General features: G+C 36.4%; 3 protein-coding genes and 2 non-coding genes across 8 annotated transcripts in view; 3 read left to right on the top strand and 2 right to left on the bottom strand.

The window, feature by feature from the left end:
* Positions 1 to 601: 601 nt before the first annotated feature.
* On the bottom strand, positions 602 to 12,271 carry Gcsam (germinal center associated signaling and motility). Of its 4 annotated transcripts, none has more exons than XM_046425238.2 (6): positions 12,083 to 12,271; positions 9,244 to 9,312; positions 6,871 to 6,915; positions 5,854 to 5,900; positions 4,239 to 4,267; positions 602 to 3,434 (listed from the first exon to the last, which is right to left on the bottom strand). In XM_046425238.2, the coding sequence occupies exons 1-6, from the start codon at positions 12,109 to 12,111 to the stop codon at positions 3,111 to 3,113; spliced, it is 543 nt and encodes a 180-aa protein (XP_046281194.1). In that variant the 5' UTR covers positions 12,112 to 12,271; the 3' UTR covers positions 602 to 3,110. The 4 variants fall into 4 exon arrangements, with proteins under 4 accessions (XP_046281194.1, XP_046281195.1, XP_046281197.1 ...); XM_046425239.2 differs by having other exon boundaries at positions 602 to 3,431; positions 12,083 to 12,264; XM_046425241.2 differs by lacking the exon at positions 12,083 to 12,271 and adding an exon at positions 11,668 to 12,059 and having other exon boundaries at positions 9,244 to 9,318.
* A 5,569-nt stretch (positions 12,272 to 17,840) lies between these two features.
* On the bottom strand, positions 17,841 to 92,806 carry Slc9c1 (solute carrier family 9 member C1). Its single transcript, XM_046425210.1, has 28 exons — positions 92,706 to 92,806; positions 90,225 to 90,353; positions 89,142 to 89,307; positions 86,202 to 86,316; positions 82,744 to 82,754; positions 77,198 to 77,359; positions 75,232 to 75,331; positions 71,660 to 71,803; positions 70,160 to 70,334; positions 66,414 to 66,495; positions 65,000 to 65,166; positions 63,245 to 63,370; positions 53,153 to 53,250; positions 49,781 to 49,900; positions 46,651 to 46,846; positions 44,751 to 44,939; positions 42,497 to 42,646; positions 41,014 to 41,065; positions 39,774 to 39,922; positions 31,246 to 31,371; positions 30,036 to 30,134; positions 29,331 to 29,504; positions 26,621 to 26,752; positions 26,323 to 26,508; positions 25,140 to 25,266; positions 21,649 to 21,704; positions 20,090 to 20,168; positions 17,841 to 18,157 (listed from the first exon to the last, which is right to left on the bottom strand). The coding sequence occupies exons 1-27, from the start codon at positions 92,793 to 92,795 to the stop codon at positions 20,124 to 20,126; spliced, it is 3,366 nt and encodes a 1,121-aa protein (XP_046281166.1). The 5' UTR covers positions 92,796 to 92,806; the 3' UTR covers positions 17,841 to 18,157; positions 20,090 to 20,123.
* On the top strand, positions 23,266 to 23,372 carry LOC124079599 (U6 spliceosomal RNA). Its single transcript, XR_006847406.1, has one exon. It is a non-coding gene; the product is annotated as a U6 spliceosomal RNA (small nuclear RNA).
* Positions 81,638 to 81,716, top strand: LOC124079604 (small nucleolar RNA R38). The gene has a single exon (XR_006847410.1). It is a non-coding gene; the product is annotated as a small nucleolar RNA R38 (small nucleolar RNA).
* Positions 92,807 to 117,039: 24,233 nt separating the features above from the next.
* The window catches only part of LOC124079546 (OX-2 membrane glycoprotein-like), a 13,202-nt gene continuing 8,345 nt past the window's right edge, over positions 117,040 to 121,896 (top strand). Inside the window, exons 1-2 of the mRNA XM_046425135.2 lie at positions 117,040 to 117,150; positions 121,330 to 121,668. Coding sequence (XP_046281091.2) covers positions 117,087 to 117,150; positions 121,330 to 121,668 — 403 coding nt within the window. The 5' untranslated portion in view covers positions 117,040 to 117,086. The remainder of the gene's footprint in view (positions 117,151 to 121,329; positions 121,669 to 121,896) is intronic.

Raw genomic sequence — 121,896 nt, 5'->3', positions numbered from 1 at the left:
CCTATCTTTACCCCTTTCCCATTTATGTCTTTTGTCCCAAATAAGTTTTTCAGAGTAAGAGATTATTTATAGAGGCTCATACGAATGTAAATGGAGACCACAGAGCCTGCCTGCTGTTGCTGGATATTGTACCTCTGAATTTTGGCCATGTACTCTTTGAAGCCCAGCGCAGGGGATGAGGGTTTTTCTGGTTATATTTATGACATGGGAGAGTAAATGCTCCACCCCGGGGTCTCTATCAAGAACACAGATTGCTTAACTAAGGAGTTCATCCTCAACCCAATGAGATTGTATACAAATGTGTGTGTGTGTATTTTCCACCAATAGAGTATACAGCTTTCATCAGAAATCTAGAAATCTCTGGAAAATAGGATCAGCATTACATACAGACGTAGCAGGGTTTTTTCAACATTAACTTTTATTAGAAAAAATTGAGATATTCTAGTTACAATCCCTAGCTCTCCTCACCAAAATAAATTAATGGGGAGAAATATAAAGCTTAAAAAAATGGTTAAATATTTATAAAAACCTGTATTGTACCCTCCTGGTTCAACCCATAACCAACCCAGGCACAGGAACCAATGAGTCGAAGGACATGAAGTGTACTAAACTCATATTTCCTTAAATTTTATTTTTAAGTTATTTTTTATTATTTCTGATTGACAAATAACATTGCATATACATCATTGTGGGTATTTCAAAACACATCAAAGTGGTTCTCTAGCACATAATAATTTCCTTTTACAATCCTTCTAATTTCACTATAAGAACAACTTTTTCTTCTTTTTTTTTTGGCTAGGAATTAATGTGGTCCTGATGGGAGACAAATACTGTTTGGGACTGGTAATGCTTTCACAGGATAAGGCTCAAACACATATAGGTTACCATTTTGTACTAAGAATATATCAACCAACCAACATCCATAGTGGTTTCATATCCATGTAAAAAATCCCAGCAAAAACCTATCAGTTTGGTGTTTTTGCCTTGCTGGAAAGTCCCCGTGTGGCCCTGGATAACCAGATGTATCAACGTGCTCTTCTCCATACATCATAAAAGATTTCTGTTTCTCTTTACTCTTTGATATGATTTCTATTTAGGGTTTATGATAGAGGTTCTGCTTACTATATTAAATGTAAATCCTCTCATGTGAGTGAAAAACCTGAGCATCTGGGTAACAGACTCAAGGTCACAGAACAGGAAGAGAAAGAACCAGGATTTGAACCACTGGTTGTCTGTCTTGGGTCCATACTCTTCCCCCAGCCACGTTACACCTTCCACAGTGTTCTCTGCTACCATGAACACGCCCTTTCAAACCTGAGTGAACTCCAGCCAGAGATACAAGTTAGGGTTACCTGGGAAAGAATTTTGCTAAAAGTAGGAGACTAGCAGAAGCTAAGATGTCAGGATGTGGTTGACCCTTAGCTGCAGACCATCAGCTGGCTAAAAGCCCAGCAAGCCTGCATTGATCATCTAGCCTCAAACCACTGGATTTCTCTTCATTGGGCACTTGCCATGTTTTAAATAGCAAAGTTGAGCTTGGGTTAGCTTTGAGAACAAAACAATAATGAAACATATAATGTATCTACTGCTTGTTTCAACAAACCGTTTACTATTTTAACTTCTCTAAAATTAGGACAATGGCCATGAGTAAAACAAAGCAGCAAGTGGAGGACACAGGTGTGAATATAGAAATAGCCTAGTTTGCTAATTTTCTTGGTCTCACTCATCTCATTTGTGGTTTAATATTTTCATATCATTTTATTGGTACTACTCTTATGAGTTATATCAATAACCAAACATATTCCTGTTAAGTTAATCTCAAATATGATCATTTAGGGCAGAGGTCTGCAATTTTTTTTTTCAATCTATAAAGGGACAAAACATTAGTATTTTTGACTTTTCAGGGCCTGTGGTCTATGTCACAACTACTCAAATCTCCTCCATGGTTGAGCAACTGTAGACAATGCAAAGAAATAAGTGTGGCTGTGTCTCAATAAAACATTATTTACAAAAATAGGTGATGGGCCGGATTCGGTTAGTGGGCCACAGTGTGATGAACCTGATTTAGGGATAGACATAATTCTAGAAATACTAAAAAAAGGAGAAGAGAGACAACAAATAATCGAGGCCAAAGGAGACATGCTCATCAGAGAAGGGGTGGATGTGAGTTTTGTTTCCCATGTAGACTTCTCATTCCTATTTTATACATGACATGCTATTTAATAGAGATATTGACTACACAGAAGAGGCTCTTCTGTACAGTATATTGGAGGAGTACTGAGTTGGAAGCCAGGAAATCATGCTCTTAGCTAAAGTTGTGCCACTAACTTAATATACCAATGGGCAAATTATTCTCTCTGAGTCCAAAAAAAGATGAGGGAATTAAAGGATCTCCAAAGGTCTTTCTGCAGTATCACTTTTTGAGACTGATTGTCTTATTAAGGTTTACGGGGTGGGGGGAGGGGGACTGAGATGTAGCTCAGTGGTAGCTTGCTTGCCTAGTATGTAGTTTCAATCCCTAGCTCTCCCCACCAAAATAAATTAATGGGGAGAAATATAAAGCTTAAAAAAAAAAAACATGGTTAAAGATTTATAAAAACCTGTACTGTACCCTCCTAGTTCAACCCATAACCAACCCAGGCAAGGAACCAATGAGTCGAAGGACATTGTATCAAGGACATTCCTCAGAGGAGTATCTCAGGCTGTCATTGGGAGTAGGACTGAGTCACTGCAATGAGTGACTTCCCCCTCGGGTCACTTGATATAATGAGAAAACTTCCTTGTACCTTCAGATAGCAATCATGATGATATTTTGTAAGAATCCAAGAACATTTCGTGGTAAACAGAGCTGCAGGGGAACCACAAATCTCTTTCCACCACACAGTACTTCCAGTTCTTTTTAGAACCAAGGATGATCACTCCTTTCTCAAATAGTGGTGTTCAGGATGACTGGTTGACTCTCAGATGTTGAATGTTGAGCAGGATCTTAGTGGCCCTTGTCTTTAGAAAATTTTGCACAGAAGGGCTTCCTACCTGAGGCTTGCTTCAAGCAGAGATGCCCACTTTCCACTTTTACCTGCTGGCACTAAACTAACACTAGTCCAGCTTCTTCATTGTAAAAGGGAAAACTGTGTCTCAAAAGGGGAGGGAAGTACGTGTGGCTGTTTTAGGGAGGGAGAGGAGATTTTGCTTGGCATGAGAAGCTCATATTCATCTTCTGGGGAAGGGGGGTGCCTAGGAGTGGAGGGCACACGGAGAAGTGAATACTCAGTCTCTGTTCCTCCCAAAGACTCTTTGGGTCTCTCAGCCTTGCAGGAAACATTCTCATAGTACACCTCAGCAGAGGTCCCTGAAGGCCTTCTTCCTTGGTCCTTGTGATGATGGATAAGGACATAGCAGAGCTCCTCCATGTGGGTCTGATTAGCATGGTCCTGCTGGCCAAAGGAGAGTCATCATCAAGATTTGGCCTCATGCTATTCCCTTCACACTTTAGTCTCCACACAGGCCTGATCCTGGGTAAAGTCTCTCTTCTACTACCATTTCCTTTCCATCTCTTGGCCATTTTTCCTAAAAATGGCCTCCACTCCAACCTCTAGACAAGATAGCCCGAGCATTCATATTGCCCAGTATACACAGACTACCCACGTGTATTCTCTGTACCCCATGTTCCAGAATAACCCTTGAACACCTTGTATAATTCCCTAAGTCTTGGGCCCTGGTCAGCCCCTTCTCATAAAAGGCAATGATCTGATGATATCTTAATGTAATTGGGTTCTGATATAATCACTTATAGAGATCATTGCATCTTAAAAAAAGAGAAAGAATTCAAGGAAAGGCCTTACTTATGGTGGGGTTGCAGAAGATAAAAGCAAAGGGAGCCAAGTACAGGGAGAGAGCATGCATTTTGGAGTGATCTTTGGTTCCTGGCTCTGCCATCTTTCAGCTGTCTAACCTTGGGAAGTATCACTTAATCTATTTCCTCATATGTTAAATGATGGAGAAACAATGGTACCATCTTATGAGCTTGTTGTGACAGCTACCTGAGATGATGCCTCTAAAGCACTCAGTACATTGCTTGTCATAAATCAAATGCTCAGTAAATATTAGTTCCTTAAACTAAATTGTGCAACAGAGGGGCTGCTACTTCTGCCACCAGGCCCTGCATATGGCCCTGGGTTCACATTCCTGGCATCTAGAAAGTTCTTCTTCCATGTTATGGTCAGAAGAGGTCTTATTACCTGGATAGGAGTAGGTGTCATTCCTTCATCTAGAGAAAGAAAATAAAACTCAATGAATTTCACATCTCTAGGTGATTTAAGAGGAGTGGGAACTGGAATATCAGCAATCAGAGAACCAAGGGGCAGCTGAGGTGCCCTTATTGGGCTCTTACGATCTGCCGAAGATCCCCGGGGAGTCACAGAGCTATCTGAACAAGAAACAGCCCAAGCTTGCTCAAGCTGAGAGATCAGGTGGAAGAAGACACATTTGGTGAAACAGGGAATCACACTCCCCTTGCTTTCCTCCCTCTGTTCTCCTTACTTAACAAAATCCTTCGCATACCTACTCTGTTAGAAGGAATATGGGGGACAAGCATCAGAAACATTCCTGTCCTCTAGAGGCTCACAGGCTAGCCTAGGAGCACACAGACTGGAGAGACCCAGAATGCAATGAGGAGGGGATTGTTTGTCCTGCGGGCAGCAGGAGATGGTGCTCCTGTGGTGGCTGTGGTCAAAGAAAGTCTTACAGAAGGGGAACTCTTAAGGGGAGCATTCCCATTCCTGAAGTTGCAGGGAATGGGGACACAAGTAAGACTGTTTTTCAAAAGCCAGTTGTTTGTCACCGACTGGCTCTGACCACTCAGCAAAAAGGCAAATGAACACATGTGCCACACTCCCCAACCCCCACTCCCCAAAACGGCAAAAGGGCCATTTCGTAAATAAACAGGTGCCCTCCACGCAGCCTGCACAGGAGGCAGGTGTGACATGCAGCTTGCCATGCGGTGCACAGATTTACATTCCTCAGGGTCTCACATCCCCATGTGCTTATACAGCTATCCAGAACCTCCCCAATGATCATTAAAGAACAGGGTCGTGACTGTAAGCATCAGGGGTCTTATTTATATCACATTTTACTCTGATGAAGATTAGAATTTCTTTGGACCCACCATTCCTGGGGTAAAATGGCTGGGCTGGGAGGGTAAGCTTATTCACTTAAACACTTTGCAAAGCTGGATTTAAGGATTTGGTGTGTGAATAAACTACATTCCCCTCTGCTCAGGAAAGCAAAGGCATCTTAAATGTAATGCTGTTCCTTCTCAAATTCTTCTCTCTCCTTAACTTCACTGATCTGTCCCTGGAGTCCAGTGCACCAGTCACCTGAGTGGGCTTTTGGCAGCTGCTCTTGTTTTTCCCTGCCAAAACTGTTATCCACACAGAAGGAGGATGATTGCTGTTATGAAGATCCCATCATCCCTGCCCCTTTGCCCCTTGTGCAGCTGCTGATTCTCCTGTGCTCTCATGACAAGGATCTAAATCTTTTAACTGCCAATCCCTGTGCTTTTTCGCAGCTCCTTATAAATGTCTTCTGTCTCCACCTTTTACATTTATTGTCTGTAGTTCATTCCTTCAGCCTCCAGACCACAGACTCTAAGGACTTATGGAGATGAATAAGCCTATCTTCTCTTCAGTGAGCTCACAATCCAGTAGGGACAAAAGACAGATGATTGGATACGTTGAGGTAACATATGTAGATATTATACTAGAAATATGCCCACAGGGCTTTTAAGGCATAGAGAAGAGACAGTTTGGAAACATGCCTATCAAAATTGAAAATGATGGGAAGGCAATGACTTACTTTTCTTTAGGGAATCTTGCCTTGCTTTAAAAACACATAATTTTTTCCTGCAAAAACAAAACAGAGAAAAGTAAATTGGTTTTTTTGATATTCAGAAGCTCTCCAAAGAAATTACAATAACCTATGCAATTTAATTCTAAATCTTTAAGTTGTTAAATTTATATGACTTTTATGATGACTTTTCAGCTTCTAGGAATCAGAGGATAAGAAAGAGAAAATGAAAGATGAGACCAGATAGACATATATCTCCCTGCTCCCTTTTTCTCTTTGTCCCCTTTCTTCCCTTTTCTAAACCTGATATGGAATTTACGTATAGGGGAACTATGGTTGTTTGGAGGTTTATTTCTAATACAATAATAGTTTATTTTATATCATGTGAGTGGGGGAGCCAGGATAATTGCCATTCCCAGTCCTAATCTATGATCCCCTAAACATTTTCCATTAGAACACACTGTAGAGAAGGTCTCCTGGAAAAATGGAATATAAATGTAGTGGACATCCATTACCATCTCCGGAGACAAGGACGCATTGCTCTGAGGAGGATCACCATATTGCCCTGGTTTGCTCAGTGGTTAATGTCATTACCAATCACTTAGCAGTTATTAACTATGTTTAGCATATTCATCATTTCCAAAGGTGTCCCAGTTTGGATAGTAAATTATATTAGTAAACTGTCTGTAAATTATCTGTGCAAGGAATAGAAAGGTGTGCTTCTACACATGGAGACCCTGGAATTTTCAGCGTGAAAAAAAGTCTTCATATTAGTAGCCAGTTTCGCTCTCGTTTCTGAGGCTTGCCAGTTTGAGGAGAGTGTACCACTCATGAGACAACTGTTCCTCTTTCTCACCCAATTCTGAGGGTTGCTTCCCAGATCGACTCTAAGTGACTGCGGTCTGGGATTGGTGCCAGGATTGCACTGTGGCCACGGACAGCCCAGAGTTCACAGGTAACTTAGAGCAAACATCACACTGAAACCACACTTAGGGAAATCACTCATAAGAGTGATTCTCCACTTACCACGGGAGGCAGAAACACTCTTCTGTGTCGTGGCAATCCCAGCATCTGAAATACCCAAGAGAAACTCACAGTCACAAGACTGGTTTATGCAGCTTTGTTAAGGTGGCTGCCTACCCTTCACCATTTCTGTAGAAAACCCTTTGTTTCCCCAGGCACGCCTTCACCTTAGGTGACTTGGACACATCCCTCTGAAGATGAAGATGACATCATTGGTTCCAAATCAGGGGAAAGAACATTTACTGTATTCCCAGCAAAGGAAAAAGTTTTCTCACACCCCATACTAGTGATTTGCTTTGTTCCTTTGTGATGAGGAACACATAGGATTATCTTCAGAAAATCAAGATACAGGCATGTGGACATCTTTAAAGGTCATTTCATTCCAGTGTGGGTTTGGCATATCTACACATAATTTCAGGGCACTCTGAATTTCTCCTTTTCGTACTACATTTTAATGGTCTGCTCCTCTGTCTATATTCTTTACTAGAATGTGAGCTTCACCAGATTGGTGAGTCATATTTGCTTCATTTATCATGATACACGTCACCAGCATGTGCCACATCTGACATAGACTAAATGTTTTCAGTAGATACTTGATAAGAATATGAATAAGAAATGAGTAGCCAAGAACAAAGTAATACTAGCTGGCACCTAAGATCATCTACCTCCTGACTCCAGTGGCATAGCTAGATAGCCAGACATGTCATTGACAGTAGATAAAATAAAAATCCCCTCTGCACACAGATATTGGATTAAAAATCTAAATATCATTCTGTGCATCTTTCTGAATTTGAGACATGGTCATCTCCCCCCCCCACCCATGGTTGGATGTGAAAGCCTTCTATAAATTATTACATTAGTTAAGAATATTTGGAAAACACTGTCCAAAAAAGGTCTCTCTGATGACCTTTCCCAGGGAATATTGTCAGAGGGGATGGTGGAGGAGTGGCTAGCTGCACTGTAACAGTGGCTGTGGCCACCATGTTGGCTGAGGGTAGTGACAGCCTTCAGGGGCTGTGTGTCATCAGAGCCTTTGAGGCTGAAGGGCACGGCCTCCAGCTCTTCCTCTTCTTTGGCCGCCTTAGGTTCCCTTTAAGCCATTTGTTTCCATCTCCTTCTTCTGTAACTAAAAGGCATCATAAGGAAACTACTGAGTCAAACCAATGCTAAGAAAAAAGTTCACAAAAGGGATATGAGAGTGAGATAAAAGGAGATGGTAGATTTCAAACTACGGGATCTATATATCTGAACTCCTTGAACCACAGTTTTTAAATATTAAAATGAGGAGATATATATACTGTTTAGCTAATGGGTTTGTAAGAATCAGATAAAGTTGACTATAGGAAAAAGCTACTTGTAAGTTCTTTCCTCTATTAAGCCTTTTCTGAAACGTATTCTTGCATTTCAATGAGAATGTTTTTGGATTAGGATGAGATCCAATAATTTCCATGTCTCAAATCAAATTTCTATAACCTCACCTACAAGTCAGAGATTGTAGGTTCCTGTTTTTCCACAGAGACTTCCCTTGCTCCCAGGTCTACCCGATCTCTCCCTTGTTTTAATGGTCCTGGCCCTTCTTATTTATTTCATCATTTGGATTATATGCTTTAGCATATTTGAACTATATGATTCTCAGCTTGCACTGAAGAATGTGGTCTGTTGGCCAATCACTGGGTTGGCAGCCCCCACACAGCCTTGGCCCAGCAGTTGATTTTTAGTTCCACTCTTTCAAAAGATCCTTCTGAAACTATGAGAAAAATGCAAATAATTCCATAGGAAACAGGACAACAGATTTTACCATACTTTGGGATTCTTAGACATTGGGACGCAAATTCCACATTGTGGTGATTCTTTTCCTGGAGGAAATTCTTTAGAGTTGGGCACTCAGAAGGTTAGGAAGAATAGATGAGGCTCTGTTTAACAGCATCAGGGTAAACTCAAGGATTTCTTCATAAACCTTCCAAGAATTGTCATGGTGTGAGGAATGGGATCACTTCAGAAACAGAAAAAGTTTCAAATGGAAGTTCTAGATGGAACTTGGGCACAAAGGATTTGAGACAGGCAAACAAAGACACAATAGGATATAGGACCCCTTATTTTATAACAGGGTAGGAGAGAGTCTGACACTGTCTTGTTGACTGTTGCTCACAGTTACTTCAGACTCCTAGCAAAGCAGCACAAGTCCCATCCAAGGTTTCCCCATTGTCTATTATCCTGTCTTCACATTAAGTACACTTATGCTGATGCAGGGTGTGTGTGTGTGTGTGTGTGTGTGTGTGTGATGGGTACTTGAGGGCTAGGACCTGTCAGGCTACCTTTTTCTTGAGCAGAAGCTGGGAGGAGTCTGGTACAGAGTCGGGTACACGGTTCTCTCACCTGGATGTTCTCTGCTTGGTGTTTTGGAGTCTGAGTTTCCAAGGCATCTCTTGAGTGTCCCGCTGCCACCTAAAACTCAATGTATCAGAAATGAGCTCAGCAATTCCTCTCCAGGATTTTCACTCTTTCTGTTTTCCCCACTTTGCTCACTTGTGCTGTTTGTGTAATCCTGGAATCGCTTCAGCTTTCCCAGCCCTTCTTGCAGTTGCTAACACTCCCTCCTAATGACACGCCACAGCTGTCTCTGACCTGATATTCTTTCCATTGCCTCAGAAAAGCCCCTAGACATGCACCTCTGGTCCTAAATCATTTGTTCCCAAATGTCCAGGAACCCTCATCACATTCCCTAAAGTGTCAGTGTACAGAGAGAGGCCTGGGCTCCTCAGCTGTCATTAACTGGTGGGGTTCCAGGGGCTGCACACAAGCAGTGGGTTCCTGTAAATCACCATCTTTCACGGAAAGCAAGGAGGCAGACAGAGAACAGGGCTAAAAGGAGAGGAAAAGAATTAAATAAAGACAATGAATAGGTTCATTGTTTGGGTTGTATATCTGCAAAATCATGTTTTCATTTGCTGGAAGTTGAGAGTATGAAGAAAAAGAAACTAACAAACACTGCTTACTTTGTGCCAGTCATTTTATGCTCCATATTTCACTTAATCCCAGAATATAACCGCCATGAAGTTCATATTATCACACTATTACTTACCAATCGATGAAGAAAGTGAGGCCGAAATAGGCAATTTGTTTAAGGATCCACAACCAGTAACAGAGAGAGTCTGGGTTTCCCTGGGGCAGATTTTTTCCTTCAGAAACCCAGAGCTCTTCTCCTGAAAGTATAGGTGCCCTTCTATCCCAGTTTTTGTAACAAATTTAATCAGGAAAGACAAGGTAAGGGGCGTGCTGACAGGGTGGGAACTGGGTGATGGGGTAAAGTAAAAACCTTAGTTCCCAGTCAATACAAGACTTTTGAATGTGTCAAGGAAAAAATTTTAAATCAGCATAAGAATGAGGATCCTAGGCCAACTGATTAACCATTTGAAAAAACATTATAAATCAGCATGAGAATGAGGATCCTAGGCCAACTGATCAACCATTTGAAAAAACATTTATCTGAAAGCATATGTTGAATATATAGGGCTAAACATAAAACAAAACCACACAAAGCATGTATGTGTGGATTGGTCTTATCTTAGAAGGGGGAAAGAATTAAAGCACAAATGCAAGAAACCTAAATACTTTCTACATTTAATTCAATCATCTTTAAAATATAACAAACATACAACTATAAAAGTTAGCATGGCCCAAGACACACAAACTGAAAAATATACATGTATGTATGTATGTATGTATGTATATATATATACATACATACATACACACACATATACATACATACATATATATTTGCAATATTTATGTAAGGACTAATTTCTTTAAAGTACAAATAACTTTTACCATCAATAACACAAAAGAAACCAAAATCCAAAACAAAAATAGGGAAAAGACATTATTGGCTCTTTCACATAAAGAAATCAAATGACTTCTAGAACTTAAAATAAATATAATGCATCTAATGTTATAACCATGATTAGAAGTTTGTCTCAAGAATTTTTTTACAATGTTTACATGTTAATGTCATAATCCACCACCCTCATACTGAAGTCCTGCAAAAATTACCCTTGTGACATCAATCTCTACTTTCTTGTTCACAACATATCTATATTTTGTTTCTATTTTCAAGACAGTTTTTTCTTTGTTTTCAACCATTCATCTAATGCTTATGAAGTGCCTGTTATGATCCAGGAACAGTGCTAGGACCCAGGAATTTAAGAAACAGTGAATAAACAATGAAAAATAATCCCTACATTCAAAGATCTCACATCCACATTTAAAAACAGTGATGTATACTCTTTCAGAAGACTGTTAGAGCAGAAGACTGACAAAGGGTTCTGAATATCCAGGGAGGAGGAGTCTCAGACAATACTGATCCTCAAGAAGGAACATGAGACATTCCATACGATTTCCAAGCCTTCTTTTGGTAAGTGGTATTTTGGGATACGCCCTTTTTCTGTACTCCACTTTCCAGTGGCATGATCTGAGACCTTGGACACCAAAAAATCCCATAAACAATACCATCCTGCAAGCTCCCTCTCCCTAGACCATGATACTTTACACCCTAAAGATCCCCTTAGTTTGGGTGGTACTAATTTTTACATCATTTACTTTGATGCGAATGAAGACTGGTTCAAAAAATTTTACTTCTGATTACTGAATCATTTTATGTGTCAGACATTAAGTTAGCATTATGCACATGAGAGGCTTCCATAGTAGGTATCATTTAATTTTTTTCCATTTAAAATGAGGAAACTGAGGTCTAGAAAAGTTAAACCAAACATTCTACCTATGTACATGACCTCTGCTTACCTGTTTTAAATCCAGGAAGTCTGCAGTACATGAGGCTTCATGGTGGCAGGAAACTTGCTAATTGTTTTGAACTTAAAATAGTGACAGAAAGAGTAGGTGTCTTGGAGCTCCTTGTAGAGCATTGTGCTCAAGGGAGCATTCCCTTCCCAGGACCTCAGAAAACTGCTCCTTTCTTAGGTGGTGGCCTAGCACAGAGGCCTCTCTGGATGAAGTTGTTCCGCATTTCACAGCAGTTGCTCACTAGGATTCTGGGCCAAGTTGTATTTAAGGAACTTGGTAGGGTGTCTGACACATAGAAGGAACTGAATTCTTATCAGATTCCTTATTCAATTCCCTTCACCCGCAAGAACAGCCCTCTTTTTCTCATGTTGCCCTCACCCTCTCCCCTGCTCCCTTGTAGGGAGTCTGGACTCACCTGTTTTCCCTCTGTAGATGGTTCCCCATCCTCTCAGTCCTCTCAGCACCTCTCAGCCAACCGTCCCTTTACCACTTCCTTCTCACCCCTTGCACTCTGACAGGGCAACTCCTGACTTAGAGAATGGGCTGCATGGCTCTGGCCACCTGTGCAGAGCAGAAAAGAGAAGGGTATCTGTCTAGGGGAGGAAGAGGCCGGGGGAGGAGTGTTAGAGGCACACACGCAGAACGTGCTGAAATGTCAAAGCCTTTGTGCACTGGACTATTAGCCAAAACCAGAATCTGCTGGTCAGTGCAAGCCCTGAGAACCTGGGGAACCCCCGGTCTGCAATTACAAGTGGGTTGTGAGGTTTTTTCCATTTCAGATACCTATTAAATCATGTTGTCTTAGAAAAGTCAGGGGGGGAAATTTTGTTTTAAAAGAGAAAAGGTTAAACCAAAGGGTTAAACCACAGGCTAGTAGAAAATATATAAAGGATTCTCAGAACTCACTCATGAGAAAACAAACGTCCAGTAACAAAAATGGCAAACTATTTGAACAGACTCTTCACCAAAGACACTGTATGGATAGCAAATAAATGCCTGAAAAGATGCTCACCATCACAGTCATTAGGATGATGTAGCTCAAACCCAAAAGCAATACCTTTGCACACTCTTTAGAAGGGCTGATGTTGAAAAATGAAAACAGAACCTGACAATACTGAGTGCCGACAAGGGATGGAGTACAAGTGAGAGTGTTACACATTGCTCTTGGCAATCTGAAATGGTACAGCCTCTTTGTAAACCAAATGGCAGTTACGTGTAAAGTTAGACTTATGCAATGCAGTAATCCTGCTTATCTGAGTTTCACAAAAACTCCCTCATCAGAAAATTAAATGAAATAGCAAAGAAAGTAAATTCTTAACAAAGTTTATGTTACCCAAGTGAAACCTACATCCTCTAAGAACCTGTATGTAAAGTTGTATATCTGCCCCCCAAATTGGAAATAGCCCAAATAATCTTCAACTGGTGAATGGCTGAACAAACTATGGAGTAGAATACCAATTGGTGCAACAACTTGATGAATCTCAAATGCATTATTTGAAAAAAACAGACATAAAACTGACATTTTGTGACATTCAGGACAAGACAAAACCAAAGTCTGCCAGAAGCAAGGGATAGGGAAGAAAGTGATTTTCAAAGATATGGAGGGAATTTCTGCTCTTTTCTTTATCCTGATAGTAGTGGTGGTGGTATGTCTCTTTGCATTCCTTGTCACAGAACTGTAGATTATAAAGGGTATATTAGTTTTATATATATCTCAAGAGGAAGAAAAGAAAGAAATTTGGGGATAGGAATCATGGATTTATTTTGCATATTCTTTTATTTTTTATTTGTTCTTTTTTAGATCTACATGACTGTAGAGTGTATTTTGACATATTATACATGCATGAGTAGTGTAACTTATTCTAATTAGGATCCATTCTTGTGGTGTATATGTTGTGGAGTTACACTGATCATGTATTCATACATGAACATAGGAAAGTTATGTCTGATTCATTCTACTGTCTTTCCTATTCTATGCCCCCTCCCTACTCTTCATTTCCCTTTGTCTAATTCAATGAACTTCTATCCTCTTCTTGTGGGTTATCATCAGAGAGAACATTCAGCCTTTGGATTTTGATGATTAGCTTATTTCACTTAGCATGATAGTCTCCAGTTCCATCCATTTTACGAGCAAATGCTATGATTTCATTCTTCTTTAAAGATGAGTAATATTGCATTGTGTATATATACCATGTTTTCTTTATCCATTCATCTGTTAAAGGGCACCTAGTTCAGTTCCATAGTTCAGCTATTGTAAATTGATCTGCTATAAACATTGACGTGACATAACACATAACATCACTGGTATGTGGAGTGGAATAACTGGGTCAAATGGTGGTTCCATTCAAAGTTTTCTGAGGAATCTCCATACTGCTTTCCATAGTGGTTGCACATATATGCAGTCCCACCAGCAATGTGTGAGTGTGACAGTCAAGCCAAAGTCACTCCATTTTGTTTAGTAACTCCATTTTATAAAACAACCATTCCAAGTAGAAGGGTCATGACCAGGGCAAGATGTTCTTTTCCTTTTGCTATAGAAACCTTTAAGAACACAGAACTACCTAATAGAGCATTGTTTCTGTAACTAGGGTAATGGGGCTATGTTTCTGTAACTGGGGTGTCTGGGCTAGTTGTGATTGGCTAAGCGTCCTGCTGCCTGACTGCACTCTCTCACTACTGCAACTTGGCTTGCTTGCATTGGCTAGACCCCCAAACGTCCCTTTTGTGATTTTCAAGCTTATAAGGAGCATCCTTACAATTGTTCAGGGCTGATCAGGGAAACAGGTTTATGTTCTGATCAGTCGAGACCAGTGTGCTTCAATAAAGGCTTGATTCAATTATACATGAGTGGTCTGGAAGTCAATTTATGAAACCCCAGGATGAAGCTTTAACTATAACATGAGTATACCTTTTTCCCCACATGTATTGTTCTTGGCATTTTTGCATTATTCTTGTATGTGACAGCTCTTTGTAGTGTGGTCACTCATTAGTTCATTCCTTCAACAATTATATATTGAATATTTACTATTTGCTGGGCACTGTGGATTCAATGGTAAGCAAAGCAGATGCCTGCCTGCCCTTATGGAGGAAATAAAACAAAGGGCAAAATACTTTTTTATTCGATCTTGGATAATACAGAGTTATATGTATAGGCAGAAACGGGCAGGGGAGAGGCTTGGAAGAAACAATTTGACAGAAACTAGGGAACTAGTTGAGCAACATCGGATCCATCCAGAGCATTCTTATCCAGCTGCTCTCCAGACTGAGTCTAGCTCTGGGAGGAATTTCCAGGTAAATGGATAGAGAGGCAGACAATCCCTACCTAGGAGAACAAAGTATTCCAGAGGCAGGTCAGCCTGTGAAGGAAAGGAGGTAATGCCAATCCAGAAGTCCTGATGCATGAAGGAAACTATATTATTATCTGCAATGTTTTAGTCTTATATGCATAAAGACAAATTTAAAATAAGTCTAATTTTCACTATTGAAAATAAGGGAAGAGATTGTCCTTTGTCTTAGAGTATTTACTCTACAAAACTTGTTTTTTTTTTGCTCTGTCTTTGAAATGCATGTACTTTTATATTTTTTTAAGGCAAAATATGCAACCCAGCAAATTTTCTCTAAGAACCTAGGGGGTTTCTCTTGGAAAAGTAACTATGGAGGAAGACAGTGACCCTATCTTCCAGTTTCCCTGGGAGGCCAGGAGCTTAACTTCAGTTGAAACCCAGCTCCAAATTGCAAATCTACCTGCAATTAAAGATAAATGAGAACTATATTTTTCTTTTAAAGGTAATTAGTGAACACATTAACCAAAGAGTGGAGGATGAACCACATGGAACAAATGTCCTCTTATATGAAAACTAATCCTTTTTTATGTTTTGAGAATGTATGCAATAGATTGTTTGCCTGGCTATATAAAAGGACAAGATTACTCTTTTAGGGATTGTGATATGCATTGCATTTATTCCAATTTAATATCTGTAAAAATTAAGGGTTTTCTTTCTCTTCTACCTTTGTGGAGAGGTTTAAAGGAGAGACAGGAGAATTTGGTTTAAATTATCTCTAATAGTCATTTTATTAAAATTTTTATTAATCCCTCAGATAATTAACTCTAGGAAAAATGTTATGGTAGAAAATTTTCTTATTTTGTGAACATCTTAAAAATCACAAAATCCCTCTTCCTAGTAAATTAGATAGTTAAATAAGAAAATATATAACAAAGTTTACTTTTAAAATTAGGGTGTTCATTGTATATAGGTTTAAGAAATCTAGGACTACCTTAATCTGTTTCTTCCATTCTTCACTTCTAAAGCCATTTCCTTCCCCAGGCTGGATAATTGCAATAAATATTAAAGGATATCTTCTAAGTTACCTAAATCATCTATGTGTAGAAAATTTGGGATAGCAACCATGGCCTACCATTTTGTGTGTGGACAAAATGTAGCGTGTGTGTGTGTAATAATCTAACTTTTACTTACTTTGTGCTGAAGAAGAGGAGCTGATTAGGAGTCCTGATTGATGTCTGAAAACCACAGCTACTCATTGCTAATAGTCCTCATTAAAGAATGTTTTTAAAAAGGTGATAACTGTTTGTCCCAGTAATTCTGGTTGGGCTTTTGCATTTTGCTCCAATGGCTGGTCAAGAACAATGAGTAACCTAGAGGGTTGATTGGAAAGGCCATTTTCTGAAAGCAAAGTGGGAGTTTATTCAGTTCACTGAAACTCTCTTATAGATGTGACTGGAAGGAGGGTAGCACAGTACTTCTTTGTTAATGAGTGACCCTTGAGAAAAATGTTTCTTCTTTTACAAAGTTTCTCATTAAAAAAAAAAAGTAACATAGAATATAAAAGATAAATAACTACAGGAAAAAAATACAAAACAGGAGGGCAGGCATTGTAAAAGTTCAAGAACTCAGCTAAATTTTTAAAAATCAAAGTGAAAGGCCCTTTTATCAAAATATCATTAAAAAACAAGCAATGTTATGGACATTGTAAACAAATTAAGTGGGTTACCTCTGACAGTCAAATGGAAGCAAGCTCTAAGCGCCCTCTTCAGGCCAAAATCTGTGCATGACATTCTTTCAGATAGAAGTGAAGTCCTGGGCACAGAGCCCCCATTCCTGCACACCAGGCGGGTGCACACCAGCACACATGGTCCAGGGTTATTTCGTGTTTCAGTGCCTTGTGTAGGGAGACGTTTACAATCCAGTCCAAAAACCTAGCAGACATTGACAGCCCCTAATACTGTGGAGTGTGTGCTTCTCCAATAGCTTAGATTTTATTTGGAAACCTAGGCCACCTAAAAACTTTGTAAATTATGCTGTTTGGAGTCTTTCTGATTCCAGAGAAAAGAAAAGAAAGCAATCACATTCTCTTAGGTCAGTAATAAAGGGGTGTGTGTGTGTGTATGTGTGTGTGTGCGTGTGTGTGTGTGTTTGATTCCTACTCCCCTCAATCCTTTGTCTTAATTTTCATTTGGTAAAGAACCAGGTTATCTTTACCACAAAGGACATTTTTGTGACTGGAATCTCTGCACTTTGCTCCTAAGAATGTGCCCATCACCAATTGTTTGGCACAGCATTGAGATTTCTTAACTTCCAGGGAGGTCTGAACCTGAAGGCACATTTAAATTTTTATTAATTCTGTAGGTATTTATTCAGTGTTTAGTATGGGGGAATATATGGTATGATGCCTTATTTTCAAATCTATAATCCGCTTCCTACAAGTTGTAGGATTTTTAGCAAATAGCTCAAACTCACCCAAGTTTACTCATTCATAAATTGGAAATAAAGATGTCTACTTAACCTAGTTGCTATGAAGATTACAGGAGTTCATACCTATATAGTGTATTATATAGGCTAGTATACCTAACAAAGCATGCACTCTCCTGTGATGACTATTTTCTAAATTTGTGTACCTAATATTGTGCTCATTGTTCTGGAGAAAATGGATGCTAGAGGTTTCATTTAGGGTTGGGTTATGTGGTTCAGTCTGAATCAGGTTCCATTCTTTACTATTATGGCTGAGAAATTCTGAGCTCCCAAGATGAGTGAAATATGAAGAATGACAAAAATCAATACTTGGATCAAGAGCAACATTTAAACCACATTTTAGTGGCATTTTATTATCCATAATAAAATGAATTGAATCATTATCACTCTAAAGACAATGCTCAAACTACCTTAGGTGACATAAGCTTTTTTTTTTCTGACTCTTAAGACTAAAACTTACTGTAATATTTTTGAGATATCTGAATATTTAAAATAATAGATATTTTACATCAAGAACATTTTGCAAATATATATGTATGATCTGAGCTGGCTGGTCACCACGTTCAGATGCCTTTTCTGCAGAGCTCCAAGAGCATCCACACAGGATCCAACCAGAAGCTGGCCCCTCTGGATGACGGAAGTGTGCTGCAGCCACAGCAAGCCTCCCAACACAGTCACACCGATGCTTGCTTCCATCTTCAGTACAGGCTTGTCAACTGCTTCTAACCCAGGAGGGAAGAAAAAACACAAAGAAAGCAGAGAGCTTTGGAATCTCGCAGCATTGACCAACAACCCGAAACAGGATGTATAGAGAGTCATTTCCACCCCCTCCCTCTCCCACCATGGAATATCTCCTGGCCTTTATGGTCAAGGGTAAAGAAGGAAATTGCAGGAGTGAGTATGACCATTATCTCATCATAAATTGGTGGCAGCAAGACAAACTGGGGGTAGAGTCAGAGCAGCACCTGGGGCCTGCTGAACTGGATGCAGGTGGTGTATGGATTATTAGGAGGAAGATGTTCTACTCTGGCAAACACTAACTTAGTTCCTTAACCCTCACTGAGCTTCAGGTCAGGTTTTTCCCACTCTGTTATATAGCATCAGTGAATGTAAAGAGTGACAGAAAGGAACAGCTAACTCTCAAGTTATACTTCAATAATGCTTAATAATCATTTTTTCATTATAGCACCAATAGAACGACACACAATAAGAGAAGTGAACAAAACCACCTCTGCTTTCACCTAATTACAACATAATCATTTAGATTTATTTTTTTCTAGTCATTTTGGGGTTAAAAGATGTTTATTGTATGTTTGTTGTATGTTCTGCCTTCCTCTTCATAGTCTACATTGGACTACACAACCAGTCTTTTCAGTGGTTGTATGATATTTTCTTGTATGAATGTTCTATATTGGACGCTTGAACTCTTTTAATCATTATATTATTATCGCCATTAGAAATAGTATAGTGTCCTGGACATTTTGTTTACTTTAATACCTGGGCTACTTCCAAGAACCGCCGAGTCAAAATATGTGAGCATATTTATGGTTGTTGTTATAATAAATTGCTTTCACTCATCTATCAGCAAAATACAAGAAAACCAGTATCATTCCATTTCCATCTATTTCAAAGGAAATAGATTTTGACATTAAAAAACTGTACATATTTTAAAAAGCAAATGTTTCTATTTCATTGTTGTTTACGTTTGTATTTTGTAATTTACTGTTTTACCACATTAGATATTGTCTTGTACCTGAACAGGCTGTTCATGAGCTTGCCTACTGGAGTTATAGTTTTCCTTGTTATGCTATATGATAGATAAAGATATTGCTTGTATTGTGAGCACATAATTCTTGCAAATAGTTTTCCCTAGTGTATTGTTCATGTTTAAATCTATTTTTTTTAATGAAATCTATTTTTAAATGCTTCCTTTATCATAGGATGTGGCATGCAAGGTTACATTTACTTAGATGAAGATAAACCTATTTATCTGATGGTTTTTATTTTTTAACCCAGTGCTATGCCCTGTGACATAAGTCATGTAAAACAGACATACACACAGATATTTATAACAGACATATCTGGCACAGCCAGCTGTCAGATCGCTAGACTCATGGTTCCCCAATGGTCTTGTTTTCTCATGTCCTCTATTCTGAACATCCTCTTTTTTCTCCAAAGAGTCTGTTAATTCTTCATTGCCAGCTCTTTCTATTTCAAATTCCTTCAACAACAGCTGGCACTATCCACAGTGTATCCTCTATTGCTATTTAATTGTCCTCCAGTATGGTTTGTCTATGTAACTAAAACATAAATCCTTAGAAGCGAAGTCATAACTTATTATCTTTTGATATCTTTCAACATTACATGGTCACTTGAAAAACAGCCTAGTGAATTGGGAGCAGCCAGTGTTGCATGGTGGGGTTAAGTAGCAGAATAGAGAGGGGAAACCAGGAATCTATGTTTTAAGAAATCTAGAAAGAGGAATCTTATTTTAAAGATAACGTTTCAAATTGGAATTTAGAGACACTGGGAGAATCAACTAGTGAGTGGGAAGTGCTCTAATCCACACTACCATACTAAGGGGAAATGCACTTCTAGTTTCAGTCTCCATTGGATATGTTCCTAGTCATGTTGAGGAAACTGAGGCAGCTTACCAGGTTTTCACTTAGGTTTTTTCTAGGAGATGCTTTAGACTTTAATATTCTCCTCGAGTAATGTTCCAGACTCTTCAGCCTAGAAATTGGGATACGAAACAGGAGTCAAATTCTGAGGCTGTTAATAAGGGTCTGATTTATACAATCTAGTCTATAATATAGTGTATAATCTAGTTCAAAGCCAGTTGAGGCTGGCTTTGAACTTGTGATCCTCCTGCCTCACCCTCCCAAGCTGCTGGGATTACAGGCGTGCACCACTGCACAAGGCTGGAAAATTAATTTTAAATGCCTACTTATAATCTTGTTGATTGCTTGTTGAGTTACTTAATCATCCATTTATCATTATACATTTTGATTTTTTCTAAGTTTTTATTCTTATAAATAATGCTCAATGAACATTATTAGGAGAGCTGGGACTTCTACATTGTGTGCATTGTCCTGAGAATCAGGACACTTTGCAAGGATGTTGTGACAGGACTTCAAGGGAGCTTTTCATTTAGTGAAAGCAAAGCCACAATCCTAAGGTGGTCTTGGTGGGGAAAGGGTTTGGGGTAGTGGAAAGGGAGCTGGCACAGAAACACAGCCAGGATCTAACATCAGGGAGCAAAAGTATCTACTAGATAACACAGTCTGATGATGTTCCACTGGCTAATGTTAGTGCCCTTTAGTGAACTCCCACTTTCAGCCATCATGCCATCATTTTGTATTTTAATTGATGGACAAGCAGTACTTTTTGAGAACAGGCACAGGAAGAACATCAGCTTCCCTTGCTCTTTCCGCCACCTCCCCACACACCCCAAATACACTAAACTGAATCCTGCAAGCTTAATAGAGAGATGCCCTAGCCAGCAGGCACTGGAAATAGTTTATCTTAAATGTCTTCCTCATCTTTCTATTTTCATTGTCATTTCCCTTTGTTCTTCCAGGCAGAGGTAGGCTGGTAGAGATGTAATGAGGCATTTTCACTGTATCTCTCCACTCAGTTTCGATTCAAGGTCCCAATACTGTTTCATAACTTAGAATCCTATTGCAAAGTTGGCTTATGATTTTGAAGATCTTAAGATCCCCAAGTGATGTATCCAAATTCGTAGAAAACCATGACATCGATCAATATTTGTGGGACTTTCTGAGTAACTTAGGTTACCGTGGGATAAGTAGATTATAGGGCATTTGTTTTTGAGCTCTTGCTTTTATCAGGCACTGTGAGAACAAGAGCATTGTACCTTCAGGCTGAGAGCCTTCACCCCAGTCCAATTTTAACATGAGGTGGAGGGGAAGGGCCTTATATACTACAACACAGCCATCTGTGGTGGTACCTGGATGCTAATGTAAGTCAAGGACGTTCTGATATCTCTTTACACTTGTTTTCCTTTGTTATTTCTTTAGTATTTACAAAAAATAATGATTTATATCGTATACCTTGTAATAATAGAAACTTTTCATACTAAAATCTATGTAATGATTTTCTTTGGAGTAAGCAAAATACACTGGTAGTTCCTATAAATTGCAGAGTTTCTTTTACTCAAACAAAATTTAAAAAAGAACTGTTCCAAGTTTACCTCCTCCTTAATATCACTTTCTTCTTGCAGTTCTTCTTCCAGGAATCCACTTGAAACTAGTTCAAAAAAGAATGTGTGAACTCAGCTACTGAAATGTGGGTCACAATTTCAACTAGTCGAACTGTTAAGTTAGACCGTATTCAACTCATTCATACTGTGATCTGACATTGTGATCTGACATTGGTGTGAAGCGTAACCTTAAAAAAGGCTTAGATATATTTTATTATAAATATCATATAACAATGTGCAGAAAGTTTGAAAGGTAAGGAGACAAAAATCATCTTTTATCCCAATATCTCCAAATACTTTCAATATGTATTTGGAGTGCCAGGCACATTAAGTAATAAGGACACCTAAGACAGCACAATAGTTTTAAGATCCTATGCCTTTTTTTTTTTTTTAGATAGTACAACAGCAGACCAGCAAACATACAAACAAAACCAAAACCAACTTGACATTGGCCTATAGGACAGTACATGTTGGGCTACTGGAGTGTACAGGAGAGTGGTTCAGTGAGGTTTGGAATTATCATTGATGGCTCCCTGAAGAAAAAATTAAGATTAAAGGGATAAGAAGGAGTTAGCTGTATGGAATGGAGACCTGAGGGTAAGGGGATGTTTAGAGGGTTCTAGGCAGAAGGAGTGTTTTGTGAAGGCTCAGGTGTGGTACACACCCAGATCTCCCATTTCAGGTGAACCATTAATAGTTTGCTATGGCTAGGTTTTGGAGAAGGAGAAGAGATATCTGATGAAGGGGCATATGGTGAAGGACCCATTAATATTTCTTGTGGACGCTTAATCTTAAATTCAGTGGGAACCTATATAAATACAGTACTTTATGTCCACTTAGTTTCAAAATCATGCAACTGTAATGTAACAAATTATAATTCACTTAAAGTTAGCAACCTAGTGTTTTTATCATTGGCATTTTTACTTGACATATATCCTAGGTCCTTCTCTACATTACAAAATAGAAAATTTCTTTTTAAATTATTTATTTGTTTGTTTATTTTTGGTACCAAGATTGAACTGAGGGATGCTTAACCACTAAGCCACCTCCCTAGCCCTTTTTCATATTTTATTTAGAGACAGGGTCTTGCTGAGTTACTTAGCTCCTTGCCAAATTGTTGAGGCTGGCTTTGAACTTGTGATCCTCGTGCCTCACCCTCCCAAGCTGCTGGGAGGCACGAGGCTGGAAAATTAATTTTTAATGCCTACTTATAATCTTGTTGACTGCTTGTTGAGTTACTTAATCATCCATTTATCATTATACATTTTGATTTTTTCTAAGTTTCTATTCTTATAAATAATGCTCAATGAACATTTCTATTTCTTATTTGCTTATATCTTTAGGATAAATGTCTAGAAATTATATTGTTTATAAATACCTTTATGGCTTTTGCAATCTCTATAACTTTATTAATGTATTCTGGTACCAACAAAGTAAGTACATATAGTAAATTCACAACATTTTAAAATCAATAAGTATTATTATTCTTTTAAAAACTCACTAATAAAATAAATCGAATATCTAATTTGTTATTATGTTATTACATCAACAACCTTGAACATTTTTCTGCATTTCACTTTCAATTTCTTCATTAAATTGTCCTTTGTTGTGCTCTCTTTGGCAGCACACAGACTGAAATTGGAACAATACAGAGAAGATTAGCATGGCCCCTGTGCAAGGATGACACGCAAATTTGTGAAGTGTTCCATATTTTTAAGTAGGACCTAATCTCCATCATGAGGAATTAGGCCCCAGCTTCCTTAATAAGATTCCTGTGGCACAAGAATTAAAATCAAGAATCAATAAATGGGATGGACTCAAACTAAAATGTTTCTTCTCAGCAAAAGAAACAATCTGTGAGGTGAATAGAGAGTCTGCATCTTGGGAGCAAATTTTTACCCCTCACACATCAGACAGAGCACTAATCTCTAGGGTATACAAAGAACTCAAAAAGCTAAGCACCAAAAAAACAAATAACCCAATCAATAAATGGGTCAAGGACATGAACAAACACTTCTCAGAAGAGCATATACAATCAATCAACAAATATATGAAAAAAATGTTCATCATGTCTAGCAATTAGAGAAATGTAAATCAAAACAACTCTAAGATTTCATCTCACTCCAGTCAGAATGGCAGCTATTATGCATACAAACAACAATAAGTGTTGGCGAGGATGTGGGGAAAACAGGTACACTCATACACTGCTGGTGGGACTGCAAATTGATGCAGCCAATTTGGAAAGTAGTGTGGAGATTTCTTGGAAAATTGGGAATGGAACCACCATTTGACTCAGCTATCCCTCTCCTTGGTCTATACCCAAAGGACTTAAAAACAGCATACTACAGGGACACAGCCACATCAATGTTTATAACAGCACAATTCACAATAGCTAAACTGTGGAACCAACCTAGATGCTCTTCAATAAATGAATGGATAAAAATATGTGGCATATATATACAATGGAATATTACTCAGCAATAAAAGCAAATAACATCATGGCATTTACAGGTAAATGGATGGAGTTAGAGAAGATAATGCTAAGTCAAGTTAGACAATCCAAAAAAACCCAAATGCTGATTTTTTTTTTTTAAATATAAGGAGGCTGATTCATAGTGGGATAGGGAGTGGGAGCATGGGGGGAATAGACGAACTCTAGATAGGGCAGAGGGGTGGGAGGGAAAGGGAGAGGGCATGGGTTTATTAATGATGGTGGAATGTGAGGATCATTATTATCCAAAGTACAGGTATGAAGACACAAATTGGTGTGAATATACTTTGTATACAACCACAAATATGAAAAATTGTGCTCTATGTGTAATAAATATTGTAATGCATTCCGCGGTCATAAATAAATAAATAAATAAAATTGTCCTTTATTTATTTCTTCATTACTAATATGGTTATTGACACTCAAGATTTTAGAATTAATTTTTATATTTCTAAATTCTAACATTATTTTTCCTTTAAATAAATGACAACTATTAACTTCTATTGTTATTATTTATTTCAAAATTTAATTCTTTACGATTTTAAATCTCAAAATTATTTTTCAAATTTTAGTCAACAGATTTTTAGGAGTTATTAAATTATCATTTATGTTCTGATATAATTTTTATCATGTGAAATTTGTAGGAAGAACAGAATTTATATCAAGATTACCCATTTAGTTCTAGTGATTTATATGTCAGTTCTTTTAATTTTTATTATTATTGCCATATAAAATATTTTAATTCAGGGGAAGAGCCTGAAGTTCCCTCATAAATTTTTTCATATTATTAAGATCATTATGCATGTTTATTCTTATAGATAAAATACAATAATTTCTAAGCGTAACTTGATATTCTGAGTTCATGTATGAGTATTGAATATGGTGGTTGAAAAATACTCTAGGCAGCATGAATATACCTGTTCCAAATATATATATGACTATTTTATAAAAGAACAGTAAGTTCTCAAATTTCCCGAAAGAAATAACTCACTTATTGATCCTCGTTTCAGGGAAGTTTTAGGTGTAGACATATGCTTTCTTGTGTTCCATGTGTGTTTTTCCAGATCAATTGAAGTTTGAATAATCATTATTTTTGTGAAATCTTCTGTGCCTTGTATCTGTAAGTTCATAGAATGCAAGTTAATTTCTGAATACATAAAATGCAATTAAATGTTTCTCTAGTTAGCTACTATTTCAGGTCCTCTCTAAATATTTAAAAGATGATGAAATTATCAATAAATCAACGGAAGTAAGACAGATATCTTAAAATTCTTAGGCTGATTGTGGGAAGGTCAATATTCCATATACTGTCATTGATTTTTAAAAATATTTTTAGTTGTAGGTGGACACAATATCTTTATTTTATTTACTTAATTTTCTGTGGTGCTGAGGATTGAAACCAGTGCCTCATATGTGTGAGACAAGCACTCTACCACTGAGCTACAGCCCACTCTTATTGATTCTTAAAAATATTTTATTTTTCTTCCAGATAAGAAAATTATGAAGTTTAATTATCATTAAAAAATTAATCAAAGAGTTTTTCTATATGGCAGAAAGAGTTTTAAAAATATTTCAAGAAATCAATCCAACATGTGCTGGTTTTTAATGCATTGAATCACACTGATACTGAAATCCACAATAAGCAGGGCTGTGTGAGTAGGGGATAGACAGAGTTAGACAAGTGTAAGGGGGCTCTGGGACTTTCTTGTGTGAGACAATGCAAGAAAGTTCAGGTGAAATGATTGGGTTTATGAGTGCCGTGCCTTAAATCAGTGAGGGAATAACTGGGTGGTACCTGTAGGCAGGTGGGGTGCCGCTGGAGGAGGCGGCGTTATAGGGACCATAACTTTGGGGTTTACATTTTGTCTGTAGTGAGCACAGTTTCTCTCCCCACGTCCTGGTGCAATGATGTCCTGAGCAGCTTTCCCCTGCCACATCCTTCCTCATGATTTTCTGCCTTCCCTCAAGCCCCAAGGAACGGAGCTGCTATCTGACTGCAAATCGATGCTTTACCAAAGCAATCGATGAAGACTGTATGTGGCTGTCGTGGGTGTTTATGGAGTGGAGGGGAAAGAGGATAATGGGAAGGTAGAAAGTTGAATTACGATAGCGACTTTTCTGATTGTTGGACATAAAACATATTGGCCTGAAGACACGAATCAATATTTCTTTACCCGATGGCATGTTATAGGAATTAAGAAAGGTGCCTTATACAGTTTTCGTGACAGACAATCTTCTACGGCTCCATGTATGAGGATAACATAGGTTACACTTTCATCATAGATACCAATTTTGGTATTTTTTGGTATATCTCTTATGTGCATGTTATAGAGCTCTAATTGCATCTTATAGTTCCAGTCCTATAAGAAAAACACAAATTCATAGCCTATTGATTATTTATGAAGTTTAATATAAATTTGTGGTCAATTTTTGGCAATATCTTAATGAGAAGTTTGTACAAACACCTCTTACCTCATAAGATAAATGTTCCCTGATTTTTTGAGCAGTAATTCCACGTCCAATTTTTAGCCACATTTTATCTTCCATGCCAGGATACTTTTGTCTAAAGGCTTCATACAAGTGAGATTTTGGAATAAAATATGTCTGGGAAAAGGAAGATATAAATTTAATATTTCATTCTGTGCACCTATGGTTGAAGAAATAAGGTTTTCCCTATAATAACATTAAAACTAAGATTTTCAATTTAGTAAGTTTCTTACTGTGGCTTGGAAACATAATAAAATGTATATATTGGTCACAATTTTTGTGATCTTGTCTTGTACTAAATTTTATTTTTATTTTTGTGATGTGGTGTTGGTGAATTGAACCCAGGAACTTGCACATGCTAAGCAAATGCTCTACCACTGAGCCACATCCCTAGCCTCACTGTACTAAATTTTATTTTATTTATTTATTTTTGGTAACAGGGATTGAACCCAGGGACCCTTGACCATTGAGCCACATCCCCAGCCTGTTTCATTTTTTATTTTGAGACGGGGTCTCTCTAAGTTGCTCAGGACCTCACAAAGTTGCTGAGGTTGGCTTTGAACTTGCAGTTTTTCTGACTTAGCCCCACTGAGCTGAGATTACAGGTGTGAACCACCATGCCAGGCACCACTGCACTAAATTTCAAAAGGCCACACGGTCCAATGAGAAGTTCTTTAGTATTCTTCTATTAAATTGTAGGTATGTGATATTGTGTGAAGTTTTGATATATGTACACGTTGTAAAATGATATCTATTACCTCACCTGCTTATTTTTATTAATTTATTTTAAATTAATAATAATAATATATACTTTTGGGTAATGACCCATTTGTAGTTATTTTTTACTCTAGGTTACTACTTCATATTTCTTTGTATGACTCCTGATGATACATTGTAGAATTCTGTCTTTGAAAATTGTTGATTCTTGCTGGAGTTGGCAATTCATATACAATCTGATTACTGTGAGCTTGTGTCAGCTGGGTTTTATGATTTGCTTAGGCCAATCAGCAGAAAACCATATTTTCCAAGACAGTGCAACTTAGAAACTCTTTTCCCTCATGATTCTGCTAGGGCTTGCTCTTAAGCTGTTAGGGTGGATCTATAACAAGCCCCAATCAAGATCATGATCATCACTCCTAAAGTCTATTCTTTCTTATTCCTTAACTGTCTACTTTTGGTTTTTAACAAGTATCTCCTTCTCTGGCAAGACAGAACCTTAAAAGTCCCCAATCCTTGATGCTTCTAGACCTCAAAAGTCTCTATTCCATTTTCAACAGCCTAGTAAAGCTGGGCACAGTGGCAGACTCCTAAAATCCCAGAGGCTTCAGAGGCTGAGGAAGTAGAATCACGAGTTCAAAGCCAGACTCAGCAATGTAGAGAGGCCCTAAACAAGTTAGTGAGACCCTGTCTCTAAATAAAATAAAAAGGGCTGGAGATGTGGCTCAGTGGTTAAGTGCCCCTGGGTTCAATCTCCAGTACCAAAACAAACAAACAAACAAACAAATAAAACAAAGCCAAAAAAAGAATAACTGAGTCACTCTACTTTTACTCATTCTGTGCATGTGCAGTCCTCAACAGAGGGCTTGTGCAGAACCATCCTGCAGACTCCCTGAGTCTCTGCAGTTCCTTTTTTTGCTCCCTGCTTGGCAGATTTCCGCCATCTTAACCTCCCCCATTTCTCTTTCCATAAGGTTCTTACCTGCTGCATCGTGGGTGGGATCAGGGTGCATGTGGGGCTTACTTTGTGAATTTCTCTTAAGGTTTTCAGGCATAAACTGCCTATTTCAATGGCTAAAAACATTTACCTCATATATTTTGTCAAGTTTTGTAGTCATATATGGTTAGTGTGCTAGTAACTTCATCAAAGCCTGAAGTAGAAAGCTAGTACTTAAATTCAAATCCTAGGTATCACATAATTTCACTTATAAAATTTTTAATTTCCATCACCCAATGACAGAAATGTTTCAAAAATATAACATGTCAATTATCATACTTAAACAAAATTAAAGATAACAGTATCATCTGATATTCTGCTGATATTAAAATTTCCTAAATTATCTCAAATAAACTCCTAAGAATTGTTTTGTTCAAATTAGGACAATTATATTTGGTCACTGTATTTCCTAAGTTTGTTTTTAATAATTTTCTCTTGCCTTCTTTCCCTCTCTCTCCACACACTATTTGTTGACGAAGTCAGGTCATTTGTCCTGCAGAATCTTCCATATTCTAGATTTAGCTAAGTATTCCTTCCTAGTGTCACTTGTTTTTAGCTTGTATTTTCCATAAACTGGGTTGATATAATAGTTTGTAGAGCTATAGATTTTCTCTTTTCTTGTAACTTCAAGAATGGAAGTCTCCGTTCTTTTTGAGTTCAAATCATGCCAATGGGACCCCGCACATTGAAGATGTTGTCTTCAATCATCTCTAAGGAAGTTTTCCATTAATTAATTCTTTCACTGCCATATCAAAAGAGGAATTTAACCATATGGCAGGTTCACTTTCAGAAGCCATTTAGCTGGACATTATGCTAGGTGAGTACTACTTTGCAATAAAGTTTGCTCCTTTACTTTTCTTATTTAAAAATAATAATAAATTGAAACTAAACAGTAGACATATTACACATTGAAAAGACCTTAAATTTTATATTAGACATTGGATGAGGTACCACAGTAAGACATAGGTGATGTTTTCTAACCTCCACTACAGTTTTGCAGGTGGCAGAATATTTCATTGGCTCATTAGTTAAGCAGTTTAACTCTCCTATTATTTCACCGCTGAGCACATAGTCTGTGTAAATGACTGGGTAAGCTTTCTCCTCTGTCTCCAAGAGTATTGGCTCATTCTCTGTACCCAGATTTACTCTTTTAAGCTGTTCAAGAACAAAGAAACAGAAAAATGCGTTTGCCAGGTAATTTATGTTGTCCAAACTGTCAACCTTATGGTTTCTTCCCACTTTGGTTTTAACAATTATAATGCATACATGTTATTTTAAAAATGAAAATACTTATTTCTCCTTAAGTAAACCTATTATTAGCAATGACCTAGACACAAAGCATTCATAAATACTCTGATCTGTGAATTTCTTCTGCTCAGCCAACTATATCTACTTTATATAAACATAAAATTAACAATAATTTATAATTTTCTGTCTTAAAACATGATCCTTTTGATGGATTCTTACTATCTAGGAGAAAATATGACTTAAAAGGTTATATGTATTATTATCCATTCTCTCTCATCAACAATATTATAGTTTGAATGGTATCTGCTGCCCTAAAAATGAACTATGCAAACTATGTACTTCTTAACATGGAAAGATATCAATTATCAATTTTATAATAAAAGTTTTTCTTAAACTAATGCTCACAAGTACATTTATAAATAAATATCCCTGATTTACCTTTACCATCCCTGAAATAATAATATAGATTCCTTTTGGCTCATCACCTTCTTCAAATATATCATTTCCACAATCAAATGTTACAATTTTAGCTCTTTCCTAAAAAAAAAAAATCACGAAATACATAACTTACCAATGATATTTTGGCAGTGGTTGAGAATGTTGAAATTCACATTTTAATAAAAGTGTTACATTTTTAAAGTAAATATTGTAAATGTTCAGCATAATCTAATGTATTGGTAATAAATTTGTAAGAGGAAATAGAGATTATGAATAATAAAGAGGCAGGTAGATATTCATGACTATTTTAAATTTCAGCTGGAGTGTTTATATATGGGTGAGGAAAGAAATAATCTAAAAATGAGGATATAATGGAAGAATGAAAATGCTTCATGTGAGTGAAAAATAATGGAAACAGATGAAGGTTTGTGGCATATATTCTATTACTTATGCTCATGAAATAAATTAAAAAATTCCTTCACTCTAAATGTTTTAAGTAGGTGAAAAGATATAATTGGTCTTTTGGCACTTGATTGACATAGAAAACAAATATTATTGAAGCCAGTTAGACCTATTTATTTCTTAATTTCAAAAACTTTCATTGAGTAACCACTATGCAGCATGCAAAGTGAAAGAAACTGGATATTCAAAAGATGGGTGAGCTCAAAAAACACAGTAGGTGACAGAGATGTAAAAATAATTGTCATATAATGAACTTAACGCTGTAATGAAAGCATATACTGGAAACGATGGTAGCACCTTTGGTCCACCCAAATCCAAGATGGACTACAGGATGGTAAGGAATTGGGCCCAAGACCTACTTCTCTGAGCACCTCTGGTGGAATATTTCTGGAGACATAATTAGCATGTAAATTTTGAAAAAAAAAGTGGAACTGAAGGGCATTTCAAGGAAAGTAAATAGCACCCACAGATAAATGGAATTAGAAAACAATGTCAAGTGTGTGGGGCACCATGAGTGGATGGGTATGAGTAGAATATTAGGGACTGATGACAAATGGGAAGTAGGCAGGGAGCCCGTGGTAGAAGGACTGTGCATGTCATTTCAAAGGGATTTTGATTTTATCCTACAGATAATCAGGAACAATTAGAGAGTTTTTAACTTAGAGTGTATCAGGGCCAAATACTTACTTTTGAAAAGATTAGCTGTCGGTACATGAAAGATGATATTACTAACAAATAAAAATCTTACCTGAATAAAGTCTATACGGTCTTTGTCTTTCTCAAGCCACGGAATGTGATACATAGTTTCGTCAACAGTTAGTGGCTTGATAACAGATTGAAAATCAAGCACCTCTCTTTTTCTGGCCATGATTACCTAAGACCATACAATTTAAAAAAGAAGATGAAACAAACTGGTGTTCCCGGTATGTTGAAGAAAAAAAAAAGTCATTTTCTATTATTTCCTAATCTTGATCTTCTGAGATTTTTGTTCTTGCATAGAAACATCTGACCTCTTCTCTCTTATGACATCTTTGCGTTTCTTTGTATGATCATCATTCTAAAGTAGTAGCTTGGCTTTTTAAAGCAAATCTTCTTACTGAAGTATAGTAGACGTCCAAAAAAATATGCATAAATCATAAATGTCCACACAAAGCAATGGAGTGGCTGACCATGGACTAAAAACTCCGAAACCATCAGCCAAAATAAACCTTCTTCCTTGCTTTTGTCAGGTGTCAAATTTCTGATACTTGGAAGATAGGGTCCTTTTTGTGTGTTCTGTTTTCTGCAAGTTTTATATGATGTGCTTCTGAGACATGTGCACAGTTAACTGTTATGGTGTTGAGAGGTAAGAGATGGGTAACTGATACTGTGCTAAGGACTAAACTTGACAGACATTAACCACAAATTAGTATCCAAACTTTCCCCTGGAATATGTCAACCCTTCAGTAGGTTCTAGAATTACAACATGGTTACTTCAGAGAGATTCTTCCAGTGCAATTCCTGTCTAGGTGGGGAAAAAGACTCAAGAGCTCTCCTCTCACTTTTGCGTGTGTGTTGGGAATCAAACCTAGGTAATCACTCCACTGCCAAGCTGCACCCAGTCCAACAATCAGTTTTTGAAAAAAAATAATTTCTGAGCAATAAATTGTATTAGTAACCTACTGGTTAGGCTCCCTTGAAGTTTTATTTTTTATTATTGTTTATTAGATTAACTTATTATTTTTATTTTATTTTTTAAAATTTTTTTTATTATTGGTTGTTCAAAACATTACAAAGCTCTTCACATATCATACTTCATACATTAGATTCAAGTTGGATATGAACTCCCAATTTTACCCCAAATACAGATTGCAGAATCACATCGGTTACACATGCACATTTTTACATAATGCCCTATTAGTAACTGTTGTATTCTGCTACCTTTCCTATCCTCTACTATCTCCCCTCCCCTCCCCTCCATCTTCTCTCTCTACCCCATCTACTGTAATTCATTTCTCTCCTTGTTTATTTTCCCATTCCCCTCACAACCTCTTATTTGTAATTTTGTATAACCATGCGGGTCTCCCTCCATTACCATGCAATTTCCCTTTTCTCTCCCTTTCCCTCCCACCTCATGTATCTGTTTAATGTTAATCTTTTCTTCCTGCTCTTCCTCCCTGCTTTGTTCTTAGTTGCTCTCATTATATCAAAGAAGACATTTGGTATTTGTTTTTTAGGGATTGGCTAGCTTCACTAAGCATAATCTGCTCTAATGCCATCCATTTCCCTGCAAATTCCATGATTTTGTCATTTTTTAGTGCTGCGTAATACTCCATTGTGTATAAATGCCACATTTTTTAAATCCATTCATCTATTGAAGGGCATCTGGGTTGGTTCCACAGTCTAGCAATTGTGAATTGTGCTGCTATGAACATCGATGTAGCAGTATCCCTGTAGTACGCTCTTTTAAGGTCTTCAGGGAATAGTCCAAGAAGGGCAATAGCTGGGTCAAATGGTGGTTCCATTCCCAGCTTTCCCGGGAATCTCCATACTGCTTTCCAAATTGGCTGCACCAGTTTGCAGTCCCACCAGCAATGTACAAGAGTACCCTTTTCCCCACATCCTCTCCAGCACTTGTTGTTGTTTGACTTCATAATGGCTGCCAATCTTACTGGAGTGAGATGGTATCTTAGGGTGGTTTTGATTTGCATTTCTCTGATTGCTAGAGATGGTGAGCATTTTTTCATGTACTTGTTGATTGATTGTATGTCCTCCTCTGAGAAGTGTCTGTTCAGGTCTTTGGCCCATTTGTTGATTGGGTTATTTGTTTTCTTATTGCTTAATTTTTTGAGTTCTTTGTATACTCTGGATATTAGGGCTCTATCTGAAGTGTGAGGAGTAAAAATTTGTTCCCATGATGTAGGCTCCCTATTTACCTCTCTTATTGTTTCTCTTGCTGAGAAAAAACTTTTCAGTTTAAGTAAGTCCCATTTGTTGATTCTTGTTATTAACTTTTGTGCTATGGGTGTCCTATTAAGGAATTTGGAGCCTGACCCCACAATATGTAGATCGGAGCCAACTTTTCTTCTATCAAACGCAGAGTCTCTGATTTGATATCTAGCTCCTTGATCCACTTTGAGTTAACTTTTGTGCATGGCGAGAGGAGGGGGATTCAGTTTCATTTTGTTGCATATGGATTTCCAGTTTTCCCAACACCATTTGTTGAAGATGCTATCCTTCCTCCATTGCATGCTTTTAGCTCCTTTATCAAATATAAGATAGTTGTAGCTTTGTGGATTGGTCTCTGTGTCCTCTATTCTGTACCATTGGTCCATCTGCCTGTTTTGGTACCAGTACCATGCTGTTTTTGTTACTATTGCTCTGTAATATAGTTTGAAATCTGGTATCGCTATACCGCCTGATTCACACTTCCTGCTTAGAATTGCTTTTGCTATTCTGGGTCTTTTATTTTTCCATATGAATTTCATGATTGCTTTATCTATTTCTACAAGAAATGCCATTGGGATTTTGATTGGCATTGCATTAAACCTATAGAGAACTTTTGGTAATATTGCCATTTTGATGATATTAGTTCTGCCTATCCATGAACAGGGTATATTTTTCCATCTTCTAAGATCTTCTTCTACTTCTCTTTTTAGGGTTTTGTAGTTTTCATTGTATAAATCTTTCACCTCTTTTGTTAGGTTGATTCCCAAGTATTTTATTTTTTTGAGGATATTGTGAATGGAGTGGTTGTCCTCATTTCCGTTTCAGAAGTTTTGTTGCTGATATACAGAAATGCCTTTGATTTATGCGTGTTGATTTTATATCCTGCCACTTTGCTGAATTCATTTATTAGTTCTAGTAGTTTTTTTGTAGACCCTTTTGGGTCTTCTAGGTATAGAATCATGTCTTCTGCAAATAGTGATAATTTAAGTTCTTCCTTTCCTATTTTTATGCCTTTAATTTCTTTCGTCTGTCTAATTGCTCTGGCCAGTGTTTCGAGAACTATATTGAATAGAAGTGGTGATAGAGGGCATGCCTGTCTTGTTCCAGATTTTGGGGGGAATGCCTTCAATTTTTCTCCATTTAGAATGATGCTAGCCTGAGGCTTAGCATAGATAGCTTTTACAATGTCGAGGTAAGTTCCTGTTATCCCTAGTTTTTCTAAAGTTTTGAACATAAAGCGATGCTGTACTTTGTCGAATGCTTTTTCTGCATCTATTGAGATGATCATATGGTTCTTATCCTTAAGTCTATTGATGTGGTGAATAACATTTATTGATTTCCATATATTGAACCATCCTTGCATCCCAGGGATGAATCCTACTTGATCATGGTGCACAATTTTTTTGATGTGCCTTTGTATCCGATTCGCCAGAATTTTATTGAGGATTTTTGCATCTAGGTTCATCAGAGATATTGGTCTGTAGTTTTCTTTCTTTGAGGTGTCTTTGTCTGGTTTCAGAATCAGGGTGATATCGGCCTCATAGAATGAATTTGGCAGAGCTCCCTCTTTTTCTGTTTCCTGAAATAACTTGAAAAGTATTGGTATTAATTCTTCCTTAAAGGTTTTGTAAAACTCCGCTGTATACCCATCTGGTCCTGGGCTTTTCTTGGTTGGAAGTCTTTTGATTGCTTCTTCTATTTCATCTATTGTTATTGGTCTGTTTAAGTTGTGAGTATCCTCCTGACTCAGTCTGGGCAAATCATATGACTTAAGGAATTTATCGATGTCTTCACTATCTTCTATTTTATTGGAATATAGGTTTTCAAAATAATTTCTAATTGTCTTCTGTATTTCTGTAGTGTCTGTTGTGATATTTCCTTTTTTATCCCGTATGTTAGTAATTTGAGTTCTCTCTTCTTCTCTTCGTTAGCATGGCTAAGGGTCTGTCGATCTTATTTATTTTTTCAAAGAACCAACTTTTAGTTTTGTTAATTTTTTCAATAGTTTCTTTTGTTTCAATTTCGTTGATTTCCGCTCTGATTTTAATTATTTCTTGCCTTCTGCTACATTTGCTGTTGTTTTGCTCTTCCTTTTCTAGGGCTTTGAGATGAAGTGTGAGCTCATTTATTTGTTGGTTTTTCCTTTTTTTGAGGAATGACCTCCAGGCGATGAATTTCCCTCTTAAAACTGCTTTCATTGTGTCCCATAGATTCCGATATGTTGTGTCTGTATTTTCATTTATCTCTAAGAATTTTTTGATTTCCTCCTTTATGTCTTCTGTAACCCATTGATCATTCAGTAACATATTGTTCATTTTCCATGTGATGTAGGATTTTTCCTTCCTTCTTTTATCATTGATTTCCAGTTTCATTCCATTATGATCAGATAAAATGCATGGCATTATCTCCACCCCTGTATATTTACTGAGGGTTGCCCTATGGCATAATATATGGTCTATTTTTGAGAAGGATCCATGTGCTGCTGAGAAAAAAGTATATCCTCTTGATGATGGTTGATATATTCTATATATGTCAGTTAAGTCTAGGTTATTGATTGTGATATTGAGTTCTATAGTTTCTTTATTCAACTTTTGTTTGGAGGATCTGTCAAATGGTGAGAGAGGTGTGTTGAAGTCACCCATAATTATTGTGTTGTGGTCTATTTGATTCTTGAACTTGAGGAGAATTTGTTTTACGAACGTTGCAGCACCATTCTTTGGTGCATAAATATTGATAATTGTTATGTCTTGTTGGTGAATGGTTCCTTTTAATAGTATATAATGTCCTTCCTTATCCCTTTTGATTAACTTAGTCTTGAAGTTGATTTTATTCGATATGAGGTGCTTGCTTACGAGGACCGTGTGCGTGGTATATTTTTTCCCAACTGTTCACCTTCAGCCTGTGTATGTCTTTTGCAATCAGATGTGTCTCCTGGGGCAGCATATTGTTGGATTTGTTTTTTTAATCCATGTTACCAGCCTATGTCGCTTTATTGGAGAGTTTAAGCCATTAACGTTTAGAGTTACTATTGATATATGGTTTGTACTTCCAGCCATGTTTGATTATTTATCTTCTTTTTTTTTTTAATTTAATTTAGTTTGTTTCTCCATGGTTAGCTTTCCTCCCGCCCTCTGTTTTTATAGAGGCACTTCCCACTGACGGTTTTGGTTATTGTTTTTCATTTCTTCCTCGTGTAGTGTTTTGCTCAAGATGCTTTGCAATGCTGGTTTTCTGGCTGCAAATTCTTTTAGCTTTTGTTTATCATGAAAGATTTTTATTTCGTTGTCGTACCTGAAGCTTAATTTTGCTGGATACAGAATTCTTGGTTGGCATCCATTGTCTTTCAGTGTTTGAAATACGTTGTTCCAGGATCTTCTCGCTTTCAGCGTCTGTGATGAAAAATCCGTTGTTAACCTTATTGGTTTACCCCTGAATGTAATCTGCCTCCTTTCTCTTGTAGCTTTTAATATTTTCTTTTTGTTCTGTGTATTGGATATCTTCATAACAATGTGTCTTGGCGTTGGTCTACTGTGATTTTGTGTGCTCGGTGTCCTGTATGCATCTATAATTTGTATATCCATTTCCTTTTTTATTTCTGGAAAGTTTTCTGTAATTATTTCGTTCAGTAGGTTACTCATTCCCTTGGTTTGAATCTCTGTACCTTCTTCTATCCCGATTTCTCGTAGGTTTGTTTTTTTTATGTTATCCCATATCTCTTGGATGTTTCTCTCATGATTTTTAACCAACCTTTCTGAGTTGGCTAGGCTCTTTTCAAGATGATATATTTTGTCTTCATTATCTGACGTTCTGGCTTCTACTTGCTCCACTCTGTTAGTGATACTCTCATTGAGTTTTTAATTTGTTTTATCGTTTCCTTCATTTCTAGAATTATTGTTTGATTTTTTTTTATAATCTCTATCTCCTGATAAAGATGCTTAACTTCTTCTTTTATCTGTTTATGTAATTCATTTTCAAAGTGTTCTTTCACTGTTTGGATTTGCTGTCTCGTATCCTCTTTAAGGTTCCACTCCATCTGTCTAAGGTATTCCTTGAGTTCTTTATATGACCATTTTTCTGCTGACTCTAGGTCCTCCTGAATATTTAGGCTGTCCTTCATTGTTTGTACTCCTTTTCTTCCTTGCTTTTTTATGCTGCTCATGTTACTTCTTGTTCTGTTTGACTGCTGAGTTTCTGTTTACTCTTATAAATTTATTTGATGCTTGGGAGGAAAGATATTAGAAGGGAAGGGAAGAAGTCACTAAAGAGAATGAGAGTAGGCAGGTAGAATTCAAGGAAGGGGGAATAAGAAAATTGAAAAGAAATGAAAAGACAAAAGAAACAAAAACAAAACACACAAAAAAATTAGAAAATAAAGAAATAAAGAAAAGAAAAAAAAATTTTTTACAAAAATAATAATGATAATAAAAATAATTAAAATTAAAATTTAAAAAAAATAATAATAAAATAAAAAAATTTTTTAAAAATTAAAAACATTAAAAAAAGTTAAAGAACAACAACAAAAAAATTGAAAATGAAAGAAAAAAAATTTAAAAAAATGATGATAATAATAATAATAAATGCAGTCATAGAGTTCGATTAACTTCTCTTCCAGTAGGTGGAGCTGTGCCCACTGGGTCAAGCTTCTCCTCTCAATAGGTGGGAACCAATCACTGTGCAGCAGCTCTTGGTCCCAGACTGGGCGGGTCTCCAATCCTGAGTGCCTAGGGCCTTCTCTTGTGTTTCTTCAAGCCAGGCCGCGCTCACCTGTGACGCTCACCACAATACTGGCTACACGCCAGGTCTGCTGCTCCTGGGAGCCCTGTCGCGCTGGTTTCAATGCAGTTATCTCCTCCGCCCGTGACGTCAGTTCTCTGCCAAGGTGGTATCCCATGCAAATGGTGACCGTGTTTGTTCCCTTTGCCGGATGACCAATGCAACGGGTGGGTCCTGACTGTCTCTCCCAATCCCCGTTTCAATCCTGTGGCCACTGCCTATGAAGGCTCGGTTGGCTTTTACCTCTGTAAGTTCGTAAGGGCCAACCAGTTATTTCAGCGGGATAGTTAGTGCTGAGTCACGAGAGGCAGGCAAACTGGAGCTTGAATGCAGCCGATCCGGGCTCGGTGTGTGTGTTCTGAGGTGCCCAGACTGTACGCCCCAGATCCACGTCAGCTCAGCATTGCCTAGTGATCCTGAGCAATCAGCATTTATACAATTTACAGCTCCCTATGCCCGCGCAGTTGAAGAGGTCAGAGACTTGATCTCTCCCCACCCGCTGCCATGTTAGATCTCCTCAATGATATTCATGTTGCCCTTACAGCTTCCTGGCATAAGCAAGTTCTTGGGATTATACAAACTGCTGCTTCTGTTTCCAGTCCAGATTTCTAGAAATGAAACCCTGCCGCCGTCGCCTCTGCCCCGGGGCCGCACTCACGGGCGTGACCTTAGCGGCGCCGCCACCCGGTGCCTGGCACCCGGGGCCCAAGCGGCTGCTGCGGCGGCTCTCCAGCCCCCTCCTCCGGAGCACGGGTCCCCTCGCATGGGGATGCAGAATGACCCCAGAGCAGGCTCTGCCCGAAGGTGCAGCGGCGAACAGGCGACCCAGGCGCTCGAGGCCGCGGTCCAGCCTTCGGAGGGCAGGGCTCGGCACACAGCCCAGCTCCAACCTCTAGATGTGGCTGCCGGACAATGTAGACAGAGCCATCAAGACAGCAATCAGAGAGCAAGTGGTGGCTCCCGCGGAGTGGATTTTTGGCACAGAAACCACAGCCCAGCCAACAATCCCAATCCACGAACTCTCCCTGTATAAAAAATATTCAAAAAAAAAAGAAAGAAAGGCGGGGCACACTGAGCTTTCTTTGCCTCGGGTACTTACAATCCACTGCTGATTACACATTCAGCTTCTCTGCCCGGAGCGAAGCGAAAGAGGAAGCAGATGGGAGCAAAGCACCCGCGGCTCTGGGCCAAGATAATGTAGTTAGTCCTAATCCTACACCTGAGCATTCTCATAGATTATGGCTTGTATGGGAAATGTTATTTCAGTATCATAGATAATTATCAAGAACACATTGATATCCATGGTAGTGAAGGATGAAGATTAGATTAATTAGACCATTGGTTTGAGAGAAAGATATGATCTTTCACTGGGGGCTAAAATGGAAAAAGAAGTTGACCACTGAGGCTACAGGAAGAAACCTTTCTATGGTGGGTGCTTGCCCTTAAATAATTATTTTAAGTGAGATTTTTATATCTCAAGGATGATATTTATTGAAAGAGTCAAAAGCAGGCTCCAATACTATGAATGACTACATATGAAGTAAATATATTTGCTCCAAAAATATTTCAATTTACCTTAAAAATTTCAGCACCTTCAATTTTATGAAGAATTCCTTCTAACCTGAACGCCTTGACAATTTCTCTCGCCATATTGAGCATGACGTTAATCTCGTCCTTTGTTTTCATGGTGACGGCGATTTCTGGGTGATCATACTCTAAGTAACCTGAAAAGTAACAAATTATTTTCAGATGCAATGAGAATATGCTTGTAAATGCTTCATGTGGACAATAGCTAATGGACTAAAGCCTTCAACATGGGGAAATGAACCTCTCCCTGACACACTCACTGTTGTCAATGGTCTCTTATGAGGAATATCAGAGTTCTGCCATTTTCTTGACAGCGCTCACACCTGTGCCTGAGCCCATGGGAAAGGATAGACAGCCCTTACCCTAAAACTAAGACTTATATTGACCCATTGGCCCTGGACACTGGGAGGCTGCTTGGGGCTCTAAATCTTGGGTGTTCATGATCTACTTTTCTATTCTGCTTAGATCAGGATTTTTGTCTATGGACTGTGTGCTCAGATATGCCTTCTGATTTAAACCCTTTCATTCATCCAGGTTATTATGGTCCTCTCACCCGGCCTATGTATCTAGATGACTCATCCATTGTGCTTTTCTGCTCATCTCTTCTGGATTCTTGGCTCCTTGGAAAATTTTATCCACGCAGATTTTACATTTGGACTTTTCTTTGATCATGACCTCTTATCTGTCCTGGTAACTGTTTGCCATACACAGTCTTGCTAATCTGGCCTCATTATCAGGCTTTTCTGTGTTCTTTTGCTGCCTACTACCTGGTACTGGACCTCTTTTTCCTAAGACTTGTGCAGCACACTTCTGTATTCAATTCAGTGTAACCCTAAACTTTGAATGGCAGCTCTGTGGGCAGTGAAGAGAAAAAGGAACTTCTTTCCCCATTTTTTCAGGAAGACACAAGTTTGGAAGAAAATGGAACTAATAAGGATATAAAATGGTATGCTTAGTTATGGCATGCAGGTATGGACTATTTAAACAGAAATTAAAAGATCTTCATTGTATCTGGCAGTGAGAATAAGTGTGTGGAGGTAATATTACACTATACCCACTTATACTAGAAAATACAATTATGATGACTGTTGAAGTTATCCACTTTATTATTATTATTGGAAATAAGTTTCCTTAAAGATTAGCTTAGTTATAAAAGAAATCCTTGTTTTTCTGAAATCATGATGATAAAAGATGATCATGCTAAATATGTAGGAAGAAAGGTACTTACCTAGCTCTTTCATAGCTTGTTCCATATTACTTGTTACCTGAATTAATAACATCTACAGAACAAAAGAAATATTATTATCTCTATTGGAAAAATGAAACTTCATAAAATGTCTTTACATTTACAACTTTTGGATAGTTAACCAAATCAAACTTTGTAGAAAAGTATGATGGAGACCTTTGGGGGGATTAGAATTGAATTTTGTGCAATGAAAAGTTTCCATTTCCTTTCTTTTCTTTTCTCTTTTTTTTTCCTTTTGTCGATGCTAAGAATCATCAAACCTCACACACTCTACCACTGAGCTACTAGGCTACACCTCCAGCCCTGAAGGCTTCTTTGCTTCAGCAAGAACACTGCAGAAAACAAGAAATGGCATTCCTAGGCTGGTTTGGAGAAGCCTAAAGGCACCTCATATATTTTTCCTCAAGGTAACTTGCTTTAGAATATTATTGATTCGGAAAGGCATGGGGGTTACTTGACCATTCATCTTTACGAGACCCTACAAATTTGGGACACAGGAATGGCTTTCAACCTCAAGGTTGATAAAAGGTTTGGCTAAGGGTGTTTGAAAGTTGAAATGAAGACAAAAATTGGACAGTAATTTAGTGATATAACTCCTTTTGCTTTTTCTCCTGTGCATCCTCCAATTCCAGGACTAAATATCAGAGGTTAAAAAAGACAACTAAACTCAGGAAATCAGTTTTAAAGTTGTGTGGTGAAGAGAGGAAAAACTACTTTTTGTGTTCTACCACACATCGAGTATACAGTTTTTTGTTTTTGTTTTTGTAACTACAAAGCTTTGCGCACATAAAATATAATAGTCAAATGTTCTAAATCACTTCTGGAGGCAAATATTGAATTCTACCTGGACAATAAACTTGTGGGCACATGACAGTATTAGGTGAAACCTAGAATTTAGGCCCTAGCACTGTCTCTGCCTCTTACTATCTATGGGACTTTGAGTTGACCATTTAACCCCTCTTGTTCTCATACGTCTCATCTGCTTAATGAGAGAATTCCAAAAGGTTTCCATGTAGAAAACTATTGTTTTCTTTACTTCCTTCTATTTGTTAGATCACTCACTTTTATTTCCTTTACTGTTTACTATGGAAAAAACAAGGAGATTGTAGGAAGCCTTTAGGCATTATGAGGAACCTCTGCCCTACACTGCCGTCCCTTCTCACTTTCCAGTATTTCCTATCTAATACAACAATAGCCTAATAAATCCTGGAGCTTGCATTGGTAGAAAGCTGACCACTACATATGAGTTTCACGAGGACCAAAAACTGATTTACAAGACTTACTGAAATGTTGTTTCATATTAGCAAGAAATTTAAATGTAGACTAGTTTAAGCTTTTGCAGAGATTAATTAACACACCAGGAGTCAAAGACCACAGCTAAATGTACTGATTCAGAACATAATGGATGAGGTCAACCCGGGTAGAAGGAGTGAAGTCTTTTCCTAGTATTTAAAATTTTTCTCACCTGTTTAATTTGTTCAGAACTTGCAATCCGATCAATTATATTCATGACATCTGCTTCACCTTGGATGTATCCTTTTAGTATAGCATACCGAAAGGACAGCTGATGACTCATCCTTTTATCTATTATTTGCAGCAACTTTGGAGTTATGAGCTGAGAAAAATAGGACAACTATTGTAAATTGCACAAATCTCTCTCTATATATGTATGTGTGTGTGTGTGTGTGTGTGTGTATAATATATATATAAATTGCACAAATTTTATTTGCTTATATGTTGATCAGTTTAACCAAAATTAATAATGAAAAATTATGTGCCTTCCAAGGTAACTAGAGTAAACTGCCAAGGTTCTTATTTTATTCATGCTGTCTTTTATAACTTCATGACTAAAACTACTTCTCATAATGGATAATATTAGGTACCTATTTGTAGCTTATAACTTTATTCTTTATATATGCATCTTATGGAGTATTAAATGCTATTTTCAAATGGTTTTAGTTCTTGTGAAACAATGTGACTTATCTTCTGAGTTTAGTTGTAAAATGATTATCTACAATATACTGACACCCTCACATGCTAAATCTATAAAACTTCCAATTAGATGGTCTCTTCGGGTGAGAACCTACCACTACCATATCCCCAGTTACATTCCACAATTAATTTCTCCTCTTTGCCAAGGGTTTAAGTCTCCAGCTTCTATGTTTTAACTGGGCAGCTCCCTAACTTTAGCAGAGACAGCTGTTCCCTCTGTTTTTCTATCTATGCTCCATAATCTCCATACTCTCACCCCAACCACCTGCTACTAATCCCCAAAAGATTCAGCTCAAGTATCACCTAATAAAGGAAGCTTTTTACTTTACTACTTGCATACTACTGTTTTGCATTTATCCTACTATATAACTTTGGAACCTAGAATACTTGTCATTTTCCTTCTACAACAAATTCCTTTGGTGCAGAGATTATCTAATTTGTTTTTCCTGAATCCATAAGCAAAAAAATTTTTCTTAGATGGGTTATCAGTTTCTTTAAGCAAACTTTTTGGTAGGTTCTGTATATCCTCCCTCTTATCAGAAAGAACTAACTAGATGTTAAAATAGACTAGACTTGCCTTCCTTGGGTTAGATTGCACACTAGCATTACTTACTATTCCATAGAATACTAAAGTATTGACTGCATCCTTTTAACCTACTTGATTTATGCCTCTCAGTAGCAAAATAAAAGTTATAAGCACTCTATAATTTTATCTTAAACTCTTGATAAAATTGGTCTATTTAGCTTAGCATGTCACACACTGCTTAAATGGGTTCATGCCTGTGTACGAATAGCAAAAGAATCAGAGAAATTATATCTGCGTCCATATATCCTTACATGTCTTGTCATGGAGTTTCATGTCATTGAAATAATCATACAAAAAATGAAAACCACACATCATACTTGTTATAGAAACATGATTTAGAGCCAGGTGTGGTGGTGCACACCTGGAATCCCAGCAGCTCGGGAGGCTGAGGCAAGAAAAGTTCAAAGTCAGCCTCAGCAACTTAGAGAGGCCCTAAGCAACTTAGTGAGACCCTGTCTCAAATAAAAAATAAAAGAGGGCTGTGGATGTGGCTCAGTGATTAAGTGCTCCGGGTTCAATTCCCAGTACCAAAATAAGAAGCACATTTTCGATACTCAAAGGTCATTTTTGATACCACTCTATAACAGTGCTATGAATATACATAACATGGCACATGTAGTTTTTGTTCTTAATTTGTGTGAATGTATGCTGTTTGTTTTATTCCTGTGACTATTTTGAGTAAATGTTGTTTTTTATAATCTATATCTTTCACCTTCTTGTATCTATAAAAAGAAAAATTATTTCAAGGTTAACTTGTATTAGTATGGAATTTTTCATCTGCTCTCTGTTAAAAGGAAAAGCTGTGATGAGTACGTCTATACTTTCACATGATAAACTAATTTCTAATTTAATTAAATTATTATTATTACTTCTTATATTTAGTCATTGATTAATCTTTATTTATTTATATGTAGTGCTGAGAATCACACATGCCAGGCAAGCGCTCTACCACTGAGCCACAAGCCCAGCCCTAATTTAATTATTCATAACATAAAATGTTATAAAACTTGATTCATCAAAGGGAGCTAAAATTTAAGATCTAAACAACCCAATAGAAAGTAGTTGCCATAAGTAAACTGATTTTAGCCACATTTCATGAAACAGGAGAAATCTGAAATTGAGTGATTTACTGGCTCTTTACCTTCAAAATGCGTAATATACGAAGGAGTCGAACTATTTTCATAAAGACCACTTTGGCTTCAATGAAATTCAAATAATAATTAATGAAATTTGTCTCAGTAAGTATTATATCTATGATGCCAATCAATGAAATTACTGACTCAAAAATATTCCAGGTGTGTGAAAAATAGTTCTTCCTCATTGCTGCCATCTGTTGATTTAAGAAGAAATTACATGGTCATGGTTTCAATTTTACTACATCATTTTTCACAATATCTTAAATTTCACCAGTTAGGTTTTTCTCTGATGCATCTAAGAGTCTGAATGTCTAAAATGCCACCAAAAACCAAAGACCAACAGGTTCAGCAATGCAGTCTGTAAAGGGGCACTCAGGACCATTGACTTAGAATGGGTCTTCAAGTATAGGCATAGATAGAAAGAAGCAGATTTATAAAATGTCCCTGGAAATAAGGGGCAGCAGTGAAAAGACAAATTCAAGCAAATACACAGTGTGTCATGGTCCTTTAATGTAAAACAAACAGCCAAAAATGCTTACAGAATTAATGTAAGGATTTGAAATCTTGTAATGCAAGGATTTGAAATAGATGAAGAAAGCAATAACTGGTGCCTTTATAGTTGATAAATTGTTGTTATGAACATACTGGAGATTTTGAAAGACAGGATGAAAAGGGGCAGAGCTGAAATCAATAGAAAAAAGGGTAAAAAAAAATAAAAGAGAAACAAGTGCCAGGTTGCAAATTGAGCAGTAAGAATGATTCTTGAGTTAAGAATCATTTGATTCTGGAGGTAATTATTTGAAGTTAAGTTGAAGGTAGAGACAAGGATTGCACAGAGGAAGTTTCCTCCCGGTATCTCCATAAAGTACAATGATGTCTTTATAGTCCAGTTCTGATACTTAACTAAGCTTGACTGTATGAAGCCAACTATAGCTAGGGCAGCAGCTCAAACTTGGTAAAGTACAAAGACTAATAGAAGCATTTAACAAATAAATATTTTTTAAAAGAGGCATCTATTATTGGATCCAGAAGCATTTTCATATATCACTTAGTAACACTGCCCTTCTATAGTAGAGGAAATTAAGGTTGGGAAAAGTTCAGTAACTTGATGAATAGCTTACAACTCATCACAGAAAACTAAAATCAGAGGCAAGGTTGACTTCATTCTAGCTTAATGTTTTTTTCACCACAGTGTGTGTTAAATGATGTTAAGACACTCTTTACCCTACCACTATTAAACCTAACCCCGATTGCTTAATTTCCTTTTAATTCTGATACCCCCTATGTTCTTTCTGACTAGCTTGGAATTTACCAAGCACTGTGTGATTGGATTTGAATCCACTCTTTTCCACTACTATGACTCTGCAACAGCATTTAAATTTTACAGCCAAGATTTGAGATTTATTTATTTTGTCCAAACATCATATGCATTTATTTTATTTAAATCTTCTGGCGAAAAATGTTTTATACTACAAACTGTAGATCCGTATGACAGAATATTGCTGTCCTTGCATTTAAAAATCCAGTTATGACTTTTTTCAAGTATAAAAAATCTGTCACGTTATCTATTCATTTGTTTATCTTAATATAATAAAAGTATAAAGTATAAAAATAATAGAATGAACATCCATCTGCTTAATACCTTGCTGAGTTTAAGAACATTCATAATACTATTTAAACTGTGTCCCTTTGACTTATACTGTTCTAAAACTGATTTTTTGCAATATGGAATCAATGCTATAAGCATGCATATTTACTACTGAGTCACCCTAAACACCATCTTTAAAAAATAAAGTCTGTCTTGAGAAGGAAAATTTCATATATTCTTTTAGAAAATTGTCTGTAGTTAGTGTTTTAAAAGTCTCATTAAACATAACATATTCACACACATAAATTTTATATTACCTTAAGTAGATCCTCTAGAATATAAAATGCAAGAAAATAGTAGTTAGTGAATCTTATTTCATGCTCATAGATGTCATTTAACTGGGATATCCAAGAGATTATAATAGGAAATATATTCATTAATACCACAAGGTATCCAATATACTCAAATTCATCAGTAAATACTATTTTATGGCATAGACGAAGAAAGCAGTATCTGTAAAATAAAGAGAGAGTTTTATCTGACAAGAGGATTATGTTAAATAGTGTTCATTATACACTCAGTTCTGCTCTTAGTAGCCATAGCACCATGCTTAAGTCTGAAAAGCAGCCACCACTGGCTTAATATTGTCATCCTGACTCAGACATTGTCCTTTTAATTTCCTCTTCTGCTTAATCTCTTTAGTTTTCCCTTTCCCTTTCCTTCTTTTCTCACCTTTCATTAACTTTTATTTAACATTTAATAGAAATGCTTTTGGAATAAGCCATGGATAATTCAAACTGAATTTTAAATAAAACAATAAGAATTCCTCTTACCTATATTATGAACATAAAGGAATTATAGCATGTATGTGTGATATTAGAACAGTATGGACCCAAATCTTATCAAAAAATTTTGAAATGGTGATGTGCTTTAAAAAATAGTTTTCATACCAAGGATGATACTAAAGAGTATAACTGTGGATGAGAAAATTTACTCTTTATATACAATAATAACAATAATACTTAAAAATATTTTCAAGTAGTATAATAATATAATATTGTTTAAAATTAAATGATATGATTGATTAATAAATCAAATAATGCTGGATTATTTTCCCATTCTTAGGGGTACATTTGCGTTATGAGGCAGAAGCTCTTTATAATTTTGTGTTCTATTTGAAAAAAAAAGAAAATGACATTTTTGAATACAAAAACATTGCCAGGGTCCTCCAAAGCCTTAAGCAATGCTTGCATGTGCAAGGAGCCAAGGTAAGCCTTGTTAACGTCATGACAGCAACATATCTGCCCTTCTTGGTCCGCTCTCCAGAATGTTGTTCTTGATCTCCTCCAGCAGCAAAGCTGTATTGGCACAGAACTGCACGTGTGATACCTTTTGCTTAAATTTATGGTTGATTATAATCTGTCTTGTTGGTGTCAGATAAGTGAATTTTGAAGGAGAAAAAATAGAGACTATAGGGCTATTCATATTTCCTTTAAATCTTTATTGTTATGTTAACTTCTTCATTCCTCCTGGAATACTATATTGCCTCTTACTTACTATTTTGTTTATTGGTTCCACTTGGCCGCTTGGCCACTCCTGCTGTAATAGGATAGTGGATCCACGTGAACGTTTGACCTGATAGTTATGTATATGTGCCCTCAGGGATCTGGAGAAACAATCACATAGTAATTGATCTTATCCCTTTCGTAACCAGGTTCTCTTTAGAAAAGTGTCTTTCTAATTTACTGTTCATCTAAATGGCCCTTTGACACACATAATTTCTTAGCCATCCCAGATCAAGGAGACTGAGGCCTGAAAAGCTCTTTTGGCTAATAAATCATGCAGCTAGGATTCTAAACTGAGACACCTGACTTCAAAATCTGTACCACTAATTACCTAGGAACGATAATATTTAAAGACTACAGGGACTGCCAATACTAGCTTTTCAAATCTCTCTCCTTTTTTTCAAATTTAATCAATAGAAATGATTACTCAGAAGAGTTGTAGCGTAAATCAGTATTAAAAGCTCTTAAAGCTATGCAATACAAACATAAACATTTGCCATTTGAGTGTGGTAGATTAAAGTAGCCACAAACTTTTTGAAACTCCTGTTGAGAAACAGGGTCAATATCCCTTCCCATCAGTTCTAAGAAAAGAAACATAAGGCATACAATTGAAAAAAAAAAAAAGAAATACAATTATCTTAATTTTTACATGGCATATACAGTGGGAATAAACCGTCTGAAAATGAAATTAAGGAAGTAACTCTGGTTAAAACAACATTAAAAAGAATAAATACTTAAAATTACATTTAACCAAAGATTTATACTCTGAAAACTACAATATACTACTAAAAGAAATTAAGGGTCTAAATTTTTTAAAGAGAGAAATTCCATTCCATTTTCATGGATTGGAAGGTTTAATATTGCTAAATTATATACTACAGACAGCAACGGACGGATTCAATGCATCTGCGGATTCAGTGCATCTGCAGATTCAATACAACCCCTATGAACATGTCAGTGATTTTTTTTTTCTGCAGAAATAGATAGGATAATCATAAAATTTATATGGCGTTTCAAGAGAGTTCAAATAACTACTGCAGTTTTGTAAAAGAAAAAATAGAGTTGAAGAACTCATACTTTCTAATATTAAAATTGTTTAGCAGCTATGGAAAACAATTTGGTGGTAGCTCAAGAAGCTAAATATAAAATTATCAAGAAGTTAAATATAAAATTATCTAAAGAATGGAAAGCAAACATTCAAACAAATACTTTTACACAAATATTTATAACAGTGCTATTTATATTAGCCAAAAGGTGGAAACAGTCCAAATGTCCATGATCAGATGAATGGGTTAAAAAAAATTATATTCCACACAATGGAATATCATTCAGATGTAAAAAGGAGTAAAATATTGATATAAACTACAAAGTGGATGAACCTCATGCTAATGATACATACTACGTTCATGTGCATGAAAACATTATGGTAAGTGAAAGAAGCTAGAAATAAAAGGCTACCCATGGATGATTCTATTAAAATTCAGAGCAGGCAAAAGAATATAATTTAGTGCTATCTGGGAGTTGGAGAAAGAAGGGAAAGAATGCAAAATGACTGCTAAATGAATATTGGCTTTCTTTTGGGTTAGTGAAACTGTTACAGAATTTGACAGAATTGATGGTTGTCCAACACTGTGATTGTACAAAATAATATTGAGTTGTACACTTGAAAATAACTAGTGGTTAATTTTATGTTATATGAGATTTATCTCAATTAAAAAAAGAGAACATTATTTGTCTTTCCTTTTTAAAGTAATTTTTGTTTAGTATACAAGTAATTTAAGCTACTTAAAAATATTTTGCAAAGTATTTAGGTTATAATTAAAAAGAGAATGAAAAGGGAATTTTAAAAAAAAATTTTTTTATAAGTCTCAAAAGCATTTACCTTGATGGAATCCCTTTATCTTTCTTAGTATTGTATACCCAATTGAGCAGTACTTTTCTAAGGAAGCTAAGTAGTTTTTTGCTTTCAGAATAATGCTTTATTGTCTCAGGAGTCATATATCTAAAAAAAAAAAAAGAGAGAGAGAGAGATCTTTAAATATGCTTTAAACATGTTGAGATAAGTTTAAAACAGTGTTGTCAGAAAGCAGGAAAAACATTTTATGAAGTGATATCTGTGAATGAGACATTTTCATGAGTACGGATGAAAGCCATGAAATCATAGACTCAAGTAGATACACAATTATAAAGTTAGGTTGTCAGACCCACTCATTAAAGAAAGAGCACACAAAAATTGGGGATTCATGGTTTAAAAGAGCAGAGAGTTCAAGGCCCAGGAAGAGAATATCATTCAAATATTCAGGATTCAGATTCACCTTGGTTTTCATTTTGGATTTCCTACTGTCTGATATGGCAGTGAACACATAAACACATAAACTCACAAACATGTACTTACAACTAGGGGTAAAAATATCATGTCAGACTAGGATAGTTAAATGAGGAGATTATATATATATATATATATATATATATATATATATATATATATATATATATATATATAAAGTAGCTAGAGCATCTCACACATTTATCTCTTTTGTTTCATCTTTAGGGCAATGGGTCAAATTACAATGGAAAGGTTAGTGCTATGAAGGACCCCAAAAGACTTTCTGGTAGCGCTGCTTCAGATTGTCTGCAGGGTTTGTGCTGAGAAGGGTCAGATCCCTGTGTTGTGGCTTGATCTTGTTGAGTCAACCCTTTTGGTTTTATAAGAAATTTCCCTGCTGTTGACCAGAAACCCTCACTGCCTTCATCAGACAGGTGACAGAGGTCTGGGTAAATGGGCCTGAGGCCCAAGCTTGTCCTGTGGCTTCAAGGAAGGGCAATTGAACCTGAATTTAAAGGTGGACCTTGTCCTCTCTATTGATTAAAATGCTCTCACTTTGAAATGTGTGCAATTTCTCTGCTAGAGGGGTATTAATGTAATGGAAAAGAATATGTTGTCATTTGATTCTCCAAGATTCAATACAATAATGTGTTAGTTACATGGAAAATCTTGAGTGTAGAGGTGATTTGATCCATTCACTATTTGAAAAAAATATCTATTGAACACCCATTTTGTTTGCTGTGGATTTACTAGTCTCTGCCTTTGACACAATGTGGTGGTACCTCAAGAAATTAAATGCCAATTTTATACTTAGGGGTTTACCCAAAAAACAAGAGGGATAAAACTTGCCCATAACAATTATATTGAAGTGTAGTGAGTGTTGCCACAGAGACACTCTCTAAGGGGGACATTTAACAGAGTTCTGGAGAAGCAGGAAACCCTCCTAAAATAATTCATATCTAAGCTAAGATCTGATGATTTCATGAGTTCCTATGAATCTTAAAGTTCTGTGATATCAGTAAGTATGTGATCATTTACAGTCCAAATTTCTAAGTAATGCAGGCTCCTGAATTCATATTTTACATCACATGTTCACTCTTTAGACATGATGTAGGGAACAGATGATGTCTCTAACTGGATGGTGAGGCACCTTGCCTTATTATACAAAAGACCATGAGTAAGTTATCTAAAATCTTATGTGCCGCAGTCTGGCTGGGCACAAATGCCGCAGTCTGGCTGGGCACACAGTCACGAGCCACCACACAGCTTGTAGATTCAAACAGCAACTCTTTATTCCCGAACTCACACCAGCTGTCCACAATCACATTCTGGGGAAATCCACGTTCTCTGCCCAAATCCACCTCCACTGGGCTTCTATCTCCAAAATATACTGTCTGAATCCCGTGAGAACTCAAGGGGAACTCAGGCAACAGGATACGCCCTATTCCCAGCAGGAATAATCTTAAACCTTAAACCTGGAACCTAAACCGAACGCCCTAATCCGCCTTGGTCCTTGAACAAGGTCACCTACATTCAATGTCACTGCAACATGGGGTACGCTGGCAAGGAAATTGTCATACCTACTTGGCTAATGGCTTCCAGCACTTATGCTTCATTTTCTTCCCCCCATCGTAAAGATAATAATAGCACTTCTCTCATATAATTTTTGTGAGCTAAAAATAAATAATGCATCTAAAGTGTCAGGAGCTGCCACATAGGAACCGAGTGCCCTTAGCCTTGAGCCATGAGAATGTGGAGATGTGGCAAGCCAGCCATGGGCTGTGTGTGTGTGTGAACTATGAACACTGAGTGCACAAAGTGAATTTAATCAATGTTGCCCCTCTGGGCGGGCCTCACTCTGGTCTTTTCACTTGCTCTGCCTCTGATCCCCACACAGCTCATGAGATGACCATGGCCTTCCTAGATGACAGTCAATCAGCTGACAGCAGACATCAGGAAGCTAGACTCAACCCCTTGCCTTATTTGAATGGCTTCTCCCCATTGAAAGGGTTCAGCAAGTGCTCCTTGCTCTCTCTCTTTTCCACGGATCCCTAAGGTCAGAGGAACCATCACAAGACCCAAAGAAAAAGGTATTTCTCTGTCTCTGTGTGATTGTTTCGTGTCAGCCCAGTTCACCTGGAGTGACCTTGGGCGTTTAGTGTTAAAAAATGTGTCTGGCACAGCACACAATAAACTATACATTATTCTTGAGCAATTTCATAGACTTTTAGCATAGGCCATGCTACCTTTGTGTAAATCCTCTTCTCTTTCTATGCTTAAACTTGTTTTCTGGTCACAGGACACCCCAACCCAAGGAGCTACTACGGGAATGGTTAATAAATAGCAAAGTCAGCTCTCAGACATTCCAGCAAAGAAGCAAGTTCCATCAACAGACATTCTCTAGAAGCTGGAACATCAATTTACTAATCATGATATTCCTCACAATGCCTGACATGCAGCTTTGCACATATTAGCATTCAATGCATGTCTCTGACATGTATAAGTAAAAAATATCATATATTCCAAAATTTGTATGTTGAATATTAATAGATGATGTTTGAAGTGCCACTTGTGCTTTGGGAAGATGTGCATGTGGAGATGAAGGAACACTGTGCTCTTCAGCATTCAAACAGTCTTAGATAAAGTAATTTACCACAGCTTAACTTTGGGGTAGGGGCCAAAAATAGGAAGAGGAGAGCATTTTGTTCAAAAGGAGCAGCTTGTACAAAAGCACAGGCATGAACAAGTGCAGCAAGCTTGGCAAAGTGGAAGTAGGTGATTTTGCCTAACCCTGAGGGTAGAACAGGCAGTGCCTTGTACTCACTCACACATGAACCCGAGTTACCCAACAAAAGCAGGAAAACTCACTTGCATAATTTCCTACATGCCCTGGCTTAAGATAGGAGGCCTCTCTTAACACATACTTACTCTCCCTTCCTTTCACCAAAGCTTCCTGCTGCACCAACCAACACCTGGGCTGCACTCTGGGACAGAGTCTCATTCTTATATTGTCTTTGGTAGCTTGCCTAAAAGAAACATTGATTAAAATTATTGGATAGCATGGAAGACAATGACAACTTATTATTTTCCTTATGAAAAGATAATCTTTGAAAAAGAAGTCAAAATCCCCAGATAATCCAGTTTGTTTACATAGAGCATCTTTCTATGAAGTCCAGACTATCAGATCAGCACAGAAGGTAAGACCTGAGCTTTGGGTGGAACAAGCTATCACCAAAAGACCTATTGCTGGTTGTTAATCAAGTTTCCAAAAAATCAGTGGAGTTCTGTGCCAAATAAATCTGAGAATGGCTGGAAGCTGTATTCCCAATTTAAAAGTTCATAATGCATATTTGAATACTTAAAAAAAAAAAGACTCTTGCAAATCCTAAGGGATTAAAGTGATTCTGGTTTACAGCTTTATTTAATTTCACTTCCCTAAATATTTCCAATCAGAACTCTGCTCTGTGCAGTCTATTATAAAGATAAAATGGACCGATACTGCTTTGCAAAGCACAATCCTTTTTAATTATACATAATAATTATACAGAATAGTGGAGTTCTTTGTGGCATAGTCATACATGCATATAACATAATTGTCCAATAGATGGAGAGTTGGGTAGCTTCATGTCTCCTCATGTATGAGCAGGAAATGTTGTGGAAACCATGATCTGATATGGTTCTTGATTTCTGTGTGCTGACACTTTTGAGAATCACTCTAGAAACCAACTTTGTACCTCGAATATGTGATATGACCAAGGATTCCTGGGTCCTGTAGCAGGAATTCTCTCACACAATTAAAACACTGTTTTGTTCTTGGGGAGTTTACTAGAAAAGGATACCAACTAAATTTGGGGATTTAAATTTATCTGTGGGATTAAAAAAATTATCTGTTCATAATGACAGGAATTCTACAGAGTAGTACTCTCCTCCTAAAACAACATTAAAGTACTTATAAACAAACAAAAAAATCCAACAAAACAAAACATGTAAGATTAAAACGTTTTCATTTTCCTCAAAGATAAAATTATAGCTTGTAGAAAAAATGAGGATGTCAAAAATAATGTGGGTCTCATGAAAGCTTTGCAATACAAATGACAAAGCAGTTATAACTAGAAAAATGTTCATCCTTACATGATCATTTCCACCAAAACAGAAGAATTTAGAAAATGGCTGATTCCTAAAAAGTAACTGCCATTAAATTAACTGATTAATATATGTTTTATATTCTTGTAACAACATTGAGAATATTCTAATCTATATGTTATAATGGTGAAAGCCGAGGCTCAGAGAATTAAGTAACTTTTCAGAGATGACATTAGTAGTTCACATTTCTCTGAATTTAAAGCTCACTTTCCCAGCTCCATGATGGTTGGCTGCCTCTTTTTTCTTTGTTTTCCCATAGTTTTTTATTGCTCATTATAATTATACATAATGGTGGGATCCATTGTCTCATATTTGTACATGCACACAATGTAACAATAAATTCATACAAATTTCATTCTTCTTTTTTAAAATTTTTAATTTGTTTTAATTAGTTATACAAGACAGTAGAATGCATTAATGCACTTTGGTACATCATACATAGATGGGATATAATTTCTCTTTTTTCTGGGTGTACATGTTGCAGCATCACATTGGTCATGAAGTCATATATACACATAAAGTCATAATGTCTGTTTAATTCTACTATCCTTCCTATCCTCACATCCTCTCCCCTTCCTTCCCTTCACTTCCCTCTACCTAATCTAATGTAACTCTATTCTTCTCTAGTGCCCCCCACCTTATTGTGAATTAGTATCTGCACATTAGAGAACACATTCAGCCTTTGGATTTTTGGAATTGGCTTATTTCACTTAGAATGATAATCTCCAACTCCAACCATTTACCTGCCAATGCCATGACTTCATTCTTCTTTAACTCTGAGTAAAATTCCATTGAATATATATATATATATATATATATATATATATATATATATATCACATTTTCTTTATCCAGTCATCTATTGAAGGACACCTAGGTTGACTCCATAATTTAGCTATTGTGAATTGAGCTGCTATAAATATTAATGTGGCTGCATCACTATAGTATGCTGATTTTAAGTCCTTTGGGTATAAACCAAGGAGTGGGATAGCTGGGTCAAATGGCGGATCCAGATTTCTGAGGAATCTTCATACTGCTTTCCATAGTGGTTGCACCAATTTGCAGTCCCACCAGAAATGTATGAGTGTACCTTTTCCCCCACATCCTCACCAACACTTATTGTTGTTTGTATTCTTGATGATTGCCATTCTGACTGGAGTGAGATGAAATCTCAGTATAGTTTTAATTTGCATTTCTCTAATTTCTAGAGATGTGGAACACCTTTTCATATATTTGTCGATTGATTGTATTTCTTCTTCTGTGAAGTGTCTGTTCTGTTCTTTTGCCCATTTATTGATTGGGTTATTTGTTTTTAGTATTAAGTTTTTTGAGTTCTTTGTATATCCTGGAGATTAATGCTTTTTTAGAGGTACATGTGGTAAAGATTTTCTTCCAATTCTGTAGGCTCTCTCCTCACATTATTGATTGTTTCCTTTGCTGAGAAGAATCCATCCCATTTATTGATTCTTGATTTTATTTCTTGTGCTTTAGGGGTCTTGTTAAGGAAGTTAGATCCTAGGCTGACTTGGTGAAGATTTGGTCCTAATTTTTCTTCTATCAGGCACAGGGTCTCTGTTCTAATGCCTAATTCTTTGATCCACTTTGAGTTGATTTTTGTGCAGGGTGAGAGACAGAGATTTAATTTCATTTTACTACATATGGATTTCTAGTTTTGCCAGAACCATTTGTTGAATAGGCTCTTTTCTTCAGTGAATGTTTTTGGCACATTTGTCTAGTATGAGATAACTGCATTTGTGTAGGGTTGTCTCTGTGTCTTCTATTTTGTGCCATTGGTATGTGTGTCTATTTTGGTGCCAATAAATGCTGTTTTTATTATTATAGCTCTATAATATAGTTTAAGGTCTGGTATTGTGATGCTTCCTGATTCACTTCTCTTGCTAAGTATTGTTTTGGCTATTCTTCCAAATAAATTACATGATTGCTTTTTCTATTTCTATGAAGAATACCATTGGGGTTTTAATAGGAATTGCATTAAATAAATCTGTATAATGCTTTTGATAGTATGACCATTTTGACAATATTAATTCTGCCTATTCAGGAGCATGGGAGATCTTTCAATCTTCTGAGGTTTTCTTCAATTTCTTTCTTTAGTCTTCTATAGTTTTCATTGTAGAGGTCTTTCACTGGTGAAGGTGATCCCCCACTCACTGTCTTGACAGGGTCACAGTGAGAATAAGTGCTGGCAAAGCCGCTCTCCCACTGTCTTGACAGGGTCACAGTGAGGATGAATGCTGGCAAAGCCACGCCGGTTGGTGGGAAACCAAAACCATGAGACCCTTTTTTATGTAATTGGGACTTTTCATTTTCATGCTTATGTTTCTGACAGGAGGCATGAGTTTGTTAAATGCCAAACAAATTAAATTTCAGATGGCTAGAACATAACAGGTAGTTCATGCCTTAAAGGCTGTTCTACTACCCCTCAGCATATCAAGGACAAAGTAGAAGGCTGTTCTTCTACCTCAGTACATTGAGGACAAATCTGATAATGGACAACAATCATTTTCTGAAAGGTCATGAGAATTTTAGGCACCACATTGATTATATCAACTAGAACCCAAGCCCGTATTTCCGGCCTCTTAGAAAACCTAATCATTATGCTTATTTTACAAAGCCCACCATATGTAGTCTCATTCTTGATTGAGGAAAGTTATATTATACACTTAGGAAAGTTAAAACATATAAAGATATATTCTTCTCTTTTTATAAACCCTTTTTTACTTTACATAGGAATTTATGATGAGCATAGTTAATATTGGTGGAAAGTGGACTGATGTTTAGAACTTACTTTCTATTGAGAAAGATTATAAAGATATGAGAACTAGCGCACCTTGACTGAGAAGCAAAGAAACTCTTTGAGAAAGAAGCTCAACCAGTTTCATGAGAATAAATTTAGGAATTAATTAAAGTAGCTTTATAAGATATATTTTTGGAATAATGTTAGAAATATTGTCCTATTTAGATTTTTGGTTTAGAAATTCTTAAGTTCTTAGTCGTATGGGTTTCTGATATGTTTTAAGAATGATTTATAAACTTTAGGATATTTTAAGTATAAGATTTAAGGGGACTTTTTTAGATGGGAATTTTAGATTAGAAATAAAGTAAAGGTGTACTTTAAACTTAAAAGTTAATGATAGGTTAGGAGACTTAGAGTCTGGTTACGTAGTTTGGCATTAGTTAATAAGAAAATAGCATATCTTGGGGAAAATAGTAAATCTTGGGAAAATCTGAAAAATGTAAATTAGTGATGCATTTTATTAATGATTCTGTACTTTTAATAATTAAATAACTAAAGGTCATATCCTGTAAAAATGTAAATTGAAGTTACATTTTTTGTACCCCTAATCATGGTTAAGGAAAAGTTTTAAATTGTCTTGGCAAAAGTTTTAAATTGTATAATCAATGACGTATTCTGAATCTATAATGATGAGAAAAATTGCAATAAAAGAAGACCCAGAGAAAGCTGCATTAGCACTCTCTGGAGATTGCTCCAACGGAACGACTCCTGTCTCATCTTTTCGCCGACGCCACTCATCCTTCAGGACTCCCTGGACCTCGCTAGGGCAGGACCCCGGCATTTCACCTCTTTTGTTAGATTGATTCCCAGTTTTTTTTTTTTTTTTTTTTTTTGAGGCTATTGTAAATGAGGAAAGGAAACTTCAGACCAATATCCCTGATGAATACAGATACAAAAATGATCACCTCAATGCAGAAAAAGCATTCGACAAAATACAGTACTCCTTCATGTTCAAAACACTAAAAAAACTAGGGATAGTAAGAACATTCCTCAGCATCATAAAAGCTATATATGCTAAACCCAAGACAAGCATCATTTTAAATGGAGAAAAATTGAAAGCATTCCCTCTAAAAACTGGAACAAGACAAGAAGTTCCTCTTTCACCGATTCTATTTAATATCATCCTTGTAAATCTAGCCAGAGCACTTAGAAGAAAGAAATTAAAGGGATACAAATAGGTAAAGAAAAACTATAATTATTTGATGATGACATAATTCTATATCTAGAAGGTCCAAAAAATTTCACCAGAAAACTTCTAGAATAAATGAATTCAGTGAAGTAGCAGGATATAAAATCGACACCTATTATTCAAACGCATTCCTATACATCAGTGATGAAACCACTAAAAGAGAAAATAGGAAAACTACCCCATTCATATAGTTGAATAAAACTCTATTGTGTGAATATGTTGCATTAATCCATCGATGGACACTTAGCCTGGTTACATAGTTTGACTATTGTGAATAAAACTGCCAGAAACACACCATATGCATGTATCACTATAGTATGATGACTTTAATTCTATAAGATAAATACTGAGATGTGATATATCTGGGTCATATGGTGCTTCTATTCCTAGTTGTCTGATTTGATAATGGTTGTACTAATTTACAATCTCATCAGCAGTGTAAAAGTGTTCCTTTTTCTCCATATCCTCTCATTTTTATTATTTTTTGTATTCTGAAGACTGTCATTCTGACTGAGATGAGATGAAATCTCAGTGTAGTTTTGATTTGCATTTCATTAATTGCTAAAGATATTGAACATTTTGAAATATATATTGTTGGCCATTTATATTTCTTTTTTTGAGAATTGTCTGTTTAGTTTATTTGCCCATTTATTAATTGGGTAATTTGTTTCTTGATGTTAATTTGTTTTTAGTTTTTTACATGTTCTGCATATTAATCCTCTGTTAGAAGAGTAGCTAGCAAAGATTTTTCTCCCATTCCGTAGGTTCCTTCTTCACATTCTTAATTGTTTCCTTTGTTGTGCAGAAGCTTTTTAATTTGTTGCCATCCCATTTACGAATTCTTGGTATTATTTCATGAAATTTAGGAGTCCTATAGTCATTGCCTATAGCCTGTATGTTGGATACATACAGAGTTGGTATGCCACCTCTTCTGTACCACTTTTTTTTCTGTCATGCTATGTTTTTTTCCTAACATATATTAATAGAGAAGATATTCTCCCAGTTAACAAAAAGTGGCTGAGATTCAAAGCTCTGAAAACTGTTATAGATGAATTTCTATTATTATAATTGGGATTGCAGAAACCAAATCAGCAAAAGAAGATAAATGTAAAAATGCCTCTAGAAGGAAGATGAGTTAAAACCTCACAAAGTAAGCTGAGGATTTAGAAGACAGAGGGGAGAGATTCAGCTTTGAAAACTAGGGATTCCTGGTTAAGACATAGCATACAGAGCCACCAATCAGAGATGTAACAGTATAAATAATACATTTGAGAAAAGGAATCAAAAAGACACATGGAGTGTTTATTGCAGAAAACGCAGACTATCAGAAGAGGAAAGAACCAAAGAGGCTGGTCAAAGTCTCCTGTTCTATAAGTGGGAGAATAAAGACTAAAAGGAGTAGTCCTGAGGTACACATCGAACTAATGACAATAGCAAGACTTGAAATGAAGTCCTTCTGCATTTGTTTTGATGCTTCTTGAATATTATATTTTTTGGAAATGACTAAGAAATCTGAGCCGGGCGTGGTGGCACACACCTGTAATCCCAGCAACTCAGGAGGCAGAGGCAGGAGGATCAAGAGTTCAAAGCCAGTCTCAGCAATTTAGCAAGGCGCTGAGCAACTCCGGGAGACCCTGTCTCTAATAAAATACAAAATAGGGCTGGGGATGTGGCTCAGTGGTTGAGTGTCCCTGAGTTCAATCCCTGGTAACCCCCCCCCCCTGCAAAAAAAAGAAAGAAAGAAATCGGGAAGTGATTTAAAGACCTCATAAATTTTTTAAGTGACAAGGAAAAAATTTTACAACCATTCAAGCAGGAAAAGAGGCTATATTTAATTTCATAACTATTAATTTATTGATTTAATACTTATCACTGCATTATCTTTATATGAACATATCATTAGTTAGATGCAGCTCTCATAGTTTCAGATGTAAATCATCTTTAGACACTTACTAATCAAATTGCTTTTTCTCCAATGTCAGGCCAAAAGCATGAGCCAAACCATTAAAACGTAAATTTTTAAATATTCTCAATTGGAAATGTTGTTACAAATAATCAGTACAATTATAAAATAATATCAAATTGAATGTTGAAGAATATAATGCTTAAGAAAGAACATCTATAAAAGACTTGTTTATAAAATAACTAATGAGCATGATTGTTAGAATAAAAATTATAAAATATAAAAGTTAAAATTAAAAGAGGAGTAACAAAGTTGTTTTAGAACACTGAATGAAATTTATCTTTGTATTCTTGGCCACTGGTGCAGTGCCCAGGACATTGTTTCTTTTAAAAAATAAAGTCATAGCAATATTGAGAAAAAGGAAATGGGAGAATATATCTATATGAAGAGCTGTAGTTGGCATTTTAATTAAAAGGTATAGATACATATGTATTAATGTTTATAACATGTTCTAAGATAAAGTTAGATATATTTTAAATTGGTTTACCATAAGAAACAAAAGGTATAACTAATCAGCATGATAGTTAGAATAAAACAAACATCTCTATACAAAAGAAAAAAAGGAAGGAAGGAAAGCAGGCAAGGAGAGAAAATTAAAGTGTCAAGAGAGAAGGCAAAGCAGAGAAAAATTGAGATGGCAAAACAGACAATCTGTTTGTTCTCATAATCACCACTAATCAATTGAGCAAACGTCAACTTAACACCAATTCTGTGCTACACATTATGCTATTCATTAAAGGTGAACAGTTTAATGACAGATCATACCTTTGGGATTCTGCCGTGGTTCACTATCAGATTTACCTTGGAAGTAAATGACTTCTACTAAAAGGAAAAATTCAATAACTTCATGTACAAAGATAACAGCAAACAAAATGACATACTTTTAAGATTGGAAGAATTCTGTGTATGTATACATATGCACAAGATATGTGTGACAGTAAGGTGGAGTGGGAAATGGATTGTAGTAGTGGCAGAGCCTTTGGTCATGAGTTTGACTAGAAGGGTTATTAGGAAAATTAGCAATTATATTATGTGGAGAAGTAGAGGTAAATATTTGGAGAAAAGTCAAGTGAGAAATGGGAGAGATCAAAATGGATGTCTCTACAAATCTGAGTAGTAGATTTGTAGAGGAGAACACAGTGAACCAGTTCAAGTCCAAGGTGAAGTGAGATAAAGGCTGAGGTGTGGGCTTTCAGGGATGATCTGATAGTGAGAAATGGGTGATGGCTCCGTACACAAAGGGAAGGGCCAACTGTGAACATTTTGAGAAGTGGTCTGAAAAGAGTCACCTTTACAGATTTTGAGGATGACATTTAGTATGAATAGCATATTTGGGCAGGTAAAGATTATGTTGATTTTTTTTTCATGATGCGATGTTCATATTCTCCTAAGGTTTTCTTTTCTATCTCACTGCAAATGTTTTGATTGTAAAAAACAAAACAAAAAAACAGAATAGTGATTTCTACTTCCTAAATTATATAGCAGATTGCATGAACTTTTCCATTATTCTATCACTTTTTTTTTTTTTGCAGTTATGGAGGAAGTTTTTGCAAACTTCCCTTTCTGTTTTCCTAAGAAGAGGGAGCAATTATTTTCGCTTAAGGAAGCCACACATGAGTTTGACTAGAAGGGTTAGTCAAACTCACCCAGTGTTATGTCAGAACTGGCCGTACTCCATTGTTTCTAAATCCTCTTCTATTTTGGAATTCTGGTCTGGTTGCTTGTCTAACCTGTTCCATTTTTCCCTCTCATTCCTGCTGGCTTGATGTATTCAGACAGCCCAGCCCTTTGTCTTTGTTTTAGAAGCTGCTCAGAGGTGGTTTCCCAGGGAAACCTGATGAATGGCTTTTGTCTACTCACCTCACAGACTCATGCCCCCTGCAGCATAGGATTTAGAAGAGAGGGTAGAACAAGAAAGGTGACTTTTCCCCTTGTGAAGCTGTGTGGTAGGAAACTATTGCCTAGCCAGCAGCAATACCTAATTTGGTACAAATGGAAAACTTGTTGGAGGAGTAAAACTATGTGGGCATAAGCTTCAGTCTTTTTTTTTTTTTTAAATATTTATTATTTACTTGTAGTTGGACACAATACCTTTATTTTATTTATTTATTTTTATGTGGTGCTGAGGATTGAACCCAGGGCCTCACACGTGCTAGGCAAATGCTCTACCATTGAGCCCCAACCCCAACCTATAAGTTTCATTCTTCATGAAACTGCATCAAATGCTTAATGAAGTCATTTAGGTCCCCCCTAAAAGTGATTTTCAGACAAGTTTCCTACCAGGACTATTGCTGAGGACAGAACAGTCATGCCTAACAGATCCCCTGTTTCCCAGGTTAGACTGACTGAGTACAGTTCTTAGATCCCCATGTGGCTAGAATAGCTGATAAATGCTTGATGGCTCCATGTACAACAGGAAAGCCCAACATGAATATTTGAGATGATGGGTGGCAGCAAATAGTCAAGATCCTGATGGGTAGTTGAATAGCAACGTCTGAGTCTTATATTCTACTAGTACACAATGTCTATAACTTTTATGCCAGATTTGGATGAAGATAGGAAACCCTCTACCTGCATTTTTTTAGAGGACTTGGTGGCATCCTTCCAAGAAAAATTGGATTGGAACTAGAGAAGGCAGTGTCAAGGAACTGATGGTCTAACACACCTGAAGGTTAGCCCACTGGTATCTGTGAAATTTACAAATCTTCATAATAAATTACCTTTTACTTAAACTAATTTGAGTAGATTTCTTTCTTCCCAGTTTCTCCCTCCCTCCCTCTTTTCCTTTTCTTTGTCAAGCAAATTTCTAAGAAAATGCTGAACTTCTCTTTGCTTTTTAGCAAGAGAGAGGGCTTTCAGTATAGCTTTAGGCCCCTAAATGTCAATAAATGAGTATGATAGAGTACTCACAATTTGTGCTGACAGGAGGCGCCTGTTGGCCAGCTTTATTGCTTCAATGTTAAGGGTCTCATTTATTTCCTTGTTACAATCTGGACATACCACCTTCTGGTGTTCTGTTGTTTCTCCTTGTTTTAACTAAATAAAACACAAATTAAAAAGCAACAAAAAATACATGAATATGAATGCATTGTTTAGCATAAACCCCAAACAATCCTCCCACTAGTTTGGTTTAAAAAAATGATAGAAAATCTGGAAGATACAGAAAAATGTTCCTATGCTCATCATTTGCTCAAAAGTCCTCACCATTTGCTCAATAATGCTGGAGGTAAAATATTTGCCAGACTTAGGGGAAAGGGTAATATCATATATTTACTTTTACATGGCATTATTAAGTTTACAAAAGTTATCACATGAATGATCATACTTTAAGCCAGTAGTTCCATGTGGTCCCTGTTAGGTGCAGGACAGGCTGAGTAAGCTGTCTGCAGGGCATGCCAAACAAAGTTAGCTGCAGGATGACCTGGCCACTCAAACCCTCTGTCTGGTTCTTTATCAACTATTTGCCTCAAGCCCAAACGCCCAAGCCCCGGCTCAAGGCTGAACACTCAACCCCTTGCTCAAGGCCAAACACTTAACCCCCCTTTTGCCAACAAGGCAGCTTGCAGACCCAGAGATCTCATTAGATTTGGGCTATAAAAACTCCCTCCTGCCAAGCCCCTCTCTCTCTCTTGCTCTCTCTCTTGCCCTCTCTCTTGCTCTCTCTCTCTCTTGCTCTTTGTCTTTCTTGCGTGCGCTCTCTGTCTCTCTCTTGCTCTTGCTCTCTCCCTCTTCATCTGTCCTCTTCTCTTTTCTCTCTCTCTCTCTCTCTCTCTCTCTCTCTCTCCTTCTTTCTTTTCTCTTTGTTGCACTGCAATAAAGATCTTTTGGTCACTTTCCTTTCAGTCCCCTCGTGACAACAGCAGCACTTGGGAATTGTTACAAATGCACATTCTCAAACCACTGAGACTCAGCAAATCAGAACTGGGAGAGGCAGCCAGCGATTGCTACAAACTCATTCAATGATTCTGCTTCAGTTATAGTTTGACAACCATGAGGTGGGGGTTGGGGGTGGGGCAAAAAGATAGTGTAGGTAATGAATGATCAGGTAGGTTTGGGAAGATGGGGGCTGGTTATAAATAAAAAGAAATAAAATGCTAATATATTCAGGACACTTCCCTTCCTGGTCACCTGTTGCCAAGGTTACCTGCCTCCAAGGAACTGTTCCTACTACAAAGAGTTGTTAATGAATACCCTCTGGGCTGCTAGCTTCCTGCCAGTACCCCTGAGCAGTTTCTTTCCTGCCCTTGGATCACTATACCTTTTGGCCCACCTTTTAGATCAGGTAGGCAAGATAGGGGAGGAACAGGCATGAGAACAAAGGAAATCTAAGATCTATAAAAGAGTCAGGACACACCCACTTTGTACCAACTTACAACTTGGACCTCCTCCTCTGCCTCTGCAGAGGAATGCAATATGCTGTTCCCTCTTTTGAACTTACAATATATATTTTCTGAATATTCAAAGGGGTTTTGACTTATTTGTCCCATGGTGATCACTTAATTTCTCAAGATTCCCTCCTTTCTCTTATGGTAAACAAGGAATAACAAATAAAACTTCTCTGTTTATTACAAATATGTAAAATCATAAATTAGTATTTATGACATGATTTATACTTAACGACAATCATATCTAGTTTGTGAGGATAGAAAGATATTACATGCTTACTGCATATGGATTTTGAAGTACAATCGCCTTCTCAACCATGTTCCAATCAGCATTAGCAAGATCTTTGTCAAATTTGAGTGCAGATGCTGTAGATTTGGTTAGCTCTTGAAAGTGTTGAAATGTATAATAAACTGATTTATATTTTGTTGATGTGACATCTCGAAGACCTTCAGTGAAAAGAGCGCATTTCATAAACAAGAACACTATCATTTTGAGGGATTATAGAGCTTACTTTTGTTCTTATTATCAATAAAGGGTTTTTAGACATTAAATAAAGATTCACTATAAATTGTTTAATAATAGGAATGCTAACAATTTTTTTTTAACATTCACACTCCTTCTTACAAAAAGTGAAGATACAATAACAACAATAAGAGCTAATGCTTATTGGGTGCTTGCTCTATGCTGGAAAATATGCTTCAGCTCTTTCCATGTATTAAGGTTTTTTTTTTTTTTTTTTGGTTATCTTGACCATCTTTTCAGGTGAGTCCTTTTTTTCCCATTTGATGAGGAAACAGAAGAACAGAAGTATGATGATTCAATTTATGTGTTAACTTGCTTGGACCACAGGGTGCCTAGATATTTGGTTAAACAATGTTCTAGGTATGTCTGTAGGGATGCTTGTGGATGAGAATACATTTAAATTGGTAGATTCTCCAATGTGACTGAGACTCATTCAATCTGTTGGAGGCTTGAATGAAATAATGACAGAACATAGGAGAATTATACTTTCTCCATCTGCCTGATGGTCTAGGAGCTGGGACATTGGTGTCCTCCTGCCTTTGAACTCAGGCTGAAACTTACCCCATTCACTCTTTTTGTTCCAAGGCATTCAGGCTGCAGATATGGCACTTAGCTTCCATAATCACATAAGCCAGTTAAACACATGTGAGGAATTATCTGCATTATTCTCTAAGATCCAATACCTCAAATGTTTTTCTGTTCTTAAACACACCCAGTCTCTAGCTTCCTCAGGAATTTAGCATCTGCTATGTTCTCTATTTTATTTAATACTATTTTTTCTTTATTTTGATGCACAGATGACTCTGATATTATTTGACTTGTTTATCGTTTCTTTTTACTTTAACATAGGATCTTTCAGTTCAGAAATCTTTTCTGTCTTCAGGTGGCAATACTCCCAGTCAGAGTAGTACCAATCATCTAGGAGGCTTGTAAAGTTATTGAATAATTAGACTTATACTATTGATTTAGATATAAAGTAAATCACTAATCCTTTTAAATAAACAATCTTATTGGCCTGAACCATCAATATAACTTTACATAGAAATTTAATTTCATCTTCAGCTAGAAATCTTTGATTCATCTTTACATGGACTTTTTATTGTTAGCATATTTCATTAGCATATTTAGAATATTTTTCTCTTCACTAAGAATCGTAAATAGGAGTGCTTACCTAGTTTAGTAACTGCCATTGGCAAAATAAATCTATTGATAATCAGATTAATTAAGCATACCAACACTCCATGAAATAGTACCTAGAATTCAAAAGAAATATACAAAATGAGTATTCAGGATAGTTCACTATAATATACTCTGCAGTTTCCAATGTAAATTAAGCTAGGTTGTATGATGCTAATAGATGCTCATGGCAGGTAAGAAATTTGTATGTCAAGCATGATGAAACCACTCTGGAGATTCTCTGTCTTCCTGAGCATACTTCATTCATGTGTGAGAATGAAACCAAAATCAGAACTGTGAGTAAGTGTTCTTTCTAGCTTTCTCATTTGCTCATTCTGAGGGAAGTCAGCTACTTAATTGTGAACTGAGCTATGGAGAGATCCCAGTGACAAGGAACTGTGGCAGGCTTCTGGCCAATGGCCAGCAAGAAACCAAGGCCCTTTATAGTTCAGCCACCTGCTAGGATTGAATCTTACCAACAGCCAGCTTCTTGACTCACAAAAATCAAGATAATATTTCTTCTTTGAAGCAGCTAAACATGGGGATCATTTGTCATATATCCATGGATAATTAATACAAATGTTTCATTATTTTTATTCCTATTTCATGCTTCTGATGCTATGTTAGTTATTATTTCAAGTTTATTTTTTTCTCTCTCAGGGCTTTGTTCACTCTTTCATGTTAAGTGATGCTCTACTACTGAGCTACACCCTCAGCACTATTTTTTTTTTATGTTTCTGATGTTTTTTTTGATGTAGAAATAAGATTTAGTTTTCTATACTGCAATGCATCTCACGATCTTGCTAAATTCACTTTTTAATTCTAGTAGTTCTTTAATACAAACTAATCTCTGTGCCTTTCCCCCCATTGTGGTGGGTAGTACATTGAGGACAATGTTCCATAGAAGTGTAGAAAGTAGATGTATTTGCTGTTTTCCCCAAACTTAGGGGAAAGCATACAGTATGTGATCATGAAGTGTCATATAAGCTTTAAGATGTTTAAAAGATATACTGTATCAGGTTAAGATGGTTTTCTTCAAATTCTATTTTACAGAAAGTTTTTTCTTCTCTCTTTTTTAAAATTTATTAAGAATGTGTTAAATTTTGTCAAATGTTTAGTCTTGGATTGTGAAGACAATTACAGGGGTTTTCTCTTTTATTGCAGTAGTATATTGAATGATTTTGAATACTGATATTACATATTTAGATAAAACCTACTTAGCCATAAAGTATTATTCTTCATATATACATTTAGATTTTTTGATAAATATTTGGGGATTTTTAAAAAAATCATATTTTGTGAGTAGATTAGTTTTCCTTGTAAAATCTTTATGATGTTTGGTATCAGAGTGGGTTGGCCACGTAAAATGAGTAAGGAAGTGTTTCATCCTTTTCTATTTTATGGAACAACTTGGGTAGAATTACTTATTCCTTCTTTGTTCGGTAAAATTTGCCAACCAACTTATCTGTCTTTCAGTTTTCTCTGTGATAACATTTTAATTTAAATAATTTCTTTAACAAACATAGGGCTATTCAGATTTTCTATTTTTATGTGTTTGTCAGTTTGGGTAAGTCTCATTGTGAGTGTGTGTGGGGTGTGTGTGTGTGTGTGTGCATGCGCACGTGTGAATGCACGGGTGATTAGGAGTTTAACCATGTGAAATATTGAATTTCTTGCCATAAAGTCATACAAAATTTTCACTTATTATTCTTTTAATAATTGTGAAATTTGTAGTCATATTCCCTTTTTTATTATTAAGAATAGTAATTTTCATGTTTTCTCTATCTCCTCATCTCTCTCTCTCTCATTGTTTTTAAAGTTTAACATTTTTATTTTGAGATAATTGTAGATTCATGTACAGTTTCAAGAAATAATACAGAGAATGCTAAATGTAATGGTTCATGCCTGTAATCCCAGCAACTTTGGAGACTGAGACTGGGAGGATCTCCAGTTCAAGGCCAGCCTCCGAAACTTAGTGAAAACCTGTCTCAAAATAAAAAATAAAAAGAGCTGGGAATGTAGATCAGTGGCAGAACACCCTGGGTTTCATCCCTAGTACTGGGGAGGAGGATAAGAAAAAGAAAATCAACAAAATAACACACAGAGTTCCTGTGTGCCATTTACCCAGTCTGAAGCTACAGTAATAAGATAAGCAGTACAATAACTTAAGTGCACTCAGGATACAGAACAGTTCCATTATCTTAAGGATTTTCCTCCTGCTACCTTTTCATAGTCACCTCCACTTTCCTCCTGCTCTCACCTCTCTAACCACCAGCAACTGCTTATATTTTCTTTATTTCTATTATTTTGACATTAATGAATATTATATAATTGGAATCAGCTAATATTGTCCTTTTTGAGATGAGCTTTTTTACTCAGCATAATTCTCTGGAGATTCAAAAGGTATCAATAATTTGTATGAATAATTTGGTCCTTTTCATTGCTAAGTAGCATTCCATGGTACAGATACATAACAGTATACTGGGACATTTACCAGCTGAAGGATCTCTGAATTGTTTTCAGTTTTTTTTATTATTATAAATAAAACTTCTATAATCATCATTGCTCATATTTGGTATACATTTACTATCTCTTAATGTCCTAAGAATTTTACATATAATTTTATTTCTCATAGAAACCCTTTGAGATAATGGTGTGCTAGATTTTATTCTTACCAGCTCATGAGAGCTAATCATTGAATATTCAGGAAGCTTATGGGCAGATTTGTATTCTGTTGATGGGAATGAATACAAAATGGAAATTTAGTGAATACTAAAAATTATGACCTCTGCCCCCACACGAACATACTTGTTGAACACTTACCAGCAAATTATTAGCTGCTTTAGAATGAGGAAACAGGCCTTTCGGGTGAGAAAAAAGTAACTTTTTGATAGCCACACAGAAAATCCCAGCTAAGCTAAAAAATTTAGACCCCAGATGCATGAGCAGGGTTCACTATCACACTGGTCAAGTTGATTCTGATTATTCAGGCAGGTGAAAATAGATTGAAAAGAGGAGGGAGATCATCTAAAATTAGATCATTTGGTTTCAAAAACAGTTAAAAGAGTTAGTATTTTTAAATATTTGAGCTATTATTTAATTAGCCGTGTAAAGATTACATTTGCATGCTTCCCTTTACACTTGGGATTTATATAAAACTTATGCATGCACAATGAAAATGGCAGATATATTAAAATTTCCCACAGAACTCTTTGCAATTATCTTGCCTTGAAATGCTGTGGAGGAAGAGCTGTTGGACAATCTGCGGATACTACCTTAGAGATACTATGCCTAATAATTAAAATGCTTCCCCACCCCCAGCATTACTACAAGTGACCTTATAAAGTTATAGAAAGCAATAGAGCTTTAAGTAATTAATTTTAAGTAAGTTCAGGCTTTAAGTAACTTTAAGTAAATTTCTGCCTCTTCTGAGTGAATATTAAGGAGTAAAGAAAATTTAAAACATTGGATATTTTATACCAAGCACTATTTTAAATGATTTATAAGTTTTAATTCCTTGAATCTTCATAATGCACCCATTTTAAGGCTTCTAAAGGAACTGAGGAATACTTATAAACTGGTATGAAGAAGAGAACAGGAAGCCTGCCAGTTTCTCTCCAATCTTGCCATGATAGCTACAGCCCAAGTAGGGTTGAGTTATTTTACTCCAAAACCATAGTTTGAAAACACGGCAACACTTTTTTATAAAATATTCAAATAAGAAACTGAAACTTTCTTTACTTGAGATTTTTCCCTTTCTGTTCCAACAGAAAAGTTCGAGTAGGCAACCAGAAGGGCCATGCTTATGTTTGGTGTCCCTTTCATTTCACTCCAGACCATTATGAATGCCCAGCGCCAGCTGAATCCATGACCAAGTCGAGACAAAATGGGACTCATCATTATAAAAACCAGAAGTCTGAAAGATAAAACAGTTTTGAAAAAGTTATTCTTGTCATAGAAATTTCTTACCATTTCACTCTATTTTATTCCATTCTATTCCCCATGGAGAGGCTAACTCTGAAACAACTGAGCCGTCTTTCACACACGGTTGGCATGCAATCCATGGAGGGCAAAGGTATCCCATAGAGAGACATGCTCAGAGAATGACATTATTCTCTTTGTTTCTTTCTACTGAACAAGTGGTAGGGTCATTTCACATCACTCTTGAGTGATGTTTTCTCAGGTGGAAATAAAAATTGGAGATTTTTTTTAGCTGTATTCTATATCCCAATAAGAAATAAAACAAATTCAATAAATAAGCAATGAGAAGAAAATGTCCTTCCTTTCTTTTTATTCCTAGATTTTAGCACTGCAAAATCTGTCCAAGATTAGTCAATAATTTTCTATTTCTTCTTTCAGTTTCATGGCATTCCTACCTTTGACACTAATTTTGTCTGATAAAAAAAAAATGGGGGCCAATTTCCACTTACTTAGCTCTAGCTGAGTTGATGTCAGCAACCCAACTAACATTGCTAGATGAAAGTGGAATGTAAGCAATTTGAGGGAGGAGCTGAGATTCCAATTACAGTAGGTTTTGCTACTCTGCATCAACTGCATGGGCAGACTAGTCTGCCCTTTAAAATTGCAAAAAAAGGGGCTACAAAAATTATTGAGAAAAGTCATTTACAAGAGTGTTTTCTTACAATTTTTTAAAAAGGTGCCGCAGTCCGGCTGCAGCAAAATAATTGTGTGTGTGGGGGGGGTGACGAACAACTTGTGTACATTGATACAGCAGGAGTGGGAGCCGTTTATTGTAGGACAGGAGGGGTATATATACATTCCACACAGCTTATCTTAATTAACATAAACTAGATACAGCAGTCAACCAAAAAGGAATCTCCACACTTAATGGCTCGCTGGCTTTACTTCACAAACCACTCCCTCTGGCAAAATGCCAGGCGCCATCTTGACTTGTTTACAGACCCTAACAAAAAGGTATTTCCAACTCTAATTCATAGAAATTGCTATATCTTTTAAGCAAAAACACAGATTTCTATTTATGATAGGTGCTTAACTTCTTGAAACCTCATAGGAAAAATAACAATGGATGCCAAATATTAATAGTGGTTGTCTCAATAATCTTAACAGATTATGAAAAATTTTTTCCTTCTAATTTTCAGAAATTTATGAAGTATTTAACTGAGAAAACTACTGAGCATTAATTTGTTGATAACTCTAAAAATTTTGAGTCAGTTGTTCAATATAAAGTATGAAAATTATTAATATTAATAGCATTCTTACCTTAAAACAATCAGTGTGAAGTAGATAGTTAATGAATAATATATATCAGAAAATGATATATATAAATATGTATGTGCAGGAATTAAAACTCCAAGAAAAGTAAACACCATAAGAAAAGCAACAAAAGATATACAATTCCAGAATCTGCATTTTCAGAAAAAATTAAGACAGTTAATTATAATTAAGCTAATAAATTTTTTACAAAGTTTACCAATATAAGTTATTATGCCATTCATTATCAAATAAAGATATGTGTCAACACACAATAAGGCTTAAAGTTGAACTACAAAGAAAGGGCACTAAGGCAAGTAAACAAAAGATTCTGAAGCAATTCAAACCAATGTGTGTGTAAATTAGTGTATTTCTTTTTTCATTGTATCTGAAAGAAATATTCAGATTGTAGTCATGCTGTGTGATGAAACTCAAACATGGAGACATCATCATTGATGCAACTTGAAAATACTGACTGTAAAGAGGGGAGGGGAGGGGGGATAGTAGAGGATAGGAAAGGCAGCAGAACACAACAGACACTAGTATGGCAATATGTAAATCAATGGATGTGTAACTGATGTAATGCTGCAATCAGTATATGGGGTAAAAATGGGAGTTCATAACCCACTTGAATCAAAGTGTGAAATATGATATATCAAGAAATTTGTAATGTTTTGAACAACCAACAATAAAAAATAAAAAATAAATAAATAAATAAATAAAAAAGAAAATACTGACTGTAAAATCTTTCATTTCTTTTAGGAAAGCTAAACTCATTTACATTTAAATAGAATACTAAAACACCAGAGTCTGATGTATATAATGATAGAACTGAGTCATCCTGTAAAATCTAGCTCCTGTTCAGAGATGTGAATCTTTTTTTCCTGCTAATCTTATGGGGGATAATTGAAAAATACAAGTTGTGTATTTTTAAGGTCTATTATTTGATATTTACATGAATACAAACCTCAAAACATCAAAGAAATCATCACCACAGACAAGCTAGTTAACATATCCATCACCTCAAATACTGTGTGTGCCTGACATAAAAACACTATCAGTCCTCTCAGCAAATTCCAAATATACAATGAAGTAAACTATAGGGCACGTGAAAAATACAAATTTACAAGAAAAAATTAAATAAACCCTGATAAGACGTCATGATAATATGATATAGTACTTAGTGATCATGTAATAAGCAGAGCGGGTCACACCAGTGGAGCTGGGCAACCTGGGAAGTTCAAGAAGGAAGCCCTCCTTAGCCTGGGTCCTAGAAACAAGTTGAACATATACTTTTTCTTTCTTTCTTTCTCTCTCTCTCTCTTTCTTTTTTCTTTTTTTTTTTTTTACCATGAGTGAACCCAGGGCTGCTTAACCACTGAGCCACATCAATAACTCATTATTATTATTATTATTATTATTATTATTATTATTATTATTATTATTATTTTAATTTTTAAGGCAGGGTCTCATTACACTGCCTAGGGCCTTGCAAAGTTGCTGATGCTGGCTTTGAACTTGCAATCCTGCTGCCTCAGCCTTCTGAGTCACTAGAATTACAAGCCTACACCACTATGCCTGGCTTATGGGGAGAGTGTAAAAATTATGAATCCTATGATTGTACTCTCATGGATTTTGATTCTGGTACATCTAAACATCTATTATTTTTTATTGTCCAGTGTTGAATAGCCAATAGTCTGGAGGGATGATAATGGACTGGGCATTCTGGGGAAATCAATTTAACAGGAATAAAAGATTGCATAATCTGGGAAGAGTGGTAACATTTAAATAGAATACTAAAACACCAGTCTGATGTATGTAGTGATAGAACTGAGTCTAAACAGGGGAGCATGCTAGGCACGTTTGAGGAATAGCAAGGGTCTTGAAATTGGGATTGTATAGTGTTTATTTATATATCCATGGAAGTAGGTGACCTAAATAGAGTGGGAGACATACTCATTAAAGGAGAGAAGGTTCAGGAAATAAAAGCCAGAGTGTAAGTATCAACTCAATGGATACTGACATCACTAAGAGTAATGATGGGGAAATGTTGGAGACAGTTAAAGAGAGACAGGAGCCAAAATTGCTGCAAAATGGAGAGTGTATCTTAGGATTCTAGAGATAACCACAGTCTAGATTGTAGCAAATGGTGTAACCTGAAAGCATGAATTTTAAAACCGGGCTCTTCTGGAGTCAGATAAAGAATGATCTAGAAATGTCTTTGAGGTGCAGAGAGATTACCTACCTCAACTTCAGACTCAATAATACCAGTGTGCAGGTGAGAAACACACAACAACTTAAGGGAAAGATGATGATGATGATGATGATGATGATGGATGATGATGATGATGATAATTATTATTATTATTATTATTCAGGGGGGATCCAGCCTTCAGTTATAACAAGAAGGTGAAGAGAGCTTTCTGAATTACTTCCTATAGATATAAATACTTTCATATACTTTTAAATTCCCCTCACAACCGTGTTCCAGTTAATTCTCCCTCACTACAGGTACAACTGACTTTTGTTGCAGCTGACATGATTTTATTGCTGTTCTCCTTGATGAAGAACTTATTCCTTGAGCATCTGGCTTCTGAATTTATCATCTATAATATTCTCTCAAACTCAAAAAATCATCGTTTACTTTCAGGGCCTCTGCTTACACATACGTATCCATTGTGTGTTTAGGTTGGATTACCAAACCTGTGTATTAAAGCATCTCAGACAACAGCTCCCACTTATCCCATGGCTGGGTGCATTGGAGCAAGACATGAACTTTTTCGCCCATAATCTAGCTCACATTTAGTGTGTCCACACCTTCTTTCCTGAGACTATCATTCCCTCTTTAAATCACCTGCCTTAATCTTTTAATTTACCTTGTATGGCATCTCTTCATTGTTTCTAAAACAATAGTCTTCAAATGTTTTTACATAAATTTCATTTCTTTAAAAAATACTGCATTAAAATATTTATCTCGTGTAACTGATGTGAATCTGCAATCTGTGTATGGGGTGAAGGTGGGAGTTCATAACCCATTTGAATCAAAGTGTGGAATATGATATGTCAAGAAATTTGTAATGTTTTGAACAACCTACAATAAAGCTGTTTCTTTTACTCATTAAAAAAATAAAAAAATAAATAAAAAAAGAATAGCCTCACTTGAGCCATGTAAAAATAAAATAAAGATATTGTGTCCACCTAAAACCAAAAAATAAATTTAAAACAAAAACAAAAACAACAACAAAAAAATATTTATCTCAATTATTATATTTTTCCCTTTGAAATTTCATGCCTGAGATGAGTCTCTCAACTTGTTTAATCCTGGCCTGGTCTAAGTGGGTTCAGGATTTAGATTGGAAAGTATTGGGTAGATGGTCAGAGATTTCAGGACTTAATAGGGAAATAGAACCAACACAAACTCAAAGTGGGGTTACAACTTTTGCCTAAAATTAAAACATTTGAAGACACAGGTTTTCAGTGGAATAGTTTCCATGTCAATGTCTTACTTAGACTATGTAAATTAGTTACTATTTTAATCTAATAGCTTCTAATGAAACAAAATGAAAATATGCGACACTCACTCGAGAAGAAGCGTTTCGACTCCTGGTTTAAAACTCGTAGAATTTAAAAAAAGTCCCATAATGGCCAGAGTGAATATTCCAGACATTTCAACCAACTCACCTTTTGTTAAAAAGGGGAAAAAATACTATTGACAGTAGCACAAATTTTTACCAGAGGTGAAAAAATATGTATGTTAGCATATATATAGTAGGCAAGTGCGCCCTACCCCTGAGCTACATCCCAGCCCTTTCTAATTTTATCTTATTTGGAAATAGGCTTTCATTTAAGTTGCCCACATTAGCCTTGAACTTGGGCTTCCAAGTAGCTGGAATTTCAGGTGTGTGCCACCAGGCGTGGCTGCTTGCTGAGTCTCTATGCTGGAGACCAGTGAAATGTGAAAAAGATGAAAAGTAGGAAAGATGAAAAAGTGAGGAACTAGAGGTAGCTGTCAGAGCACATAGAATTGTGAACTATGTGACATTACTTCCCCTGTGAACTTCTCTTTTTCCCATCGTCAGTAAATTTGTCTAAAACCAGAAACTACTGTATATTCAGAAGGAGGAAGAGGAGATCATGAAGAGGAAAAACCCAGGATCAGGCATCATAAGACCACTGGATTTCCATAGAATTTCTATAGAATTGAAACTTCAAGATAATTGGATCAAAATCTTTAAGAGGAGTGGAGTACCCAGTGAGCTCCCTCGGCATGCACCCAAATGTTATGTACACAAAGTCACACATTCAAAAAACAGACGGGATTATACAGTAAAATCTGTTAAAGCTCGTATTTCCACTGAATGTTTAACAGACATTGTTCCAATTAACAAATTTGTTGTTAATCCTAAGGAGTATTGTGGATGTGTTATTTTTATCATATGTTAAATTACCATCCTGACGCATCTTTGCATCTGCCTGGGTCCTTTTCTGTTTCTTTGACTAACTTTGTATATGTGTTACTACAGCTGTATTTCATTTGCTGTAGGCATATTAAATATTTGGATAGCTACCTGGTAGGGCAGGTTGTCCACTTCAAAAATAAATCGTGTTGTGTATTCACACACAATAATTTTCCTAAATGAACTTTGGACTTGTTTTTATAAAATTTCAAAGTCAAGAAATTTTGTTATTGTTTGATTTGGATTGTGATAGATTTTAATTTAATAGTCTTTCCTCCTAGAGATGTAAAATTATAAACTTTATAATTTTAATTTTTGTCCTGGCTAGTAACACTGTTAAAGGCAGAAGCAAACACTTTATTTGGCTACTTTTTTTTTTTTTTTTGGTACCAGGGATTGAACTCAGGGGTACTTAACTGCTGAGCCACATCTCCAGAGGCACATCTCCAGCCCTTTTTATTTTTTATTTTGAGACAGGGTCTAATTAAGTTGCTTTGAGCCTCACTGAATTGTTGAGGCTGATCTTGAATTTGTGATTCTCTTGCCTCAGCCTCCCAAGTCACTGGGATTACAGGTCTGTGCCTGCACACAAGAAAAATTCCTATACAAATATATACAGAGACACATTCAATCAATGGTTGGTTGATGTGGAATCTGGAGATATGGAGAGCTTACTTTATATGTAAAGGATACGCATTGTGTCTTTGGAAGTAAAACTCTTTGTATATCTTTAAAACCAAGCATATAAGTTGTTATACAAATCTTTGTATAACCAAAATTACTATTTGTCCAGCTGATCACACAATTCTTTCTCCAGGAAAGGCATTCAATTAAGTACTTACTGCAGCTGTGATTTTGTCACATTTGTCTTTCTTTTATAACAGTATTTGTTTTACATTCTTGGTAGGTTGTTTTCTGTGTGTAAATATTCACATATATCTTTTTTGATAGATTATTTTAACCAAAAATATTCCTTATATAGATAAGTTGAATTATTTTATAAACTTTTTGGCCTGGTAGTTGTTTTCCTAGTATTCTTATTTTGACTCCTTCTATATTATTTAATATTAGGCATTGACACTTCACTTACAAACATAAAAGGTGAGGTACAGAATTGCAAGAATGAGACTTATATGATGGACATCATCACCAAAAACTGTTGACATACACAATTGAATCAGTTTTGAATTTAGAATTCCAAACAAGAAACTTTCCAGAAAATATGACCAAATTCCATGCATGACATGAAAGCCTAAAAGAAAAGGGAGAAAATAGAAACTAGTTAATAGAACTTACTTGTCCTTAATTTTAAAAGATACCCTGGGTCAACTCTTCTTTTTGGCATTATCTTTAAAATTAGCTCATTGTTGTGATGAACATCAGAGTGTGGATATCCTTTCAACACACTGATTTTAATTCCTTTAGATATCTATCCTGAAGTGAGATTATTGGTTTATATGGGATTCTATCTAGCTTTTTGAGGAACATCTACACTGATTTACCTAATGGCTATGTTGATTCACATTCCCACCAACAACGCACAAGAATTCCCTCTTCTTCACATATTCATCAACACTTATTTTATGTTTTTGACAAAAATTATTATAACAGATATAGCTCATTTGTGACTTTAGTTTACATTCCCCTAGTAATTAATGATGATAAGTGATATTGAACATTTTTTTGAGAAATGTCTGTTCAGATTCTTTGCCCATTTTTTAATTGAGGTATTTGTTTCCAAGATACGGAATCAATCACGTGTCTATCAACAGACAAATGGATAAAGAAATATGGCGTGCGCACGCGCACACACACACACACACCTGTTAAGAGGAAGAAGAAGGAAATTGTGTCACGTGCAACAACAGAGATGAACTATAGGACATTAAAGTAAGGCAGGCACAGAAAGATAATACCACACAATCTCACTTATATGTGGAATTTAACAAAATTTGAGCTCATAAAAATAGAAAGAAGGGCTGTGGCTCAGTGGTAGTGCGCTTGCCTGTGTGAGGCACTGGGTTCGATTCTCAGCACCACATATAAATAAATAAAGGTCTATCAACAACTAAAAAAGCATTTTAAAAAAAGTAGAAAGGAGAATGATGATTACTAGAGACTAGAGGGGAGGAGGGATACGGAGGAGGAAGTTATTGATCAAAGGGTACAAAGTTTTACGTGGACAGAAAGAATCAATTTTGAGATCTATTGCATAGCAGAGACTACAGTAAATAATCATTCATGTTTCAAAATAATTAATTTTAAAATGTCTCAACAAAAAAATTATAGGTAGCAATACGGTGGATATGTTCATTAATTTAATTTCATTCCACTTTGTGTACTATATGAAAATGAGATGGGGCAAAGGACAGGAGGTCAGCTTAGGTAGCAAAAGATCTGGTTGCAAAGATGGGGGTTAGCTGGCTAATTATCAAGGAAATGAGTTGTTCACTCCACTAGGAATCACTCTTCCCTAACCCCTTGAGCTGCTCTTTTCCTGCCCTTCGGCAAGGTAGGCAGGTGTGAAAGGCAATCTGGGATCTATAAAAAAGGCAAGACACACCCACCCCTGAGTATACCCAGCTCTGGGTCCCCTTCTCTCTATCTCTATCTCTATCTCTATCTCTATCTCTATCTTTCTCTCTCTCTTAAATAAAACTTGCTTTAATCTTCAACACCAGGGGAATGAGGACCCAATCCTGATTTCCAAGACCAGTATCCTTGTACCCCACAAGTACATAAAAGAATGGCCTGTTAAACGTTTAAAGTAATATTGACTTAAAAATAGCTCATTTCCTGTGGAACACATACACGGTGTTTTCCTTTTTTGATGTGGCAGTGGTGCATGAACCCAGGGTTTCTCTACCATTAAGCTAACGTCCTAGCCCTTTTTATTTTCTTCTCCCTCCTCCTCCTCCTCCTCCTCCTCCATCCTCCTCCTCTTCTTCTTTTTTAAATTTTGAGACAGGATCTCACTAAGCTACTGAGGCCTGCCTTGAACTTGTGATCCTCCTGTCTCAGCAGACTGAGTCACTGGGATTACAAGTACCAGCAAACACACTGGAGGAAATAGTTTCTTTTTATTTGCTAAAAGTCACACTTCAGTTTGTAAAATTTGGTTTTAGGAGTTTGGGAGCTTCTTTTGTTCAGGCAGTACTAAGGAGTAAGTACATTTGCATCCAGTGCCTAGAGTCAAATGGTGTCATAAATCTTGGAGGTACAGAAATGAGCAAGAACTAGGAAATCCCAAACTCATGAAATTCATATTCTAGATCTAATGTAAGATGTATAGGGAACAGCAAAAGAAATGCCTCTGGGTGGCCACTGGGTGAATCTCCTGCATTGTGGCCGCCTGTGGAACTGACTGCTTCTTTATTGTTGGGCATTTCATTTGCTTTAAAGTTACCCCTGATAAACAATGCTTCAGTGCGTATTTCCACGCGTCAATTTTTTACGCTTCTTTGCTTATTTCCTTAGTTACTAAAAGTGAAATCACTGAACTGAAAGATGGTCACTCCTTTGTTATTCTTCACAGTTTTAGGTTTTGCTAAATTGCTTTCCACAAGAAGACCCATGCCTTGCCAAGGAAAACAGCCTGAGCCACAGCACCGGGCACAGCCTCGGGCAAGGAAGCCCTCTCACCTTTACTGGGGCAGTGGGGGCTGGGGTGGGGAGAACAAGGGAGCAAAATTCAAATCCCAGCTGAGAGTAGGTCTTGGGGTCAGAAGCCTGAGGTGTGGTGGCACCCCCTCCTCCACAGAAAATCTTAATTAAGCTTCTCCAGAAATCTTCACCATAATTAGTTTTAGGATTATCAGTAAAAGAGTCTCTACAAGAGTTCGGTGCAGTCAAACTTCCTATTTTCCTGTTGCTCTATTTTACTTGGCCACTGGCTTGAAAGAGATCAGCACTCCAGGTGCTGAACGCCCCCTTGCTAGTTTTTCCACAAACATTTATCCAGTATAGTAGTTTGTAGAAGTGTGTTTGCAAATGCAAAATGTGATTAAAAAAAAAAAAAAAAAAAAAAAAACAGCGCGGATCCTTTAACAAGGCCTCTGGCCTTGAGCTGGGGCTTCACAGAGATGAATACATTTCTAAGATAAGAGAAGTTACCAGTTGGGCTCCACTGTAACGAAGCCAGAATTAGACAGGAAGTCAGTATAGATAGGAAAATTGAGTCAGGTCAGATCAAGGAGGCCAATTATGAGTGAGTCTGGGAAGTTGGAGACTGTCCACCGAGGGATTGAAATGTTAATTCCCTCAGAGCCCTTCCTCCACCCTTATCAAGAACCTGCCCCTGCTTCAACCTGTTGCCAAGATAACCTGTCCCAGGATTGCCCCCTCCCTACAGAGAGCTATAAGGTTGTTAATGTGTCCTTGGCTTCTCTATCCTGCCCTTCCCCCTTCAGCCCACCTGTTTCCCACCTTTTGGCCATCCCACCAAGCATTCCTGGGCCTAGTCCCATACGCAGGAAGGAGAAAGATCAGGGGGAAAAGGCAGGAGAACAAAGAAAGCCTAGGAGATATAAAAAGGGCAGAACACCTCACTTCTTGGTATACCAGGACACCAGCTAAGGCTGAAAGGTGAGTGACTCACCCAAGAGATTGTATGGGGGGGGGGGGCTGCCCGAAGGGGAAGAAAGGAGAGGAAGAGAGCAGAGGAAGAGGGCAGAGAGCGTGAGCTTGCAAGCTTCAGTTTAAGAAGGGTTGCTTGGAGACTTGGTGGGTGGGTGCTGATTGGCAGGGTGTCTCAGGAATGGGCGAGCAGACACTGTGTCCCACAGGGATTGGTCGAGAAAACTTTTGACTTTGGTGCCCTTTGGAGAGAAGGGGGAGGGATAAGGGATTACGTGATGCTCTTCTCCCAGTGGGGGAAATAAAACCAAAAGGCAAGGTCTTCCACACACCCACAACGGCTCCCTTCTCCCTCCTGGGAGAAGTCTACGTTACCCCTCTTTAAATAAACCCTGCTTTATGTGCTTGCCTCAGCGTGCTTGTGCTTCTCTTCATGTTCAAACTTCAACACGTGGCTAAGCAGGACTCACAGATAAATGGTGGTATCAGTAATAGCTGGCAGGGGGACGAAAAAAAAGGGGAGGAGAAGCTCTCCCCTCCTCAGGTGTTGTCCTTGAAGGGTTAACTTGCCCAGAACAGTGAAAGAAAAAGCTGCTTTTATGTGAACTTCTGCAGTCTGTGAACTTGTGAGCCCTTCCCCCTACATGCTGGGTATAAAACTCTGAAACTACCTGAACTTGGGGTTCAGGGGATTAATTGATTATAGCAGAAGCTGTGCCCTCTGAACCTGGCTGCAGCCAAATAAAACTGTTTCCTGTTAGCTTGGTGCCTTGTGTCACCTCCCCTACAACAGAGGAACAGTCCAGTGGAACAGGTGGAAAGAGAGAAATCAACCAAAGCAAAGGCTGGCCCCCCCTGAGCAGCAACAACTGCCTCAACAAAAACAAGTAAATCCTAAAATGGTGCTCTGAGGTGGCAGATGAAGGGGGAAAAGTACTTTTAGGAGTACTTGTCCATAAGCTGAGGTTGATTTAAAGTTATCCCTGTCTGAAATGGCATTTTTTTGTGAAGACTTCTGATCTTCTGAGGTTCGGCTTTTTAACACATATTTTGAAAATACATATTAAAATAGTTTCTGTTAAAATAAAGTGTATTATTCTTATTTCTTAAAAAAAATAAAAATTAAAAGTTTTTGTCCATAACCTCCATTGGTGGGGAGGCCACCATCAGGATTGCTGAGGTGACTGAGAGTCCTTCCCAAGTACACTCATTCCCATGTCAAAAAGAGAGCCATAGTTTCTAGATTTACCAGCTAAAAAGAATAGTATCTCTTGGAATAGTCTGAATGGGGAATTCCATGCATGGCTCTCCAGGCCACAAGAGTTCCAGCCATGGAGCTGCTATTTCTTGTCACTGAAATATGAGATGGAGGCTGACTCTGGTTTCAGAAGCACACAGGCCTCTGGAGTTAGAGGACTTCTGTTGGAAAGTTATTTTCTCCTTTAAGAAAGGAAAATCACTTCAGTCAGAACGGCAATCATCAAGAGTACAGACAATAATAAATGTTGGTGAGGATGTAGGGGTAAAGGTACACTCACACATTTCTGGTGGGACTGCAAATTGGTGCAACACCTATGAAAAGCGGTATGAAGATTTCTTAGAAAACTTGGAATGGATCCACCATTTGACCCAGATATCCTACTTCTCGGTTTATACCCAAAGGACTTAAAATAAGTGTACTACAGGGATGCAGCCACATCATTGTTTATAGCAGTTCAAGTCATAATAGCTAAACATGAAACCAACCTAAGTGACCTTCAGTAGATGACTGGATAAGGAAAGTGTGGTATATATATTCAATGGAATATTGCTCAGCATTAAAGAAGAATGAAATTATGGCATTTGCAGGTAAATGGATGGGGTTGGAGACTATCATGCTAAGTGAAGTAAGCCAATCCCAAAAAACTAAAGGCTGAATGTGTTCTATAATATGCAGATGCTAATTCACACTAAGTGTAGGGGGGCACTAGAGATGAATAGAGTTACATTAGATTAGGTAGAGGGAAGTGAAGGGAAGGAAGGGGAGAGGATGTGGGGATAGGAAGAATAGTAGAACAAAACTGACATTATGACTTTATGTGTATATATGACTGAATGACCAATGTGATTCTACAACATGTATACTCAGAACAGAAAAAAAAAGAGAGAAATTATATCCCATCTATGTATGATGTATCAAAGTGCATAAATGCATTCTACTGTCATGTATAACTAATTAAAATAAATTTAAAAATTTTTTAAAAAGAAAGGAAAATAACATTTAATAAATAACATGTTTGCTGCCTAGATTTGTTAGCAAGGAAAAGTCTCAAAGCAAATAAATCTGTTACTACATAACACTTTTCTTAAAATGCTAACATACAAGTTGGATATGTAAGAACAATATTCTTGTTAATTTTTCTCTATTATAAAATATGTCATAACTTCAAAGAGTAACACTATTTAATAACTTCATAAGTTTAGAAGCAAATTTACTCAGAAAACATCTGTTTTCTTAAGGAAAATTTTTCTTTCAAAGTTATTACAAGTTCAAAGTCCTAATGTCTAAGTAAGTTAGTCCAGCATGGTTTTTATTCCTGAAGTTATTACTATTATTATTTTAGTTTTCTATCCTTTTAATAATAACCTAAAAATAAGTCCACAAAGTTCTGTTCCATTGGTTGCTATCAAAACTACAAGGCAATCTCTATCAAAGGAAGGCAGCTTTGTCTACTGTGTTCATGAATTCCTAGATCCTAGAATAAGATCTATGACATTGTGCACATCACTAAATAATTTTTGAATTGAAGAATGAGCCAATTTTCACATTAGTACTCCCCCCACCTTTTTCCCCTTATAGTGATTTTCAAGAAAGTCCTCTAGATTAGACTGTAGATATAATTTCTGATATGTTTCTCTGAAATTCTGTGAACATTATATCATATTTTATTTATTTATTTGGCATTGAAGATTTGAACCCAGGGACATTTTACTACTGAGCCACATCCCCATATCTTTTTATTTTTTTTTTAATTTTGAGACAGGGCTTGCTAAGTTGCTTAGGGTCTTGTTAAATTGCTAAAGGTGGCCTTGAATTTGCAATCCTCCTGCCTCAGCCTCCAGAGACTGGGATTATAGGTGTGCACCATTACACTGGCAATATATCATATTTTAAATGGGGCCAGGTACAATACTATTCTAGCTGACATGAATCTTCTTGACTGGCATGAACTATTTTACTTCTTTGTACTTTTCAGTTATCCCTAGGTTGACCTTTCAGGGTTTTTTTTTTTTTTTTTTGGCAGTAGGGTAGGTACTGGGGATTGAACTCAGGGGCACTCGACCACTGAACCACATCCCCAGTCCTATTTTGTATTTTATTTAGAGGCAGGGTCTCAGTGAGTTGCTTAATGCCCTCCTTTTGCTGAGGCTGGCTTTGAACTTGCAATTCTCCTGCCTCATCCTCACTGGAATTACAGGCATGTAACACAGTGCCCAGCAGCCCTTCAGTTTTTAGGATGCTCTGGACACAGAAAATCTCCTATTTTCACCTTAGTCATATTCAGGGAGATCATATTTGCAGGAAATTTTTACTAGTTTTTTGCTCACAAGTCTCAGGCTGAAAGCAAGGGCTTCATATTCCCAAATTGGATAACTGTTGGCTACCAGCTCCTGTAAGGAAGAGATGAGAAGTAGTCCCCAAGATGGGTCTTCTTGGGAAAGAATAGTCTTTACTTAGAAGTTTAGACATAGGGTGGGCAAAGCGGAGGTGGATCAGAATAGAAGTGAACAGAGTTGGCTGGATGTTCAACAACGAAGCACTCTCTAAGACAGGAGAAACTATAGCTAGCACCACACTTTTTGAGTGTTTAGAAAGGTAATTTGGGATAGTCTTCATTTCTGAGAGAAATGTAGCAGAAAGATCGCATTTTTTAAAAAATTGTTGATGGACCTTTACTTTATTTATGAATTTATTTATATGTGGTGCTGAGAATCGAACCCAGTGCCATTTCAACAGAGTGGCTTATTTGGTATCATACAGACCTCTCCGTGGGCTAGACCATGCCCTGGAGGCACCTCCCAAACATTCTTTGCTCAAGGGGAGAAAGTTGATAGTGGGATGTGGAAATGCTACAGAAGACGCCTGGTGAGTGGAATACCGTTATTTTCTCAAGAAGACCAATAACCACTGCTTTTCCCAAAATGAGTGCAAATGCCAACATGATAAAAAAAAAAAGGTAAATAAATTCTTAGTATTATTATGAAAATATTCTTATTTCATGGACACCTCTTCTCCCCTTCTCCCACTGCCTAGTGATTTAGATTACACATTAAGAATGATTTTTTTTTTTTTTTTGCTGGGCATGGGCATGGAGGTGCATGCCTGCAATCCCAGAAGTTTGGGAGGCTGAGGCAGGAGGATCTCGAGTTCCAAGCCAGACTCAGCAACTTAGTGAGGCCCTAAGCAACTCAGTGGTACTTTGTCTCAAAATAAAATATAAAAAAGGGTTAAGGATGTGGCTCAGAAATTAAGTGCCTTTGAGTTCAATCCCCAATACCAAAAAAAAAAAAAAAAAATTAGGAGATATAGTTTTGACCAGGGAGGGGGACTAAGTAGGGATGCTTCTACAAGTTTAGCACTCTATTTCTTGTCCTGAGTAATAATTACACAGATATATTTTTAAGATCACTTACTATAATGCACATATGTCATTTATTTTATGCACACATGTGCATATGATAGATAAAGGGGGGGAAATCCCTCATGTTTCAGGGTTATCTGAAAAGGGTGAATGAGAGCACTTATGAGCACCGCTGCTGTCCGCAGCACTGCTCTCTGGCCCTGTAGATGGTTATGTAACTCACTTTCTCCTTGGGTTGACCTCTTTCTATGATACTCCTGGGAGATGGTCCCAGGGCAAATAGAAGGGAAGCTACCTCCTCCCACTACTAGTAAATGTGTGTCTCGGCTTATCCTCTTAGCTGTTCTGCAGCACCTTAACAACAGCCCCTACTCCCACCCCTGTCAAGTGTTTTGGTTTAGACCAGGTCTGGGGAATCTGGCTCTTATAGGCATCCTCAGGAAAAGCTCCTATCTATATTCACAACAAAACCACAACTGATATTAATTAAATAAGGAAGCTGTGGTGGCAGCACTATATAAAGGGTAAATCAGTATACAATACTATTTTCTTTCTTTTTTTGTGGGGGCGGTGTGTGTGTGTGTACCAGGGATTGAACTCAGGGGCACTTGACCACTAAGCCACATCCCCAGCCCAGCTTTGTATTTTATTTAGAGACAGGGTCTCACTGAGTTGCTTAGCACCTTGCTTTTGCTGAGGCTGGTTTTGAACATGTGATCCTCCTGCTTTAGCCTCCTGAGCTGGCATGTGCCACTGCACCCAGCTAATACTACTTTATATCTATAAGCATAGTTTATGGCAAGATATTATGAAACCCATGTCAGCTTTCAGAAAATCCAGAAATCTTATTTTAAGAAATTGAAAAAAAAAGGGGGGTCCTTACCTAGGGGTTTGGACTTCGAATACTGTCTTTTGAAGTTAATATTCACAACAGTACTGAATACAATTATTGATATAACAGAGGTCATCAGACTTTCTCCACTAATAAGATTTGTGAGGGCTCTTGAAAGACCTGTGTGTATATATAAGTAAAGTATTAAAGCAATTGTCTAGATTATCCAGTTAGAAATGATCTGAATTTCCCATACATTCCTTTCCATAGATTAAGAAATCAAGCTCCATGAATAGAAAGCACCCTGGTATTACCTACCTTCATCCTGATTCATGTCTGTTTATGATGATCTTCCAAGTTGAAACACTGATTGGTCATCTTTTTTCCTCTGCCTATACTACCTAAGTTGTAACTTTGAGTATCTTTAATAATTTTTGGGTAAAAACCATAGAAGAAAAATATTATTATATAGTAAAATTCCTTTCTGTGAATCAACCACTCTATAAACGGATCACGATCTAATGTAATAAGTCTGCCAACAGAAGAGAAGAAAGGCTAGGGCATTCAGTTTCTGAGACAGCTTATCTGCCTCAAGGGTCCAGTCCTCCACTTTCCTGTATCCATACAGCAAGATGCTGTGTGAAAAGATCCAGTCTCTTTTGTTATGAGACCTGATGAAAGCAGAAAAATTCTACTTCTTCTCTGTCGCACGCCTGCCACCATCATTGCAGCATGCCTTGGCTTTCCCACCAGATGGGAGAGCCCAGCCCATCTCATGGTAACTGCCATACTCATGAGGAATAGCACACCATTGTTGCTGTGTAAGACACTACATTCATTACTCAGCAAGACCTGCTATTGTGGCCTAATTCTGAAAATGTGAATATTTGGAAATAACAGACTTAAGGGTATAAAATAAGCCAAAGAACAAAGAAAGCTCAAGACAATATGGATGTACTCATGTAGTCTACTGATAGTCCTGGCAGATTAATTTTTTAAAGATACTATATCATTCATATGCATATGTATGTGACACTAGTATGGCAGTATGTATAAACGTGGAAGTATAACCAATGTGATCCTGCAATTTGTACATGTGGTAAAAATAAGAATTCATACCCCATTTGAATCAAATGTATGATATATGATATGTCAAGATCATTGTAATGTTTTGAGCAACCAATAAAAAATATATAAAATTATATAGAGTATATAAATGTATATGTGTAAATAGCAATATATTTATAAATAGATATATAAATGTAATTTATCAGTGCACATTTATAAATATATATGAACATGCATTTATAAATCTTGTTTAGAAAATTTAGGCAAAAATGCTGCTAAGAGGAAATGAGTTAAAAATTTTTTGAAAGATTCAAAGTGAGGAAAAAATAAAACTCAAAAAGGTAGTGTCAAGGGGCTGGGGTTGTGGCTCAGCGGTAGAGTGCTTGCCTAGCACATGCAAGGTGCTGGGTTCGAGCCTTGGCATCACATAAAAATTAATTAATTAAAGGTTAAAAAAAAGGTAGTATCAAGATGGCTAACATTTATAAGAATAACTTTGCAAGATCCACCAAATAGATTATTTAAATTCAAAAATGACAGGCTAGAAAAAAAATCAGTAGAATACTGGGTTTCAAGATTGTGAAGTTAAGCTGGGCACAGTGGTGCACGCCTGTAATCCCAGCAGTTTGGGAGGCTGAGGGAGGAGGATCACAAGTTTGTGGCCAGCCTTAGCAAGTTAGTGAGACTCTAAGCATTTAGCGAGACCCTATCTCAAAATAAAAAATAGAAACAGCTGAGAATGTAGCTGAGTGGTAAAACACCCTTGGATTCAATCTCTAATACCAGAAAAAAACAAAACAAACAAACAAACAACAAAAAACATTAAGAAGTAAAAAAAAAAAAAAAGATGTGAAATCAGATTCCAGGTATTATAGAACTCCCTCAAATTTATTGAAAAGAAAGTGCTGACACAAAGTCACATAAAAGTAGCAATATGGGTTAAAAAAGTAGGGGGAGGAAGACACAAATTGAGGATAGGGTGATTGATGTTGGATTGGCACTTCCTTCCAAACTTTCACCTCACTCCTTTTCGTGAATATTCAATTTCCTTTATTCTTGTATTTGTTCATATATTTACACAAGCTGTGTCTACCTCATGCTTTCTTTCCACTTGTCTCATATAGGTCTTTTCTCCTTAACTGGCCATAAAGTGAAAATGAAATTGAAATGAGTGTGTGTGTGTGTGTGTGTGTCAGAGAGAGAGAGAGAGAGAGAGAGAGAGAGAGAGAGAGAGAGAGAGAGAATGTACATGGGCATGTCATATTAGTATTCTATTTTGAAGCATTTTTTTAGTACCCATTATTAAAAAGTAACTGGGGAGGAAATTAGTTTATTACTTTTCTTGTATGAGGCTCTCAGATTGTTTTGCTTTTCTTAAATTAACTTGGTATTTTACCTTTAAATATAGATTTATTTATCAAAAAGACATTTATATATTATAAACACTATGTGATTGATAATTTTTTTCATTTTTGACTGTTTTAGACTTTTGGTCTTAATGGTGACAATGACTCCAAAGGAATTTCTCTTTTAGAGTGGCATCATCCTAATGACTGTTAAAAGAGAGAAGAAAAAAAAACCAAAACAAAACTGGGTAACAGAAACGTCACCACATGAGTATGGAACAGTGTAATGCTTCAGAATTGTTCTATTGGCTCAAGTAGAAGCATGTATAAAGAATTCTAAATTATTCCTGTCCTAATTCACAACTGGATATAAGGCCTTTTTTGGACACTATCTAAGCCCATTACTGACACTATCTAAGCCCATTCTTCTGTCCTAACCCTCACTTCCAGAATCTTTACTAATCCTCCAGGTCCTCATTAGACTATTTCACATAGTGAAAAACTACCACACACAAAGGGATCTTAAAATAAACAAACGTGAACTATAAAATATGATATATTCAATACAGGAAATAAGAAAAATATACCTACCAAGGTCTCTTATGGCAGCTGCAGTCAGCATGGGGTCTGAACTCATAAGAATAACTGCAAATAGGAGCCATGGGATGGTCTTCAAAAGTAATTTATTCACGGATTGCAGATACCAAAGAATTAAGACATAATTAATCACAAAGCCGGGAATTGTGATTAAAAGTATCTGCAAAGAAAGTTCAGAGTAGAAAAATCAGATTGGTTTTATATTCCATTTTAGAAAGCAGATGATCACAATTTTTTTAGAAACGTAGAACCAGATAACACTAACAGCACCTACCAAGAGATGCATGAATGGGGAGACTCTCAATTGGCCCTGTTCCAGCTAACCCCTGCCTGAAAACCCCACCTCATCCCACAAGACCAGAAATGCAGGAAATGGCTTAGCGGACATCATCTGAGTCAACCCAACCCAAATCATATCTCTGTTCTTTTCAGTTTCATTTTGTGTCATTTGTCTGAATTTAATGTACCTTGATTTGGATTAAAATGTAAATTGTTCTAATAGTTTTGTTTTAGGTAATGCTTTCTATTTACAAAACTGTTTTGATTACTTTGAAAGAAATATACATCCTGCTCCTGATCTGAAGAAGTTTATCACAAGTTCTTTCCCTGATACAGTCCCAATTTCCCAAGATTGAAAAATAATAATTTTAAATAGGGTTATGTCTGCTTCTATGCATTTTCTTATCTGCTTTTATTCTTTGAAATGTGGATATAGGAAGCTTTAGACAGTAAGAATTAAAACTTGATTTTTCTTAACAGTTTCTTTTTTCCTAGAGCTAATATATTTCATAATAGCTCTCTTGTAGCTTCTCAGAACAAAAATTTTAATTGAAGTTCTGCCAGTCAGATTTTCAGAATTGCTCCCCCCAACCCATCATGTTCCCCCTGGGTTGCTAATGTGCTAGATGATTGCCAAGATACAGTTTATTCACTAAAATACTAAGCTGAATTTAGACTCTGATACTATGTACTTTTTTTCAATCCTTTTTGTTTTCTATTTTGTAGCAAAATTTTAAAAATCTGAAAATAAATGATATGGTTCATGAGTGAAAGGTATTACTGAAAAAGAATACTTACCTGCCAAAATAACTTTTGAAGCATGTATACATCCATGTCATATGCAACATTAAAGATAATTATTGGTGTAAATATACCAAAAAATAACTCTGGGTTCATCCATTGTATGGCATCTGCATATCTTTGGATCTAGTAACATAAAATTCTTTTATTCTTATTTGTCCATCTCTTTCTTAGTATAAAATATATACCACATACTCCTATCTCTAGCAATGGAGAAAGAAAATCTGAAAATATATCAGATATAAGTGGCACTCATCTGAAATCTAGCAAACTCAAGTTTGAGGCCAGCTTCAGAAATTTACTGAGGTCCTAAGCAATTGAGCAAGATCCCTATCTCAAAATAAAAACTTAAAAGGGGCTGGAGATGTACTTTAGTGATAAAGCACCCCTGGTACCATTACAAAAAAAAAAATCTGAAAAGTTATGACATAATGTTTGTAAGTGCTAGAGTCTTAATTCTATTGGATTTTCATTATTTTCCATCTGATTATTATTGCCAATTACAGAAGAAAGTTAATGCATGCCTATTTTATTTTTGTAAACAGGTATAGGAAACATTGACATAGGAATCAGAGAATACATAGTAGATTTTCAGGCATATAAGAGAAAAATTTCAGATGGATGGATTAACACACAAATATCCATGAAGGAATAAATGATTATATTAAATTATAGAAAATACAAATATTTAGTCATGGCTTATATAGAAGATACATGTGAAAGTATAAAAGACTAACAAAATAGAAACTGAAAAGTTAATAAAGTTTATGAAATAACTGATTAATGATGTGCATCATAAAATATCTAATTGACATTAGTAAATCCGGTTATGGATATCCACTCACCTTTCACTCATAAACACTGACAATACCTTATTGTTGGGGTGATAATTTTCCACAAGTTACTTTTATTACTCCAGGTCTAATGAAAGCAGGCCCTGATTGCATTTCATGAATACTTGTAAGGCTAACAGCCTTGGGAAACAGAGCAAGAGTGTTTCTCCAGAGGAGAGTTCAGGTTTAATTTACAGCCGAGAATAATAAAAATAACTTCTCCCTCTGGGACAAGCAAGCAAATGATTTTACAATCCAATTTAAAAGATTCAGGTTCCCTAAACTCAGGTGTCTCATTTAATAATTCAGTCCCATTGGGTGTGCAGATTTCACTAACCCTCTTTGTTTCTCTTTGTGCAATGGGGATTCTGAGAACAAGCACAGGATAAGGCTCATACTCTGATTATTGTTATTGCATAATAAATCCTCTGTCTCTAACCCAGGTATTCCCTGTCTTGTGCCTGGACCATGAAATTGTGGCAGGCTAGCTCGAAAGTGGAGTAAAATCTGAATCCCTTCACAACTCTTGACATGTGGTCTCTTCCTTTGAAGAAGTTACTGACAAATAATAAAGTTTATAGAAATAATTGAAATTGCATTTTTGTTAAAATCATATAATTATAAAACCTCTTTATGATAAGTGAATAAATAACCTGCTTTTGGTTTTTTACATGAATGTGTGTTTTCTGTAATATTTTTAACATTACTGGCTAATTTTATTTGGGAAAGTCAATGATTTTCAGACAAGTTCTCATATCTATGCTGACTAACTAGGGTAGGCAAACTATAGATCCTGGGCCAAATCTGGCCTACTGGTTTTTGTGGGTTTGTTGGTAAATAAAATTTTATTGGGACCCAGCCATGCCACTTCATTTATGTACTACCCTTGGCTGCTTTTGAGCTGTAGTGATAGAGTTTAATAGCTGGACAGAGATCATAAGGCCTACATACTGTAAAATTTCTATGTGGCCCTTCACAGACATTTGCCACAAACTCCTGGGCTATAGTTCTATGTAATATATACAGTAATGCATTCTATGTAACTTAGATTAAGCATTTTCCCTTTCTTCTCCCTGACTCTGTTCCCAACTATTTTAAAATACTATAGCTTCCTTGGCTATATCTGTAGTTTACCTTATTCCTCACTTCTGACTCCAGACAAGTTATTTTTTCATATGTTCTACCCTAGATACGCTTACACACTATCATCTATTCTTAAGGAAACCCTATGAAACATTTCTGAGGCCAAAAGATGGTTCAATATTAGAATTATCTTGCTACTAAAATTCTGCACCAGCAGCACATTCTCCCTGAGCTTCTATCTTGTTAGCCGATTTCTTGTCTACGCTATTGAATTCTGCTGAAACACCCATTGGCCACTGCTGCGCAGGGGCTGTATGCACGCTCATTCTGAGTTGCCTACATACTTTCAGTCCTGGGTTCTTCTTTGACTATATATAGATGGATCTCATCTTTTTCAGCCCTTGATCCTTTTTCAGCCCTTGATCCTTTTTCTATATCACAAGCATCTCCATCACAAGCACAAGTGGGGCAGAGAGGGGACGAGTATTTTTGTAAATTTTCTTAAGCCATCTTTGCATTTATGTAATTCTTATAGTGCAAAATACTCATTTATTATACACACCTGGAAAGACGTAAAACTTAGTATTTCAAAACTGCATCCAATTAAAAATAATATCACAGGGAGAGGAATTGGAAAGTCTTTCAAGTGCATGTTCAAAAATGCTGCAAAAAAATGTTGTTACTGAAAGGCAATATAATATCACATATATAGAACTTTTATGTGCTATGATTTCTTAATACTGAGGATAATGAATTACTGTTCCATTGCTAATTTTCTATTTTCCTATAACTGAGACCTTCCCTCACACTTGCAGTACACAGAATCAGTGTAATTGTTAATCTATCAGTTTCTTGCTTTATTTCTCCCATGATGTATCTCGTTTCCTTATAATCTTTAGTAACATTGCTAGCAATCATTGGTTGTCTGGTTTTTACTGAAATATTTATATTAATTTTTAAATACACCATAAATAATAGGTTAGTTTAACTAGCAATTCTGCAATGAAAGGTTAATGAATACATTTTAATGAAAACTCCTGAGAAACATTATCATTGTTATCAAAGTGCAACAAATAACATCATAGTTTTTTCTTTCATTTAATTGTTTTTCTGCTTCTTCATATATAAATTTTAAAGAAAGTGGAAAAAAACCCTGAAGAACAGCACTTTATTTTGGTTCTTTGTATCATAACTAGGCATAAATTTATCATTTGAGTATAACTCATGAGACATTCTACCCTAACATGTGATTTTCTGCTCATTTGCTTCCATTAACCTTATTGCTGAGATTGAACCCTGACACAGCCAGTAGGAAGTTGTGCATATTTTTAATCCGATGGAGAAGAATATGGAAGTCATATGCTACATAATTGTTTTGATTGAAAATATTGAGATAAAAGTATAAATTTAAGTACAAAACTCTTATTTCCCATGATTGCTACTTGCCTGAATTCCCCATAGTAGCATTTATATTATATACCCATAATATAAAATTGGAGCTAGAATGACACTTACCTCCAATAGCACAGATCAACGACAATACTAGAATGATTTCAGGGAGGTCCTTGGGAGTGCTCAATAATACCGTCTTGAAAAATTCCATCCATGTGCCAGGAAGTTTGTTATAAAACGTTACATTGATATGGATTCCGTGTTCATCCATACTGTTGTTTCTTGCAGTTAATCTGAATGTGACTTTATTATGTATCTCTGTAAAATTCAGAGAGGATCACAGAAGCATAAGGTTTGCCTTCTAGGTGGCCTTCAGGTGATTTTCTAAAAAGAAGGAAAAAACACCATTATTTCTCCTTTAATTATTTCTAGTGACATCTTATTATTTACCACAATTAGCAATGCCTCTCCCTTAAGATACTTTCAACTTAAATGAAAGGGGCAGAATCCCTTGTGATACAGAATAGCCAGTGACACCTTGGGTTCACTTACAATACCAAGCACTACTCAATTTATTATCCACCCCACATCTACCCAACTATTTGAAAGAATTCTTTTGTTTTTCCTTATTGAATTTTGTTTTTTAAATTTGTTCTAATTAGTTAAAAGGATTCTTTATATAACCACAAGCAGATTACTGAGATCTGGACATGGACATGTTCTGGCAGCAACTCCAAGTAGGAAGTTGAATGAATGAAGAATTTGCTAATCTTTATTGGACAGAAACTAATAGCTTATGTTGTTATATATTCCTGACCTTCTTTAATCTCATTTGGAACACCAACAGGTGAGGTTTTCTATCTTTATAACTTTATACAGCAATCAAAAACATATGAGAAATATTGAAACCAAAAGAACTTATCTAATACAGGGTTAATCATTGATTGATAAGGGTTTGAAGCAATAGATAATAGCCACCTTCTGTTAATTTTATCTGCTTTACATGGAAAACAGTTTTACATCAAAGGTCTTAAACTTCCTTCAGTGAATTCTTATGATTCTCTCATAAGAGTAGCTTAGCATTTCCTAGTACCTGCTCATAGCTTTCCCTCTGACAGCCTTGCTAAGTGACCAGTTAGTTGACATTAAAATTCCTCTTATAGTTCAGTGATTTGTCTTTTTTAATTCAGTTTCTGTGATATATAAGCTATATATATACATAGAGAGAGCTTGTGTGCTCTTATCTGATTATAAAAACAGTATTTTGAAAGAGAAAAACAAATTAATACATTTTTTGAAATAAACATGTAAACATTTCAAAAGCATTAAAAAAACCTCCATGCATATCATCAAGTGTCTTTTATATTTCATTTACATAGTTGAGCTCATCTTTTTAATATGTATACTTCTTGCTGCTTTTTAATTATTACTGTATTGCCAGTATCTAAAAGCTTTGCAGACAACCCTTTACAAAGGTTGGTCATATTAGCAACAAAGTAAAAGTACAGACTCCTGTGGTCAGGCTTCCTGAACAGAAAGGTCTGACTGACAGGCTTCTGCTGGTAGGTTGAAAGACTGTGCAAACTAATTCAACTCCATTGGACTGTTTTCAAATCTGTATAGTTTCACAGTCTATGTATTTTTTATTCCTGTATTTATTACTTTTCAGAATCATCTGGGGGAGATATAGTGATACTAGGGGTTTGGGTCCTATCTGCAGAGATTCTGATTTAAATTTAATCTGGGGTTCAGCCTTGATTCCCGAGGTGATTTTAATGTGTAGCCAAAGTTAACAACCACTATGATCTGCCCAATTAAGAGGCAACATTGCTCAAGTTTGACCCTCCAAGTGAACTTTTCAATATTCTTGGTAACCCTTAAGAGAAAGGGTATCAGTGCTCTCCAGCCAAAGACCACCAGAAATACCTCTGTTATTGATAGGTATTGTTTATTATTTGTTGCCACAAAGGAGATTGCTTACACTTGGATCCCTGAGACCTCTCAGTAAAAGAGTGTTAGATAGAACCCATTATAAGACATGCACTTAGACTGGGTCAATTTTGGAGAGGGCCTAAGGAACTCAGGGTTCATTCTAGATAGGGTGTTGTTAAAAGATGAGGCCAATTCTCTGATTGGGTATCCCAATAAATCTAGTTTTGGGAGAGAGCTGATTAAGGTGAAGATAAAGCAGTACTTGGTAGGAGAGTGAGAATGTTTGTTGTTGCAAGGGTTGCACAGTGACCTTGTTTTGTCTCACTTTGTTGTGGTTTAGGATGACCTTAACTGATGTTCTGTGGGATAGTTTATGTCCAAGAGGGGAACAACTTGCTCTAGCCATTAGCATCAGGCCTTTTCTTTTAAACACTGAGCCCCAGCTACGAGACTGCCTTAGTTTAGTGTTTGTTTTTTCCTCAAAGCATATTTAAACTCCTTATCCTGACCTTGGTATATCAAGAGTGAGAGGTAGACCTGGAGATCTTGATGTGAGTGATTAAGTTCAGCTGTGCCTCGTAAGTCGAGAGATTCTCAACCTTGGTTACACATGGCATTACCTGGAGAGTGTTTTTTAAAAGTACAGATGCCTGGGTGCCACTCTAAGAGGTTAATTGGCTTGGGGTGCAGCCTGGGCACTAGGAACTTTAAAAGCGTCCCAGTGATTCTAACAAGCATACAGCTTTTAAAATCACTGCTCCTGGAGAAGTCCCTGCTCTTAGGGAGGAACGTTTTGATTGTTGATACTTGCTCTTAATTAGATCAAACTATTTAGGAGAAAATTTTCATTGCCACCTCTTAACTCACTCACTCTTACTCCAAAGTCAAACGTACTGGAACATAATGGCTCCACCAAATAAATAAATAAAAGATACCAGATGATTCTGATAGTTACACATTCCTACATGTTTTCAGAAGTTAAAATAGTTAAGAAGGGGCTGGGGATGTGGCTCAAGCAGTAACACGCTCACCTGGCATGCACGGGGTGCTGGGTTTGATCCTCAGCACCACATAAAAATAAAATAAAGATGTTGTGTCCACCGAAAACTGAAAAATAAGTATTAAAAAATTCTTTCTCTCTTCTCTCTCTCTCTTTAAAAAAAAATTAGTTAAGAAGCCTATTGTTTTCTGAACTCTAAGTGGGGATACCCAGATACATGTTCCCATAGCATTTTTCTCATTAGATTATTTATCTAATAATCTTAATAAGTGTTTACACATTCAGTCCTAATAAATTCTTTTCAGAAAATAATGAAATTGCCAGAAGTCCTGATTACCCTTGAATTTCACAAAGACATGTTCTCAACTGACACAATTTCTATTCTGACGGTGAATATGTGATAAATTCTTAGGTTAGTATCCCCAAACTTTAAAACATCCTAAATAATCTTTACCCAATACAAAGATTTCATGTTAAATTAACTTGTAAATGCTAATGTAACTCTAGTTTAATATTTTAAAGTTTGGGGTAATGAAGCAACAGAGAGATTAAATAGGTTTTGAATGCCATTATAATTCTTTTTTCAGGTTAAATTGACTTTTGGCAGCTTTATCAGACCAAATCTGTGTTGTTGTTTTTTTACAGTCTTCAGTTTATTATTTTTAAAAATTTTTATTTGTTCTTCATAGTTATACATTACAGAATGTATTTTGACATATTATACATACATGGAGCATAATTTCCCATTTTTGTGGTTGCACATGATGTGGAGTTACACTGGTCATGTATTCATATATGAACACAGGAAAGTTATGTCTTATTTATTCTATTTCCTATTCCCATTCTCCTTCCTTTCCCTTCATTCCCCATTGTCTAATCCAAACTCCATCTATTCTCCCTACCCCCTTATTGTGGGTTACCATCCACATATCAGAGAGAACATTTAGCCTTTGGTTTATTGGGATTGGCTTATTTCCCTTAATATGATAGTCTCCAGTTCCACCCATTTACTGGAAAATGCCATAATTTAATTCTTTATGGCTGAGTAATAGTCCATAGTATGTATATATACCACATTTTCTTTATTCATTCATTTGTTGAAGGGTTCCTAGGTTGGTTCCATAGCTTAGCTATTGTGAATTGAGCTGCTAAAACATTGATGTGGCTGAGTATATGCAAAGGAGTGGAATAACTGGGTCAAATAGTATTTCCATTCCAAGTTTTCTGAAGAATCTACTTACTGCTTTCCAGAATGGTTGCACCAATTTGTAGTCCCACCAGAAATGTATGAGTGAACCTTTTTTCCCACATACTTACCAATCTTTATTGTTTCTTGTATTGTTGATCATTGCCATTCTGCCTGGAGTGAGATGAAATCTCAGTGTAGTTTTATTTTGCATTTCTTTAATTGCTAGAGATGTTGAACACTTTTTCATGTATTTGTTGATTGTATTTCTTCTTCTGTGAGGTGTGTGTTCAGTTCCTTTGCCCATTTATTGAGTTATTTGATTTTAGTGTTGTTTTTTTTTTTAGTTTTTTGTAGATCCTGGAGATTAGTTCTTTATCTGAGGTATAGGTGGCAAAGATTTCTACCATTCTGTAGGCTCTCTCATCATGTTCTTGATTGTTTCCTTTGCTGTAAAGAAGCTTTTTAATTTGCCAGCATCCTATTTATTGATTCTCAATTTCAATTCTTGTGCTTTAGGAATCTTGTTGAGGAATTCAGTTTCTAAGCTGACATGATGGATATTTGGGCCAACTTTTTCTTCTAGTAGGCACAGGATCTCTGTTTTAGTGCCTAAGTCTTTGATCTACTTTGAGTTGATTTTTGTGCAAGGCAAGAGGTGTTTAATTTCATTTTGCTACATATGGGTTTCCAGTTTTCCCAGCACCATTTGTTGAACAGGCTATCTTTTCTCTAATGTATGTTTTTGGAACCTTTGTCTAGTATGAGATAACTGTATTTATGTGGATTTGTCTCTGTGTCCTCTATTCTGTATCATTGGCATACGTGTCTGTTTTGGAACAGGCTATCTTTTCTCTAATGTATGTTTTTGGCACCTTTGTCTAGTATGAGATAACTGTATTTATGTGGATTTGTCTCTGTGTCCTCTATTCTGTATCATTGGCATATGTGTCTGTTTTGGTACCATGCTGTCTTTGTTACTATGGCTCTGTAGTATAGTTTAAGTTCTGCTTTACTTTTCGTGCAAAGAGTTGCTTTGGTCTGGGTTTTTTATTTTCCCAAATGAATTTAATGACTGCTCTTTTTATTTCTTTGAAGAACATCATCGAAACCCTAATAGAAATTGCATTAAATTTGTATAGCACTTTTGGTAGTATGGCCATTTTACAATATTAATTCTACCTATCTAAGAGCACAGGAGATCTTTCCATCTTCTAATGTCTTCTTTAATTTTTTTCTTTAGTGTTTTGTAGTTTTCATTGTAGAGCTATTTCACCTCTTTTGTTAGATTGATTCCCAAGTATTTTATGTTTTTTAACACTATTCTGAATACAGTAACTTTCTAATTTCTTTCAGTTGATTCATCATTTATGTATAGGAACACAATTTATTTATGGGTGTTTATATGCTGCTACTTCTCTGAATTCTTTTATAAGTTCTAGAAGTTTTCTGGTGGAGTTTTTTGGGCTTTCTAAATATAGAGTCATGTCATTAAAAAGTAGGGATAATTTGAGTTCTTGAGGATAGGTACATCCCATTCGTTTTCCTTTAATTTCTTTCTCCTAATTGCTCTGGCTAAAATTTCAAGGATGATGTTGAATAGAAGTGGTGAAAGAGGGCATCCTTGTCTTGCTCCAGTTCTTAGAGGCAATGCTTTCAAATTTTCTCCATTTCAAATGATGTTGGCCTTGGTTTTAACATACATAGCTTTTATAATGTTGAGGTATGTTCCTACTAGCCCTAGTTTTTCTAGTGTTTTGAGCATGAGTGGATGCTGAATTTTGTTAGATGCTTTTTTTTTTTTTTTGTATCTGTGGAGATAATCATGTGATTCTTTACCTCTATTGATGGGATGGATTATATTTATTGATTTCTATATGTTGCACCAAACTTGCATCCCTAGGATAAACTCCATTTGTTCATGGCGTACTATCTTTTAAATATGTTTTTGTATCTGATTTTCCAGTATTTTGTTAAAAATTTTTGCCTCTATGTTCATCAGGGATATTGGTCTAAAGTTTTCTTTCCTTGATGTTCCTATTTGGTTTTGGTATCAGGATTATTCTAGATCCATAGAATGCATTTGGAAGGTTTCTCTTCTTTTCTATTTCATGGAATAATTTGAGGAGTATTGATGTTAGTTCTTCTTTGAAGGTCAGTAGAAATTGGCCGAGAATCCATCTGATCCTGGGCTTTCCTTGTTTGGTAGGTTTTTGATGGCATCTTCAATTTCATTGCTTGAAATTTATCTGCTTAAATTTTCTGTGTACCCCTGATTTAATTTGGGTAGATCATATGTCTCTAGAAGTTTGTTAATGTCTTCACGATTTTCTATTTTATTGGAGTATAAATTTTCAAAATAATTTGATTGTCATCTGTATTTCAGTAGCATCTGTCATGACATTTCATCATAAATTTTAGTAATTTGCTTTCTCTCTCTTTGTTAGCTTGGCTAAGGATTTATCAAATTTATTGATTTTTTTCAAAGAACCAATTTTTTGTTTTGTCAATTTTTTTTTTGTTTCCATTTCACTGATTTCAGCTCTGATTTTAATTATTTCCTGTATTCTACTGCTTTTGTTGTTGGTTTGTTCTTTTTTTCCTAGGGCTTTGAGATGTAATGTTAGGTTATTTACTTGTTGACTTTCTATTTTTTTAATGAATCAGCTCATGCAATGAATTTTCCTCTTGGCACTGTCTTCATGGTGTCCCAGAGATTTTGATATGTTGTATCACTATTCTCATTTACCTCTAAGTAATTTTTGTTCCATCCCTGATTTCTTCTGCTATCCATTGGTCATTTAATAGCATATTATATATATATATATCTTCAGTTGTTAGAGTAGCTTCTATTTTTTAATTTTGTCATTGATTTCTAATTTCATTCCAATATGATCTGAAAGAATGCAAACTATTATCTCTATTTTTTTATATTTGTTAGGGGTTGCTTTGTGGACTAAGATATGATCTATTTTAGAGAAGTATTCATGTGCTCCTGAGAAAAAGTGTATTTAGTTATTGAAGGATGAAATATTCTATATATCTCTCTTATGTCTAAATTATAAATTGTATCTTTAGTTCTATAGCTCCTTTATTTAGTTTTTGTTTGGAGGATCTATCTAGTAGTGAGAGAGGTGTGTTAAAGTCACCCAGTATTACTGTGTTGTGGTCTCTTTGATTCTTGAAATTGAAAGGGTTTATTTGATGTACATAGATGCTCTATTGTTTGGGGCATAAATATTTACCATTGTTATGTCTTGTTGATGTATAATTCCCTTAAGCAGTATGAAATGTCCTTCTTTGTCCCTTCTGATTAACTTTGGCTTGAAGTCCACTTTATCTGATGAGCATAGAAACTGCTGCTTATTTATGAGATCCATGTGAATGATAGATTGTTTTCCATTCTTTTACCTTCAATCTGTAGATGTATTTGCTTATGATGTGGGTCTCTTGGAGACAGCATATAGTTGGGTCTTGTTTATAAATCCAAGTATGTCAGTTTATGTCTTTTGATGGATGAGTGCAGGCCATTTACATTCAATGTCATTATTGAGATATGATTTTTATTCCCTGCCATTTTGATTTATTTCTGGTATTAAACTTGAATTAGTTTCTACTTTGATTGACTATTCTTCTAGTGTAGTTCCTCCCTTAGCTTGTTTTCACTTTCATTTTTCATTTCTTCTTCATGAAATATTTTGTTGAGTATGTTTTGTAGTGCCAGCTTTCTAGTTGTAAGTTCTCTTAAATTTTGTTTATCTTGAAAGGTGTTATTTCATCATCAATTTTGAAGCTTAATTTTGGTGGATATACTATGGGTACCATTTTATTTCACAGATTGATACATATTATTCTAAGACCTCCTAGCTCTGAGGGTCTGCATTGAGAAAACACCTGGGATCTGGATTGGTTTCCCTTTAAATGTGACTTGTCTTTTTTCTCTGGCAGACTTTAGAATTCTATCCTTATTCTGTATTTTAGGCAATTTCACATGTGCCTTCATGTGGGTCTGTTATAGTTTTGTATATTCAGAGTCCTGTAAGCCTCTTGTATCTGATTTTCCATTTTATTCTTAAGTTTGGGAAGTTTTCTGATATTTCATTTTAAAGTTTGTGCATTCCTTTGGTTTGTATCTCTGAGCCTTCTTCTGTCCCACATTATCCCAAATTTCTTGGAAGTTCTGTTCATAGTCTCTTAACATCTTTTCTCCATGATCAACTTGATTTTCAAGATTATACATTTTGTCTTTTTGTCCAAAACTTTGTATTTCATGTGGTCTAGCCTGTTGGTGATGCTTTCCATTGAATTTGGTTTATTGATTCCATTCATTTCAAGTATTTCTGCTTAACTTTTTTCAAAATATCTGTCTCTATTGAAGGGATCTTTCACTTCCTGCATTTTCTCTGATTTCATTCCTTACATTATCCTTTACCTTGCAGATTAGTTTAACTATGTACATTCTCAATGCCTTCTCTGATACATCTTCCACTGTGATGTTGATGGATTCTGGTATTGGCATATCTTGGTTTGTTTGGGGTGATTTGTTCCCTTGCTTTTCCACGCTGTTCTTGTGTCTACGTATCTAATAGTATGGGTCTGAGATAGTAGAGTTTCTATCCTGTAGACATACTATATATAGCATAAAACAAATAGTTCCTGCTATGATGTCTTCAATGTCTTCACAATAAACAGAGATTTTATAATCAGTTATTGCCTGCTGTAAAAATAGTAAGTTTGCAAAAGGGTTGATACTTTCAAATTGTGGACAGAGGGATGTGATGATTATGAGGGATTAGGAGAAAAGATAGAAGTAAAATATTAAAGAGAAGGTGAAAGAAAACAATATAGATTGGATGTTAGCAGAAGAGAGAAAGAACTGTGAGATAAAAGGTATATATATATAAAGAAAATATTTTAAAAGTTAAAAATAAAAATAAAAGAATACCAAACAAAACAGAAATATACTGATTGATCATCCTTGTCCTCACAAAACTGATCCATGAAAAATAACTGGTTTGAAACATGCTATAAATTAGAAAAAATATGAATATATATAAATGTCCATGAGGTCAATATATATATATATATATATATATATATGTGTGTGTGTGTGTGTGTGTGTGTGTGTCCATTAAGGTCACATTTAAACAGAAAAAAGAAAAAAGGTAGAAAAAAATTTGGAGTGAAAAGTTAAAGAGTTATTTCTGTTGAAGTTCAAAAGACTCTCAGCTTCCCTTATCAGCAGTATTAGGTGAAGTCATCTGGAGTATGATGCTGCTCCATGCTTGGGGTGGGGTTGCTAGAGTGAGAGAGTTAATCCTATAGGCAGAACTCCTGGAGGTGGGGTTTAGGCTTAGGCAGGCTCCAGGCTCTTCACTGAATGCCAATTGGTCTGGAGATTTTAAATCGGCACATCTCCAGGGCCAAGCAAGTGCAGGTTCATGCTGGAAGACCGCACCCCAGGATCTCCCCTGGGTTCCACTCCTGTGGTGGAGAAGCCAATTTCTGGGAACCACATTTTCTGGTTCAGTCTCCAAACTCAATCTCTCCTGCCCCTACCCTTTTGAATTCCCAGCCAGGCATGTCTCTTCCAGCCAGTCCTGCAAATGACCAGATTGGAGGGGAAGGGGGAAAGTTGGGTGGATTTCCATGACCAATTGTTCCCTGTGTAAATCTCTCTCCACGTTTCATTTTTCTTCTGGTCACTTAGGCATACTCTATGTTGTGCAGTGTGGGTTTGCCAGGATTGTATTTCGGGCCAGAATTGGGTTTGTCAGGAATAGTCTCCCTCAGTGGCCAGCCCCCACTGTGGCTGCAAAATGGTTCCTTACTGTTCTCTTCATGCAGCCAATAGAGATGTGGTTTCTTTCCTGTACAAGGATATTGTGTCATATGCTTTTCCGTTTAGTTGGGAAATGTCTTTTAACTCTAAACTCTCTGTATCCAGATGTGCCTCAAGCCTCTTAAAAATGCAGGTTCCTTTAATTTTACTTATGCTCCCACTTTGCTCATGGAGACACAGCTCTGGCTGGTGCCTCTAGTGGTGGCAGCACCTGTAGCACTGGGGATTTCTTCCTTTTTATATTATATCCAATCTCCTAAACTCCCAATCTTCTGTGAGTGTCCTGTATTAAATTCCAGTAAGGTTCCCCCTTTTTCTTCTTGTTCACCCACTTTGCTGAGAAACTGCCTATCTGTTTTCTTGGTTTCACAGCATAGAGCAGCCAGGAAAGTGACTGTCTCTATCCTGCCATCTTGAAACAATCCCAGATAAAGTCTTATTAAGGAAAAAATAATAATATACTATATAGATTTTGTAAATTAATTTACCAATAATTAAGATCTCAGTTTTTGCTGTGGGCAGTGGTGCACTCCTATAATCCCAGTGGCTCTCTGGAGGTTGAGACAGAAGGATCATGAGTTCAACATCAGCCTCAGCAACTTAGTGAGGTTCTAAAGCAAAACTTAGCAAGACCCAGTCTTTAAATAAAATATAAAAAAGGACTGGAGATGTAGCTCACTCATTTAAGTACAACTGGGTTCAATCCATGGTTCAAAAAAAAAAAAAACAACCTTAATTTTCTTTGTGTGTGATGGTAATTAAAGACTGCCCTCTTACAAATGGCATATAGATTGTCCTTTACAGTCAGCCACCTTCAGAAATTCTCTTTCTCATGGAATGTGACATTAATTTCATCTTGTCGCTGAAAATGAGAAATCTTCCTTTCAATCACATTTTGCAGGATTGTGGTGACAAAAATACCCTTAAGAAGGCACAGTGGAATCTCAGTAATCTGCACAAGCTGCAAAGTTCAAACTTAATGCTTTATTGAGTGTAGGTTTAAATCACAAAGGCTGGATTGTCTCTAAACTTTCCTAGTCCACTAGGCAGCCTTTTCCCCCACTGACTCTGAGGGCGGGTGGTCTATCACCCTCCAAATGCCCTATTTCTTGGAATAAGTCCTTCCTCATGTCAGGACCCTCTCCATATTCATTACTTGGAAGTGCTTTCCTCTGGGGCTTTACTTTTCAGTGCCTCATCAATGAAAAAGGTGCTATTGAATCATTTGGAAAGAACTGAGGATAAAAGCATAATGGGGGAGGGGTGGGGCAAAGGGCCAGACATTCAAACTAAGAGCCTGGTTGATCTTTAGGACAGTCCTTGATTATCTGCCACAAGACAGACAGAAACTACAAGAGGGGACATGGCTGAACCTGTAGCTGAGAACTGTAAGGGCATTTGTTGTTCTGGGAGAAGAGACTAAGAGAGAAAGCACCAATGGGAATTGTCAACTCCTGAAAGGGAAACTATAGCAGATCTCACCTTCCAGAGCCTCAGGAGGAGCATCTAATAGTATGGGAGGTGAGGCCAGTAGCTTCTTTCACTCCAGAATGGTCAAGACCAACTGCAAACTCACTGACAGTTATTTGCTCCAAGCCCCGCCCCTGGCCTGCACCCATTGGCTTGGAACTCACAAGCCCTGACTTGATTTGGTAGTAAAATACAGCCTTATTTCCCTGTGGACTAAGGCATTAAAGTTATAAGGCTGTGTATATTTAAAAGTAAGTGAGGCCAGATGTCATGGCACATTCCTGTAATCCCAGGGCTGGGGAGGCTGAGGCAGGAGGATCACTTGTTCAAAGCCAGCCTCAGCAAAAGCCAGGGCCTAAGCAACTCATTGAGACCCTGTCTCTAAATAAAATACAAAATAGGGCAGGAGATATGGTTCAGTGGTGGCGTGCCCCTGAGTTCAATCCCCGGTATAAAAAAACCAAAAAACCAAACACACAAACAAACAAACAAACAAGAAACATAAAATAAGTGAATAAATAAGTAAACAAGGGCTGAAAAGAAACTTCCAAAAATTTTATTGCTTATGTTAATATAAAGCTTTGGATCAGCAAATTTTTGGCAAAGAGCCAATGGATGCTGTTTTCTCAGAATTCTAGGGGGAGGGAGTTTCTTGGATAAAATAGGGTGGTTGAGATTTTGCAATATAAGAATATTGGTTCCTGGGTTAGAAAAAAGAGAATGGCTATTCTGGGCAATTAGAAGAATAAAATCAAGACAGATAGACTAGGTCAATGTTTATTATGGATCATATGTGATAAAATGTTTAGGAATAATGATTTACTCATTTCTTTTTTCTAAATATAATACCAAACTATTTTAATTGAAATTACTTAGCATTATTACTATAGAGGTGATTTCCATATTTCTACTTAAACAAAAATATTTGGCAAGAAATTTTATAATGATTTTGAAATCTAGTAACTATTGGGCAAGAGATGCTTCTTTATACTTTCGCTGAAAGTTTTTGTGAAGCTATTTTGATTCTTGTGAAAAGGGAGGAAGAGGTGAGAGAGGTCAAAGATTGAGGAAATAAAAGAGGAAGATAAAGATGGAAGTAATGCTTAGGAATAGCCAATTCTTGGCTCTCAGAGAAGCATTTACTGTCTACACTGTCTTGTGGACAGTAGGTGTTATGAGGGAAATGATCTTCACAAGGTTAACATTCTGGAGAACAGTCACTCAAGGAAAGTGCACATATATTTTAATAAAATAAAAATTAAGATTATTTTTGAGTCATTCATTTAGAAGGAAATACATATTTAGTAGTAGAAATGGAATTAGATTAGATAATGAAACAATCACTATATTTTAAGAGAAGGATAATTGATTTATATTTTAAAGTTAGTTTTTAATTTTAACTTTATTTTTTATTATTTGTGTTCTGTCTTTTGCCAGCCCACTCTTAATTCACTCTGGTGACTGTGAAGATCAGGTAACTAACTGTATTATCTCTAATTAGTTTTACTGGAATTCAATGGAAAATAGTAATTATTTGTTTCTATTATGTGATTTTACAACAGTTATTTGGCTTCCTGGTTTGATTATGATTTTTTTTAAATGTCACCATTTTTAAATTTAAAATTTGTATGTGCTAAAATCTATTGATGCTTTTTATTCACAGCTTTCTTCCTTGATCTTTAAGTGCCTTTCTTTTATGGTTAAGAAGTATACTTAATATTAAAACCTATTGACTTCCAATTTTGAAAGAATTTTTTTTCATTTGTTTGTTTGTTTTGGTACCAGGAATCAAATGCAGGCGTGCTTAATCACTGAGTCACATTCTTGGCTCTTTTTGTTTTATTTTGAGACAGGGTCTCCCTAAGTTGTGTAGGGTCTCACAAAGTTGCTGAGGCTAGTTTTGAACTTGCAATCCTCCTGCCCACCTCCCAAACAACTGGATATGTGTGTGAATCATAGTGACAAACAAGTTCCAATTTTTGAAGTATTATTATTATTTTATTTTATTTATTTTTTATACCTGGGATTGAACTCAGGGCACTTAATCACTGAGTCACATCCCCAGCCCTTTTTTTGTATTTTACTTAGGACAGGGTCTCACTGAATTGCTTAGGACCTTGCTAAGTTGCTGAGGCTGGCTTCAAACTCACAATCCTCCTGCCTCAGTCTCCCAAGCCCCTGGGATTATAGGCATGTGCCACTGTGCCCAGCAAGAATTAAAAAATTTCTGAAGCCCATTAAACTCAGATTCCTTCAAAATTATTTTGGTATAAAGTAAATGCCATAAAAATGGTGTTATTGCTCTTCAGAGACAAGGTCATGATCACTTTGACTGAGATGATCAGTGAAGGCCTTCTAAAAGAAGTAGGATTTGAGTCTCATGAAGCCTTGTTGAATGTACAAGTTCTGTGAGAAAATGGGGAAAACATAGCAATCATCTTTTATGCATTACTTCTACATACATAAGAGCAGTGTGTGTGTGTGTGTGTGTGTCAAGATAAACAGTAAGGGAATAATGAGATTTCTTTTTCTTTTCTTTTTTTTTAGAGTTCATAGGAGATTGGTAAAAATGGGGCAATATTTTAGCAGATTTTGACAGACCAAGCTGTGTATACTCTGGGTTTTGGAAACTACTATAATGTGTTTAGGATACTCTAAGTAGTTCGTTATAGTGGATACTGGGGCTATGCCATTGGTGTTGATAGACTGGTAGGAGATTGTATATCTTAAGGCTCTGAAGTATATGTGTAATAGTAATTAGGTACAAAGAGCTGGAGAATTTGGTTAAAAAAGTGATAGTTACACTTAATGCCAAACACTTATCTTTTTTATGTATCGATTGGCTACTTGAAGGGTTTTGCTTGTGAAGTGCCTGTTGAAGTCTGTTACTTGTTCTTAAAAATTGATACGTGAAGGCTGGGGAAGTAGCTCAGTGGCAGAGCACTTGCTGAGCATACATAAGGCCCTGGTTTGGATCCTCAGCACCAATTTAAAAAAAATTATAAATGAGGGATTTTGATTTCTGGGAATACATAGTCAGTGTATCTTTCTCAATCCCTTGCAGTAAGTATAACTAAAAGCCCTGGACATTATATATAAAATAAATACAAGAAGACTCTGAAGATGAAGAAAAAGGAAACCAGATAGGGACCTTGAGAATGAAACAGTGATGAGTTCCCTGGATGATGATGATGATGATGATGATGATGATTATTTTTTATCTCTTCTATCCCAGACTGGGTACTGGAAATTCCAATGAGCATGGATTTAAAAAGAAAGAAAAGAAAAGAAAAAGAAAAAAAAACTAGAGAAACCTATTCTTTCCAGTTAAGAAAGAGGAAAGGGGTAGCCTAGAAGACTGAAAACATTTACCCAAATTGCTCTCCTCTGGTTAAACAACACAGAAAAATTTTCACTCACCCACCCATACTCAAATACCAGCAAGGGCTCAGAGAGAAGCCCACAGTCCACCCAGCTAGGCTATGGCTGGGTTCCAGAGCCTTGCCCTTCCATCTATCCCAATCCAAGTGTTATCAGAAAAGGCCTGTGGGATCTGGGACTTTCACACCTGACCAAAAGGAGGGAGGCTAAAGGGAGAGTCAAGACTTTCACAGTACCAAAAAATGATTTCTCTGTGTCTTGGTGGAGGCCACACAGGGAACAGGACTGGGGAATGGCTGAGAGCCCTTTCCCATCCAGGAGCTCTCAGCAGAGACGCAGTTAGAGACCTCAACTCCCTCTCTTAGCTAGCAGAAGACACTACTTCCCCAGCTGTGTGTCAGTTAAGACCAAGTAGAGAAGTTGAACTTTCATCTCAACCTGCCTGCAACAAGATAGTATCCCTGCTTCACACAACAAAGCAGTGTTAGAGAAGCCCTGCAAACATAAGATTTAAATAAAAATCTCGAGTATTATAATGTCCACAAGATCCAGATATTAGGTGAAAATCACTCGTTCAAGAACAAAGATCAGGGCTGGGGTTGTGACTCCGTGGCAGAGCACTTGCCTCACTTATGTAAGGCACTGGGTTCCATCCTTAGCACCACATAAAAATAAATAAAGAAAAACAAAGATATTGTGCCCATGTATAACTAAAAAAAATAATAATAAAAAATAAAAAAAGAACCAAGTTCATCCCAACTTAAATTTGAAGCTCATCCCATCCTCAAATGACATAAATGTCAAAATTCTCTGAAAAGAATTTAAACACAGCTATCATCAAAATATTTTACCACTGGGCACAGTGGCACCAACCTGTATTCCCAGTGCCTTGGGAGGCTGAGACAGTAGGATTGTAAATTCAAGGCCAGGCTCAGCAATTTAGCAAGGCACTAAACAACTTAGTGAGACCTTGTTCCAAAATATAAAAACAAAACAAGGGCTGGGGATGTAACTCAGTGGTAAAGTGCCCCAGCACCAAAAATAAATAAATAAATAAATAAATAAATAAATAAATAAATAAATAAATAAATAAATAAATAAAAATAAAATATTTCACCAAATAATGATGAACCTAATTATTTCAGCAAATAATTAATTATTACAAATGAAAAATAACAACTCTAGACAAATAAAAAAATCTCAGGGGAACAAATACATAATATAAGGAAAATCCAAATGGAAATTTCAGATGCAGAAAACGCAATCAATACAAATTTTAAATATCAGGAAAAAAAAGCTCAAAAAACTAGCGCTGCTTTGGCTACATTTATTCCTAGGTATTGAATTATTTTTTATTATAATGGGATTAATTTCTTCATTTCAATTTCTCCTTATTCATTGCTACTGTATAGAAGTAAAACTGATTTTTCTACATTGACATTGTATCCTATAACCTTAGAAAATTTACTAACTACTTTTCTTCTTTTTTTTGTACCAGGGATGGAACCCTGGGGTGGTTAACCATTGAGCCACATCCCCAGCCCTTTTAATATTTTTTATTTAGATACAGGGTCTCACTAAGTTGCTTATGGCCTCTCTAAATTGCTGAGGCTGGCTTTGAACATGGAAGCCTCCTGCCTCAGTCTCTGGAGCCACTGGAATTACAGGTGAGCCACTGAGTTCAGCTATTTATCAGTTATTACTGGCATTTTGTGGAACTTTTGGGGGTCATTGGTGGTTCCATACAAATTTTAGAATTGTTTTTGCTATTTCTGTAAAATAAAATGTCATTGGAGTTTTGAAAGAGATTGCATTGAATCTATAGATTGCTTTGGAAATTATGGACATTTTCACAGTATTAATTAATTTGATCTGTGAAGATGTAACATTCTCTCATTTATTTATGACTTCTTCAACTTCATCAATGTTTTAGAGATTTTGCATACTATTCATTCACATACTTGGTTAAATTTAATCCCCCCCCCCACTGAAATGAGCATTTTTATTTATTTTTCAATTTTATTTTTTAAATTTATATATAACAGCGGAATGCATTACAATTCTTTTTTTAACATTTATTTTTTAGTTGTAGTTGGACACAATACCTTTATTTTACTTATTTATTTTTATGTGGTGCTGAGGATGGAACCCAGGGTCTCGCAGGTGCAAGGCGAGTACTCTACCGCTGAGCCACAACCCCAGCCCCTACAATTCTTATTACACATATATAGCACAACTTTTCATATCTTTGGTTGTATGCATAGTATATTCACACCAATTCGTGTCTTTATACCTGTACTTTGGATAATAATGACCATCACATTCCACCATCATTAATAACCCCATGCTCCCTCCCTTCCCCTCCCACCCCTCTGCCCTATCTAGAGTTCATCTATTCCTCCCATGCTCCTGCTCCCTATCCCACTATGAATCAGCCTCCTTATAGCAAAGAAAACATTTGGCATTTGTTTTTTTTTTTTTTGGGAATTGGCTAACTTCATTTAGCATTGTCTTCTCTAACTCCATCCATTTACCTGCAAATGCCATGATTTTATTCTCTAAATTTAATTTTTAATACTTTTGTAAATGGCATTGCTTTTTTGATTTCTTTTTCAGATAGTTTGTTGTTACTGTATAGAAATGGTATTTATTGGGTTGGGAGTGTAGCTAACTGGTAGAGTGCTGAATTCAATCCTCAGTACAATGACAACAGAAAGGCACCTATTTTTGTAAGTTGATTTTTGACCTGCATCTTCACTGAACTGGTTTATTCTAATAGTTTTGTTTTGATGGAGTTTTAAAATTTTTCTACATATAAAGTTCACTTGTAAACATGGTGTTACTTTTTCCTTTATTTCTTTTTCTAGCTTAACTGCCCTGGCTAAGACTTCCAGTTCTATATTGAATAAGTGGGGTGAGAGTGGTATCCTTGTTTTGTTCCTAATCATAGGAGGCACTATTTTCAGCTTTTCACCACAGAGTATCATGCCAGCTGCAGGCTTGTCTTTATTATGGTCTTTATTATGTTGAGGACAATTCCTTCTATACCTAATTTGAAGCACTTTTTATTGTAAACAGATGTTGAATTTTGTTGAATGCCTTCTCCGTGACTAGTGAGATGACCATGGTTTTTGTTGCACTTATTGATTTCCATAAGTTGAATCATCTCACATCTCCCGGATGAAAAATCTCCATTCATCATGGTTTATGATCCTTCCAATGTGTAGTTGAAATTGGTTTGCTGATATTTTGTTGGGGATTTTACATCTAAGTTAAATCAGGGATATTGATTTACGATTTTCTTTTCTTGTACTGTTCTTGTTTTGCTTTGGTGTCAGGGTAATAGCACCCTCATAAAATGAGTTTGCCTTCTATTTTTTGAAGAGCTAGAACAGGATTGGCATTAATTCTTCTTTATATTTGGCAGAATTTACCAGTGAAGCAATCTGGTCCTGGGATTTTCTTTGTTGGTAGTTTTTTGGATTACTGATTTTTAAAAAGTGGATATTTAAGTCCCTTATTATCAAGATTCTTACTTGTAATGGTTATGTTTAACTTTTCTATTTCTTCATGACTCATTTTTGGTAGCTTCTATGTTTCTAGGAATTTGAGCATTTTTTTATGTAGTTTGTCAGCATATAGTTATTCATAATTGTCTCTTAGTATCCTCTTACATTTTTGTGGTATTGTTACCGCTGTTGACCGGTGACGAGTTCTTGCTTCCCCAATGTTGAAGAATAACACCAAAGAAGCACGCTGAGGCAAGGTCAGAGTAGAAATTAGAAGTTTATTAAAGGACAGCAGAAAAGACTTCTCCCGGAGGAAGAAGGGGACCCAAGAGGTGGAATCCGTGGAAGGGATGTTGTCTCCCCTTTTTATAGTTCTTTCAGTGATGGAATGTAGGTGGGAAGGCCCGAGGGGTGGGACACAGGTGGGCCAAAGAAGTAATCTGGTCAGGAAGGACTTCTGAGTCAGCACCTTTTTGCTGGGGGCTGTTCATTAACATTTCTTTGAGGTGGACTTTGGCCTAGGGCCTTTTCGGGACTTCATTAACATTCCATGGGTTGTCCTGCGTTTCCCAGAATCATTGCCAGCATGGCCTCCTCCATTTTAGATTTCACTCGATATTAGAGCCGGATTTATCTAACTACACTGACTACCTAACTTTAAATCTGGCTTCAGTATCACTTAATTCATTATTGTTTTTGTTTTTTAAAGTCTTCTTTTTTCTTTAAACTAGCTAAGGGTTTCTAGATTTTTTTTCTTTTCTTTTCAAAAAAAAAAAAAAAAACAACAACTCTTAGTTGTGTTGGTCTATTCTGTCATTTTTCTAGTCTCTATCTGACTTATTTATGATCTAACCTTTGTGATTATTTTCCTTCTGATAACTTTTTTTTCTTTTTCTACTTCCTTCATATATAAAATAGGGTTTGCTGTGCTTTGTTTTTGTGGTATTGGGGATTGAACCCAGGGCCTCATACGTGCTAGGCAAGTACTTCTGAGCTACATCCCCAGTTCTATTTTATTTCATTTTAAGACAGAGCCTAAGTTGCCCATGCTGGCCTCCAACTTGCTATTCTTCTGCCTCAGTCTTGAGATTAGTTAAGTAGCACATAGTACAGGGAGTTTGGGGGATACTGGGGATTTAGCCCAGAAGTGATTTACCATTGAGCTACATCCCCTAACTCTTTTATTTTTATTTATTTATTTTTTTTATTTTGCAACAGGGTCTCACTAAGTTGCTTAGGGACTTGCTACATTGCCTAGGCTGGCCTTGACCTTGCACAATCCTCCTGCCTCAGCCTCCTAAACTGCTGGGATTACAGGTGTGTGCCCAGTATTATCTTATTGATTGATTGATTTTTCAACAGTGTGTTTTAAAATTTCCAAATGTTTGTGAATTTCAAATTTTCTTCCTGTTATTGATTTATATTTTTACACCATTATGGTTGAAATCCCTACTTGACATTTTTTCCATGTTCTTGAATGTTTTAAGACTTGCTTTTTGACCTAATATGATTTGTCCTAGGGAATATTTTATATGCACTTGAAAAGAATATTTACTCTGCTACTGTTGGATAAATGTTCTACCTATGTCTGTTAAGTGCACTTAATCTACAGTGTTGTTCAGTTCTGCTGTTTTCATATTGATTTTCTGTGTGGAGGATCTATCCATTGTTGAAAGTGGGATATTTAAGTCCCTTATTATTATTGCAAAACCCAAGGTAACAGAATCTGTTTCATTTTCCCTTTGGAAACTGGTTTTTTCTCTTAACCAAGAAAATAGCTCTCAGGTGGGTAGTGGCTTAGAGGCTGGAATATAGATGGAGGGAAGGTTTGTTTGAAGGGATGAAAGGAAGCAGAGTCTCCAACACCCACAGCCATAGGAAGGACAAACATTACACACAGCTTATCTTAATTAACATAAACTAGATACAGCAGTCAACCAATAAGGAATCTCCACAATTAATGACTCGCTGGCATTACTTCATAAACCACTCCCCCTGGCAAAATGCCAGGCGCCATCTTGACTTGTTTACAGACCTTAACAGAAGACCTCTAAGAATGTGTTAAGAGATAAAGAAAAGGGAAATTGGCCACTGCCCTTTATCTTTAGGTGAGAATCAAAGCAGGATAATCTCGGCGGTGAAGTCAAGTCAAATACTCATAAAACAATCTCACATGCACTGTTGACATGCAGTCTACTCAACATATTCCCACTGCCTGTAGGAATGATAAGGCTGATCATTTTATCCTGGCCTGACACCACCCATGATTGCCTAAGTCAGAAAATGTCTAAACTCTCTCTGATAAGCGCTCCAAGTTCCTTCTTTGGGACTGGAAAACAATACACTGGGGTCTTTGCAGTCCTGGGTTGGGGGACTGGATTGTGTAACTATGTGTGTGTGTGACATGGATGCTGGATACTGATCTCAGTCTGAAGAAGACAAGACCAACTGTACACCTCTGAGTTGAGGATTTGCCCCAGGTCCCAGATTTGGCTTCATTTTCTCCCACTTTGATTTATGTGGCTGATTAGGAATACTTTGGGAGATAGGGATAAAGATCTTCATCCCCAATTTTTAAGGCAGAACATATAGTCTTGAAGACCATGATGATTAAAATACCAAGCACATTTTGGGAAAAAAAATCTTCATTTTCAAATGGACTGTTCTCATTAAAATATGCTGTGAACTGGTAGTGAATGTGCATGGCTTCTCCAGGAGGAAGGCATTCTGGGGAAACATGCAAAATTGTGGGTGTGGAACGCCATCAGGCAGGTGGTTGGATTGGGATTTAAATGACAAAAAGAGTAATTAAAAGTACCAGGTAAGGAGCACTTTCCCTCTCTTCATCTTAGCAAGTGAATAGTATTTAATTGGAAAGTGTTTAATGATCTTATAGGATATGATTTTTAATTATTTTTAATTATATAGGATATAAAAATTTTTAATTTTTCTACTCCAGTTCTTTGGGGGAAGATGGCAAGAAGAATATTTTTCAGAGGCTTGGCATTTATCTTTCGAAAACAGTTGTTCAACCCCAGGGCTGGGAAGCCTCACTGTACTCTTTTTCAATCCCAGAGAAAGAACTTGGATGACTCAACAGAGAGGGTTTGGACATTTTTTTATTCATGTCGTCCTGGGCAGCTGCAGAGTGGAACGATATGGAGGGCAGAGATGCTCCGGAAGGCAGGGGGAATGTACAGACAGATTGCATGCTCGCTGTACAGATGGATTTCTTCAGATATTTTATGAGTATGTTCTTTTATTTTATAACCAAAGTTGCTTTGCTTTGATCTTCACTTAAAGATTGGAGACAAAGGAACTGGCTAGTTTTCCCCTCTCCATTTCCTTTGTTATCACATTCTTTAGAGTCTTTATGTTTTTTTCTTTTTCTTTTTTATTCTTTTTAGATATCTATGCCAGTAGAGTATATTGTAACATGTTATACATGTGTGGAGTATAACTTCCCATCCTTATGGTTGTACATAATGTACACTGATCATGTATTCCTATATGAACATAGGAAAGTTATGTCTGATTTATTTCACTGTCTTTCCTATTCCCATCTCCCCTCCCTTCCTTTTTTTCTCCTTTGTCTAATCCTAAGAACTTCTATTTTTCCCTACCCCCACGTCAAATATTCTCTTTTATATGTGTATGTATTAGATCCGCATATAAAAGAGAATATTTGACCTTTGGTTTTGAGGGATTGGCTTATTTCACTTAGCATGATAGCCTTCAGTTCCATCCATTTCCTGACAATTTTTAATTTCATTCATAGATCAGTAATATTCCATCGTGTGTGTGTGTGTGTGTGTGTGTGTGTGTGTATCACATTTTCTTTATCCATTCATCTGTTGAAGGGCACCTAGGTTGGTTCCATAGCTCAGCTATTATAAATTAAGCTGCTATAAACATTGATGTGGCTGCATCACTGTAGTATGTCGATTTTAAGTCCTTTGAGTATGTGCCAAGGAGTGGGATAGCTGGGTCAAATGGTCCATCCACTTCAAGTTTTCTGAGGAATCTCCATACTGCTTTCCAGAGTGGTTGCACCAATTTACATTCCCACCAGCAGTGTATGAGTACATCCTGTCTCACTGCCCTGAACAACAAACTTTCCTAGGTTTTAGGAAGCTAGTCAACCATGAATGAGGGAGCAGAGAAAGGACAATGAAGGGTGACTGAAAACCACATGGAACCTTATCTCACAGATCACACCTGGAAGGTTATAGCACCTGTGTGTTAAACCTGTCCCGGTCATAATTGTATCCCCTAAGAAAATCCATTGTTTCAAGATCATACTCCACCAGGTAGCCTGGACCCTCCCTTATCATTGAAGCCATGTCACAACCCCCAATCACCCTGACAATCAAAACATTAAGACCCTCACTAAAAATGCTTGCTGAATTCTTCTCAAAGAGTAATAAACTGATTAAGGCGGCAGGAAATTGAGGCAAAAACAGCGGGGACTCAATTTCCTTCAAAACTTCCTCTCTGTGAGTACTATACCACCCCCTCTTGTAGGTAGTCCGCAGTTCTTATGCCGGGAGTCAAAAGTCAAAAGGTGGACCTGGGTTGTGCTCTCTGGAGACTTCCCTGGAACCCCCAATAACTCTGGAGGGCTGGAGAAGCAACTGTTCTCTTCCCTGAGAGGACCCACTGTCTGCCTTGAGAACATCCCCCTTTCCCTTTTCCTTTCCATTCTAATAAACGCATGCCTGTTACTATGAGTGACATGTCTGAAATCTTTCTGGCATGACAGCAAGAACTGGGATAAGGGGGGCCTTCAGGTCTGCCTCAGCTTTTCAGCAGGGCTCTGCCCTGCGGCAGGAGGCACCCAAAGCAGTCTTGTTCCTTGATCTCACTCACTGTGGATAAATGAGCTCAATATTTGTCATGTGCATGGATAACAGGACATTAATATTAGGAAAGGCTTAATGACACTCTCAAAAGGAGTGCTAATTAAATTTTCTTGCAAATCAGTAGAAAAGGAGCCTGTGAATAAATCGTGTGACAGTTACAAACAGCAGACAGATATTTAGAAAAATGTTTTTATAGATCTAAGTACCTGAAAAGAACTGGTGGCTAGGCAGACCAGGAAGTTGAAAAACAACAGTTTACAGACTTAATGAGTAACAGGTAGTGAATGGTGCATATTCACTATCAGTTCACAGTGCTGGAGGTAGGATAAGAAAATGCATCAATAGTGAAAGTTCTCATCAACAAATTCCATGGGTTTCCCACTCCACCTTGTCCCCCACCTCTTGATTCTTCCCATCTGTGCACAACAATCAGGTAACTCTACAGTTTTTCTTTCAAACATGTTTGGCTGGAATCAATAGTTTAAAAAATGCCTATTTACTTTTATACAGTGAGGTAAACAAGGTGGTATGTTTGCGTCTGTATCATGTGGCTATTTAATCATGTAGCTAGCAAGTTGTTTAAACTGAGTATGTTTGAAACAATGAGTTATTCAACAGAATGCAAGAAAGGTAAGAATGAAGAGTCTTTCTGCATCAGAGGAGTATCTGAGTAACTCAAACTGGAGGTTATAAACCAACCAGAAGCATATGAACTCTTGGCAAACTTGCTTTGCTTTGTAGGAGTCCTTGTGAATATATTGAAGCAGCATATCTGCCTTTTAGTTTTGAGTCTGACTTGTTCTGTGTCTCTTCTTGTTCATGAAGACCTTTTTGATACTATCAAGTCTGTAAATCTTTTCCTTTGTGGGTTTGTCTATCCTTACGAGCTTTAAGAATTAACAAGTATTCGGTCCTATTATTTTTAGTCATTTATTTATTTATTTATTTATTTATTTTTTACATTATATACATTTTATTCAAACAAAAAGTCCATAAAACTTTAACACATCATTTAAACTACAATTTGAGAAGGCATTTATTTTATTTGGAATGCTCCAATGAAAGAAATAAGAAATAAAATGATTATGTATGTCTCAGATGGCAAATAAATATACAACAGTATGTTAAAGAAGTCTTACCAATAGTTGGGTAACTTCTTATAAATCAAAATCATTTTTAGTCATTTAAAATTATTTAATTAAAGATATTTAACCTGAATTCTTCTAAATCCATTTGGTTCATGATAAAAGCAATAACCAGTGTTCTTTAAGAATTCAGGAGATTTTTTTTTTTTTAAATCACAGTGATTTCGAGATCAAAGAAAAACAGTAACTTCTAGTTAAGGAGTTTTTTTTTTTCCCCTGGGGGAGGTATCGTTTGAATTCAATTAGATATTTGAATTCCGTTGAATTCAAAGTTGAATGATGGATGACAGAAGCTGAGGCCAATGGGTGGTGACATAGAAGAAATCAGCATGTCCTGTTCTTTCTGTTCTATTCCCCTAATATACTTCAGCACCTAAAATGCACAGCTCATTGTGACCAAGATTTAGTATAGTGGTACAGAAGGTGCTTAGCAAGGAATGCTCCTTTGAACATCTCTGTTTATGTTTTTGGAAAATCTATACATGTACTTCTATTAGGCATGTAGTTAGAAGTAGATTGGCTGATTATAGGAGTGCTTGTATAGTCCTCATTTTAATTAGTGTATTCCTGATGACAAAGTTGAGCAACTTAAATACATTTATTGGCCATTTAAATACTCTATTTTGTGTGTGATGTGTGTATTCAAATATTTTGTTCAGTTTTCCATTGATTTGTTGATTTGTGGAAATATATATACATTAGGGTATAAATCTTTGTCATGTACACATATGGAAAATATATTTTCTCACTCCATGGGTTGCCTCCTTACTTTTGAAGACGTATCTTTTGGTGAATTGAAGTTATTAAATCCTAAGATAAGCTAGCTTTTCATTTATTACTTCATATCACCAAGAAAGGAATAAGGCACTAAATAACAATGTATTCCCTATTTAAAAAATCAATGGCACCGGTACAGTGGCACTGACCTGTAATCCCAATGGCTTGGAAGGCTGAAGCAGGAGGATGGAAAGTTCAAAGTTAGCTTCAACAACTTTGCAAGGCCCTAAGCAACTTAGCAAGTCCCTGTCTCAAAATAATAGATAAAAAAAGGGCTGGGCATGTGGCTCAGTGGTGGGTCCAATCCTCATTATCAAAAAAAAAAAAAAAAAGAGAGAGAGAGAGAGAGAGAAATCATTGGCTACCACAGTCATATAGATGTTATACAATATTCTAAAAACTGTGTTTTATCTCTCACATTTAGATATTCAGTGCATTTTAAATAGATTTTTTTTTGTCTCTGGTCTTAGGTGGTAGCCAATCTATAATTTGTCCATACAGATGTCCCATGGACACAGCATTTATTGGGAAGATCATCTTTTTATGCAACATGACATTACTTTAGCTTTTCATCTAGATAGTAAGTCTTCAGTTTATTGTATTGGCTTTTTAGAATCAACTCCTTAATTCAAGAATTAAAAAAAAATTAAGAACTACTTGCATTTTGATTAAATTTCCACTGAGTTTCAAATTTAACTTGGGGAGGATTGACATTTAATTTTTTTTCTATCTGAATATGGTATATTTCTAAATTTATATATATCTTCTTTGTTTCTAAGAAGTCTTTTGTAGATTTAAGTAGAGAGGTTTTATATATCTTCCATTTTGTTTATTTCTAGATTTTCTTTTCATTAGGAGGGTGAACTATTGTAAGTACTATTCTCAAGTGTATATTTTCTACTTGCTTAGTGTGCATATATAGAGATACAATGATTCTTTAAAATGGCTTATTTTTTTTAGAAAGCTTTAGGCTTATAGAAAAATTGAGAAGCTAGTAGACAGTTTCAGTAACTCCCATGACTAGATTTTCCTGTTATTAACATTACATATTAGTATGATAACATTTGTTAAAATTAATAAACCAAATCTGATACATTGTCCATAACTAACATCCATAGTAAATTTATGTTACTTTAGTTTGTATTCAATGTGTTTTCTGTGCCTGGATCCCATCCAAGGTATCACATTACACAACCCTGTCATATCTCCTTATGCCCCCATTAGCTATAGGAATTTCTCAGAGTTTCCTTGTTTTTGATGACCATGACTATTTTGAGGAGGGGATGTTTGGCAAAAGAAGCTGCTCACCTTAGGGCACAGCAGGAAATAAAAGAGAAAAAGGAGCTATAGGGATTTCAACATCCATTTCAAGGGCCTGGCCTAATGACCTAGTTTCTTGCACTATGTTCCACCTCCTAAAGATTGCATTACCTCCCAATAGCACTGCAGCACATTTAGGGATAAATGCCTGTTTATCAGCAACATCTAAGATCCAAACTGTAACACCACATATTAAAAGAATTGTGTAACATGCCAAGCATGGCGGCACACACCTAAAATCCCAGGGACTCAGGAAGTTGAGGCAGGACTATCACAAGTTCAAGGCCAGCCTCAGCAACTTAGTGGGGCCCTAAGCAGCTTTGTGAGACCTTGTCTCAAAATAAAAAATTAAAAGGGCCAGGAAAGTTGCTCAGTGGTTAAGCACCCTGATTTCAATCACTGTACCCAGGGGTGTGGGGCGGAGCGATGTTATTGAGCAGACATCTCATTAAATGAAATACACTCTAGCTCTGGGTTTTAAAAAACAAAACAAACAAACACCTCTCTATTCCCTGATTTCTAGTTTCTTACCTACAGAGAACTGACAACCCCAGATTACTCACCTCTGAGATATTCTCTCTTCCTGAAATTTTATTCCCTCTAGTTTTTCTTGGTTTTGCCGTTGTCTGATGCTCTTAAGTATATTGTTATGTAATTAATTCAACTTTCCTAGTTGTTCTCAGAGAGTGTTAATATCCCACAGAGTACTCCATCCTACCTAGCTATGACATTTTATGATTCTAGTTTTTATTTAGGTTTGCAGATTGTGACACTTAGAAAACACATTCAAACACACACATACACACACACATATCACTTAATATAAAAATTTTCCAAAGTCTTTACAGAAGCAAAATAACATTTTACTTAACTTTCTATTAGAGAATACATAATCAGATGCCCTTTTCTACATATCAGGAAAATTATTAAATTTTTTTTGTTCAACCAACAGAGAAACTGTGGCCTCCTGCCAGTCTTCTATTGTAGCAGAAGATTGAGGAAATCAGTGCTTTTGAAGGTCTAAAGGTTTTATTTGCTCTATGAATTCTATGCCCATAATACCTCACCTTTAGTTTAGATCAGTTAGTAGCATTCTTACCTTGTGATCTACTTTAACTAAAAAGCATTTTTAAAAGCTAACAATACTCATGTTGCTTAATTTGTGTTTCAACTTTGTTACTCAATAAATATGAATTGATTAGGTAATATATGCTAGAAATAATTTTAGAACTAGATATTCAATATAGAAGAGTTTATTTTCTAGTGAGCAAGACAGATAAATAAATGATAATTAAAAGATAGAGAGGTAAGTGCTATGATATGCATTAGCATAAAAGCACATTTTTCTTAATTTTGAACTTTATTTTCAGATTCCTTACATAAAATAAAGCATAACAGTAATGAAACAGCTGTATTAGGAGCAAGTGTGACCATTTTCTGCAATTTGACAACTCCAGCAAATGTCGTGCAAATCACCTGGCAGAAGATCCAAGACTCTCTACCACAAAATATTGGCACTTACAGCAGTAAATACGGAGAAAAGATTCTTCCACCATACATAGACAGGCTGCACTGCAAGATCATTGAACCCAATTGCTCCTTCCTGACAATCAATGAAGTAACATTTGACGACGAAGCCTGCTACAAATGTGTCTTTAACGTGTTTCCTCATGGAAGTCATGGAGGAAAAGTCTGCCTGAACATCTTAAGTATTTAAATGTTTTCTGTGGGATCAGAGTACTGAGGCAGAAATCATGGGCTTGTGGTATTTTAAGGTTGGCATTCAGAGAATGTTAGAGGATGAAGGACTGATAGAGAGCATCCCAGCCAAGTCATTTACTATATGTAAGGGATTAAAAAAAGGGGTTGGGGGAAAGCCAGTAATGATCAAGTGACTGCCAATGTTCACACAGTGCAGGACCTTCTCCCCTGTCCTC

Source organism: Marmota monax, unplaced genomic scaffold (genome assembly GCF_021218885.2).
Source record: "Marmota monax isolate L192 unplaced genomic scaffold, Marmota_monax_Labrador192_F-V1.1 WCK01_AAM20220418_F8-fsc00119, whole genome shotgun sequence".
Classification (NCBI taxonomy): Eukaryota; Metazoa; Chordata; class Mammalia; order Rodentia; family Sciuridae; genus Marmota; species Marmota monax.
This window is presented reverse-complemented; position numbering and strand designations above follow the sequence as displayed.

What these genes read in the sequence shown, in the direction of transcription:
- Slc9c1 (XM_046425210.1), bottom strand. Translation starts at nt 92,795, where the DNA reads ATGCACTTGAAAGACTTTCCAATTCCTCTCCCTGTGATATTATTTTTA. An exon ending in TAAGTTTTACGTCTTTCCAG is followed by an intron (nt 90,354 to 92,705) that starts GTGTGTATAATA and finishes TTATGTTACTAG; the next exon opens with ATCCAAAGATATGCAGATGC. An exon ending in AATGGCAGTTACTAAACTAG is followed by an intron (nt 65,167 to 66,413) that starts GTAAGCACTCCT and finishes TTTTCACTGAAG; the next exon opens with GTCTTCGAGATGTCACATCA.
- Gcsam (XM_046425238.2), bottom strand. Translation starts at nt 12,111, where the DNA reads ATGGGGAACCATCTACAGAGGGAAAACAG. An exon ending in GCAAGATTCCCTAAAGAAAA is followed by an intron (nt 4,268 to 5,853) that starts GTAAGTCATTGC and finishes TTCTTTCTCTAG; the next exon opens with ATGAAGGAATGACACCTACT. An exon ending in TGACACCTACTCCTATCCAG is followed by an intron (nt 3,435 to 4,238) that starts GTAATAAGACCT and finishes TCCTTTGGCCAG; the next exon opens with CAGGACCATGCTAATCAGAC.